Source organism: Macaca fascicularis, chromosome 19 (genome assembly GCF_037993035.2).
Source record: "Macaca fascicularis isolate 582-1 chromosome 19, T2T-MFA8v1.1".
In the NCBI taxonomy this organism is placed as follows: Eukaryota; Metazoa; Chordata; class Mammalia; order Primates; family Cercopithecidae; genus Macaca; species Macaca fascicularis.
The window spans coordinates 17,026,752-17,169,843 of record NC_088393.1 but is presented as its reverse complement, the minus strand read 5'-3'; the positions used below and the strand labels follow the sequence as shown (position 1 = coordinate 17,169,843).

At 47.7% G+C, this 143,092-nt stretch overlaps 2 protein-coding genes across 10 annotated transcripts in view; both read right to left on the bottom strand.

Annotated features, from left to right (window-relative positions):
* Window positions 1-12,353, bottom strand: part of SIN3B (SIN3 transcription regulator family member B) — a 50,641-nt gene extending 38,288 nt beyond the window's left edge. For all 3 annotated transcript variants that reach the window (XM_045379608.2, XM_005588342.4, XM_005588343.4), the window contains exons 1-3: window positions 12,220-12,353; window positions 11,847-11,953; window positions 10,098-10,251 (exon numbers count right to left, since the gene is read on the bottom strand). In XM_045379608.2, coding sequence (XP_045235543.2) covers window positions 10,098-10,251; window positions 11,847-11,953; window positions 12,220-12,330 — 372 coding nt within the window. In that variant the 5' untranslated portion in view covers window positions 12,331-12,353. The remainder of the gene's footprint in view (window positions 1-10,097; window positions 10,252-11,846; window positions 11,954-12,219) is intronic.
* Window positions 12,354-30,655: 18,302 nt separating this feature from the next.
* On the bottom strand, window positions 30,656-123,606 carry NWD1 (NACHT and WD repeat domain containing 1). Of its 7 annotated transcripts, none has more exons than XM_065535132.2 (21): window positions 123,288-123,606; window positions 121,939-122,161; window positions 119,074-119,171; window positions 112,396-112,481; window positions 106,811-106,927; window positions 98,377-98,674; window positions 92,341-93,613; window positions 83,239-83,442; window positions 80,553-80,712; window positions 78,722-78,839; window positions 77,187-77,345; window positions 70,389-70,586; window positions 63,540-63,662; window positions 53,618-53,826; window positions 51,182-51,454; window positions 49,550-49,640; window positions 46,876-47,030; window positions 44,264-44,540; window positions 39,333-39,883; window positions 36,151-36,256; window positions 30,656-33,594 (listed from the first exon to the last, which is right to left on the bottom strand). In XM_065535132.2, exons 4-21 carry the CDS (start codon window positions 112,477-112,479, stop codon window positions 33,293-33,295), a joined length of 4,698 nt encoding a protein of 1,565 aa, XP_065391204.1. In that variant the 5' UTR covers window positions 112,480-112,481; window positions 119,074-119,171; window positions 121,939-122,161; window positions 123,288-123,606; the 3' UTR covers window positions 30,656-33,292. The 7 variants fall into 7 exon arrangements, with proteins under 7 accessions (XP_065391204.1, XP_073882386.1, XP_045235554.2 ...); XM_074026285.1 differs by lacking the exon at window positions 123,288-123,606 and adding an exon at window positions 120,171-120,288 and having other exon boundaries at window positions 121,939-122,042; XM_045379619.3 differs by lacking the exon at window positions 112,396-112,481 and having other exon boundaries at window positions 121,939-122,280.
* Between the last annotated feature and the right edge of the window lie 19,486 nt (window positions 123,607-143,092).

The window sequence follows — 143,092 nt, the reverse complement described above, 5'->3', positions numbered from 1 at the left end:
CAGGCCCTGAGCACCCACCAAGAATGCCCTCTATGCGTGTACTTTGCAGCCGATATGAGCAAAAATAGAAACAAGCTTGCCTCCCATGTTGTGGTGGGACAGGACCATGCCCCCAAAGGAGGAGCTGTTGTTTCTAAACCAGAATTATGCTGCACTATCCCCAGCACACAAGGGCTGGGTCTCCAGCCAGTCAGGATTCCTCCAGCCTGGCTGAGGTTTTTGCTTGGACAACCCCTGCGTGGTGAGTCCCAGAGAACGCTCTTTCACCAAAGTAAAATGACGCCACCTCCCAGCACTCCTGCGTTTTTCTCCGTGGCCCCTGTCGCTACCTTACGGATCATGTGTTTTACTCATTGTATTGTCTGCCAGTCCCTGACTAGATGGTGGACTCCACGAGGGCGGGGGTTTTGATCAGGGCTGTATCCTCAGTGCCTGGAACAGTGTGAGGAACGGAGTGGGCTTCACCCCGTTGGGGATGATAAAGTGAACGGATGAAGGGACACACAGACTTCACTGTTTCCGCTGCCCTGCGGTGCCCAACACTGCATGTGACCCAAACGCTGACCCTGAGGATCTACTGGGACAGGCAAGGCCAGGCACATCACTGCTGTCTTATACTGAAACAGGTACCTCTGCTGGGCACAGGCACCATCAGCGGGGTGAGTGCATTCATCAGCTCAGGCTACCACAATGAGGTAGCCCAGACTGGCTGAAGCAACAGAAGTCAGTAGTTCTCAGTTCTGGAGGCCAGGAGGCCAAGGTCAAGGTGCCAGGAGGTTTGGTTTTCTGAGGCCTCCCTCCTTGGCTTGCGGACGGCCACTGTCTGTGTCCTCATGTGGTCGTCTCTCTGTGCACGCATGTCCCTGATGTGTGTTCCAATCTCCTCTTCTTATAAGAACACCAATCAGACTGGATTAGGGCCCACCCTAATGGCCTCATTTAAATCACCTCTTCAAAGGCTCCATCTCCAAATGCAGTCATGTTCTGAGGTGCTGGGGGCCAGGGCTAAAATACATGAATTTGGGGTGGAATGTGGGGTGCAAGGATGACACAATTCTGCCCAGAACAATGGGTACAGAGACAATTGTAGAAAGTCTCAGCTGAGAAAAGCAGAAATACAAGACGCAGAGCAGCCGCGATTCTAAAACAATTTCTCCTCGGTGGCGGGATTTGTTCTTCTTGTTTTGAGATGGAGTCTTGCTCTGTCTCCCAGGCTGGAGTGCAGTGGCACGATCCCAGCTCACTGCAACCTTTGTCTCCCAGGTTCGAGTGATTCTCCTGCGTAGGTGGGATCACAGGCGCTGTGCGACCACGCCTGGCTAAATTTTGTATTTTTAGCAGAGATGGGGTTTCACCATGTTGGCCAGGCTGGTCTCGAACTCCTGACCTCAAGTGATCTGCGCACCTTGGCCTCCAAAGTGCTGAGATTACAGGCGTAAACCACTGCGCCCAGTCAGTCGCAGGATTCTAAGATTCTCCGGGGATGTCCGCGAGGATTCTCTTTGCTCAGGCTCACAGGGGGCTGCGTCTGTTTCTCCACGGTGCACAGGTTTGACAGCAGAAGCGGTTGGAACACGCAGGGTGTGGGTATGTAGGGAAGCAGCATGGAGCCAAGGTCTGTTTCAGAGGCAGCTGTAGGCTCCCTGCGAGCCCCCCACCACTCCAAGGAGGCATTTCCAAGCTCCGCATGCATCTGATCCCCTAAAGTGTGCCACTGCGACAAGATAGGGAACCACACTCTAGACCAGGGCTTGGCAAAAAGAGCCAGATGGGATGGTACAGCCACTGCGGGGGACAGTGTGGCAGTTCCCTCAACAGGTTGACCATGGAATTATTACTACCATATGACCCAGTAATCCCACTCCCAGGTCTATACCCAAGAGAACTGAAAACAGGTGCTCAGGCCAGCTGCAGTGGCTCACACCTGTAATTCTAGCACTTTAGGAGGTTGAGGTGGACAGATCATTTGAAGTCAGGAGTTTGAGACCAGCCTGGCCAACATGGCAAAACCCCGTCTCCACTACAAATACAAACATTAGCCAGGTGTGGTGGTGCACACCTGTAGTCTCAGCTACTTGGGAGGCTGAAGAACTGCTTGAACCCAGGAGGCCAAGAATGCACCACTGTACTCCAGCCTGGGCAACAAGAGCAAAACTCCATCTCAAAAAAAAAAAAAAAAAAAACCAGGCGCGGTGGCTCAAGCCTGTAATCCCAGCACTTTGGTAGGCCGAGACGGGCGGATCACGAGGTCAGGAGATCGAGACCATCCTGGCGAACACGGTGAAACCCCGTCTCTACTAAAAATACAAAAAAATTGGCCGGGCTTGGTGGCGGGCGCCTGTAGTCCCAGCTACTCGGGAGGCTGAGGCAGGAGAATGGCGTAAACCCGGGAGGCGGAGCTTGCAGTGAGCTGAGATCCGGCCACTGCACTCCAGCCTGGGCGACAGAGCCAGACTCCATCTGAAAAAAAAAAAAAAAAAGGGGCCAGGTGCGATGGCTCATGCCTGTAATCCCAACACTTTGGGAGGCCAAGGTGGGCAGATCACAAGGTCAGGAGTTCGAGACCAGCCTGGCCAACACGGTGAAACCCCATCTCTACTAAAAACGCAAAAAAATTAGCCAGGTGTGGTGGCAAGAGCTTGTAATTCTGGCTACTTGGGAGGCTGAGGCAGGAGAATCCCTTGAACCTGGGAGGCAGAGGTTGCAGTGAGTTGAGACCCCGCCACTGTACTCTAGCCTGGGTGACACAGCGAGACCCTGTCTCAAAAAAAAAAGAAAAACAGGTGTTCCAACACATCCTCATATATGAATGTTCGCTGCAGCACTATGCACAACAGCCGAAAGGTGGAAATAGACCAAACATCCATCAACAGATGAGTGGGCACGCGAAATGTGGTCCCGCCACACACTGGAGAATGATTCAGTCTTGAGAAAGGAAGCACTGATACTGGCTCCGATGTGAATGACCCCGGAAAACACGATGCTGAGTGACATGACAAGCCAGACACCAACGGCCACACGGTGTATGACCCCACTGATATGAAATGTCCAGAACAGGCAAATCCATAGAGATAGGAAGCAGACTCATGGTTGCCAGGGGCTAGGGGGAGAGGAGAATTAGGAGGGTCAGGGTTTGATTTTGGGGTGACGTTAATGTTCTGGAATTAGTAGTGATGGTTGCACAGTATTGTGAATATACTAACACCTTAAACTGATGATGATGAATTTTATGTTATGTGAATAGTATCACAATATGAAATAGTTTAAAAAATTTAATCCTTTGAAACTGTAAAAATCACAACCAATCACGCTGAGCCAGGCTGGCTTTGGCCGCCAAGCCGCCATGTGCCGACTGTGCTGCTCTAAACCACCCAGCACAAGCCCAGCTTTCTCTCTCTCTTCTGGCACCTCCTCTCTCCCCGTGCCCTGCCGGCCTCGTCAGGCAGAGTTTGAACTGCCTCCCACACCATGACAAACCATCCTGCGTGGCTGACACATCCATCTGAGCATCCACACACAGCCCCACCTGGGTACCGATTACCAGAGCCTCAAATGGCAGGCACCTCACAGACACACAGCAGCCCCCCAACTGCCCCGGCCTTACGTACCTCAGCACCGGCCCACACTTTTACCCAGAGAATCAGGCATCCTGGGATCACCCCAGACTTCTCACTCTCACTGACACTCCCCCGCTCCTGATCTATATCATTATCCACTCTGCCCCCGTCACATGGGAACCCCCTCTGGTCCTTGTCACCAGTCACTCTGTCCCCATCACTCGGGGCACCTCTCTGGTCCTTATCGCGGTCCACTCTGTCCCAATCACTCGGGGGACCCCTCTCCAGTCCTTGTTACCATCCACTCTGTCCCCATCAGTCTACTTAGTCCCCATCACTTGGGGACTGTCTCTGGTCCCTGTCACCATCCACTCTGTCCCCATCGCTGTCCACCTCTGTCCCCATCACTCGGGGGCCTTTTCCACTCCTTGTTACCATCTATTCTGTCCTCATCACTTGGGGACTGTCTCTGGTCCTTGTCACTATCCTCTCTGTCCCCATCACTTGGGACCCTCTCTGGTCCTTGTCACCATCCACTCCATTTCCATCACTTGGGGCCCCTCCCTGGTCTCCCAGGGGCCTCCTGACCCCGATTCTCAGCACAGCAGCAGAACTGCCTCCCAGAACCATCCGGTACTTCTCACGCTCCTGGCTCCCTCTCCCCCTTCTCTCCTTCAGCTCCTGACCCTGCCGTTCTCCTTGGCTGTTCCTCAAGCACACCCACTCACTCTCACCTCAGGCCATCACACCCCACCAGAACAGTCCCTCATGAAACAGGTCTTGCCCACAGCACCTCCTCCCACCCTTCCTCGGCCTGCTCCATCCTCTGTCTGCCCCCTCCCGCACGCAGACTGAATCTGCCCATCTGTTTCTCACCGGACCCTCACCTTGACTATACTGGAACCCTGAGAGCAGGGCCTCTGAATAAACCCCAGGGCCTGACTCGCAGAACCCTCAATAAATTCCAGGGCCTGGATCGGAGAAGGGGTCACCGCCTGCTCCAAGAGCCAAGAATATACAAACACAAGAATTGACTTGTTGACAACTAGCGGGACTTCCCCCAGACAGTAGGCAGGGGGCTCCCTTTGAAAGTCGAAGGGCTGTTTATGTTAGGAGCTGCACGTTAAGGGGTTATCTCTGTCTCTGTCCAAGCCGGTTGTCATCTTCCACGAGGCAGGGTCTGCCCTGAAGAGGACCCGCTAGCTGAGAGCGGCCACGTTCCCACCAGCATCCAGTTTCTCATTCCTGCACCATGCACTGCCCGCTGGCAATGTTCCAGAAGGTGGATACGGTCATGAACAAGACAATGGAGGGGCCCACCTCATCTTAAGGACTCACCATCTACCAAGGAAGGAAAACCAACAAGAAATAATGGATTTCGAACTTCTTTTCCTAGCCGTTTTGAAATATATAACCCAGGGTGGCGTAAGAATGACACAGGGTAGGGACTAGGGGGGTTCTCTGTAGAGGTGACATTACAACCAAGGCCTGAATTACCCGACAGGAAATGATGCTGACTCAGGAGGCCGAGGCGAGGCTCCAGTAGGAAGCGGTTCCTTCCTACAAGTTCCCTGGGTTGTCACTGGCCACACACCATGGCCTGTGTATGTCTTTCCCCTTTAGACTCGTGTTCTCAACTGGAGCAACTCCGACACCCAGGGGATACTCAGCAACACGGAAGACACTTCAGGTTATCACATCTGGAAGCAACTGGTGGGTGGAGACAGTGCCCAGGGTGGCCCCTCGCCATAAAGAATAGTCTAGCCCCCAAAACTGAAGTTAAGACACCCTGCACCAAAGGCTGCCCGAGGCTGGGACTCCCTTATTCACCTTCCTTAGACCTATGGGCCGCTCCCTACTTGTCAGTAGCCAGCAGGCTTTGTGATAAACTGAGGGGGAAAAAAATGATACTTTAAAACAGTCAAACTAGAAAAACTAAGAAACAGAGAAAATACTGGCCAGGAGTGGTGGGTCACACCTGTAATCCCAAAACTTTGGGAGGCCAACGCAGGAGGATCACTTGAGTCCAGCCTGAACAACATGGTGAAACCCTGTCTCTATTTTAAAAATGTAAAAAAGGCCAGGAACAGTGGCTCACGCCTGTAATCCCAGCACTTTGGGAGCTGAGGTGGGAGGATCACTTAAGGTCAGGGGTTCGAGACCAGCCTGGCCTACATGGTAAAACCCTGTCTCTACTAAAAATACAAAAATTAGTTGGGTGTGGTGGTGCATACCTGTAATCACAGCTACTTGGGAGGCTGAGGCAGGAGAATGACTTGAAACTCAGAGGCGGAGGTTGCAGTGAGCCGAGATCACGCCACTGCACTCTAGCCTGGGTGATAGTGAAACGGCGTCTCAAAAAAATAAAAAAGTAAAAAAAATTCAATTAAACTAAAAAAAAAAAAAAAAGAACTTTGGGAGGTCGAGGCAGACAGATCACCAGGTCAGGAGTTTGAAACCAGCCTGACCAACATGGTGAAACCCCATCTCTACTAAAAATACAAAACTTAGCTGACAGTGGTGGCAGGCACCTGTAATTCCAACTACTCAGGAGGCTGAGGCAGGAGAATCGCTTAAACCCGGGAGGCAGGGATGCAGTGAGCCAAGATCATGCCATTGCACTCCAGCCTGGGTGACACAGCAAGACTCCGTCGCAAAAAAAAAAAAAAAAAAAAAAAAAAAGATGGCCAGGTGCAGTGGCTTACGCCTGTAATTCCAGCACTTTGGAAGGCTGAGGCGGACAGATCACGTGAGGTCGGGAGTTTGAGACCAGCCTGACCAACATGGAGAAACTCAATCTCTACTAAAAATACAAAATTAGCCAGGCACAATGGCACATGCCTGTAATCCCAGCTATTCGGGAGGCTGAGGCAGGAGAATAGCTTGAACCGGGAAGGCGGAGGTTGCAGTGAACCGAGATCGTGCCATTGCACTCCAGCCTGGGCAACAAGAGAGAAACTCCGTCACAAAAAAAAAAAAGGAAAAGAAAGAAAGAAAAAAGGAGTATCACCAGGGCCTCTGTGTGTGGGAAACCCTGTGAGGCTTTCAGATGATGGCCTCTCAAAGGACTCCAGGGAGCCGAAAGCTCAAAGGACTCCTGAAGCCACGCAAGTCACAGCCTGGACTGGGACATCTCTCATGTGTCTGTGCTGAAGCCACTCAAACAACAGCCCAGACTGCTGGGAAGCAGGGCTGGAAAACTGACAGCACCTGTGTCAATATCAACTGGAAGCGAGTGGGCTCCTAGGTGCCCCGAAGAGAACAAACCTCTACAGCTAAGACAGGAAGCCCTGGAAATGACTGTTCCTGGGCTGCAGGAAGATGACCAAGGCCCTGCTGAGTAGCTACTAAGTGAAAAGTTCTTTTCAAGCCTTTCCCCAAATCAATGGGCCTGCACCGTCGTCATTGTCACCTAAGCCACCTACGGGGAGACAAGACTGCCAGCCCTCCACGGTTGGGGACCCGCGGCTACTTAAAGGAAGAGCCAACTCCAAATACAACCACAGTGTGGCGCCTGTCATGATCTAGCCCTGAAAGTCGAGTTACTCCACGGGCAGGGACTCTGCTGAAAGGCAGTGTCCACATGCTGGATGCACAGTTCACATCTTTCCACTCTGGCTCTTTCTGAATGAGTGACAGGAACAACACCCAGTGTTTCCACAGCGTTCAGGCTCTGCAAAGTGCTCTCATGGATGCTCCTACTGCAAACGAGCTTGGCTTTCTCCCGCAGTCATAATTGTTCCGGAGATTAATCTTGCTAAGGCTTTCATGGTCTGAGGCGCTAGCAGTACATCTGGATCCTGGGGCTTCATTTGCAAACAGGAAATCGAAGGCTCTTCGGAGTTCAGTGGCCACACGCTTCCAAGTTTCCCTTTAAAGCTGAGACTCCGCCGGGTGCGGTGGCTCATGCCTGTAATCCCAACACTTTGGGAGGCAGAGGCAGGCAAATCACAAGGTCAGGAGTTCGAGACCGGCCTGACCAGGTGGTCAGGCCATTAAAAATACAAAAAAACTAGCCAGGCATGGTGGCGCATGCCTGTAATTTCAGCTACTCAGGACGCTGAGGCAGGAGAATCTTTTGAACCCGGGAGGCGGAGGTTGCAGGGGGCATGATTGAGATTGCACCACTGCACTCCAGCCAGCGACAGAGCGAGACGCCATCTCAAAAAAGAAAAAAAAACTGAGACTCGCTCCTTGGTTTTCAGGAGACAACAGGCGGACAGGGTCTTGCACAGAGAAGCAGCAGAATTTTTTTTTTTTTTTTTTTTTGAGATGGAGTCTTGCTCTGTCACCCAGGCTAGAGTGTAGTGGCACAATCTCTGCTCACTGCAACCTCCGCCTCCCGGGTTCAAGCAATTCTCATGCCTCGGCCTCCCAAGTAGCTGGGATTACAGGCATGCGCCACTGTGACTGGCTAATTTTTGTATTTTTAGTAGAGACAGGGTTTCACCATGTTGGCCAGGCTGGTCTCGAACTCCTGACCTTGTGATCTACCCGTCTCAGCCTCCCAAAGTGCTGGGATTATAGGCGTGAACCACCGCGCCTGGCCGAGCAGCAGCAGAATTGACACGCACCTTGTACACAGAATTAATACAAAAGCACTGCCACATTACCCTTCGCTGTTCTCTTTCCAACTGACTGCAGAGTGTCAGATCCCTAACTGACTGGACAGTCTACCATCTCTTCCATCAAAGGACAGACCTACCAAGTGGATCCAGCAGTAGATTCTGACACTCCCTGCTAAAACTCTCGGGGTGAGGCCTTGGAGGAGGTTGGGAGAGCTGGTTCACTTACACCAGTGGTTCTCAACAGGGGCACTTTTGTCCCCAAGGAGATACCTGGCAATGTCTGGAGACATTTCTGGCTGTCAGAACTGAGTGAAGGTCTGGTGGGTGCAGGCTAGGGATCCTGCTAAAGATCCCACAACGCACTGGGAAGCCCCCAACAGCAAAGAATTATGCCTTAAATGGCAATAGTGCTGAGGTGCAAAAAATGACAATGGACATCTTATAAAAGGAAATATTAAGTAGGCTTTCTTTTTCTCAGAGGCACTAGTGAGCTCAAGCATGAAGACACCGCAGAGACAGAAGGGGCAGTGAGCCAGGCATGGTGGCTCACTCCTGTAATCCCAGCACTGTGGGAGGCCAAGGTGGGCAGATCGCTTGAGGCCAGGAGTTCAAGACCAGCATGGGCAACATAGTGAGACCCTGTCACTACAAAAATAATAATAATAATAAATTAGCTGGCCATGGTGGTGCACACCTGCAGTACTAGCTACTAAGGAGGCTGAGACGGGAAGATCACTTGAGCCTAGGAGGTTGAGACTGCAGTGAGCTATGATGGCACCACTGCACTCCAGCCTGGGCAACAGAGTGAGACCCTGTCTTTTTTTTTTTTTTTTTAAAAAAAAAAAAAGAGGCCGGGCCGGGCGCGGTGGCTCAAGCCTGTAATCCCAGCACTTTGGGAGGCCGAGACGGGTGGATCACGAGGTCAGGAGATCGAGACCATCCTGGTGAACACAGTGAAAACCCGTCTCTACTAAAACTACAAAAAACTAGCCAGGCGACGTGGCGGGCACCTGTAGTCCCAGCTACTCGGGAGGCTGAGGCAGGAGAATGGAGTGAACCCGGGAGGCGGAGCTTGCAGTGAGCTGAGATCCGGCCACTGCACTCCAGCCTGGGCGACAGAGCGAGACTCCGTCTCAAAAAAAAAAAAAAAAAAAAGAGGCCAGGCATGGTGGCTCATGCCTATAATCCCAGCACTCTGGGAGGCTGAAGCAGGCAGATCACTTGAGGTCAGGAGTTCAAGAACAGACTGGCCAACATGGAGAAACCCCATCTCTACTAAAAATACAAAAATTAGCCGAGCATGGTGGCACATGCCTGTAACCCCGGCTACTCTGGAGGCTGAGGCAGGAGAATCGCCTGAACCACAGAGGTTGCACTGAGCTGAGATTGCGCCACTGCACTCCAGCCTGGGTGACAGGGCCAGACTCTGTCTCCAAAAAAAAAAAAAAAAAAAAGGAGGGCCAGCACCTATCACCCAAGAAAGGACCAAAGCCACGCCAGGAGTCCCAACTGAGCTAATAATCCTATCAACAATGAAACACAACCACCATAAACGTGGCTATTCACACACCATCTCGACCACTTTATTTTGTAGGTGGTACTGACAGTGATCAGAGGCAGACGAGGACATACCCAAATACAAGGGCAAGCCTGCCTGGTATGCTCGCTGGGAAAGCCTCAAGCCAAGACCTCAGCAACTGCTGGGGTGGTTATTCTGTGTTAGGAGGATACCTCCCTGACATCTCCTCTTGATTTAAATCTTCCAAACAGATCAATTTGGGAGGCAGAGGCTGCTTGTGTAGGTGTTTCCATATCTATTTTGATTTGTGCTAGAAGCAATGAGCATGTCTAGAAAAAGAACAGAGCTTAAGTGGCTTTCTAGCAATGATACAAGAGAGACACGTGGCCCAACCTGAGTAGCAAGATACACGCAGTGAAGGCTGAGATCACCCGAACCACTGTAGCAGCATACCTGGCTCGTCAGAGGCGACTGTATGTTTAACTTGCCATTCTTGGGAATGTCTATTCTGTATCCAAGGGGAAGAAAAGCGTTGAATCCAACAATGAGGTCAGGGTGCTCGTGGAAGAGCTGTGAGACACGTCTGATGACTCCAGGAGTATCGATGCTAGAAGAAACAACGGAAGTGGGCAAAAGGGTCTTAGGAAGTAAATGAAAAATGTAATCTATTCCCCACTCCCTTGATACTGCCACATAAAAACCTTCTCAACAGACAACAAAGGAACCTAAAATGCGACCCACCAGGCACAGTGGCTCCTGCCTGTAATCCCAGCACTTTGGGAGGCCAAGGCAGGCAGATCACCTGAGGTCAGGAGTTCGAGACCAGCCTGGCCAACACGGTGAAACACTGTCTCTACTAAAAATACAAAAATTAGCTTGGCGTGGTGGTGCGCGCCTGCAGTCCCAGCTACTCAGGAGGCAGAGGCACAAGAATCACTTGCACCCGAGAGGCAGAGGGTTGCAGTGAGCCAAGATCACACCACTGCACTCCAGCCTGGGAGACAGAGCGAGAATCCGTCTCCAAAAAAAAAAAAAAAGTGCTCCATGTGATAGCATCTGTACACCATGATCTATCTCCTGACTGGCTAGGCCTGAGCTCCTTGTTTCCTCCTGGTGGGAATGAGAGAATACTGACATTGCTCAGCTCCCCCAAAACACTCCAAGAATGAGCACTCTCGGTTCTGAAGATGTCAGGAGAGCCAACCGCAAGGCCTGGACTCCAAGAAGTGGCAGGAGGCCAAAGTCCTCCAAGCAATGTGAAAAATTCCCTCATTTCATATCAGATAGAGATGACTATGACACAGGTTTCCATCTGAGCAAACAATTGCAATCCATAAATACCAATGGTACCGCCAAGTATGGGAAACGTGTAATAGGAGGGGAGAGATGGAGTCTCCCTTCAGGTTGCATCGCAGCCCAGCCCTTAGCACTGGGCTCCTGGAAGGAAACCAGGCCAACCCCACCATGTTTCCTAAGAGGGGGCAGCAGTAAGGTAAGGATATGACCTCCATGAGTCTGACTCAGAGGGTCTGAGTTCTAGTGTCACCTCTGCCACTTAGGTGGGTCCCTTACCCACTCCAAGTCTCAGTGAGCCTCCTATAAAAACAAGGGCATGATCCCAGCGTTTCCCATCTATCTGTAATCCTCCTTGATTCTGGGCCTGCAAAATCAGCTCATGTGTTTTAAACGTTTTCTGTGTGCCAGCTCCCTTACTAAGCATTTTATGCGTCTTACTTCCAAGCAGGCCTGGGACCACAGTGAGCCCAGAGAAGCACCTTGAGGACAAGATTAAAGGGGAAGAGGGTGCCAATAATTTCAATCATCAAGACAAATAACATTTTACAGAGTTTGAAAATAAAAAATCAAAATGGGTCCCACGAAGTCTTTCATGAACAAAACTAATTTTAAAATCAACATATTAAATCGAGGCAGGATTTGACTCTATGAGTGTGCACGGCCTTGCCCTCCCTGCCTCCCCCCAGATCCCTGTCCCGCTTCCAGGAATCCCCACAAAGCTCCACAAGGTGGGTACTATCCATTTTCATTTTTGTTACGGGAAGGAGCTAAGACTCTGAGAGATTCGACAACCTGCGCAAGGTCACCCGGCCCAGGGGGGCAGCCTGGGGAGGAGAGGTCTCACCCCGCTAGGCCTGATTCCGGCCCAGGGGGGCCCCCCGAGGTGGAAAGGGGCCCCGCGGGTACCTCTGGCTTTTGAACTCCTTCATGATCTCCAGGAAGCCGTTGTAGGTGGCGGGGTCGCTGCCAAAGCGGATCTTCACCTGGTCCAGATAGGTGAGAGCGTCTTCTACCTGCAGAGAGGGGGAGGGTCCCGGTGGGCCCGGGTCGCGGGAGGAGGGGACGAGCGGACGGGGTCCCTGAGGGGAAGAGGATGGGCTGGGCCTTCGGAGGGCGGAGGTGAGAGGTGAGGGGTGAGGGGTCCGGGGCCGTGCAGAAGGGAGGCCGAGGCTGGGCCGGGGCCGGGCGGGGCCGGGGTCGGGCGGGGCCTGGGTGAGGGGCGCCCGCCCGCGGGGTCCAGAGGATGGGGTCCCCGAGTGAGGGCGGGGACGCCACTCACGTGCACTGGCAGCTTCTCGTGGCCCGCGGAGCCCGAGCGACCCCAGCGGGCGCCGCTCAGCCCCCGGCCCGCGGGGCCGCCGCCACCGCTGCAGCCGCCAGCGTGCGCCATGTCCGAAGTCGGAGCTGCGCCCCGCCCCGCCCCCGCCCGAGGGCCTGCCGCGCATGCGCAGCCTCCGCCTTTGGAGGCGGGGTTTGATGATGTTAGAGGGGCGGTGCTCTTTGAGGGACTAGTCGTGAAGATCTTCTCCTTATGATTGGTATCATAATTAATGATTTATATAGCAGGGGTAGGCGAACCAAGACCCACCGGCTGCTTTGTCCGGCCCTGCAAGCTCAGAATTATTTTTACATGTTTACATAGCTGGGAGAAAAATCCAAAGGAGAAGAATAGTCTATGAACTGTGAAAAGTTTCTGAAATTCACATTTCAGTGTCCCTGAATAAAGTTTTATTGGCACACAGACACGCCCACGCGTTTACCTAGCATCTCTGCCTGCTTTTGCCTTGCAACAGAGTAGGTAGTTGCTAGAGATGCTACAGATCTGCAGAACCTGAAGTATTTACGATCTTGCCTTTTATGGAAAAAGTTTGTTGGCCCCTGCTTTATAGAGTTGATAGGACAATGAAGTATGAACACCCAGCGCCCTAATACAGGGCCTTGCGTGGTGAATTTTTACTAAATGGCCTTTGAGTTACTCCTACTCCTCCCACCTTCACTTCCCTATCCTTGGCCTCATCACTTCCCATCTGGACCAGTTTAGGAGCCTCCTACCCCTGGTACTTTCTCAGCCCTGGTACTATCAAGAACTCTAGGCTGGGGTAGTGGCTCACGCCTGTAATCCCAGCACTTTGGGAGACAGAAGCGGGAGAATTGCTTGAGGTCAGGAGTTCAAGACCAACCTGGCAGCATAGCAAGACCTACGTCTCTACTAAAAAAAATTAAAATGAGGCTGGGCGCGGTGGCTCACGCCTGTAATCCCAGCACTTTGGGAGGCCAAAGCAGACGGATCACAAGGTCAGGAGTTCGAGACTAGCCTGGCCAATATGGTGAAACCCTATCTCTACTAAAACTACAAAAGTATTAGCTAGGCGTGGTGGCAGGCACCTGTAGTCCCACCTACTTGGGAGGCTGAGGCAGGAGAATCGCTTGAACCCAGAAGGTGGAGGTTGTCGTGAGCCAAGATCGTGCCGTTGCACTATAGCCTGGGCAACAGAGCAAGACTCTGTCTCAAAAAAAAAAAAAAAAATGAAAATGAAAAAATTGGCTGGGCACTGTGGCTCACGCCTGTAATCCCAGCACTTTGGGATGCCAAGGCGGGTGGATCACCTGAGGTCGGGAGTTGGAGACTAGCCTGACCAACACAGAGAAATCCCATCTCTACTAAAAATACAAAATTAGCCAGGCTTGGTAGCACATGCCTGTAATCCCAGCTAATCGGGAGGCTGAGGCAGGAGAATTGCTTGAACCCAGGAGGTGGAGGTTACAGTGAGCCAAGATCGTGCCCTCGCACTCCAGCCTGGGCAACAAGAGCAAAACTCTGTCTCTAAATAAATAAATAAATAAATAAATAAAATGAAAAATGAAAAAATTAGCTGAGCGTGGTGGTGCACACGTGTAGCCCCAGCTACTCGGGAGGCTGAGGCAGGAGGATTGCTTATGCCCAAGAGTTCAAGGCTGCAGTGAGCCATGATCTTGCCACTGCACTCCAGCCTGGGAAGCATAACAGTGCCTTTTTTTTTTTTTTTTTTTAGCATCTTGTCTCTTAAAAAAAACAGAGAAACAAAAAACTCCACTCATTCCACCACTGCTTTCAAACCTCCAAGGTCTTCCTATTTCTAATGAGATGAAATCTAAGCACCTACATTGCAGGCTGTCAGAATTGGTCCTTAGGAACCTTTTCCTGCAGGATTTTCCACCAAAGCAAACTGCCTCTGTGCAGAACTTCACACCATTGCCTGACCAACTTGGCTGCTTCCTGGCCCCAAGCATTGGCACTCACCATTTCCTTTGCCAAAAGTCCTGTCATGCCTCTTTGTTATTCAGAAAGCACCTGTACATCCTTTTAAACACAGCCCAAATATCCCTTTCCCTCAGGAAGCTTTCCCAGTCCCCTTCTATGTCTCCCCTCTGTCCCTTGTATTTCATATTTGTTTTGTGTCCATCTCTAATAAATCCCTGACACAGCCTCTCAGTCAGCATTCATCACATAAATAAGCATTCAATTAATGACCAAATGCATTCTATTTTTACAAGTGAAGAGGTGCAGGAAAGTTGAGAGTAAATTGGCATTGGCTGCATCATTTACCAGGCACCTTGCTAAGTGTCAGGAATAGAATGGTAAAAAGGAACGCAAATTTGGCTATTAAGAGCTTTCAGTATTTCAGGATAGGAATCTAGTAATCACACAAATGTAAAGTTTCACATGTAACAAATACTTTAAAGAGAAGGTATACATGTAACAGTTCCTAAATTTCTGTTGCTATGGCTGTGTAACAAATGAGCCCTTGACAATCCCAGCACTTTGGGAGGCCAAAGTGGGGGGATGTCTTGAGGCCAGGAGTTTGAGACCAGCCTGGGCAGTATAGCAAGATCCCATCTCTACGAAAACATTAAAAAGAAAGAAAAATGGAAAGAAAAAATAAAAACATTGTAAGGTCTGGTCTTTCTGTAAAAGAGAAGAAAAAAAAAAAAGGCAGTTCAAGACTTAGTGTAGCAGGACGAGACGCAGACAAAAGTTCTCAGACACCGGTTGTAGAAGGAAGGTCTTTATTCAGCTGGGAGCATCGGCAAGCTACTGCCTTAAAATCCAAGCTCCCCAAGGGTACAATTTCTGTCCCTTTTAAGGGCTCACAACACTAAAGATTTCACATGAAAGGGTCATGATTGATTTGAGCAAGTAGGGGGTATGTGACAGGGGCTGCATGCACCAGTGGTCAGAGTGAAACAGAACAGAGCAGGGAGTTTCACAATGTTCTTTTATACAATGCCGGGAATCTATGGATAACGTCGGTTTCTAAGTCATGAGTTGATTTTTAACTACTAGGTTTAGGCCAGGCAGGCCCAGGCCGGGTTTTGGGCCTGGTGCTGGGCTGCCTGTTTTTGGTTTATTTCCTTGTTTTTTCTTAAAACAGGTACTGAGTATAAAACAATATAAAGCAATATGAGAGGGTCTCTGTCTTTCCTCATTTCCCCCCTTTGAGACTCTCACTTTTTATTAGTGGGAGTTCTCACTCTTATTTTTGTTACTTATGTCTTTTTGTGCAATAGATTGATAGTGATTTATATAGTACACTTGTGCTGAAGCATTTTGGTGAACTAAGGTAGGAATGAAGTTTTTTATCATTTGAAGAAGTACAGGTAGCAAACAAGGGAGCAGTCAGCAGGTTTTTATTACTATTATGACTTTTATAGTAAGAGTTTTAAATCCTCCTAGTGCTGGGAACTAATTTTTAAACATGGCTTCAGGGTCAAATTCATGCTACACTTGTACGGGCACGTGTGTTGGTTTTGTCATATTTTTAGCTATGTCTTTAACTACTTGCCTTTGATTATCTATGTGTCGACAGTAATTAGTAAAGTTAAATTTTTTATAGACCTCTTTTTCAGCTGCTAGCAAGTAGTCCAAAGCCAATCTATTTTGATAGATAGCATTTCTTATCTGAGTTTCTTGCCAGGCCAGAATAGTCAAAACTTGCCCGGTTTTATTAGTGATGATTTCTAAAACAGCTTGCAACCGTATGATTCGGTTGAGCATGTAAATGGGGGTCCAGTATCCCCATGAGCCATCTTGTGTCTAAGTGGCAGGTCTATAGTATTATATAATATTTTAGGAGGTCATTTACCATCTTTCCAATTACCTACGGCTATGCTTTGTTTTCCAAGGGAAGCATAGACAGGGAAGCCCAGGAGTTCACCTGTTTTTATGGGCAGTAGGAAGAAAGATGGTTTGATAGTGCCAATAACACAACTACCTGTCCACTGGTCAGGCAGCTTAGCATAGGCTCTATGTCTACTTATCCAGTATAACCTGGTGGGGACAGTCCAGTCCTGTGGAATTCTGGGTGCGCCCAGACAGTCTGCAACCTTGGAAATTTACTGAATGGATCTCTTTCTGTGTAACTGGAACTCTACCATGTAACCGGTTTTTTTGGTACCATTATACACTTTTTGCCCTAGACAACTAAGTCATCCTACAGAAGGAGTGAATTTTTTCTTGTTTCTAACTATGCAATATTGTCCAATAATTGAGACTTTTAGAACCTAGAGATGATTAGGGTGATTCTTTTGGGCCAGGAATTCATTAGGAACTGGGTTCGTAGGCACTAATTCTTAGGCTTCTTATGGCCATTGATCTCTTATTACAGTTTTTTCACAAACATAACATGAACTGACATTTAGAGACTGGGCTACATGCTCGGCTAATTGCAGAAACAAATTTCTGTTTTTTCCTGGAGTCTCTGGTACTGGCACATTTAGTTTATCATAGAAAGTCTGAAATACTGGTTCTGGAGAGAGTTTACGAACCCCCTCTTTTACTAAGATATTTACTGTAGGACCTAGTCTTTTCCTATTGATGCCCAGAGATACGTGTTCTCCTTTTTTTTTTTTTTTTTTTTCCACCTTGGGATTAAGGGATTTGTAATTATTAATTTTAAGGGGTTGCAGCTTCCACTGGTACAGGAGGTGCTGCCTTCTCCTTTTTGGAGCTAAACAGGATCTTTTTTATCCTTTTTTAAAGTAGTCTAGATGACATAAGACCAGTAATTACACACATTTGCACATGAAGTTAATTTGTGACAGATATACTTATTTCCTGCCGTGTAACTTTTTTTTTTTTTGACTTAAAGAACTGTATCTTATTCTACGCCGATTGCCATTGATAGTGGCACAAGCATTAAATTTTAGGATTATATGTTTGGAGTCCCCTCTTTCTTCTGTCCTAGCTATTTACTTGTGTTGCCTAGAAAAGGAGCAGTCCTTAATTTTATTTTAAAAACTGTGATCATGAGAGGCTTAAAATGGGTCATAACATACATCAGGTTGGTTACTTTCTGGGCTACATACCTTGGATAGAATAGCATTATACAAACAAGTTTCTTTTAGAGTCCTGGTACACTTGTAATAACCATAAAATAATAGGACTGTAGCAATCTTTTGTCCTACCTCAGTGACTTGAGGTATATACTGGGAACAGCCCTCAGTCTGAGGAAGGTCGGTTGAAGTCCTTACTATGCAAGTCCAAATTTTGAGGAAAATGAGTCCTGCAATGAGTTTCCTCATGCTTCGGCCGTGTGCGGACCAGTCAGCTTCCGGGTGTGACTGGAGCAGGGCTTGTCATCTTCTTCAGAGTCCTTTGCAGGGGTTGGCAAAGCTGCTCCCATTCACATACAGCTCCCAGTCTACTGATGTTTAAAGTTGGTCTCGGAGGTTGGGCCCACTAGAATAAACTGAGTTCAATACTTCTACACAGTTATGTTTAACTGGGCTCTCTGATACCAGGAGCAAGGTGGCGGGGTTTAGGGTGTTGCAAACTTCAATGGTTATGTGGGAATTTTCACAGAGCAAGCTTTGGTATCTAGTTAGTCTAGCATTCATTAGCTAATGGTGTCCTTTGGTATTTATTAAAATTACCACAGCATGGGGGGAACTTTATGTTTAGGTTTTGCCTAAGAGTTAGCTTATCTGCTTCTCGTACTAACGGGGCCATTGCTGCCAGGGCCCCTGGACATGGGGGCCAGCCTTTGGAAACCCCGTCTAGTTGTTCTGAGAGATAGACCACTGGCCTTGGCCAGGGCCCTACAGTCTGGGTTAAAACTCCAACTGCCATTTTTTCTCTTTCCGACACATAGAGTGTAAAGAGTTTTGTCAGGACAGGTAGCCTCTGGGCTGGGGCCGACATGAGTTTTTCTTTTTAACTCATGAAAAGCTCATTGCTGTTGGTTGTAACAGATGTAGTTTATCTAATCTACATTTTTATTGACTGTCATCTACTAAAATATTGACTTAAATCCTGTGACTATTTGATTTCAAGCTTTAAATTGGTCTGGTATTCCTTGCAGGGCTCCAGTTGCATCTCAATAGATGTGAGAGTTGAAAGACCTATAAGGGGCTTCTCTCACTTTACGATGTCTCATTATTTTTTTCCTCTGGTTGATGAAATGCTAGGGTGAAAGGGATAGTCAAATGTACTAAAGCACAAGTGCCACTCTAGTTATTTGGCAGAGTGCCCAGTAAAGGTCCACCCCAATACCACCACACATCCGCTCGGGGATGAACAAGGGCTGACTGATTGATAAGCTCTTGAAAATTCTTAAGCTCACTGCATCCCTTCAGGTCTCCAAGGAATGCTAAGTTTCCTCCCTGCCGTGAGAGACACAAAGGGAACTTAGTGTTGGGAGATGGAAGCTGGATGGCCCTCAGGAGCTGACCCGCAGGGACTTTGGAATGTAGCAGAGAGAGCTTGGCATGACTTATTACTCCAGGCTGTAGAATCCTGGAAAAGAGCTACCATGTAGCCCATGCCTGGTCAACTGGAGGACCACCTTAGTGGAAGGGGGATAATCAGGACCTCTGGCCTGCCATGTGCACAAGCATAACAATTGCTTTTGTTTAATGTGCAGATGGAATATTTGATCCATTTCAACCAGGCATTTGCATCTTGGTAAGCACACCAAGATTCTCTTTTTTTTTTTTTTTTTTTTTTTTTGAGACGGAGTCTTGCTCTGTTGCCCAGGCTGGAGTGCAATGGCCGGATCTCAGCTCACTGCAAGCTCCACCTCCTGGGTTCACGCCATTCTCCTGCCTCAGCCTCCTGAGTAGCTGGGACTACAGGCGCCCGCCACCTTGTGCGGCTCTCGGCCTCCCAAAGTGCTGGGATTACAGGCTTGAGCTACTGCGCCCGGCCACATACCAAGATTCTTAATTGTCAAAGTTTGTTTTAAGTCTTTGACTTCTATGATCCTCTAGTAAAATGAATGTTTCCTTTAGTACCTATCTTTATTAGTTTTTAGACCAAAAAAAGCTAAACACCATTTTATATTTAATAATGCTTTTTGTATGATTTTTATACCAGATAAGCTAAATTTTACCTTTATATTAGTGCGTTATTAATATTAAACTTAATTTTAATAAAACCTTGTAGACACATTTATCTAATTTCATGTTTGACCATAAGATTTTATAGACTCTTTTTAACCTTTTATAATTTTTGTTAAAGAGCAGGTTAATGCTTTAAGAAAAACCTGTTGCATTTTTACTTTAATGTCTAGTTCACAGAAAAACTGGATGATACCTTTTTAACTTTAGCTAATATGTTTACACACAGAATTTTCTTTACAATTAACGTTTTAAAACTTGCTTAAACTTTCAAAACAATATTTTTTTAACCTTTTAATGTAGGTAAAAGTCCACATTCTTGTGCCTCCTTATAATTTTTTACTAAAGATATATTTTACTCTTCTTAGACACCTTGCACATAAACTGTTTCTTCAGCAGTACTCAGGAGGCCTATTACTTTTAAATTATACAACATTTTTTGCATAATATTTTTGTACAACTTTTTTTCTTTTATGACTTTCGCAGACAATTTTTCGACATGTCTCAACTTTTTGACTTATTACAAACACTTTTTTCTTGAAACAACCGGGTAATTTATTTCAGGACAAGAATTTACCATATAACTTTTTTAAATATAAATTCTGCCTCCTCCCTTTTTTCCTTTTTTTGGAAATTTTTAAACATAGTTCCTAGTGGGGTGGGCTTTTTTGTGCCTGACCCATGCTTCTTCAAGACAAAACACCACGCTCATACCACACGCACACCGCAAAACAAAAAACAGGTTAAAAGGGCACACACACGCTTCTGCAGTTTACACCAAACCAAAATCAAAACCAAAATCAGAATATCCAGAAATCCAGGCCAGGTCAAAACCAAAACCAGAGTATCAAGCAAGCTAAGTCAAGTCAAAACCAAAAAGCAAAGTGCCGGTACAGGCACCCCGTGGGTGATCAGGCCACGCTTCCACTCAAACGGAGTAGGCCAATTCTCAAGACCAGTCCTGTCAAGCAATTTAAACCAAGTCAAAACCAAAACCAACACCAAAGTGCCGATAAAGGCACGCTGTGGGTGATCAGGCCACGCTTCCACTCAAACGGAGTGGGCCAATTCTCAAGACCAGTCCTGTCAAGCAATTTAAACCAAGTCAAAACCAAAACCAACACCAAAGTGCCAATAAAGGCACGCCGTGGGTGATCAGGCCACGCTTCCACTCAAATGGAGTGGGCAAGTTCCAAAGACTAGTCTTACTAAGTTTCAGATGTCCGGACTTCAAGTGCCAGTTCCTTCCCAGTATTCAGCCACTGTATTAATCCTCTGTGGGGGCCTGCTATGTGCTGCTCTGGAGAAGCGTTCCACCGGGGCAATTGCCTACCCGGGAGCGCTCTTTGGATGGCGTCACTCAGGCTGGCCAGGGTCCCCCGCAGGGATGCTCCACAAAGCAGGCCTAAGCCGCCTAAGGGGCTGCGTCGCTTACTTTCCCGGTCAGGGAACGAAGAAATGTAGCAGGACAAGCCGCAGACAAAACCTCTCAGACACCGGTTGTAGAAGGAAGGGCTTTAATTCAGCTGGGAGCATCGGCAGGCTACTGCCTTAAAATCCAAGCTCCCCGAGGGCACAATTTCTGTCCCTTTTAAGGGCTCACAACACTAAAGATTTCACAGGAAAGAGTCGTGACTGATTTGAGCAAGCAGGGGGTACATGACAGGGGCTGCAGGCACTGGCGGTCAGAGTGAAACAGAACAGAGCAGGGAGTTTCACAATGTTCTTTTATACAATGCCGGGAATCTATGGATAACATCGGTTTCTAAGTCATGAGTTGATTTTTAACTACTAGGTTTAGGCCAGGCAGGCCCAGGCTGGGTTTTGGGCCTGGGGCTGGGCTGCCTGTCTTTGGTTTCACCTCTTTGTTTTTTCTTAAAACAGGTACTGAGTATAAAACAATATGAGAGGGTCTCTCTCTTTCCTCATTAGAAGCTTCAAATGACAACAACATTCACGGGGCAAGTGGCTCATGGCTATAATCCCAGCACTTTGGGAGGCAGAGGTAGGTGGATCACATGAGGCCAGGAGTTCAAGACCAGCCTGGACAAGATGGTGAAACCCCATCTCTACTAAAAATATAATAATTAGCCAGGTGTGGTGGCACACACCTGTAATCCCAGCTACTTGGGTGGCTGAGGCATGCGTATCGCTTGAACCCAGAAGGCAGAGGTTGCAATGAGCTGAGATTGCGCCACTGTACTCCAGCATGGAGAACAGAGCAAGACTCTGTCTGAAAAAAAAAAAAAAAAAGACATTCATTTTACTCTTCAATCTGCAATTTGGGCAGGCTTGGGAGGAATAAACTCAACCTTGGCTTCAGCTGGGTGGCTCAAAATCTGGGGGCTGGAATCATCTGAATGTTTGCTCGCACATAAATGAGTCAGTTGCTACAGGCTACAGGCTGAGACCCTCGCTGGGGCCATTGCTTGGAACCCCTACATGTGGTCTCCTTGCAGCCAGAGCTTCACAACAATCATTCTAAGAACAAGTGAGCGTGTGAGCCAGGTGGGAATCATATTATCTTTTCTTCTTCTTCTTCCTCCTCCTCCTCCTCCTCCTCCTCCTCCTCCTCCTCTTCCTCTTCTTCTTCTTCTTCTTCTTCTTCTTCTTCTTCTTCTTCTTCTTCTTCTTCTTCTTCTTCTTCCTCTCCTTCTCCTTCTCCTTCTCCTTCTCCTTCTCCTTCTTCTTCTTGAGATGGCAGGGCGGGGGTGGGACTCAGGGTCTCAGGCTGGCCCAGGCTGGCCTCGAACTCCTGGCCTCAAAGGATCCTCCCACGTCAATCTGCCGAGTAGCTGGGACTACAGGCATGCATCACTGCACCCAGCTCCCATATTACCTTTTCTCACTTGGACTCGGAAGTCACGCAGAATCATTTCCATTGCATTCTTTCCATAGAGGCTGATACAAAGTTTTCCCTAAATTCAAGAGAAGGGCAAATGGCCAGGAGTATCATGTGGGACAGGAAATACGTTGTGGCTATTTTTGGAAAATACCACCTGTTACCCACGGAAACTTAACCCAGTCTTGCAGGGGGATGAGGGAGGCTTCCCAGAGGAGGTGGCATTCTAGCTGAGATCTGAAGAACGCGTAGGCATTCATCATGAGAAAAATCACGAACAGCTGTGATTTTTGAGGTGGGAGACAGCATGATATATTTCAAGAGTTTAAAAAAAAAAAAAAAAAAAAGAAAAGATGAGTTTCCCAGGCTGCAGAGAGGAAGAGGAAGAGAGTACAAGATAATCCCGGAGCAGCCAGAGGAGCGGAGCACACAGCACCTTGCGCTGAGTTCAGGCTTTAGCATTGATGCTGGTGGAAACCATCCAAGGGCTTTGAGCAGAGGAGCTGCAGGTTCAGGTTTGCATTTGAAAGTGATTGCTCTGGCTGCTCTGCAGGAAAGCGATTGGAGGGCAGCCAGGGAGGGTGGAGGGAGGCTGTTTCATCATTTAGGCAAGGGACGACGGTGGCTTAGACCAGGATGGGAGCAGTGGAAGTAGAGAGCAGTGGGTGGAAGGGAGTGGTATTTAGAAAGTAAAGCATGGAAGATTCGTGGCTCCCAGCCAGGATAGGGATTCTGCTTCGTTTCAGTGCGTTCCTATATGAAGAGCAGCGAAGGCAGACCGAACACTTTGTGGCCACCAGATGTCCGGACAGTCCGTTTCTTACAAAAGCCTCCCAGTGTTACAGGAAGTGGGTCCCAATCCAGACCCCCCCCCGCAGAGAGGGTTTTTGGAGTTCACGCAAGAAAGAATTCAGGGCGAGTCTGTAAAGTGAAAGCAAGTTTATAAGGAAAATAAAGGAATAAAGAATGGCCACTCCATAGACAGAGCAGCCCCAAGGGCTGCTTGTTCCCCATTTTTATGGTTATTTCTTGATGATATGCTAAACAAGCGGTGGATTATTCATACCTCCCCGTTTTAGACTACAGAGGGTAACTTCCTGACGTTGCCGTGGCATTTGTAAACTGTCATGGTGCTGATGGGAGTGTAGCAGTGAGGACCATCGGAGGTCACTCTCCTGGCCATTTTGATTTTGGTGGATTTTGGCCGGCTTCTTTACTGCAACCTGTTTTATCAGCAAGGTCGTTATGACCTGTATCTTGTGCTGACCTCCTATTTCATCCTGTGACTAAGAATGCTTTAATTGTCTGGGAATGCAGCGCAATAGGTCTTAGCCTTATTTTACCCAGCCCCTATTCAAGTCGGAATTCCTCTCGTTCAAACACCTCCGACACTGTTACAGGAAAGGGGTTCCAATCCAGACCCCAAGAGAGAGATCTTAGATCTCACTCTAGAAAGAATTCAGGGCCAGTCCATAGAGTAAACTGAAAGCAAGTTTATTAGGGAAGTAAATGACTAAAGAATGGCTACTCCAGACAGAGCAGCCCTGAGGGCTACTGGTTGCCCATTTTTATGGTTATTTCCTTTTGAGATGAAGTCTTACTCTATCACCCAGGCTGGAGTGCAGTGGCGCGGTCTCAGCTCACTGCAACCTCCGCCTTCCAGGTTCAAGCGATTTTCCTACCTTAGTTTCCCAAGTAGCTGGGATTACAGGTGTGTGCCACCAGGTCTGGCTAATTTTTGTATTTTTAGTAGAGACGGGGTCTCACCATGTTGGCCAGGCTGGTCTCGAACTCCTGACCTCCAATGATCTGTCCACCTCAGCCTCCCAAAGTCTCCCAAAGTGCTGGGATCATAGGCGTGAGCCACTGCGCCCGGCCAGTTATTTCTTGATGATATGCTAAACATATATCATCAAGGGGTGGATTATTTATACCTCCCCTTTTTAGACCATATAGGGTAACTTCCTGATGTTGCCATGGCATTTGTAAAATGTCATGGCACTGGTGAGAATGTAGCAGTAAGGACAACCAGAGGCCACTCTCGTCTCCATCTTGGTTCTCGCTGGCTTCTTTACTGCAGGCTATTTTATCAGCAAGTTTTTATTTGTTTGTTTGTTTGTTTTGTTTTTGTTTGTTTGTTTTAGACGGAGTTTCGCTCTTGTTACCCAGGCTGGAGTGCAATGGAGTGATCTCGGCTCACTGCAACCTCCACCTCCCAGTTCCAGCAATTATCCTCTCAGCCTCCCGAATAGCTGGGATTACAGGCGTGCACCACCACACCCGGCTAATTTTGCATTTTTAGTAGAGACAGGGTTTCTGCATGTTGGTCAGGCTGGTCTCGAACTCCTGACCTCAGGTGATCCACCCACTCAGCCTCCCAAAGTGCTGGGATTACAGGCGTGAGCCACTGCGCCCAGCCAGCAAGGTCGTTATGACCCGTATCTTGTGCCGACCTCCTAACTCATCCTGTGACTTAGAATGCCATAACTATCTGGGAATGCAGCCCAGTAGGTCTCAGCCTTATTTTACCCAGTCCCTATTTAAGATGCTGTTGCTCTGGTTCAAATGCCTCTGACACCAGCAACCTATTAGTCATCGTCCTTGAGGGCCAACAGAGTTGTCCCACAATGTGCCCCTCCCCACAAGGAATGTGGCGTCTACTCAAATTTGTTTTCTCTCAAATGATCAGCAAAGGCCCTCTTTCATTTGGGGAAGAGGAAACTGTTACCGAAAAGGGGTACTCATCCAGACCTCAAGAGAGGGTTCTCGGACTTGTGCAAGAAAGAATTCAGGGCGAGTCTATAAAGTGAAAGCAAGTTTATTAAGAAAGTAAAGGAAGACAGGTAGCTCACACCTGTAATCCCAGCACTTTGGGAGACCAAGACAGGCAGATCACTTTTTCTCTACAAAAAAAAAAAAAAAAAAAAAAGCAAAAATTAGCCTAGCGTGGTGGTGCACGTCCCAAGTCCCAGCTACTTGGGAGGCTGAGGCAGGTGAATTGCTTGAGTCCAGGAAGTCGAGGCTGCAGTGAGCCATGGTGGCTGGAGTGTCACTGCACTCTAGCCTGGGAAATAGAACAAGATCCTATCTCAAAAGAAAAAAAAAAAAAAGAGAGAGAAAAGGCCAGGCGCAGTGGCTCATGCCTGTAATCCCAACACTTTGGGAGACTGAAGCAGGCGGATCACCTGAGTTCAGGAGTTCGAGATCGGCCTGGTCAAGATGGTGAAACCCCATCTCTACTAAAAATACAAAAATTAGCCAGGTGTGGTGGCAGGCACCTGTAATCCCAGCTACTCACGAGGCTGAGGCAGGAGAATCACTTGAACCTGAGAGGCGGAGGTTGCAGTGAGCCGAGATTGAGCCATTGTGCTCTAGCCTGGGTGACCAGAGCAAAACTGCGTCTCAAAAAATAAAAATAAATTTTAAAAATGGAGAAAAAGAAAGTAAAGGAATAAAAGAATGGCTACTCCATAGGCAGAGCAGTGATATGAGCTGCTCGATTGCATATACTTACAGTTATTTCTTGATTATAGGTTAAACAAGGGATGGATTATTCATGAGTTTTCTGAGAAAAGAGGTGAAGATTTCTCAGAATTGAGGGATCCCTACCCTTTTAGACCCTATAGGGTAACTTCTAGAAGTTGCCATGGCATTTGTAAACTGTCATGGCGCTGGTGGGAGTGTCTCTTAGCATGCTAATGTATTATAATTTGTGCATAATGAGCAGTGAGAACAACCAGAGGTCACTTTCACGTCATGCTGATAAAATCCTGCATCCTGGCCGGGCGTGGTGGCTCATGCCTGTAATCCCAGCACTTTGGGAGGCCAAGGTGGGTGGATCACCTGAGGTCAGGCGTTCAAGACCAGCTTGGCCAACATGGTGGAATTCCATCTTTACTCAAAAAAAAAAAAAAGAAAATTAGCCAGGTGTGGTGGTGGCACAGACCTGTAATCCCAGCTACTCGGGAGGCTGAGGCAGGAGAATCACTTGAACCCAGGAGGTGGAGGTTTCAGTGAGCCAAGACCATGCCACTGCACTCCAGCCTGGGCAACAGAGTGAGACTCTATCTCAAAAAACAACAACAACAACAACAACAACAACAACAAAAACCCTGCATTGGCCGGGCACAGTGTCTCAAGCCTGTAATCCCAGCACTTTGGGAGGCCGAGGCGGGCAGATCACCCGAGGTCAGGAGTTCGAGACCAGCCTGACTAGTATGATGAAATCCCAACTCTACTAAAAATACAAAAATTAGCCGGATGTGGTGGCATGTGCCTGTAATACCAGCTACTCGAGAGGCTGAGACAGGAGAATCACTTGAACCCAGGAGGCAGAGTTTGCAGTGAGCCGAGATAGCGCCATTGCACTCCAGCCTGGACAACAAGAGCGAAACTCTGTCTCGAACAAAAGCAAAAACAAACAAACACCACCACCTCCATCCTGTTTTATCAGCAGGGTCTTTGTGACCTGGGTCTTGTGTCCACCTCCTATCTCACCCTGTGGCTTAGAATGCCTCACCTCCTGGGAATGCAGCCCTGCAGGTCTCAGCCTCATTTTACCCAGCCCCTATTCTAGATGGAGTAAGCTTGTTTCAAACGCCTCTGACAAAACCACAAACCAATTCCATCTGGGGCATGTGTGTACATGCATGTGTGTGCACACATGTGTATATTTATGAGAACAACAGTAAAAGATGTCTTTTAATTTTATTTCTATTTATTTATTTTGTGAGACAGGGACTCGCTCTGTCACCCAGGCTGGAGTGCAGTGGTGCCATCACAGCTCACTGCAGCCTTGACCTCCTGAGTAGCCAGGACTACTGCCTGGTTAATTTTTTATTTTTATTTATTTTTTTACAGACAAGGTCTTACTTTGTTGCCCAGGCTGGATATTCTTATTTTTATCAAACATAAAAAGGTGCTACTGGGCCAGGTGCAGTGGCTCACACCTGTAATCCCGGCACTTTGGGAGGCCAAGGCAGCCGGATCACCTGAGGCCAGGAGACCAGCCTGGGCAACACAGCAAGACCTCATCTCTAAAAAAATAATTTTTTTTTTGAGACAGAGTCTTGCTCTGTCACCAGGATAGAGTGCAGTGGCATGATGTTGACTCACGGCAAACTCCACCTCCTGGGTTCAACTGATCCTCCTGCCTCAGCCTCCCGAGTAGCTGAGACTACAGGTGCACACCACCACGCCCAGCTAATTTTTTGTATTTTTAGTAGAGACAGGGTTTCACCATGTTGGCCAGGATGGTCTCTATCTTTTGACCTTGTGACCTGCCAGCCTGGGCCTCCCAAAGTGCTGGGATTACAGGTGTGAACCACTGCGCCTGCCCCCCAAAAAAAATTTTTTAAAGACAGTCTGAGTCTGAGTCTGAGGTCAGAGATGAAGCAGCAGAGAAATACAATGCTGCTGGCCTTGAAGAAGGAAGCAGCTGTTTTGCAAACTGCCTGTGGAGAGGGGCAGCTGAGGTCTCCACTCCTATAGCTTTGAGGGGCTTGATTCTGCCAAGAATCTGAAGGAGCTTGAATGAAGACCCTGAGGCTCTCAATGAGAACCCAGTCCGGCTGACACCTTGTGAGATCCTGAACAAAGAACCCAGTCATGCCATGCCCAGACTCCTGACTTGCAGAAATTATAAGAAGTGGATGTTATTTTAAGCTTCTAAGTTTACAATAATTTACTAAGTAGTGATAGAGAATGAACACACCTACAAAGTATTCTTGTCAAAAATGTCTATCCTGGGCCAGGCGCAGTGGCTCATGCCTGTCATCCCAGCACTTTGGGAAGCCAAGGCGGGCAGATCACTTGAGGCCAGGAGTTTCAGACCAGCCTGGCCAATATGGCAAAACCCTGTCTCTACTAAAAATACAAAAATTAGCCGAGAGCCTCTAATCCTAGCTGCTTGGGAGGTGGAGGCAGGAGAATTGCTTGAACCCAAGGAGGCGGAGGTTGCAGTGAGCCGAGATTGCACCACTGCATTCCAGCCTGGGCGACAGAGTGAGATTCTGTCTCAAAAAAAAAAAAAAAAAAAGATTAGGCCGGGCGCGGTGGCTCATGCCTGGGAGGCTGAGGCAAGTGTATCACCTGAGGTCAGGAATTCAAGACCAGCCTGGCCAACATGGTGAAACCCCGGCTCTACTAAAAATACCAAAAATTAGCCAGGCGTAGTGGCGGGTACCTGTAGTCTGTGGACTGTAGTCCCAGCTACTCACGAGGCGGCTGAGACAGGAGAATCTCTTGAACCCGGGAGGCAGAGTTTGCAGTGAGCTGAGATCGCACCATTGCACTCCAGCGTGGGCAACAGGAGCAAAATTCCGTCTCAAAAAATAAAAATAAAAATAAATTGTCTCTCCTGTGATAAGAATGTGTCAATGCAAGTTCATTGATTGTAGCAAATGCACCACTTGTTAGAGTGAGGCATGTTGGTGGAGGAGGCTGTGCATGAGGAGGAGCATGAGATAGGTGGGAAATCTCTGCACCTTCCACTTAATTTTGCTGTGAACCTAAAACTACTCTAAAAAAAGAAAGCCTATTTTTAAATTTTTTATAAAAAATGTTTACCTTAAATTTAATCAAGCTTTAAGACCAAGGGTAGGCATATATACATATGTACATATAAATACATATGTATATATACACACATACACATATATACACATGTATATATACACATATATGTATATATGTGTATACATATATATACATACACATACATATATGTATATATGTGCACATGTATGTATGTGTGTATACACATGTATATGTGTATGTGCATATATACACATGTATATATGTGTGTATATATACATATGTATATATGTGAGTATGTGTGTATATATACATATGTGTATATATACACATATATAGGTATATATTTGGTAAATATATATATATTTTGGTAAAGGGCCAGATTAGAAATATTTCTGATGGCCAGGCGCCATGTAATCCCAGCACACTGCAGGGATCACTTGAGCCCAGGAGTTGCAGACCAGCCTGGGCAACATAGTGAGACCCCCTCTCTACCACAAATTTAAAAATTAGTCAGGTGTGGTGGTGCACACCTGTAGTTTCAGCTACTTGGGAGGCTGAGGCAGGAGGATCACTTGAGCTCATAATTTCAAAGCTGTAGTGACCCATGATTATACCACTTCACTCCAGCCTGGGTGACAGAGACTCTGTCTGAAAAATAAAAAAGATATTAACTAACAATTAGTAATTCTCAAAGGTGTGTGTGCTTATATAGGAATATGACCTTCCTGAGACACTTGTCTGATGTATGTAGGGGTGAGGTATCTTGCTGTCCCCAGGGCCAGGATGAGGGTGAGGTCAGTTCCTGCAAATGCATAGTCAGATCCCAACTTTATATAAAATGTTGATGTTTTGGGCCCGGCGCGGTGGCTCAAGCCTGTAATCCCAGCACTTTGGGAGGCCGAGACGGGCGGATCACGAGGTCAGGAGTTCAAGACCATCCTGGCTAACACGGTGAAACCCCGTCTCTACTAAAAAATACAAAAAACTAGCCGGGCGAGGTGGTGGGCGCCTGTAGTCCCGGCTACTCGGGAGGCTGAGGCAGGAGAATGGCGTAAAAACCCGGGAGGCGGAGCTTGCAGTGAGCTGAGATCCGGCCACTGCACTCCACCCTGGGCGACACAGCGAGACTCCGTCTCAAAAAAAAAAAAAAAAAAAAAAAAAAAAGTTGATGTTTTGTCATCATTCATTTTTAAATTCATTTTGATTTTTAAAAACATGATAATAGGCCAGGCACGGTGACTCATGCCCGTAATCCCAGCACTTTGGGAGGCCAAGCGGGGAGCAGATCACTTGAGGTCAGGAGTTCAGGACCAGCCTGGCCAACATGGCAAAACCTCGTCTCTACAAAAAATACAAAAATTAGCTGGGTGTGGTGGCCTGTAGTCCCAGCTACTCAGGAGGCTGAGTCAGGAGAATTGCTTGAAACCAGGAGTCAGAGGTTGCAGTGAGCCAAGATCGCACCACTGCACTCTAGTCTGGGCAACAGAGCAAGACCTTGTCTCAAAAAAAAAAAAAAAAATTATTTGTCTTCCAAAAGAAAATAAAATAAGAAAATAAGAGAAAATATTATTCGTCATAATTGCTGAGCTTTTTGGCATCCCTAATTTTTTTTTTTTTTGAGACAGGGTCTCACTCTCTTGTCCAGGCTAGAGTAAAGTGGTGCAATCATAGCTCTCCACAGCCTTGAGCTCCTGGGCTCAAGTGATCCATCCTCCTTAGCCTCCCCAGTAGCTAGGACTGCAGGTATGCACCAGAATGCCCAGCTAATGAAAAAAACTTTTTTCTTTCTTTTTTTTTTTTTTTTTTGGAGAGATGGGGTCTCAAACTCCTGGGCTCAAGTGATCCTCCTGCCTTGGCCCCTCAAAGTGCTGGGATTACAAGCATTGACCAGCCAACTGTCAAACTTTCTTAGCAACCAAACTCTTTCTGAAATGAATAAACACTGCAAAAACCCCCAATATAAGCAATAATTTGGTGTAGCATTTTATTAGTAAAAAGTTATTTCCAATGTCTAAATTAGGATTTACCTACAAAAAAATTGATTCTCACTGAGGCTGTTGAGATGGAAGCAGACATTTAAAATCAGAATTTGTAGATGAAATCTTAGTTGGTCTCAACATCCACTTTACTTCTGCATTGGGTAAGCCCTTGATTCACAGAAAAGCAGTGGCAAAGAGTAGCTAATTTTTTCAGGGGCTCCCTTCACAATTTAAGTGCGCTCTTCAGTTAAATGAAAATGGCAGAAGAATCCTAAATTATTAGGTTGGTGCAAAATTAATTGTGGTTTTTGCCATTACTTTTTTTTTTTTTGGAGACAGAGTCTCACTCTGTCACTCATGCTGGAGTACAGTGGTGTGATCTCGGCTCACTGCAACCCCCGCCTCCCAGGTTCAAGTCATTCTCCTGCCTCAGCCTCCCAAGTAGCTGGAATTACAGGTGTACGCCACCACACCAGGCTAATTTTTGTACTTTTAGTAGAGACAGGGTTTCACCATGCTGACCAGGCTGCTCTTGAACACCTGGCCTCAAGTGATCCACCTGCCTCAGTCTCCCAAAGTGCTGGGATTACAGGCATGAGTCACCGAGGCTTTTGCCATTATTATTATTATCATCATTATTATTATGAGATGGAGTCTTGCTCTGTCACACAGGCTGGAGTGCAGTGGCATGATCTCAGCTCACTGCACCCTCCACCTCCTGGTTCAAGCAATTCTCCTGCCTCAGCCTCCTGAGTAACTGAGATTACAGGCCCCCACCACCACGCCTGGCTAATTTTTGTATTTTTAGTAGAGATAGGGTTTCACCATGCTATCCAGGCTGGTCTCAAACTCCTGACCTCAGGTGATCTGCCTGCCTCGGCCTTCCAAAGTGCTGGGACCACAGGCGTGAGCCACTGTGCCCGGCCAGTTTTTGCCATTATTTTTAATATTTTTAATGGCAAAAGCCACAGTTACTTTTTGCACCAACCTTAGTAATCTTTAACACCTGAAAAGCTGCTGCCCAATATATCCAAGCATACATCTTAAAATTACAGTTTAAAATATTTTTAAATGAAATTTGACGCTAATATTTGCAGAACTGCCAAAACCTGCCTTGGAAACCTGGTTTGGAAGACAAATGAATGAGATAGCAGTAGGGTCTTGTTCAGCTCAAAAGCCTGTGTTTCTAAGGTTGCTTTTATTGAGACTCTGTCGGGAATTCCACAGAGGGGAGAAGGAATGGCCACCCTGAAGATTTAGACTCTCCTAGCATTAAAGTAAAAGCCTGAGAAGACTGAGAAGGGCTTTTAGAAGGCTGTGGGCAAAGAAGGATCCACTTAAGTGGAATGAAAACAGTTTGACTGTTGAACTTGCACAAAGCAGATGGTTCAAAAGCAAAGCAGGGAGATAGCAGCAGCTCTTTCTCCTTCCAAGGGCCTCCAGTTTTTAAGATTAAAAACCCACATCTTTATCCCAAAAGTTTGGGAGCCAGGGAATAGAGAAGGACGAACTATAACATGTTGATCGTTTTACAGCCAGCTTGAGTTCTGAAGTCAGCTCATTCACCAAAGACGCACATGCCAAGTGCACTATAGATACAAATGGAACCAATCGCCAACTTTAAAAGTCAGAATATTTTTGCATAAAAGTCTGGATTTCTGGCTTTGCTTATTACAACTGGAAGCACTGACAGTAGTGGGCTGGTTTGGCCATGGCGATTCTGGGCTAGAGTCAGGCTGCTCATACCCACCCTAGACACAATCTCTGCCTTCCACATGTCCAGTCTCCATCTCTCCCTGCTGCTCACCCAACTGCATGGAAGTATCTAGATTAGTCACTAGCTCCTGTGAGCATTTGAATGTGGTGCCTGTGGAAGAGGTGGTTGTGCTCTAGAGACTGAAATTGGAGTGAGGTCTAACAGGAATGGGACAGAAGGCTCGCTCTCACAGCTCTTGCACCTTGAATTGTGACCTGAATCAAATCATAACTACTTCTGCAAGGCTCAGTTTCCTCATTTGTAAAATAGATGCAGAAATCCCTGCCCTCCCTAAAGTGTGGGTTGTGATGAGGATCAGATGACAGCATCTAAAGCTTTATAAACTGTGAAGTTCTGTGGTCCACATCAGTGGTTTGCTATATCTCACATTCATCTATTCCCCCTTCATCTGGTACCAGAACCTGAATTTGCATCTCAGGAATAATCTCTTCTATTCTCAGTTCCAGTGGTAGACATTGGGTCAGTCCAGCCAATTAGAGCTCTGCCTTCTCCCAGATACAACAGTTGGTTTAGGGCTAGGCATAGGGGCCAATTGGGACCAATAGAGTTGAGGCTAGGACTGTTGGGAAAGAGAAGCTCTCTTTTCTATTGAAATTGGAGACAGCAGCATATTGGCTACCATGTTGCTAACCTGGGGGTGGCAAGTCTGAGAATGAAAATGAAAAAGAGAAAAGAAGAATGGAAAGATGAGAAGAGGCAAGGTCTGGGTCACATAATCTGAAGCCATGGGTCCAGATATACACCAGCAAACATATTCTTTTTGCTTTAACCAGATTAAATGGGGCTAACTCATTGGAGCCCCGTACCCCCACTGGTTTTTTGTTTTGTTTTGTTTTGTTTTTTACACTATCAGGCAGACTTGTGAGCATTTGTTTGATTTTGTTTCATTTCCCTGGGCACTCTCTGACTCCAAGTCCCGGTGAGCTCCCACAGCTGCCACTAGTTCCTCTCTCTGCCTGGATTTGACCATCCACACTGCCTTCTTGAAGTTCCTGAGAGGGTCCTGCTGTGAGGTTCTTGCTGAAAGGCACTGGAAACGCTCTCGGATCAGATAACCATGCCTGGTGGGGGCAATGAAGCCACTAGTGGTTGGGATGATTCTGTTTACCACAGCATGGACAAACTGGACTGTCAGCAGGGTGCCTGTAAGGTGAAGAGAAGGACACACATGAGAAAAATGGGGTGTAGAGGCCCTCTACTAACTTTGGCATGACATTTATTATGCCAAAGAGTCCCTCTTCCTTTATCTGCACAATGGGAATGATAACGGAACCTACACCTACCCAGGGCAATTTTTAAGATTGAAAGTCACCATGCAGGTCATGTGTTTAGTGTAGGTTTTTGGCCCAGAGTGAGCTCAGTAAATATTATTGTTGAAGGAGGAGAAGAAAGAGAGGTTGTGAACTGGCCCAGGATGGGCTTTTAAAGCCACAATCCTCAACCTTCAGCTTCTGAGCCATCTGTAACTTTATACCAGTTATATATATATCTTTGCTACAGCATATTATACTACAATGTATTATAGTGTTATAGTTTACTATGTATCAGATTACAGTGTATTCAACTACAATGTTATTAGGCTCCACCTGATATTTATTCAGTCACTTACTTGTTTTGTGACCTTGGGCAAGTCTCCTAACCTCTGATCCTCAGTTTCTTCATTGTCAAACAAGGATAGCAATGATACTTATCTTCTATCAGTGTCATAAGGGTTCAAAGAGGTAATACACAATATGTGCCTTTTCTATAGGAGACAGTGTAAGAGAGTGACAAAGGCGTACTGAAATCAGGCAGATCAGCTTCAAACCTAAGCCTAGTAGTTACTCCCTGTGTGACCTTGGGCAAGTCTGCCAGCCTCTCAGAGCCTCAGTTTTTGCTCTGTAAATGGGAGTCAGTGTTGAGAGAGTTAAATGACTTAAGGACAGTACACAGTATACAATAAATGTTAACTCATTTTTTTTTTTTGACAGGGTCTCACTCTGTTGCCCAGGCTGGAGTGCAGTGGTGCTATCATGGCTCACTGCAACCTCAATCTCCAGTGCCTCGACTTCCCATGATCACTTTATCCTCCTGAGTAGCTGGGACTACAAGCATGTATCACCATGCCTGGATAATTTTTATTTTTTATTTTTTATTTTGTAGAGACAGTCTTGCTATGTTGTCCAGACAAGTCTTGAACTCCTGGTCCCAAGCAATCCTCCTACATTGGCCTCCCAAAGTGCTGGGATTGCAGTCTTGAGCCACTGCACCCAGCCAATGTTAACTCTTGCTAAGACCTTAGCATAATACTGAATAGACCAAGAGACATGGTGTTTTCAAAGTGGTTGGTGTTCAAACAGGCTGCTTCTGGCCAGGTGTGGTGGCTCACACCTCTAATCCCAGCACTTTGGGAGGCTGAGGTGGGTGGATCACCTGAGGTCAGGAGTTCAAGAGCAGCCTGGCCAACATGGTGAAACCCCGTCTCTACTCAAAATACAAAAATTAGCTGGGTGTGGTGGTGGGCGCCTGTAATCCCAGCTACTCGGGAGGCTGAGGCAGGAGAATTGCTTGAACCTGGGAGACGGAGACTGCAGTGAGCTGAGATTGCACTGCTGCACTCCAGCCTGGGCGACAAAGCGAGACTCCATCTGAAAAACACAAAACAAAAATCAAAAACAGGCTGCTTCTAACATCTATAAGGCCTGGGGGCAAAGAACGAAATAAGACCCACATCCTAGAAGACACAATATATAAACATTGCAATTCTAGGGAATAAATATTAAATAGAATATTTAATAATAGAATATTAATTAATATTAATTAATAGAAATATTAAATATTCTATTAAATAGAATATGCTGTGTCCTCTTATATTGGTGAAGGAACCTTCACAAACACATGGAAGGTTTGGAACAGATTGAGAATTCTTGGGTTCCTCAGGGTTCTATGCTGGAATGTCGTGATGTAACCAGCCTCCTGCTACTAGTGACTTGACCTTCTTCTCTTCTCATTCTTCCCAGCTCCATCTCACAACCAGCTCAGACACCCAAACTCCATCCACACCACCCCATGGCTACTCCTGAGCCCAGAAGTGAATACAGCAGGGGCACAGTCTATCCTCGGAAGGATGGCTGTATGCAGGAAGCCTGTGCAAGCCCTAACACAAACTCAAGGCTCTGTAGGGAGTTCTCGAACTCCAGAGCATGGGTCTAGAAGAGGGATTGTAGGCCGGGCGTGGTGGCTCAAGCCTGTAATCCCAGCACTTTGGGAGGCCGAGACGGGCGGATCACGAGGTCAGGAGATCGAGACCATCCTGGCTAACATGGTGAAACCCCGTCTCTACTAAAAAAATACAAAAAAAAAACTAGCCGGGCGAGGTGGTGGGCGCCTGTAGTCCCAGCTACTCGGGAGGCTGAGGCAGGAGAATGGCGTAAACCCGGGAGGCGGAGCTTGCAGTGAGCTGAGATCTAGCCACTGCACTCCAGCCTGGGCGACAAAGCGAGACTCCGTCTCAAAAAAAAAAAAAAAAAAAAAAAAAAAAAAAAAAAAAAAAGAAGAGGGATTGTGGGCCCTTTGCCTTTGCCTGCAGACACCTTCCTAAAAGCTAAGGGATGTAGCTAGAGGTGGCCAGAGCAGGGCCCTCTAATACCCAGGACCCAGGTCAGAGCCTTTTCTCTCCAGATCGAAGCTCAAGCTTGCCCTAAAAGCAAAATGACTCACCGTCCAGCACACTCCAAACAAGTATAGAGCGATCCTTCAAGCCCACGTACACATACTTGTCATCCTTGGAGAAGCAAGCACATTGGACCCCTCTGCAGTAAGAACTCTGTTGAAAACAGACAAGATGATCTCTCTTTTTCTTGGGATTTTTGTTTGTGCGTGTGTGTTTGTTTGCTTGCTTGTTTTTGAGATGGAGTTTCACTCTTATTGCCCAGGCTTGAGTGCAGTAGTATGATCTCGGCTCACTGCAACCTCTGCCTCCCAGGTTCGAGAGATTCTCTTGCCTCAGCCTCCCAAGTAGCTGGGATTACAGGCATGAGCCACCACGCCTGGCTAATTTTTGTATTTTTATGAGAGATGAGGTTTCACCCTGTTGGTCAGGCTAGTCTCAAACTCTTGACCTCAAGTGATCCACTCGCCTCGGCCTCCCAAACTGCTGGGATTACAGGCATGAGCCACCGTGCCTGGCCATAGGATTCAATTTCTTTTTTTGATGGGGATTCAATTTCTTAAATTACTTTGCTTATACAGATGTTAGCTATGATTGTATTTAATTAAAAGCTATGTGCTAATGCCACATGGAATCCTGGATTGGATTCTAGAATGTAGAAAAGGAAGGAATTGAAAAGCTGGTAAGATTCCAATAAAGGCTGGACGTGATAGCTCACGCATGTAATCCTAGCACTTTGGGAAGCCAAGGTGGGTGGGTGAAACCCTGTCTGTACAAAAAATTTAAAAATTAGGCAGGTGCAGTGGCGCATGCCTGTAGTCCCAGTTACGCAGGAGGCTGAGGTGGAAGAATCACCTGAACCCAGGAGGCGGAGGCTGCAGTGAACTATGATCGCACCACTGTACTACAGCCTGGGTGACAGAGTAAGACCCTGCCTCAAAAAAAACAAAAATAAATAAAAGTAAAAATAAAAAGATTCCCATAGGTCGACAGTTTAATTAATAGTACTGTTCACATGTTAACTTCTTCATTTTTGTTCATTAGTTTTGTTTGAGAGACAGAATCTTGCATTGTCATCCAGGCTGGAGTGCAGTGGTGAGATCATAGCTCACTACAGCCTCGAACTCCAGGGCTCAATCGATCCTCCTGCCTCAGCCTCGTGAGTAGCGGGGGGACTACAGGCACACACCTCCACACCTGGCTAATTTTTTTTTCTAGAGATGGGATCTTGCTATGTTGCTGAGGCTGGTTTTGAAATCCTGAGCTCAAGCAATCCTCTTGCCTTGGCCTCCCAAAGTGCTGGGATTACAGGTGCGAGTCGCTGCGCCCAATCTAGACTTACAAGGCCTTTTTTTTTTTTTTTTTTTTTTTTTTTGAGACGGAGTCTCACTCTGTCACCCAGGCTGGAGTGCAGTGGCGTGATCTTAGCTCACTGAAGCCTCCACCTTCCAGGTTCCAGTGATTCTCCTGCCTCGGCCACCCAGGTAGCTGGGATTACAGGCACATGCCACCATGCAGGGCTAATTTTTGTATTTTTAGTAGAGACAGGGTTTCGCCATGTTGGCTAGGCTGGTCTCAAACCTCTGGCCTCAGGTGATCCGCCCGCCTCAGCCTCCCAAAGTGCTGGGATTACAGGCCGAGGTGGGCGGATCACAAGGTCAGGAGATTGAGACTATCCTGGCTAACACAGTGAAACCCCATCTCTACCAAAAAAAATACAAAAAAATTAGCCAGGTGTGGTGGTAGGCGCGTGTAGTCCCAGCTACTCAGGAGGCTGAGGCAGGAGAATGGCTTGAACCCGGGAGGCGGAGCTTGCAGTGAGCTGAGATTGTGCCACTGCACTCCAACCTGGGCGACAGAGCGAGACCCCGTCTCAAAAAAAAAAAAAAAAAAGAAATAGCGCAGAGCCAGGATTAGGGTGAGGAGAGTGAAGCAGCACTAAGCCAGTGCAGGATTTGATCTAGTTTTTACTGATCCACTTAAGATTTTAAAAAATATTGCATTAAAATATTACTTCTCGGCCAGGTGCAGTGGCTCAAACCTGTAATCCCAGCACTTTGGGAGGCCGAGGGGGGTCACTTGAGGCCAGGAGTTCAGCCTGTACAACATGGCAAAACCCTTTCTCTACTAAAAACACAAAAATTAGCCGGGTATGGTGGTGCTTACCTGTAATCCCAGCTACTTGGGAGGCTGAGGCAGGAGAGTTGCTTGAACCCAGGAGGCTGCAGTGAACTGAGATTGCGCCATTGCAATCCAGCCTGGGTGACAAAGTAAGACTCCATCTCAAAAAAAAAAAAAAAAAAAAAAATTATCTTCATTGCTGAGTTTTTGTTTTTTGTTTTCTTGAGATAGGCCTTGCTCTATTGCCCAGGCTACAGAGCAGTGGCATCCGGGCTCAAGCAATCCTTCTGCCTCTGCCCTCCAAGTATCTGGATCACAGGTGCGCACCACCATGCCCAGCTAATTTTTGCATTTTTTTGTAGAGATAAGGTATCCCTATGTTGCCCAGGCTGGTCTCCAGCTCCTGGCCTCAAGTGATCCTTCTGCCTGGGCCTCCCAAAGTACTGGGTGAACCACTGCACCTGGCCTACCATTGCTGAGCTTTTTGGTACTCCTTTCAACTTTGCAGTCGGTCCGGTGGGTCATGCCTGAAATCTCAGTGCTTTGGGAAGCTGAGGCAGGAGGATCACTTGAACCCAGGAGGTTGAGGCTGCAATGAGCTATGATCGTGCCACTGCACTACAGCCTGGTGACAGTGGAGTCCCTGTCTCTTTAAAAAATCAATAACGAAAACAAAATAAGACTTTGCTCCTGAGACAAATGCCTCACTTTTCTTTTTTCTTTTTTCTGAGACAGAGTGTCTGTAGTCAGGCTGGAGTGCAGTAGCGTGATCTTGGCTCACCGCAACCTCTGCCTCCCAAGTTCTGAGTAGCTGGGATTACAAGCATGCAACACCATGCCTGGCTAATTTTTGTATTTCTAGTAGAGACGGGGTTTCACCATGTTGGTCAGGCTGTTCTCGAACTCCCGATCACAGGTGATCCACCCATCTCAGCCTCTGAAAGTGCTGGGATTACAGGCGTGAGCCACTGCGCCTGACCAAGTGCCTCACTTTCTTCACCCTAGTCCCACCCTGGTCGATGGCCCATGGTGTGTGCTTAGTAAACAATGGCCATCTATTGGTTTTCCAAAGCCTGGGTCAAGCATGAACATGGGGAGGCGGTCCACGCACCGTGTAGCTCATCTCAAATTTCCACTTGCGTGCCTGCAGGTCCCAGAGACGCAGCAGGGCATCCTCAGACCCGCTGACCACCAACTGCTCCTTGTGGCTGACCTCCACACAGGCAACTCGGCTCCTGTGGGCCTCCAAGGGAAACGCTTTGGAATTTGCACACTCGTAAAGAAAGAGGTCCCCGTTGGTCATGCTGTAGACCATGCGGTAGTCCGTCAGAATGGCCACGCTGGAGATGGTCTCGGGCAGCTGTGTATAAAAGGTGTACCTTGGCCCATTGATGACCGGGCAGGGGTCCCCGGGGGCGATGTCCAGCACCAGGACCATGTTGTCATAGGCGACGGCCAGGCGGTCCTCCCACTTGCTCAGGGACATGCAGTGGATTGCTTTCCGGGCCTCGGGAGGGGGAATGCATATCACATCCTGCCTGGAATTCAGGGGGAACACAAGGACGACCCCCGACACGAGGCCAGTGAATAGCAGCTCGTGCTGCTCAGCAACCTCCAGACACCTGACCTCACTGGAGGCGTCCAGGGAATCTTGTTCTTCGCCTGCCAGGGAAGAAAAATGAGAATGACTCACACTGAGAGTGAATCACAGAGGCCCTGCTTCCCTGGTGTTTTTTGTTTTGTTGTGTTGTGTTTTGAGATGGAGTCTCACTCTGCTGCCCAGGCTGTAGTGCAATAGCACGATCTCGGGTCACCATAACCTCTGCCTTCTGGATTCAAGCAATCCTCCTGCCTCAGCCTCCCGAGTAGCTGGGATTACAGGTGTGTGCCACCACGCCCAGCTAATTTTGTATATTTAGTGGAGATGGGATTTCTCCATGTTGACCACACTGGTCTCGAACTCCCAACCTCAGGTGATCCTACCACCTCGGCCTTCCAAAGTGCTGGGATTACAGGTGGGAGCCACCACACCCTGCCTGGTGTTCATATTTTTTTTTCTTTTTTCTTTGAGACAGTATTGCTCTATCTGCCAGGCTGGAGCGCAGTGGCAAGATGGAAGCTCACTGCAGCCTCCAACTCCTAGGTTCAAGCAATTCTCCTGCCTCGGCCTCCCCAGTAGCTGGGATTACAGACATGCACCACCAAGCCCAGATAATTTTTTTTTTTTTTTTTTTTTTTTAAGTAGAGACGGGGTTTTGCCATGTTGGCCAGGCTGGTCTCCAACTCCTGACCTCAAATGATCCGCCCACCTCAGCCTCTCAAAGTGCTGGGATTACAAGTGTGAAGCACCATGCCCAGCCATGACTAGCTACTTTCCACCTGATTGAAGTTATAGGTGTGTTATGGACTGAAGATTTGTGTTCCCCTACCACCAAATTCCTATGTCAAAATCCTCACTCCCCATAGGATGGTATTAGGAGCTGGAGCCTGTCTAAGTCTGTTGGTGTTGCTATGAAGGACTACCTGAGGCTGGGTAATTGACATGGTTAGGCTGTGTCCCCACCCAAATCTCATTTTGCATTGTAATAATTCCCATGGGTCAAGGCTGAGGCCAGGTGTAGATAAGTGAATCATGGAGGCAGTCTCCCCCATACTGTTTTCATGGTAGTGAATAAGTCTCAGGAGATCTGACGGCTTTGTAAAGGGCAGTTCCGCTGCACATGCTCTCTTGCCCACTGCCATGTAAGACGTGACTTTGCTCCTCATTTGCCTTCTGCCGTGATTTGTGAGGACTTCCCAGCCATGTGGAACTGTAAGTCCATTAAACCTCTTTCCTTTACAGATTACCCAGTCTCAGGTATGTCTTTTTTACTATTTTATTTTATTTATTTATTTTTGAGACAGAGTCTCACTCTTGCCCAGGCTGGAGTGCAGTGGCAAGATCTTGGCTCACTGCAACCGCCATCTCCCAGGTTCAAGCGATTTCCGGCTAATTTTTGGAATTTTAGTAGAGACAGGGTTTCACCATGTTGGCCAGGATGGTCTCGAACTCCTGAACTCAAATGATCCGCCTACCTCGGCCTCCCAAAGTGCTAGGATTACAGGCTTGAGCCACCATGCCCGGCTTCAGGTATGTCTTTATTAGCAGTGTGAGAACAGACTAATACAGTAATGCATAATTATGAATAAGAGATTTATGTGGCTCATTGTTCTGCAGGCTGTACAGGAAGCATGGTGCCAGACTTTGCTTCTGGTGAGGGCCCCAGGCTGCTGCTTCTTAATACGAAAGGTGAAGGGGGACTGGGGTGTGCAGAGGTCATATGGCCAGAGGAAGCAAGAGAGAGGGAAGTGTCAGCTTCCTTTTTCTTTTCTTTTTTTTTTTTTTTTTAATTGAGATAGGGTCTTGCTCTGTCATCTAGGCTGGAGTGCAGCGGTGCAATCACAGTTCACTACAGCCTCAAATTCCTGGGCTCAAGCAATCCTCCTGCCTCTGTCTCTCTAGTAGCTGAGACTACAGGTGAATATCACCATGCCCAGCTAATTATTTTTATTTTTGTTTATTTATTTATTTATTTATTTATTTTTGAGACAGAGTCTTGCTCTGTCGCCCAGGCTGGAGTGCCATGGCACTCACTGCAACCTCTGCCTGCTCGATTCAAGTGATTATCCTGCCTCAGCCTCCTGAGCAGCTGGGATTACAGGTGCCTGCCACTACGCCCGGCTAGTTTTTGTATTTTTAATAGAGATGGGGCTTCACCATGTTGGCCAGGCTAGTCTTGAACTCCTGACCTTGTGATCCACCCACCTCGACCTCCCAAAGTGCTGGGACTACAGGCGTGAGCCACCATGCCCGGCCATTATTTTTATTTTTATTGCGACAGGGTTCATGTTGCCCCGGCTGGTCTCGAACTCCTGGCCTCAAGCAATCTTCCTGTTTCTGCCTCCTAAGTAGCTGGGGTCAGGTTCTTTTTAACAACCTCATGAGAACTAACAGAGTAAGAACTTACTCACCACCACCACTGCCTTGCCAGGAGAGGGCATTAATTTATTCACGAGGGATGTGTCCTTATGACTCAAACACCTCCCATGAGGCCTCCCTCCAACACTGGGGAGTAAATTTCTTTTTTTATTGTTGTTTTGTTTTGAAACAGGGTCTTGTTCTGTCGTCCAGGTTGGAGTGCAGTGGCACTATCTCAGTTCACTGCAACTTCTGCCTCCTGGGCTCAAATGATCCTACCACCACAGCCTCTCAAGTAGCTTGGACTACAGACATGTGCCACTACACCCAGCTAATTTTTGTCTTTTATGTAGAGATGTGTGGTCTCAAACTCCAGAGCTCAATTGATCCGCCCACCTCAGCCAACCCAAAGAGCTGAGATCACAGGTGTGAGTCACTACACCACGCCTAGCTTTTTTTTTTTTTTTTTTTTTTTTTTTTAGAGACAGGATCTCACTCTGTCACCCAGGTTAGAGTGCAGTAGTGTGATCATGGCTCACTGTAGCCTCAACTTTCCAGGCTCAAGCTATCCTCCCACCTTGGCCCCCCAAATAGCTAGAACAACAAGCACACGCCATCCACCACATCCAGCTAAGTTTTTTTTTTTTTTCTTTTTTTTGAGACAGAGTTTTACTCTTGTTGCCCAGGCTGGAGTGCAAAGGCGTGATCTTGGCTCACCGCAATCTCCACCTCCCAGGTTCAAGCTATTCTTCTGCCTCAGCCTCCCGAGTAGCTGGGATTACAGGCATGCGCCGTCACACCCGGCTAATTTTACATTTTTTTGGTGGAGATGGGTTTTCTCCATGTTGGTCAGGCTGGTCTCAAACTCCCGACCTCAGGTGATCCACCTGCCTTGGCCTCCCAAAGTGCTGGGATTAGAGACGTGAAACACTGTGACTGGCCACATCCAGCTAATTTTTAAATTTTTAGTAGAAATGGTGTCCTCTCATGTTGCCCAGGCTGGTCTTGAACCCTGAGCTCAAGCAATCCTCCTGCCTCTGCCTCCCAAAGTGCTGTGATTATAGGTTTAAGCCACCATGCCCAGCCGGATATTAAATGTCAGTATCAGGTTTGTAGGGTCAAACGTCCAAACTGTAGCAGAGTGACAGGGAAGTGATTAGATCATGAATGTGGGGCATTCGTGATAGGATTAGTACCCTTATAAGAAGAGACACTAGCCGGGCGCGGTGGCTCACGCCTGTAATCCCAGCACTTTGGGAGGCCGGGACGGGCGGATCACGAGGTCAGGAGATCGAGACCATCCTGGCTAACACGGTGAAACCCCGTCTCTACTAAAAAATACAAAAAACTAGCCGAGTGAAGTGGCGGGCGCCTGTAGTCCCAGCTACTTGGGAGGCTGAGGCAGGAGAATGGCTAAACCCGGGAGGCGGAGCTTGCAGTGAGCTGAGATCCGGCCACTGCACTCCAGCCTGGGTGACAGAGCAAGACTCCGTCTCAAAAAAAAAAAAAAAAGAAGAGACACGAGATTTCTCTCTCTCTCTGGGGACACATCAAGAAGATGGCCATCTGTGAATCAGGAAACAGGTCCTCACCAGACACCAGATCTGCTCGCACTTTGATCTGGAACCTCCCGGTCTCCAGAATGTTGAGGAATAATGTTTCTTGCTTATGTCGCCCAGTCTATGGGGATAATTTATTTTATTTTATTTTTTTGAGACAGAGTCTTACTCTGTTGCCCAGGCTGGAGTGCAGTGGCGTGATTTTGGCTCACTGTAGCCTTTGCCTCTCAGGTTCAAACAATTCTCCTGCCTCAGCCTTGCAAGTAGCTGGGAATACAGGCATGTGCCACCATGCCTGGCTAATTTTTGTGTTTTTAGTAGAGACAGGGTTTCGCCATGTTGGCCAGGCTGGTCTCAAACTCCTGACCTCAGGTGATCCACTCGCCTAGGCCTCCCAAAGCCCTGGGATTACAAGCATGAGCCACGGGGCCCAGCCTGTGGGGATGATTTGTTACAGCAGCCTAAACTAAAACAGATGGCTCCAAGCCTTACCCACAAAAATGACCATACTTATATCTTACCAACCTTCTGCCAAGTCCCAAATAGTGACTTTGTTTTTGTCCCCAATTTTGGGGAAGTAGACGTAGCTTCCATTGTGGGACACTGCAGTGAGGCCAGTGCGGTCCAGAAATGGTGCAGGGACCCGGGACCTATGAGCGTTGCTGAGATCCCAGACTTTGAAAGATGAGGACTGCAGGGAAGCAGACGCCACCAAAGCCCCACCGCGGGCCAGCAGGCTCACGGGGGCCCCGACGCCTTCCAGGATGTCCAGCAGGGTCCCCTGTTCTGACAGACTCCACACCTGAGGAAGCAGAACAGGAGGGCAGATCTGACGTCTTCTGTGGACAACCGTAGTTCAGAAACGCGCTTCAGCCCATTGGGCTGGGTGCGGTGGCTCATGCCTGTAATCCCAACATTTTGGGAAGCTGAGGCAGGTGGATCACCTGAGGTCAGGAGTTCGAGACCAGCCTGACCAACATGGAGAAACCCCGTCTCTACTAAAAATACAAAAAATTAGCTAGGCGTGGTGGTACAAGCCTGTACTCCCAGCTACTCAGGAGGCTGAGGCAGGAGAATCGCTTGAACTTGGGAGGTGGAGGTTGCAATGAGCCAAGATTGTGCCATTGTACTCCAGCCTGGGCAACAAGAGCGAAACTCCGTCTCAAAATAAATAAATAAAAATAAAAATAAATAAATAGGCTGGGCACGGTGGCTCACGCCTGTAATCCCAGCACTTTGGGAGGCTGAGGTGGGCAGATCACGAGGTCAGGAGATCGAGACCATCCTGGTCAACATGGTGAAACCCCATCTCTACTAAAAATACAAAATCAGCCAAGTGTGGTGGTGCGCACCTGTAATCCCAGCTACTTGGGAGGCTGAGGCAGGAGACTCACTTGAACCCAGGAGGCAGAGATTGCAGTGAGCTGACATTGCACCACTGCACTTCAGCCTAGTGACAGAGTGAGACTCCGTCAAAATAAAAATAAAAATAAATAAATAAATAAGAAAATAAGTACTACACTTTAGCCCACTCATACACCTAAGGTGAATTTTCAGGCTGTAGTTCAAGGGCCTTCACATCTTCCCATTCCTTTACCTTCCTCAGGCTTGAACCCAGCAGCTTCCAGAGCAGTTCTCAAAGTGTGTTCTGGGGAACCCCTGGAGAGTGCCCTGTAAACCTTTTTTAGAGGGTGCCCTGTACATCTTTTTTAGAGGGTCTGGAAGCTCAAAACTTTTAATGTTTTTTTATTTATTATTATTATTATTTTATTCTAGCCAGGCACGGTGGTTCACGCCTGTAATCCCAGCACTTTGGGAGGCCAAGGCGGTTGATCACCTGAGGTCAGGAGTTCGAGACCAGCCTAGCCAACATGGTGAAAATACAAAATTAACTACTAAAAACTACTAAAAATGCAAAAATACAGGCATGGTGATGGGTGCCTGTAATCCCAGCTACTCATGAGACTGAGGCAGGAGAATTGGTTGAACCCAGGAGGTAGAGGTTGCAGTGAACTGAGATCACACCACACTGCCCTCCAGCCTGGGCAACCGAGCGAGACTTGGTCCCAAAAAATAAAAAGAAAATTATTCTTATTTTTTTGGAGATAGGTTCTTGTTTTGTCACCCAGGCTGAAGTGCAGTGGCATAATCACAGCTCACTGCAGCCTCCACCTCCTGGGCTCACGTGATCCTCCCACCTCAGCCACTTGAGTAGCTAGGACTACAGGCACGTGCCACCATGCCCAGCTAATTTTTGTGTTTTTTTGTAGAGACTGGGTCTCGCTATGTTGCCCAGGCTGGTCTTGAATTCCTGGGCCCAAGTGATCCACCTGCCTTGGCCTTCCAAAGTACTGGAATGACAGGTGTGAGCCACTGTGCACAGTCTATTTGTCAATTTACTTAAAACTGGAAAAAAATGGCCGGGCGCGGTGGCTCAAGCCTGTAATCCCAGCACTTTGGGAGGCCGAGGCGGGTGGATCACGAGGTCAGGAGATCGAGACCATCCTGGCTAACACGGTGAAACCCCGTCTCCACTAAAAAATACAAAAAACTAGCTGGGCGAAGTGGCGGGCGCCTGTAGTCCCAGCTACTCGGGAGGCTGAGGCAGGAGAATGGCGTGAACCCGGGAGGCGGAGCTTGCAGTGAGCTGAGATCTGGCCACGGCACTCCAGCCTGGGCGACAGAGCCAGACTCCGTCTCAAAAAAAAAAAAAAAAAAAAAAAACTGGAAAAAAATAGCTCATAAGAAGGAGGGAAAAAAAAGAGAGAACTTCAAGGGGCCTGAGACTAAAACACTGAAGATTCGCTATTTCACCATCTACTTTTCTCGCCAGCTTGGACAACTTTGAACGTAAATTGAGAATTTTCCTCCCCCACAACCCTGCTCCACTTTGAAGGCCTAAATCTGCCCCTAAGGTTTGAGGATCATTTTGGGAATGCTACCACCTTTGTTGAACATTTCGGTAATTCCCAACCAGGTCTGCCACTGGGGCGGAGGATACACCCCCATATCCTCCCAGTGAACTCACCTATTTTGCCTGCACTCGTTTTTGTGGGTGTCTGTATTTTGCAGCCAAAAATCCCCAAAGAATCACATTGTCTATTCCCGAGGAGGAGGTGAGGATGATCTCCCCTTACCTGAATGAGCGCATCCAGGGACCCTGTGACGATCAGGTTGTTCTCAGGACCGAAAACAGCCGTCTCCACCATGTCTTCGTGTTCCAGATCCGTGGCCATGAACCGGCGAAAGCCTCTCCAGTCCGCCGAGAATATCCGCACTGATCTTCCGAAGCCTGAAACGGCAGGAACCGGGGTTACACCTCTCATGCCTGGAGGGGTTGAGGGTCATTCCTTCCATCAACAGAGACAATTTGGAGGCTGGGTGTGGTGGTTCATGCCTGTAATCCCAGCACTTTGGGACGCCAAAGGGGGCAGATCACTCGAGGTCAGGAGTTCGAGATCAGCCTGGCCAACATGGTGAACCCCAATGTTTCATGTATTTTACTCTCTACCTAAAATACAAAAATTAGCCAGGTGTGGTGGCGCATGCCTGTAATCCCAGCTACTCAGGGGGCTGAGGCAGGAGAATTGCTTGAGCCCAGGAGGCAGAGGCTGCAGTGAGCTGAGATTGCACCACTGCACTCCAGCCTGGGCAACAAAGCTAGACTCTGTTTCAAAAAAAAAAAAAAGGATGTTTTGGAGGCCCTGCTAGGTGCCAGGAGAAGGGATCCAGGATGGGGAAGGTGGATTCAGTCCTGTCCTCATCTGCATATAGCCCACAGCAGGTTGGGGGCGGGGGGAATGCTGACTTCTGTAATCACTCATCTTTTTTTTTTTTTTTTTTTTTTTTTTGAGATGGAGTCTTGCTCTGTCACTGAGGCTGGAGTGCAATGGCATGATCTTGGCTAACTGCAACCTCTGCCTCCTGGGTTCAAGCAATTCTCCCACCTCAGCTTCCTGAGTAGCTGGGATTATAGGTGCTCACCACCATGCCTGGCTAAATTTTGTATTTTTTAGTAGATACTGGGTTTCACCATGTTGGCCAAGCTGGTCTCAAACTCCTGACCTCAAGTGATCCGCCCACCTTGGACTCCCAAAGTGCTGGGATTACAGGCGTGAGCCACGGTACCCAGCCACTAATCACTCATCTTGAGGAAACTTGTAACGTTATTATAATGAAACTGTAAGTTCTTGGAGAGCAGGGACTGCCTCTTTGGCTCATCATGGTATCTCAGAAACTAGCACAAAGCTGGGCACACAGCAGGCCTTTGATAACTATGACAGAAGGAAGGGAGGAAGGAGAAAGGAGAGTCAAGGAGATAGAGAGGAAGAAAAAAAGTAAAGAGGAAGGGAGGAAGGAGAGAAATGAGAAGGGAAAGAAGGAAGGAAGAAGAGGAAAGAAAGTAAGAAGGGAGAAAGGAAGGGATAGTGGCAGGAGGCAGGTAAATGCCTAGCCAGATAGGAATGGGTCCCTGGTGAAACTGTACCTTTGAACCAAAAACAGCCTGGGCTGCTGGTTCCAAATGAAATCAACAACCCACAGTGAGAACTCCTGTGCCTTTTTGCCCACCCTTTCCTGATTGATTCTTTCTGAATAAGGTTTTTTTGGCAGTGGCGTGATCTTGGCTCACTGCAATCTGCACCTCCTGGGTTTAAGCAATTCTCATGCTTCATCCTCCTGAGTAGCTGGGATTACAGGTGCCTGCCACTGTGTCTGGCTAATTTTTGTGTTTTTAGTAGAGACAGGGTTTCACCACGTTGGTCCGACTGGTCTGAACTTCTGATCTCAGGTGATGGCCCACCTTGGCCTCCCAAAGTGCTGAAATTACAGACATGAGCCACTGCACCTGGCCTGAATAATGCTTTTTAACCAATTGAATGTTACCTTTTCCAATACTACCTACTGCCTGCCCCTCCCCCATCCTGTGCCTATAAAAACTCCCAGACTCAGACATACTGAGAGAGATGACCTGACCTTCACATCCCCTCTCCCCTGAGAGCTGTTTCATTGCTCAATGAAATTCTCTGTCCTTATCACTTTTCAATTGTCAGCATGACTTCATTCTTCTTGGACATGGGACAAGAGCTTAGGACTCACTGGTTGTGGGTACCCAGGAAGGCTGTAACACTGTGGCTCTCTGTCCCTGCTGGCAGAGGGCAGCTGCCCCATGCAATAGAAGCAGTGGTGGGGCCAAGCCAGTCCCAGAGCTGTAGGCCAGAAAGGGGAAAGGGGCTGACTCAGCTGCTAACGTGTCACCATCCATGAGGTTGCAGATGGCGGAAATAAAAGAGCAAATTAGGCCGGGTGTGGTGGCTCCTATTTGTAATGCCAGCACTTTGGGAGGCCAAGGCAGCCTGGCCAACATGGTGAAACTCCGTCTCTACTAAAAATACAAAAATTAGCTGGGTATGGTGGTGCGTGCCTGTAATCCCAGCTATTCAGGAAGCTGAGGTGGGAGGATCGTTTGAGCCCAGAAATTCAAGCCTGCAATGAGTTATGATGGAGCCACTCCACTCCAGCCTGGGTGACACAGCAAGACCCTATCACAAAAAAAAAAAAAAAAAAGAAAGAAAGAAAAAGAACAGAAAAATGGTGTCTAGTCTAGTTTTTGTGCCATAACTGCAGAGTTGAGTCTTTGCAACTGAGACTGTCTCATCTGGACTGCAAAAAATGTTTACTATGAGGCCATTTGGCAGAAAAAGTTTGCTAACCTCTGGCCCTAGGACCCTGCTCTGTTCTCAAGCCCCACCCCCTTCTCCAGCCTGGTCCCGATTAGCTTCCTCACTACTCCAAATGAGAGCTAAATGCTACCTGCGGCGAGGAGGGACTCATCTTCAGAGACCACCAGGAACCTCACAGCATCTGGAAGCTTCTCCAGCAATCTGTCCTCTTTGGAGGAAATCTGTGCAGAACCAAGGATGCCTGTCAGGCACTTCCACGGGTTAAGGCTTACAGGTTTGGAATTTTTTCTTTTTTTCTTTTTTCTTTTTTTTGAGATGGAGTCTCGCTCTGTCTCCCCAGCTGGAGTGCAGTGGCGCAATCTCCGCTCACTGCAACCTCCGTCTCCCAGGTTCAAGCAATTCTCCTGCTTCAGCTTCCCGAGTAGCTGGGATTACAGGCATGCGCCACCACGCCTGGCTAATTTTTGTATTTTTAGTAGAGATGGAGTTTCACCATGTTGGTCAGTTTGGTCTTGAACTCCTGACCTCAGGTGATCCGCCTGCCTTGGCTTCCCAAAGTGCTGGGATTACAGGCATGAGCCACCACGCCTGGCTGACCCCATCTCTAAATAAAATTTTTAGCTAGGCATGGTGGTACACCCCTGTGGTCCCAGCTACTCAAGAGGCTAAAGCAGGAGGGTCACTCTTGCCCCTAGGAGTTGGAGGCTGCAGTGAGCTATGACTGTGCCACCGCATTGCAGCCTAGGTGACAGACTGAGACTCTGTCTCTTAAAATATTTTTTTAATTGAAAAAAATAAAAGTTGGCCAGGTATGGTGGCTCATGCCTGTAATCCCAGCACTTTGGGAGGCCGAGGTAGGTGGATCACTTGAGGTCAGGAGTTCAAGACCAGCCTGGCCAACATGGTGAAACCCCGTCTCTACTAAAAATACAAAAATTAGCCAGACACTGTGGCGCATGCCTGTAGTCCCAGCTACTGGGGAGGCTGAGGCAGGAGAATTGCTTGAACCCAGGAGGCAGAGGTTTCAGTGAGCCGAGATCACGCTGCTGTATTCCAGCCTGGGCAACAAAGTAAGACTCTGTCTCAAACAAAAACAAACAAACAAACAAACAAAAAGAGTTAAAAAGTGGTAAAAAACAAATTCTGGCCAGGCACAGTGGCTCACACCTGTAATCCCAGCACTTTGGAGGGCTAAAGTAAGATGATTGCTGGATTGCTTGAGCCCATAAGTTCGAGACCAGCCTGGGCAACATAGTGAAACCCCCATCTCCACAAAAAACAACACTAATAATTGTTCAGGCATGGAGTCGTGCACCACGGCACTCCAGCCTGGGCGGCAGAGCGAGACTCTATCTCAAAAAAAATTAAATAAATAAATAAATAAATGGTCAGGCACAGTGGCTCACTCCTGTAATTGCAGCACTTTAGGAGGCCGAGGTGGGTGAATCAGCTGAGGTCAGGAGTTCAAAACCAGCCTGACCAACATGGTGAAACCCCATCTCTACTAAAAATACCAAAAAATTAGCTGGGCATGGCGGCAGGTGTCTGTAATCCCAGCTACTCAGGAGGCTGAGGCAGGAGAATCGCTTGAACCCGGCAGGCGGAGGTTGCAGTGAGCAGAGATTGTGCCACTGCACTAAACTTCATCTCAAAAACAAAACAAAACAAAGATACAAGGCAAGATTATTTTTCCCAACTTCTAGCATGTCTGAGCATTTCAAGCTGAGTTAATGTTCTCATCATAGATGGTAAAGGTGCTTACCAAAGAGATGGAGCCATTGCTAAACCCGGTAACAAGCTTTCCTTGCTTCTGGACTGAGACGGCACAGGTAGGTGTTTCTTCCTTGATGCTGGACATATGTTGCTGCCCCTGAAGTTTTCCTGTGGCTGAGCTCCACAGACTGACCACACCATCCCTGGACACTGTCAGCAGCGTGGCCTGGGAGGCCAGCATGGCCATGCACATCCAAGGATCAGAGGCATCTCCCAGGATATGGAAAACCAGCTCTGCAGTTTCCAGATTCCAGGCATTGATCTAATAGAATAATAAAGAGGAAGAAACATCTTGGCAGGAGACCTAGGCTGTAAGTTTCCCAGAGTCAAACGCAAGATGTGTTCTCTTGTATACTTTATACATTTTCTTTTCTTTTAGAGACAGAGCCTCTCTTTTTCACCCAGGCTGGAGTGCAGTGGTGCAATCATGACTCACTATAGCATCGACCTCCTGGGCTCAAGCAATCCTCCTACCTCAGCCTCCCAAGTAGCTGGGACCACAGACACACACCACCATGCCTGGCTACTTTTAAATTTGTTTTTGTAGAGACAGGGTCTGACTATGTTGCCCAGGCTACTCCTGAGCTCCTGGGCTCAAGCTATCCTCCCTGCTTGGCCTCTCAAAATGCTGGGATTATGAGTGTAAGCCACTGCACCCGCCCCATGCATTTTATTTTTAACACTCCCAATTCAGAGAAATAAAGGAGAGGTGGGCGAGGCCTCACGTGTGATTTTAAATTCATTAGCTACCTTACAAAAGGTACAAAGAAACAAGTGAAATCAATTTTAGTATTATATTTTATTTAACTCAGTATGTCCAAGTGGTATCACTTCAACATATAATCAATACAAAAATTATTATTGAGATAGTTTATATTATTTTTACTATACTAGGTCTTTGAATTTCAGTATGTTGGGACAGTCACATTTCAAGTGTTTTAATTAATTAATTAATTTTTTAACGTTACTTTCAGTTCTGGGATACATGTGCAGAACATGCAGGTTTGTTACATAGGTATACATATGCCACGGTGGTTTGCTGCAACTATCAACCCATCATGTAGGTTTTAAGCCCTGCATGCATTAGGCATTTGTCCTAATGCTCTCCCTCCCCTTCCCCCCTACTGCCTGATTTCAAATATTTGATAGGTGCATCTGGTTGGTGACTCCTATTTTGGGCAGCATGATTTATATGCACCGATATTACTGTCAACAACCACCAATTACTCATGTAACATAATAATAGATAGATATCAATTATATGGTGCTTACAGTGTGCTAAGCACTATGCTAGGATATGTCTCATGATCTTATGAGGAAGGGGAAGCAATGAGACTCAGAATGGTGAATGACATGACCAAAGTCACTCAGTTCCCAAGGAACTTAACTGGGAGTTAAATAAAGATTTTTTTCTTCCTGGCATCAATTACTAAGCTATTACCCACGATGCTATTGTGTGTCTCCATTTATAAAACTATGAAATCATAGGGTTATGATCGATATAATGGAATAACACAGTGGAGTAGACATTGTTTTCAGAAGCCCTCGGAACATTTAGAGAGACTATAAAACAGGCTGGGCATGATGGCTCAGGCCTGTAATCCCAGCACTTTGGGAGGCTAAGGTGGGTGGATCAACTGAGGTCAGGAGTTTGAGACCAGCCTGCCCAGCATGGCAAAACCCTGTCTCTACTAAAAATACAAAAATTAGCTGGGTATGGTGGCACACGTCTGTAGTCCCAGCTATTCAGGAGGCTGAGGCAGGAGAATCATGTGAACCTGGGAGGTGGAGGTTGCAGTGAGCTGAGATTGTGCCACTGCACTCCAGCTTGGGTGACAGAGCAGGACTCCATCTCAAAAAAAAAAAAAAAAAAAAAGAGAGAGAAAGAAAGAAAGAAGGAAAGAAGAGAGACAGAGACTATAATACAAGTCTCAACTAATTTGAAAGGTTTTATGTCATACAAATGAAATTTAATTAGAAAATAATAAAGAAGAGGACCCTATCTGGAAATCCCTCAACTCTCTGGAAACTAATAGCACACTTTTAAATAGCCCATGGATCAAAGAAGAAATCAAAAGTGAAATCTGAAAGTATTTTACACTGAATGTAAATGAAGACACACGTCAAAATGTATAGGATGTAGGTAAAGCAGTACTGTGAGGGAAATTTATAGCCCTAAAATGCTGATATTCAAAAAAGATGAAAGTTTTCAAATCTTGGGGTCAGAAAGAATTATCAGGATTATCTAACCCAACTATGAAGTCTGAAACCTCTTATGGCACCCTCTCAAGTGGTTGTGTACGCTGTTTACACCCACACTCCACCACTGTATCAGGGAACCCCTCCTTATAGAAATGGCCTATTCTGTCTTTGAATGCCCTGGTCTCCTCAGCTTTCCTTTACAAATAGGGCAGGTGTTTGTTACCTTTGAGGCAGATGCCGAATACACAACTTTGTGTGCCTCATCCACGTGAAGGCTCCAGATCTGAGGTTCAGTGGGATTTTTTGAGGCTCCATCCCAAATGGCAAATTTCTCTTGGCCAGTGAGTAAGTTCCACAAGCGTAGCGTGTAATCCTTCGAAGCAGAGATGGCAAGGGTCCCTTTGGCAAATACTTTCACGCACCTCACCTCTCCTGTGGCAGGCCAGGGTGGGGGAGAGTATATTAGCTGGGAATATTTTGACCTTGCAGCTATCAAAATGCTTGTCAGCTGGGAAATACCCTGGTTTACCAAAGAAAAGATGGATGGAAATGAATTGTGAAAGTTATCAGAATAAAAATGGAGTCACTAATGTTAAGAAAACCCTGACAAACAGAGGCTATGAAGGAAGGCTATGAAGAGAGGGTTCTCACACTTGTATGCCTGATAACAGAAAAGACTACAAAAATCACAACCTTGCACAAAGGCTATTGCAACCTTACAGAAAAAAATACATCTGCAAGGCTATCTCCCCGGCAACTGCCTCTCCAGCCACACCCTTATTATTGATCTTCGTAAACAAGGATAATTATTTAAAAACAATGATGTAATTCTCCTCTTTTTTTTTGTTTTTTGTTGTTTTGGTTTTTGTTTGTTTTTTTGTTTTTGTTGTTGTTGTTTTGTTTTTTTGAAGACAGAATCTCTCTCTGTTACCCAGGCTGGAGTGCAGTGGCTCAATCTTGGCTCACTACAACCTCTACCTCCCGGGTTCAAGCAATTCTTGTGCCTCAGCCTCCCGAGTAGCTGGGATTACAGACGCCCACCACCATGCCTGGCTAATTTTTTGTATTTTTAGTGGAGATAGGTTTCACCATGTTGGCCAGGCTGGCCTTCAACTCCTGGCCTCAAGTGATCCATGCACCTGAGCCTCCCAAGTGCTGGGATTACAGGCATAAGCCACCATGCCCAGCCTTTTATTATTATTTATTATTATTTTGACAAAAGTTTTGCCCATATTGCCCAGGCTGGAGTGCAGTGGCATGACCTTGGCTCACTACAGCCTCCATTTCCTGGGTTCAAGCAATTCTCCTGCTTCAGCCTCTCAAGTGCTGGGATTACAGGTGCCCACCACCACACTTGGCAATTTTTTTATATTTTTAGTAGAGACGGGGTTTCATCATGTTGGCCAGGCTGGTCTCGAACTCCAGACCTCAGGCAATCTACCCATCTTGGCGTCCCAAAGTGCTGGGATTACAGGCATGAGCCACTGTGCCTGGCCTATGATGATGATGATGATTATTATTATTATTATTATTATTATTATTTTGAGATGGAGCCTCACTCTGTCCCCTGGGCTGGAGTTCAGTGGCGCAATCTCAGCTCACTACAACCTCTGTCTCGTGGGTTCAAGCAATTCTCATGCCTCAGCCTCCCAAGTAGCTGGGATTACAGGCATGTGTCACCGCGCCTGGCTAATTTTTGTATTTTTAGTAGAGATGGGTTTTCACCATGTTGGCCAGGCTAGTCTCGAACTCTTGACCTCAGGTGATCTGCTCACCTCTTTTTTTTTTTTTTTTTTGAGAGCCTCTCTCTGTTAGTTAAATTGATAGAACCTGTCCAAATGGAAAATAATGAAATGTGGCAGAGCAAAATTCAGAAGGCCACAACTGGTTGAGTCAATGAATTGCCCCAGATGTTGAATTTGTACTAAACAGATAATTGAGTTTTATAAAGATTCAGCATCTAGAGTGTCTAAAATTAATAACCATGTAAAAAGGGGGAAACTTCTAGAAAAATTATAGGATTTCTTTTATCATTTTTATAATCTTGTAAAAAAAAAATAATAAGCCAGGTGTGGTGGGATGCACCTGTGGTCCCAGTTACTCGGGAGGCTGAGGTGGGAGGATCATTTGAGCCCAGGAGGTTGAGGCTGGAGTGAGCTATGATCACTCCACTGCACTCCAGCCTCAGCAACACAGCAAGACCTTGTCTCAAAATAAATAAATAAATAAAAATAATAATCTTAGAGAGCTATTTCCTAAGGAAAACATACAATTTGGAAGGCATAAAGGGGAAACATCGACCAACTGGATTATGTAGAAATGTAAAACTTCAGGAGGATAAACTGTAGTTGAAAGGCACATCATGAGAGATGTGGAGGAGATACTTACAACGTATAACAGACAAATGGAGATTGTGCTTAATAAACAGTTCATCATGCTGTGATTAGGGCATGAAGGTGGAGCCCTGGGGAATGGGATTAGTGTCCTTATAAAAGTGGTCCCAGGCTGGGCAGGGTGGCTCATGCCTGTAATCCCAGCACGCTGGGAGGCTGAGGTGGGCAGATTGCTTAAGCTCAAGAGTTCGAGTCGGGACCAGCCTGGCCAACATGGCAAAACCCCATCTCTACTAAAAATACAAAAATTAGCTGGGTGTAGTGGTGGGTGCCTGTAATCCCAGCTACTCGGGAGGCTGAGGCAGGAGACTTGTTTGAACCTGGGAGGCAGAGGTTGCAGTGAGCTGAGACTGCACCACTACACTCCAGCCTAGGCAACAGAGTGAGACTCTGTCTCAAAAAAAAAAAAAAAGAGTCCCCAACATAAAGATGGGAACAACAGACACTGGGGACTAATGGAGTGGGGAAGGAGGAAGGGGGTCAAGGGCTAAAAAAATTCCTCTTGGGGGCCGGGCGCGGTGGCTCACGCCTGTAATCCCAGCACTTTGGGAGGCCGAGACGGGCGGATCACGAGGTCAGGAGATCGAGACCATCCTGGCTAACACGGTGAAACCCTGTCTCTACTTAAAAAATCCAAAAAACTAGCCGGGCGTGGTGGCGGGAGCCTGTAGTCTCAGCTACTCGGGAGGCTGAGGCAGGAGAATGGCGTGAACCCGGGAGGCGGAGCTTGCAGTGAGCTGAGATCTGGCCACTGCACTCTAGCCTGGGCAACAGAGCGAGACTCCGTCTCAAAAAAAAATAAAATAAAACAAGCCAAAAGTTCCTCTTGGGCACCATGCTCACTACCTGGGTGATGGGGTCACTCATACCCCAAACCTCAGCATCACTCAATACACCCATGCAGTAGACATGCACGTGTACCCCCTGAAATTAATGGTGGAAATTATAAATGAAATAAAATACAATAAAATCAAAACAAGGATCTGACTGGGCCAGGTGGCTCACACCTGTAATCCCAGCACTTTGGGAGGCTTAAGTGGGAGGGTCACTTGAGGCCAGGAGTCCGAGACAGGCGGGCAACATAGTGAGACCCTGTCTCTAAAAAAAAAAAAAGATGTAAAAAAAGAGCCGGGCACGGTGGCTTACACCTGTAATCTCAGCACTTTGGGAGGCCAAGGAGGGTAGATCACCCATGGTCAGGAGTTCAAGACCAGCCTGGCCAACATGGCCAGACCCTGTCTCTACTAAAAATACAAAAATTAGCTGGGCGTGGTGGTGGCAGCCGCCTTTAATCCCAGCTACTCAGGAGGCTGAGGCAGGAGAATCACTTGAACCCGGGAGGCAGAGGTTGCGGTGAGCCGAGATCCTGCCATTGCACTCCAGCCTGGGCGACAAAAGCGAAATTCCATCTCAAAAATAAAAAAAAAATAAAAGTAAAAGTAAAAATAGGCTGGCACGGTAGCTCACGCCTGTAATCCCAGCACTTTGGAAGGCCAAGGTGGGTGAATCAGTTGAGGTCAGGGGTTCAAGACTAGCCTGGCCAACATGGCAAAACCTTATCTCTACTCAAAATACAAAAATTAGCCGGGCGTGGTGGCAGGCGCCTATAATCTCAGCCACTTGGGAGGCTGAAGCAGGAAGATTGCTTAAACCTGGGAAGCGGAGGTTGCAGGGAGCCGGGATCATGCCATTGCACTCTGGTGGGAGACAGAGTGAGACTCTATTTCAAAAATAAAAATAAAAAAAAAGAGTCAGTGGACACAAAAGAATGTTTATGGGAAAACCGAAAAAAAATATATATAGTATATATTTATATACTTAGGTATATATTTTTGTATATATATGTATATATCTATACTTTTATGTATGTATATATTTGTGTTTTATACACACATATATATTATGTTTTATATAGATAAAGCATAAATATATACATATACTACATACACAAAAATAAATATATGTGTATATGTAAGTATATATATATATTTATAAACATGGTACATAGTTCGATTGAAATGATAAAATATCCTTGACATCTTTATGGATAGACAATTTACAACCACAAAATTTGCCCATTCAATCTAGAATTATACAATTCAGTGGTTTTTAGTGTGTTCACAGAGCTGTGTAACCATCGCCCCAGACTGTTCAGAACACTTTCATAATCTCAAAAAACAGTCATCCTCTTTTTTCTTTATCACATTAATTTTTAATTAATTAATTAATTAATTTATTTATTTATTTTGAGACAGAGTCTCACTCTGTCGCCCAGGCTGGAGTGCAGTGACGCAATCTCAGCTCACTGCAACCTCCCACTTTGGGGTTCAAGCGATTCTCCTGCCTCAGCCTCCTGAGTAGCTGGAACTACAGACATGCACCACCACGCCCAGCTAATTTTGTATTTTTAGTAGAGATGGGGTTTCACCATGTTGTCCAGGCTGATCTTGAACTTCTGACCTCAAGTGATGCGCCCACCTCAGCCTCCCAAACTGCTGGGATTACAGGCGTGAGCCACTGCGCCTGGCCTATCACATTAATCATTTTTTTTTTTTTTTTTTTTTTTTGAGACGGAGTCTCACGCTGTTGCCCAGGCTGGAGTGCAGTGGCGCGATCTCGGCTCACTGCAAGCTCCGCCTCCTGGGTTCACGCCATTCTCCTGCCTCAGCCTCCTGAGTAGCTGGGACTACAGGCGCCCGCCACCGCGCCCGGCTAATTTTTTGTATTTTTAGTAGAGACGGGGTTTCACTGTGGTCTCGATCTCCTGACCTTGTGATCCGCCCGCCTCGGCCTCCCAAAGTGCTGGGATTACAGGCTTGAGCCACCGCGCCCGGCCTCACATTAATCATTTTAAAGCAAACAATCCAGTGGCATTTAGCACATTCACAGTGTTGTGCAACCCTCACTCTATCTAGTTCCAGAACATTCGCAACCCCCCAGGAGACCCTGTCCCTATCAGCAGTCACTCCCCACTCCCCTCCCCTGACCCCTGGCAACCACTAGTCTGCCTCCCGTCTCTGTGGATTAGTCTGTTCTGGACATTTCATATCCATGGAAGTCACACACCATGTGGCCTCTGGTGACTGCCCCTTTTTGTTGTTGTTGTTGTTTTGTTTTATTTTGCTTTTTGAGACGGAGTCTCGCGCTGTCGTCCAGGCTGGAGTGCAGTGGTGCAATCTCGGCTCACTGTAACCTCTGCCCCCCGGGTTTAAGCGATTATCCTGCCTCAGCCTCCCTAGTAGCTGGGACTACAGGCTCACGCCGCCATGCCTGGCTAATTTTTGTATTTTTAGTAGAGACAGCGTTTCACCGTGTTGGCCAGGATGGTCTCAATCTCTTGACCGCGTGATCTACCCGCCTTGGCCTCCCAAAGTGCTGGGATTACAGGTGTGAGCCACCGCGCCCAGCCGACTGCTCCTTTTTATTTGACACAATCTCTGGAGCTCCAGTCTCATGATTTCCTTGCTGTTCTATAGACCCGCCCACCTCATTCCCCTCTCAGGACCTTTGCCCTTGCTGCTTCCTGTACCTGGGAGGATCTTTCCTCTTCCCTGCCCTTCCTTCACCCCTGCGGATACCAAAATCCACAGACGCTTCAGTGCCTTATATGAAATAGTGCAGTATTTGCATATAGCCTATGCTTATCCTCCTGTATACTTTATTATTATTGTTAACATTGTTATTATTTTTAGAGATAGGGGTCTGGCTGTGTTACCCCAGCTGGAGCATAGTAACGCAATCACAGCCCACTGTAGCCTCGCTCTCCCAGGCTCAAGTGATCCTCCTGCCTCAGCCTCAGCCTGGGACTACAGGTGCTCCTGTATAGTTAATTTTTCTTTCTTTCTTTCGTTCTTTTTTTTTTTTTTTTTTCGAGATGGAGTCTCGCTCTGTCGCCCAGGCTGGAGTGCAGTGGCGCAGTCTCGACTCACGGCAAGCTCCATCTCCCGGGTTCACCGCCATTCTCCTGCCTCAGCCTCCCAAGTAACTGGGACCACAGGTGCTTGCCACCACACCCGGCTAATTTTTTGTATTTTTAGTAGAGATGGGGTTTCACCTTGTTAGTCAGGATGGTCTCGAGCTCCTGACCTCATGATCCGCCTGCCTCAGCCTCCCAAAGTGCTGGGATTACAGGCATGAACCACCGTGCCCAGCCTTTTTTTTCTTTTTGAGACAGAGTCTCACTGTCACCAAGGCTGCGGTGTAGTGGCGTGATCTCGGCTCACAGCAACCTCCATCTCCCAGGTTCAAGCAATCTTCCTGCATCAGTCTCCCAGGTAGCTAGGACTACAGGTGTGCACCACCATGCCTGGCTAATTTTTGTACTTTTAGTAGAGATGGGGTTTCGCCATGTTGGCCAGGCTGGTCTCGAACTCCTGATCTCAGGTGATCCACCCGCCTCAGCCTCCCAAAGTGCTGGGATTACAGGCATGAGCCACCATGCTCAGCCTTAAAATTTATTTATTTATTTATTTATTTATTTTATTTTTTTTTTTTTTTTTTTGAGACGGAGTCTTGCTCTGTCACCCAGGCTGGAGTGCAGTGGCCGGATCTCAGCTCACTGCAAGCTCCGCCTCCCGGGTTTACGCCTTTCTCCTGCCTCAGCCTCCCGAGTAGCTGGGACTACAGGCGCCCGCCACCTCGCCCGGCTAGTTTTTTTGTATTTTTTAGTAGAGACGGGGTTTCACCGTGTTAGCCGGGATCGTCTCTCGATCTCCTGGCCTCGTGATCCGCCCGTCTCGGCCTCCCAAAGTGCTGGGATTACAGGCTTGAGCCACCGCGCCCGGCCTAAAATTTATTTTTAAGAGACAGGTACAGCGGTTTATGCCTATAATCCCAGCACTTCGGGAGGCTTAGGTGGGAGGATGGCTTGATGCCAGGAATTCAAGACCAGCCTGGGAAACACAGTGAGACCCAGTCTCTACAAAAACTATTTTAAAAATTAGCTTGCACCTGTGGTCCTAGCTCTTCAGCAGGCTGAGGTGGGAGGATTGGTTGAGCCTGGGGCGTCAAGATTGTAGTTAACCATGATTGCATCATTGTACTCCAGGCTGGATGACAAAGTAAGATCCAGAAAGAAAGAGAAGAAAGAGAGAAAGAAAGAAAGAAAGAAAGAAAGAAAGAAAGAAAGAAAGAAAGAAAGAAAGAAAGAAAGAAAGAAAGAAAGAAAGAAAGAAAGAAAGAAAGAAAGAAAGAAAGAAAGAGAGAGAGAGAGAGAGAGAGAGAGGAAGGAAGGAAGGAAGGAAGGAAGGAAGGAAGGAAGGAAGGAAGGAAAGAAGGGAGGGAGGGAGGGAGGGAGAGGGAGGGAAGGGAGGGAAAGAAAGAGAGAGAGAGAGAAAGAGAGAGAGACAAAGGAAGGAAAGAAGGAAGGAAGGAAGGAAGGTAGGAAGGAAGGAAGGAAGGAAGGAAGGAAGGAAGGAAGGTAGGAAAGAAGGAAGGAAGGAAGGACAACAGAGCCAACAACAACCAAACGACAGGATCTCACTCTGTTGCCCCAGCTGAACTCAAACTCCTGGGCTCAAGGCATCCTCCTGCCTCAGCCTCCCAAGTAGCTGGGACTACAGGTGCCCGCCACCATGCCCAGCTAATTTTTTTTTTGTATTTTTAGTAGGGACAAGATTTCACCGTGTTAGCCAGGATGGTCTCGATCTCCTGACCTCCTGACCCGCCCGCCTAGGCCTCCCAAAGTGCTGGGATTACAGGTGTGAACCACCGCTCCTGGGCTAGATTAGATTTTTTCTAAAGCTAATTTTCTATGGCTTGATTCTGTTAAATGTATTTTTTAAACACATGGGATATTTTAACTTATTTATTCAACAAATAAGCACGGAGTATGTTGAATAAAACATAAGCCTTGCCCTCAAACAATAGTAATAAGATCTAAATGTAGTCCTACATTCATTTATTTATTTATTTATTTATTTATTTATTTATTTATTTATTTATTTGGAGATAGGGTCTGGCTGTGTTTCACAGGCTAGAGTACAGTGGTGTAATCACAGCTCACTGCAGCCCCAACCTCCTGGGCTCAAGTAAATCTCATGCCCCAACCTCCCAAGTAGCTGGAACTACTGGTGTACATCACCATGCCTGGCTAATTTTTGCATTTTTTTGTAGAGATGTGGGTTCGCCATGCTGCCCAAGCTGGTCTCAAACTCCTGAGCTTAAGTGATCTGCCTGCCTCAGCCTCCTGAAGTGCTGGGATGAGCCACCATGCCCAGCCAACTGTAGTCTTAGCCAATGTGGTCTTATGTACATCAAGCTGCAGGAGAGCACGAGGGAGCTAGTTATGAACTCTACTGTGGGAATCATCTCTCCCAAAGGGAGGACCCTTGAGATTAGTCCTCAAAAATGAATAGTTTTCCATCCTAGTTCTGACCCTGGTCTATCTCTCTTCAGCATCTAGAACAGGGCCTGGTACACAGCAGACACTCAACAATTGGTTATAGAAATAAGTCATATCTGTTAAGGGATTATGTAGAAATAAACAACCTTACTTAGGATCTGAGGTCGACAAATGCAAAAAGGACCACAATTCTTCACCCTTCCTGATCCACACCCGTGGCAATGTGACTTTGCAGCTCCTCCCATCAAAAAATGAAGCCTAGGCCGGGTGTAGTGACTCACACCTGTAAACCCAGCGCTTTGGGAGGTCAAGGCAGGAGGATTGCTTGAGCTCAGGAGCTTGAGACCAGCCTGAGCAACATAGTGAGACCCTGTCTCTACCAAAAATACAAAAATTAGCCAGGTGTGGTGGTGTGTGTCTATAGTCCCAACTACTCAAGAGGCTGAGGTGGGAGGATTGCTTGAGCCCAGGAGGCTGAGGGTGCAATGAGCTGAGATTGTGCCACTGCACTCCAGCTTGGGCAACAGAGCAAGACCCTGTCAGAAAAAAGAAAGAAAAAAAGAAAAGAAAAGAAAAAAAGGAAGAAAGCCTATTTAGCCTATTTCCCTACTAGACTGTTATTGTGAATTCCTTTGGTCAAGAGAATGTAAATGTGACCAGGTGCCAATTCCAAGTCCAGGTTTAAGAGATTCTGTGAGTGCCTACTTGTTTTCTTGAAACCCTGCCTTTGCTAGGGATGAGAGACCTGAAGGATACTGAATGATGAGAGACCACATGGAGCAAAGTTGAGTTGCCTCATTTGAAAACATTCAGATTCAGCCAACTCCTAGATGATCCACTGACTGACTGCAGATACATGAGCAAGTCCAGCTGAGAGCAGAAAACTGCCCATCTGAGCCCAGCCTGCATTGCCAATGCACAGGAAGTGAGCTAAAGAAATAGCTTGTCTGTGGCTCAAATTTGTAATCCCAACTACTTGGTAGGCTAAGGAGGGAGGATCACTTGAGCCCAAGAGTTTCAGACTAGCCTGGGCAACATACCAAGACCCCATTTCTACAAACATTAAAAAATTAGCTGGGTATAGTGGTATGTGCTTGTAGTCTCAGCTACTCAGGAGGCTGAGACAGGAGGATCACTTGGGTCCAGGAGTTTGAGGTTGCAGTGAGTTATAAACACACCACTGCACTCCAGCCTGGGCAATACAGTGAGATCCCATATTTAAAAAGAAAAAGAAATGGCTTCTTTGAAACTACTGTGTTTTGGGATGGTTTGTTATGCAGCTATAGCTACGTGATGCAGGAACAAAGGCCAGGGTTTCAATACAGAGAAGTGAATCTGTGGGGAAGGGGCTCTGAGAACTGACTGTTCACTATGGAAGCTGACGACAAACCCCATTTCCCGAGTCTCACCTGTGTGTCCCGTTAGCATGTGGATCACATGCTGCTCTTCCATGTCCCACACAGCGATGATGCCATCCTGGGTGCCAATCACCAGCAGCTTCTCCTCCACACCCCATGCCATGGCGGTGATGCCTGCAGCCACACAGAGGCAACAGCAGTGATCTCAGTTCCCGTGTCCAAGTATTCAGCTATGGGGTCCTCTAATGAGCCCCCCACTTCACAGATAAGACAACTGAAGCACGGACAGATTTGGTCCCTTGCCCAAAGCTACACAGCAAGGATTAGAGATTCACAGACTCAGATACACAGATTCACACTCTGGGCTGTGACATTCACTTCAGAAAGGGGACTGAATCACAGTGTGGTCATAAGTGTCTGTCTAGTCTGGCAGTGCTCACCCAGGGGACACACATCGGTGTCCGGAGACATCTTGAGGTGCCACAACTGGGGACAAGGATGTTCAAGGACACTACCGCCATCTGGTGGGTGGAGGCCAGGGATGCTGCTCAATACCCAATAATGCATAACAGCTCCATCCCAGAGAAAGATTGAGCCCCAGAAGTCAGCAATGCCATGGCTGAGAAACGCTGCCTTAGTTGAAGAAAACTCAGAAACGAAATTACATTGGCTGTGGCTGGGCACGGTGGCTCGTGCCTCTAATCCCAGCACTTTGGGAGGCCGAAGTGGGTGGATTGCTTGAGGTCAGGAGTTCAAGAGCAGCATGTTCAACATGGAGAAACCCAGTCTCTACTAAAAACATAAAAATTAGCCAGGCATACTGGAGCATACCTGTAATCCCAACTACTCAGAAGGCTGAGGCAGGAGAATGGCTTGAACCCAGGAGGTGGAGGTTGCAGTGAGCTGAGATCACACCACTGCACTCCAACCTGAGTGAGAGAGGGAGACTCTGTCTCAACAACAACAAAAAAGAAAGAAAGAAAGAAAGAAAGAAAGAAAGAAAGAAAGAAAGAAAGAAAGAAAGAGAGAGAGAGAGAAAGAAAGAAAGAGAGAAAGAAAGAAAACAGAAAGAGAGAGAGAGAAAGAAAGAAAGAAAGAAAGAAAGAAAGAAAGAAAGAAAGAAAGAAAGAAAGAAAGAAAATAGGCCAGGCGTGGTGGCTCAAGCCTGTAATCCCAGCACTTTGGGAGGCCGAGGCGGGTGGATCACGAGGTCAGGAGATCGAGACTATCCTGGCTAACACAATGAAACCCCGTCTCTACTAAAAATACAAAAAACTAGCCGGGCGTGGTGGCGGCGCCTGTAGTCTCAGCTACTTGGGAGGCTGAGGCGGGAGAATGGCGTGAACCCGGGAGGCGGAGCTTGCAGTGAGCCGAGATCACGCCACTGCACTCCAGCCTGGGAGACACAGCGAGACTCCGTCTCAAAAAAAAAAAAAAAAAAAAAAAAAAAAAGAAAGAAAGAAAATAGAGGAAAAGAAAAGAAAAGAAAGAAATCACATTGGCTGAGAATGAGGATTCTGTTTTTGACATCTCTGAGTTCAACCGGTGTAGAAAAGCAAAGGCCGATGTCCTAAAGAAAAAAATATATATATTTGCCAATGAATTGGGCCAACACACCCCAAAGCTCTCTGCCTGGTGGAGTTTGATTAAAATATCACTGGAGAGAGAGAAGGGCCAAGATACATTGTAGAAAATGTGGGCCTAGACATTAAGAAACTGAACTTTCTGAATGTCCTGGAGTAAAGAAAGGAAGTCCTTTTCCTTCTCTGTGCCTCTCCCCCATGTGTAAAACGGTTGAGAGGTGGTGTTGAATCAGAGCCAGTCAAGCTCTGAGAATACAGAATTTTGTTTCCACCTCACTGGGACAGAGAGTGAGGAGATGGGATTTGTTTTCTTTTCTTTCTTCTCCTCTCCTTCCCTCCCTTTCCCTTTCCTCCCCTTTCCTCTCTTTCCCTCCCCTTTCCTCCCCTTCCCTCCCTTTCCCTTCCCTCATCTTCGCTTCCTTCTCTTCCCCTTTCTCTTTCCCTCCTCTTTCCCCTCCCCTCCTCTTCCCCCTTCCCTTCCCTTCCCTCCCCTTCCCCCTCCCTTTCCTTCCCCTTCCCTTCTCTCCCTCTTCCCTCCTCTCCTTTTCCCTCCCCTCCCCTTCCCTTTCCTCCCCTCCCCTCCCCTTCCCTTTCCTCCCCTCCCCTTCCCTTTCCTCCCCTTTTCCTTCCCCTTCCCTCCTCTTCCCTCCCCTCCCATTCCCTCCCCTCTCCTTCCCTTCCCTCCTCTCTCCTTCCCTTCCCTCCTCTCTCCTTCCCTTCCCTCCTCTCTCCTTCCTTTCCTTCCCCTTCCCTTCCCTTCCCTCCCCTTTCTCCTTCCTTCCTCTTTCCCCTCCCCTCCCCTTTCCCTACCCCTTTCCCCTCCCCTTTCCCCTCCCCTTTCCCCTCCCCTTCTCTCCCTCTTCACTCCCTTCCCTCCCTCTTCACTCCCTTCCCTTTCCCGCCCCTCCCCTCCCCTTCCCTTTCCTCCCTTTTCCCTTCCCTTTCCCTCCTCTTCCCTCCCCTCCCATCCCCTTCCCCTTTCCCTTCCTCTTTCCTCCCCTTCCCTTCCCTCCTCTTTCCCCTCCCTTTTCCTCCTCTTTCCCCTCCCCTTTCCTCCTCTTCTCTCCCCTCCCTTTCCCTCCCCTCCCCTTCCCTCCTCTTTCCCCTCCCCTTCCCTTCCCTTCCCTTCCCTTCCCTCCCTTTCCCTCCCGTTCCCTTTCTTCCCCTTTCCCCTTCCCTTCCCTCTTCCCTCCCCTTTTTCGTCCCTCCAGTTCCATCCCTCTTCCCTCGCCTTTCCCTCCCTTCCCCTCCCTACTCTCCTTCCCTTCCCTTCTTCTTTTTTTTTTTTTTTTTTTTCAGATAGGGTCTCACTCTGTCACCCAGGCTGGAGTGCACTGCCACAATCATAGCTCACTGCAGCCTTGAACCCTTGTGCTCAAGCCATTCTCCCATCTTAGCCTCCTGAGTAGCTGGGACTATAGGCACATGCCACTATGACCAGCTTTTTTTTTTGTTTGTTTTTTTAACTTTTTGTAGAGACAGGGTTTCCTTATGTTGCCCAGGCTGGTCTTGAGCATCTGGGCCCAAGAGATCCTCTTGCCTTGGCCTCCCAAAGAGCTGGGATTACAGGCATAAATCACTGTTCCCAGCCTCTTTTACTTTTTTTCTTGTCATGCACTCATTGTGTGACCTTGGAAATATTAACTCATACTTTTCATTTTTCTTTTTTTTTTTTTTTTGAGACGGAGTTTTGCTCTTTTGCCCAGGCTGGAGTGCAGTGGCACGATCTCCGCTCACTTCAACCTCCACCTTCCAGTTTCAAGCGATTCTCCTGCCTCAGCCTCCCGAGTAACTGGGATTACAGGCGCCCACCACCACACTCGGCTAATTTTTGTATTCTTAGTAGAGACAGGGTTTTATCATGTTGGCCAGTCTGGTCTTGAACTCCTGACCTCGTGATCCACCTGCCTCAGCCTCCCAAAGTGCTGGGATTACAGGCGTGAGCCACCATACCCAGTCATACTTTTCATTTTAAAAATGAACAAACTGAAGCCCACACGGGTAAGAACTTTCTCAACTTTAACAGGACTAGAGGATGTAGAATGGGGCACAGTGGATCTGAAACACAGAACATTTCCCTGCCCCAGAGATGACAATAATGTCACTCTAAGCTGTAACTTCCTATGCCTGTGCCATAACAGACATCATTATTCAATTATAGCACTGTGTGTGATTTGTGCCTCCATAGCCATTCTATAATCTCACTGTTAGTAATAAAACCCAAAAGCTCATAGGTTTTAGCTGAGTACATGGTTATCCGCACAAAGACCATATTTCCCTAGCTGAGCACAGTGGCTGACCCCTGTAATCCCAGCACTTTGGGAGGCCAAGGTGGGTGGATCACCTGAGGTCAGGAGTTTGAGACCAGCCTGGCCAACATGGTGAAACCCGGTCTCTACCAAAAATTATCTGGGTGTGGTGGCATGTGCCTGTAATCCCAGCTACTTGGGAGGCTGAGGCAGGAGAATGGCTTGAACCCGGGAAGCAGAGGTGCAGTGAGCCAAGATTGCGCCACTGCACTCCAGCCTGGGCGATAAGAGCAAAACTCCATCGCCAAAAAAAAAGAAAGAAAGAAAAAAAGAAAAGACCATATTTCCTAGGCTTCCTTACAGTTGGAGATATCCAAGTTCTTGCCAATGTGACAGGAATAGAAATATTTAGTTCTGCTTCTAGGTCATGCCCTTAAAATGAAGAGGCCTGCCATCTGCTTCTCCTATTCCCACTGGCTGCAATGCCATCTTGATGGTAGGAGCTGGAGCAGCCATCTTGGGCCAATGAGGACAGCCCTACACTGAAAATGGCAGAGCAACCAGATTGAAGGCGTATGGGTGCCAGACACCCTAAGGACTCCCTTTTACCTCTGCTTTTGCTTGAACTATTTCATAAGAGAGAATTAAACTCCTATTTTATTTAAGCCACTGATATTTTGGCTATTTTTTTTTTTTACAACTTCTGAGTCTATATCCTAACAAATACACTCTTTCCCACTATGCCAACTTCAGTCTCAGAATCCTCCTCAACACAGCATTCTAGTGGCTACCCCTAAATCAATTCCTCCATGCACTGTACTTAGTGTCTCTTAGCATTTCTATTTTGAAAATAATATGCCTGGGGAGTTCAGCTCTCACTACCAGGTCATTTGGCACAGTGAGAGCTCTGACATTTGAACCACAAGTGAATTCAGTGGTCTCACAATCAATGTGAGAGATTGTGGGTGGGCAGATAAATAGATGGGTGAATGGAGGTCAACGAGTGGGTAGACAGGTGGCTAGCTGGATGAGTGAGTGGGTGAAGGGATGGGCAGGTAGATGGGTAGATGGAGGAATCAGTTTCTAGATGAAATTGAAGTGAGAAAGCTGATGAATGGCCGAGTGTGTGGATGGGTGGAGAGGTAAGTGAGTGAATGGAAGATGATCAGATGAAGAAAATGGAAGGATAAGTGAGTAGAGGGGTGGATGACTGATGAGTGGATAGATGAGAGGAAGGAAGGAAGAAAGAAAGGGTTGAAGGATGAATGAATGGATGAATGGACGAATGGATGAGTGAGTGGATGGATGGAAGGAAAGGTGCATAGGTGGGTGAGTGGATGGATGGGTGAGTGGATGGATGGATGAAAGGATAAGAAGGTGGTTTGATGAATGGATGGATGGATGTATAGATGAATGAAAGGGTGGGTAAATGATTGGATGAATGGATGAATAATGGATGGGTGGATGGATGAATGGGGCTAGATAAATGAAACAGTGGTAGGGTAGATGGATAGATGGAGGATAGATGGACGAAAGATGGGTGGGTGGATGGGTGGATGGATGGAACAGTGGAAGAGCAGACGGATGAAAAAGTGGGAGGGTAGATGGATTTGTAGATGGAGGATAGATGGATGAAAGGGTGTCAGGGTGGGTAGATGGATGGGTGGATGGGTGGGAGGGTGGATGGATAGATAGATGGATGGATGGATGGATGGATGGATGGATGGATGGATGGATGGATGGAGAGGAAGGTGGTTTGATAAATGAATCGATGGATAAATGGAAGGGTGGGTAGATGATTGGATGAATAGACAAATGATGTATGAATGGGTGGGTGGATGAGTGAATGGATGGATAGATGGATGGAAGAGTGGGAGGGTAGATGGATGGGAGAGTGGGAAGATGAATGGATGGATGGATTGTTGGATGGATGGATGAGGGTGGCAGTAGATGGATGGAAGAGTGGCAGAGAAGATGAGTGGATGAATGGATGGGTGGGTGGGAGGGTGGTTGATGGATGGACGGATGGATAGATAAATGGAAGGGTGGGAGTGTAAATAGATGGATGAATGGATGGGAGGGTAATCGGATGGAAGAGTAGGAAGGTGAATTAATAGATGAATAGATGGATGAATGGATGGGTGGGTGGGAGGGTGGTGGATGGATGGATTGATGAATGGAAGGGTGGGAGGTAGATAGATGAATGAATGGATGGGAGGGTAATTGGATGGAAGAGTAGGAAGGTGGATGGATGGATGGATGGATGGATGGATGGATGGATGAAGGTGGCAGTAGATGGATGGAAGGGTGGCAGAGAAGATGAGTGGATGAATGGATGGGTGGGTGGGAGGGTGGTTGATGGATGGATGGATAGATGAATGGAAGGGTGGGAGTGTAAATGGATGAATGGATGGGAGGGTAATTGGATGGAAGAGTAGGAAAGTGAATTAATAGATGAATGGATGGATAGATGGATGGATGAATGGATGGGTGGGTGGGAGGGTGGTGGATGGATGGATTGATGAATGGAAGGGTGGGAGGTAGATAGATGAATGAATGGATGGGAGGGTAATTGGATGGAAGAGTAGGAAGGTGAATAAATGGATGGATTGATGAAAGGAAGGAAGAAAAAAATGAATGACAAATGGATGGCAAAATCTAAATCCTCTTCTCTCCCTTACATTCTGGGATTCCAAAGGCTGCTTACAGTTCCGTCAGCTTCTCAGGGGCCTGTCAGGCATCAGTTCCTAGCTTTCAGACTTATTAGCATGAGCTTGTAAATAGCCAAAACGGTCAGATGGGCACCAATCCCTTGGAGATGGGAAGCTTAGAGGCATCCCCTAGCATGGGGCTTATTAGCAGAATTTATATGAGACATCTGCAGTCCCTTGGCAGGGGGCAGAGAGAGTCGATTCGGCATGAGACAGCAGGGGCAGGCTCTGATGGCACACTTGGGGCCTCCCGACTAGCACAAGGGAGTCCCAGAGGACAACTTCAAACACGCAGCATTCACTGCCCCCAAGCAAGCAGGTGCTTGCTGGGATTTTCAGTACGCTAGGGAGACTCACCTTTGTGACAACCGCTGAGGGTTGCCCGGAGGGGTCCTCCCGGGGGCTGGAGGAATCCTCCGAGGGGCACCAGCACAGGGTGTGCGCATAACCGGAACCAGCTCTGGGCCTGTTGGCATAGCTGTCCCACCAGTGCTGGATGTGAGGTGGTGAAGAAATGGAGTCTGGCCAGCAGTTCTGTGTACAGGAGGCTCCTCTCTGCAACAAAGGGATGTAGACTAAGTTGCCTGGATTGAGCTCCCCGTACCCTCCTGCCAATTGAGTCTCCACTCCCTGCAGGGGCTCCAGGACAAAAGAAAAGACACAATACCTCAGCTACTGGCCTCTGCTGTCCTCTCCTGTCTCCTTCTCTGCTCTCCAGACACACTTACCTTGCTTCAATTGCACCCAGCTGTTTCCAGTCTCCAGCCTTTGCCCGTGTGGCCTAGAATGCTTCCCTTCCCTTTCCTTCCTGCCTCCCTCCTTCTCTCCCTCCCTCCCTTCCTTTCTTCCTTCCTCTTTTATCATACTCTGTTGTCCCGGCTGGAGTGCAGTGGCATGATCAAAGCTCACTGCAGCCTCAAACTTCTGGGCTCAAGCAATCCTCCCATCTCAGCCTCCCAAATACTAGGGACTACAGGCATGTGCCACCATGCTCAGCTAATTTATTTGTTTATTTTATTTTATTTTAGTTATTTTTGAGATGGAGTTTCAGCCTGTCACCCAGTCTGGAGTGCAATGGCGCAATCTTGGCTTACTGCAACCTCCACCTCCCAGGTTCAAGCGATTCTCCTGCCTCAGCCTCCCGAATAGCTGGGATTACAGGCTCCTGCCATCACACCCAGCTAATTTTTGTGTGTTTAGTTGAAACGGGGTTTCACCATGTTGGCTGGGCTGGTCTTGAGCTCCTGATCTCAAGTGATCCATCCGCCTCGGCTGCCTAAAGTGCTGGGATTACAGGCGTGAGCCACCGTGCCCAGTTATTTATTTTTTTAGAGACAGGGTCTTGCTCTGTCACCCAGGCTGGAGTGCAGTGGCACGATCACAGCTCACTGCAGCCTCAAACTCCTGGGCTCAAGCGATCTTCCAGCCACAGCCTCTTGGGTAGCTGGAAATGCAGGTGCACATCACCACGCCTGGTTAGTTTTTTGTTTTTTGTAGAGACGGGGTCTCGTTATGTAGCCCAGGTTGGTCTCAAACTCCTGGGCTCAAGGTATCCTCCTTCCTTGACCCCTCAAAGCTCTGGAATTATACGTGTGAGCCACTGTGCTCAGACCCAATCTTTTCAATAAAAGCAGGATCAGAGGAGGGATATATTGGAAATCTTTGCACCTTTCACTCAATTTTGCTGTGAACCTAAAACTGTTCTGTAAAATATGGGCTATGAAGAAAAATTAGCCGGGCATAGTGGCACGGGCCTGTAATCCCAGCTACTCGGGAGGCTGAGACAGGAGAGTCGCTGGAACCCGGGAGGCAGAGGTTGGGTGACAGAGCGAGACCCCTTCTCAAAAAAAAAAAGGACTCGTGATCGCGTTGGATCATTTAGGATGTGATGTCGAATGTTCCCCATTTCCCAGCTTGGATGTACGGAGAGCACATGGTTGTCCAGCAGCGCCCTCTGGTGATAACATTTGTTCCTACTAATCCTCCTTGGTGCTGGAGTTGCCACAGGTTGTCAATCAAGGGGCTTTGCAAGGAACGTGCTGAGAGATCTGGGCTTTTAAATCTTCCTTAAACTGGGAAGTCATGCCCAAGGCTGTTTTCCTGGGAAGTTGCTCCATCAAGATTTACAACTCCTGGCGAGCTCCTCTTGCATTATTTTTCTTTCCGGTTGCCTTAAATTCCAGTTGTTTGGTATGCTGTTCCATCTCCTTCTCTTTATTTATTTGTGTATTTTGAGACAGAGTTTTGCTATGTTGTGCAAGTTGGAGTGCAGTGGCGCGATCTCGGCTCACCACAACATCTGCCTCCTGGGTTCAAGCAATTCTCGTGCCTCAGCCTCCCAAGAAGCTGGGATTACAGGCATGCACCACCACACCTGGCTAATTTTTGTATTTTTAGTAGAGATGGGGTTTCACCGTCACCCAGGCTGGTTTCAAACTCCTGGCCTCAAGTAATCTGCCTGCCTCAGCTTCCCAAAGTGTTGGGGTTACAGGCGTGAGCCACTGTGCCCAGCCATCTATTTATCTATTTTTAACTAGTTAATTTTTTTATAGAGATAGGGTCTCGCTATGTTGCCCAGGTTGGTCTTGAACTCCTGCCCTCTAGCAATCCTTCTGTCTGGGCCTCCCAAAATGCTGGGACTAGAAGCGTGAACCCCCGCACTCGGCCCCATCTCCCTCTCTTAAAGGCTGAGACAAACATTAACTATGTTTAGGTCCCAGTGGGAGCTAGGGTAGTGGCAGGTAATCAGTAGGGATTGTGTGAATGTATAAGAAAGGCATACATGATTACAGGCACCATCATCTTCATATTGGGTGGAGTTCTGGACACATTTTAGTTCAATCGCACATTTTGCAGATGACACAAATAGGGTTTCAGGGCAGAAATAGCCCATCCAAGGCTGTTCATGTCAACAGTGCTATTATGTGACAGTAACAGGACCTTAGATGGCATCACGAGTGGAGGTTCTGTGTGAATTGATGTACATACTCTTCCTAGCAGCCCTAGGTGGGATGGTCACTCAGCATCCCTATTTTGCAGATGCGAAAACTGAGGGCTGTGGGGCAGGGGGAGGGATGGTAAAGGGTCTGCAAGGTCACACTGCCAGAAGTGGCAGCACCAAGATTTCAATCGACACAGTAGAGCTCAAAATTTGTGGTCTTGACCATGACTGGTCTATGTGTGTATTAGTCCGTTCTCGTGCTGCTAATAAAGACATACCCAAAACTGGGTAATTTATAAAGGAAACAGGTTTAATTGACCTACAGTTCTGCAGGGCTGGGGAGGCCTCAGGAAACTTACAATCATGGTGGAAGGGGAAGCAAACATGCCCTTCTTCACAAGGCAGGAGGAGAGAGAAGAATGAGAGCTGAGGGAAGAGGGAAGCCCCTTATAAAACCATCAGGTCTCTGCCACTTCTGCTGCCACTTCTGGGCTGATGGCCAGGAGAATAAAGAGAAGCAGTGGTGCTGCCACTTCTGGGCTGATGGCCAGGAGAATATAGAGAAGCAGACAGTTCAAGGATGCTTTGCAGAGCCAGGATTAGAAGCCTGCATGAGAATTACAGGCCACTGGTCATCCTTTTAAACATGCTACTCACATCCATGGGGAAGCACTTTGGATACAGAGACTTAAACATCTTGAATACTCTCCCTTCCTTTGTGAACTCACCTCACAATTTATTGCCCTTTGTTAACATGGTATTTAAGGCCCCAGGTCTAAACACTCCTCTGAGTTTTCACTTATCTTCTGTGAAACTTCTGTGCATATAAAATTAAAACATGTGAGCCCTTTCTACTGTAAAGATGTCTTTTGTTAGTTTAATTCACAGGCCCCTATCACTGAACATAAAAGGGTAGATAAAAAGATATTATTTATTGTCTCCCATAGTTTGATTGTAAAATGGTGCAGCTGTTGTGGAAAATGAAGTGGTGGTTCCTCAAAAAGTTAAACACAAAATTGCCATGTGATCTAGTGATTCCTTTTCATGACAGCCAAAAGTAGAAACACACAAATAAATGTCCACAGACAGATGAATGGATAAACAAAATGTAGCATATTCATACAATGCAATATTATTCAGCCTTAAAAAGGAAGGAAATTCTTAGCCAGGCATGGTAGCTCATGCCTGTAATCCCAGCACTTTGGGAGGCCAAGGTGGGCAGATCATGTGAGGTCAGGAGTTCGAGACCAGCCTGGCTAGCAGAGCAAAACCCCATCTCTACTAAAAAATACAAAAATTAGCTGCGTGTGGTAGCACACGCCTGTAATCCCAGCTACTCTGGAGGCTGAGGCAGGACAACCGCATGAACAACCCAGGAGGTGGAGGTTGCAGTGAGCTGAGATTGTGCCACTGCACTCCAGCCTGGGTGACAGAGTGAGACTCTGTTGTGCAAAAAAAAAAGAAAAAAAAGAAGGAAATTCTGACATATGTTACAATGTGAATGAAACTTGAGGACATTGTGCTCAGTAAGAGAAGTCAGAGAGTAAAGGACAAATACTGTAAAATACCATTTATATGAAATACCTAAAGCAGTCATATTTATAGAGACAGAAAATAGCACGGTGGTTGCCAGGGACTGGGGTAAAGGGAGAATGGGGAGTGATATGGTTTGGCTGTGTCCCCACCCAAATCTCATCTTGAATTGTAATCCCCATAATCCCCACATGTTGAGGGAGGGACCAGATAGGAGGTGATTGGATCATGGGGATGGTTTCCCCCATGCTGTTCTCATGACAGTGAGTTTTCATGAGATCTGATGGGTTTTTGGGTTTTATTGGAGACAGTCTCATTCTGTCACCCAGGCTGGAGTGCTCTTGGCTCACTGCAACCTCTGCCTCCCGTGTTCAAGCAATTTTCCCACTTCAGCCTCTCAAGTAGCTGGAACTACAGGTGTGTGCCACCACACCTGACAAATTTTTATATTTTTAGTAGAGATGGGGTTTCACCATGCTGGCCAGGCTGGTCTCAAACTCCTGACCTCAAGTGATCTGCCTGCCTCAGCCTCCCAAAGTGCTGGAATTATAGGTGTGAGCCACTACATCTGGCCATCCAATGGTTTTATAAGGCAATTTTCCCTGCCTTTGCTCCCTCACTCCCGCCTGCTGCCCTGTAAGACACACCTCTTTCCCTTCTGCCACGATTGTAAGTTTCCTGAGACCTTCCCAGCCATGCAGAACTGTGAGTCAATTAAACCTCTTTCTTTTGTAAATTACCCAGTCTTGGATGTTTCTTTACAGCAGGGTGAAGATGGGTTAGTACAGGGAGTGAGTGTTTAATGAAGACAGAGTTTCACTTTAGGAAGATTAACAAATTCTGGAGATGAATCGTGGTGATAGCTGCACATTATTAATATATTTAATCTTGTCAGGCACAGTGGTTCATGCCTGTCATCCCAGTACTTTAGGAGGCTGAGGCAGGAGGATTGCCTGAGTCTAGGAGCTCAAGACCTGCCTACGAAACATGACAAAATCCCGTCTCTACAAAATATATAAAAATTAGCCGGGCATGATGGTGCATGTCTGTAGTCCCAGCTACTCAGGAGGCTGAGGTGGGAGGATCGCTTGAGCCTGATAGAAGGAGGTTGCAGTGAGCTGAGATCATGCCACTGTGCTCTAGCCTGGGCAATGAAGTGAGATCCTGTCTCAAGAAAAAAAAAATGGTTAAGACACGTATTTTGCTATAATTAAAACAAAACCAAACAGAACATTTTCATGGCCAGAGCGTCTGAAGACTTGGAGAGATTCTTCAAGCTCTAGGACAGGGAGTAGCAAATTGCAATCTGAGGGCCAGACCCCGCCCAAGTCATCTGGGAGCTAGGAATAGGTTTTTCTTTTTTTTTTTTTTTTTTGGTTTGTTTATTTTGAGACAGGGTCTCGCTCTGTCACCCAGGGGAGTAATCACAGTTTACTGCAGCCTTAACCTCCCAGGCTCAAGTGATCCTCCCACCTCACCTTCCCAAGTAGCTGGGACTATAGGCGTAAGCCATCATGCTCAGCCTAAGAATAATTTTTACAGCCATGTGTTTTCAATAGACCAGATAATAGTGAAAACCAACTTTAAACCCTAAGTTTTGCACTCAGTTATTATTATATTTTGAATTTCATCAATAAAAAATATGTGGGAACTTTGTTTTCTCTTTTATCATATATGTACCAACATAATTTCCTAGAGTTTTCTTGAAATAGTTCCTATCTGGCACTTTCTTTTCTTTCTTCCTTCCTTCCTTCTCTTTCTTTCTTTCTTTCTTTCTTTCTTTCTTTCTTTCTTTCTTTCTTTCTTTCTTTCTTTCTTTCTTTCTTTCTTTTCTTTCTTTCTTTTTTTTTTTTGACGGAGTCTCACTCTGTCACCCAGGCTGGAGTGCAGTGGCACGATCTCAGCTCACTGTAACCTCCGCCTCCTGGGTTCCAGCGATTCTCTTGCTTCAACCTCCCAAGTAGCTGGGATGATAGGTGCCCGCCACCACGCCCTGCTAATTTTGTATTTTTAGTAAAGACAGGGTTTCACTATATTGACCAAGCTGGTCTCCAACTCCTGACCTTGTGATGTGCCTGCCTCGGCTTCCCAAAGTGCTGGGATTACAGGTGTTAGCCACTGCGCCTGGCCCTACCTGGCACTTTCTAAAGAAAAGTCCAGGGTGACAGGATGGGCACTGCTTTGGTAGTATTCATTCCAAAGTTCTCCCAGGCTCAATTTAAAATTCTAGGCCAGGCTCTGTGGCTCATGTCTATAAAGCTAGCACTCTGGAAGGCTGAGGCAAGAAGATCATTTGAGCCCAGGAGTTTGAGACTAGCCTGGGCAACACAGTAAGACCCCATCTCTACGAAAAATAGAAAAATTAGCAAGGCACAGTGGTGCATACCTGTGGACCTGTGGTCCTAGCTACTCAGGAGGCTGAGGTGGGAGGATCATTTGAACCCAGGAGTTTGAGGCTACAGTAAGCTATGATTGCACCACTGCACTCCAGCCTGGGTGACACAGCGATACCACGTGTCAAAAAAAAAAATTATAGAAGCAGTGCTGGGGAAAAATTCACATGTTTAGACAGGAAAGGTATGAGGGTTGATGAAAATCCAGCTCATGACTCAATGAGGAGAGCGTGTTTCTAGAAGTCAGTGCCCGTCCTGGTCACTCCTGTCCAGGCCATCTGGACTCACCCATGCCTCGGAGTTCCACAGCAGGGCGGCAGAGCTGGAGGGCTTCACGGACCAGGCCAACCTCAGGGGAGTCCAGGTGAGGGGCACACAGGTCAAAGTCGTCCAGCAGGTCTTCGATGCCCCCAGAGATGCCCCGGCAGGAGATCCAGCTCATGCTACCTGAGGGAGAGAAGAGGGGAGGATGTGGGAAGTGCCTACCTCCCTCCAGTTCATCCTGGGAGGTGGAGAATCATCTCTCCATTTCCTCCAGGGCATCTCAGGCTCAGCAGTAGTGACCATGGGGCAGGATCATTCTCTGCGGTAAGGGGCTGAACTATGCACTGTGGGTTGTAAAGCAGCATCCCTGGCCTCCACCCACCAGATACCAGTAGCACTCCCACCCCAAGTGTGACAATCGAACATGTCTGCAGACATTGTCAAGTGTCCCCTGGGAGGGCAGAATCTCTTCTGGTTGAGGATCAGAGGGATGGGTGAATAGATAGATAGATAGATAGATAGATAGATAGATAGATAGATAGATAGATAGTTGGGTGGATTGATGCATGGATGGACAAACAGAAAGATAGGTGGGTGGATGGATAGAATAACGGGTGGATGGATGGATGGATGGATGGATGGATGGATGGATGACCAGAAAGGTAGATGAATGAATAGATAATGGACATATAGATGGGTGGATGGAAAGAAGGATAGAATGATGGATGGATGGATGGACAGAGAGAAGGATGAGTGGATGGATGGATGGATGGATGGATGGATGGATGGATGGATGGTTAGAATCAGCTCACGGCTCAATAAGGAGATCATAGATGGATGGGTGGATAAATAGATAGTTAGATGGATAGATGGATGGATAGGTGGATAAATTGATAGTTAGATGGATAGATAGATGGATGAGTGGATGGATGGATGGATGGATGGACAGACAGAAGATGGGTGGATAAACAAATGAATGGATGGATAGGTGGATGAATGGACAGACAAAAGCATGGGCGAATAAACAGATGGCTGGCTGGATGGTTGGAAGGTTAGATGGATGCGTAGATGAATGGATGAATGGATGGATGGATGGACAGAAAGATGGGTGGATAAATGGATGGATGGATGGATGGATGGATGGATGGATGGATGGATGGATGGATGGATAGATGGATGGATGGATTGACAAATAGACAGACAGACAGACAGATAGGGTCTCTCATGATAAGGCAGGGGTTTTCACCCTGTGCGCTAACAACATTTGAAGCTAGATTATTCTCTGTGGTGGGGTGTCCTGTGCACTATAGGGCATTGAGCAGCATCCCTGGCCTCCACCCCCAGATTCAAGTAGCGCCTTCTCCCCTAGCTGTGACAACCAAAACTATCTGCGGACACTGTGAGGCATCCCCTAGGTGTAGAATTGCCCCTTGTGAGAACCTCTGCTTTAGGAGGCACGAAGGATTTCCAGGTTTGCCTTTCACCCTCCCCAGGCTCCAGAAGGCTGGAGCGCGGTGCGGTCACCAGGCTCAGTCCCCTGAGATGGAGGAAGCCCTTACCCAGAACCTCCTGTTTCAGTTCCTCCAGGCGGCCCGAGTGAAGCAAGTGATAAGGCAGCTCCTTCAGCTTCCGCAGGTTTGCAACCGTGTCTGAGAACCACAGAGGCTGAGGGGCCACCTGGCAGAGGAGAAGGGAGACTGCAGCTTGGACACAAGCCCATTCATTCACTCCACGCACAAGCTCATTCATTCACCTCATGCTCCAGACAGTGCTGGAGGGGATGAGAATGCAATGTCAGACAGACATACTCCCGTGTGCCCATTGGTCAGGGCTGGGGCAGAGGATGACATTTGGGACTCAGAGAATCAAAGCCAGAGGTCATGGGACTTTCCGGGAGGAATAGGGAATGTTTCCTGAAGGCAGAGGCATTGGAACTGAGCCTCAGAATTAAGTGGGCATCTATGTGGCAAAATGTGTCAGAAAACAATGGCATTCCAGGGCAAGGGAACAGCATGGGCAAAGGCCTGGAGGTGTGAAAGAGCAGGCTGAGTTTAGGAGGACTGAATTATACACGGCAGGTTATGGGATGCTGGTGGGGAATGAGAGTAGGGAGCTTGTAAGCAGCAGATCATGAAGGTACTGAATATCAGGCTGGGTAGGTCAGGCTCAAGACTGAGGGCACTGGGGAGCTATGGAAGGTTTTAGACAAGAGGCATAATCAGATTGGATGGTCAGAAGCATCCTTGGGAGGATGCACTAGGGCAAGAGACTGAGAGGCTAAGTGAATGAAACGGGCTCAGACCATGTCCTGGAGAGAGAGGATGAAGCTGAGCCTGCAGGGGCTCTGGGCACACAGGAGAGGATTTGTGAATGGGTCTCTGGGTCATTGGAGAGGAGAAGGGTCAGCACCAGGCTTGGTGTGGTAATCCTACCTGTAATTACATGCCTGTAATCTCAGCCCTTTGGGAGGCCAAGGCGGGCAGATCACTTGAGACCAGGAGTTTGAGACCAGCCCGGCCAACATGGCAAAACCCTGTCTCTACTAAAAATACAAAAATTAGCCAGGTGCAGTGGCACACACCTGTAGTCCCAGCTACTAGGGAGGCTGAGGCGGGAGAACCGCTTGAATCCGGGAAGTGGAGGCTGTAGTGACCTGAGATCATGCCACTGCACTCCAGCCCGGGTGACAGCAAGACTCTGCTGGAAAGAAGGAAGGAAGGAAGGGAGGGAGGGAGGGAAGGAGGGAGGAAGGAAGGAAGGAAGGAAGGAAAAAAGAAAGGTCGGCACCAAAAAAAGAATAGAGCCTGGTCCTGTCTCCAGCCTCCCCAGTCCAGCAGGGGAGACAGAGAAAAAGAAACATCAAGCTATAACCAAAGAATTAAAAGTGTGATTTCCTAGTTGTAATCATTATACAACAGTTATATAAGATTTTAACATCAGGGAGAAGAGTTCACAATAACTCTGTACTTTGTTTGTTTGTTTGTTTGTTTGTTTTTGAGACAGAGTTACTCTCTGTTGCCCAGGCAGGAGTTCGAGACCAGCCTGGCCAACATGGTGAAACCCTGTCTCTACCAAAAATACGAAAATTAGCCAGGCGTGGTGGCGGGCACCTGTAATCCCAGCTACTCGGGAGACTGAGGCAGGAGAATTGCTTGAACCCGGGAGGCAGAGGTTGCAGTGAGCTGAGATCACACCATCACACTCCAGCCTGGGCAACAGAGCAAGACTCTGTCTCAAAAAAAAAAAAAATGGGATAGAAAGGACATCTTGCCCTCTGTGGGAAAGGAGAAGTAGGTCAGGAGTTAAGTGCAAAAAGGGGAAGGAAGGAGGTAAGCAACACCGGGCAGGGTGGAGGTTGCAGGTGGAGAGTGGGGGTCCCAGGTACCTCACCTTTCGGTCCAAGTTTAGGGGTTTCCCTACAAGTGGCAGAGTGATGAGCTTCTTGGTACCCTGGCTCCAGGTCCCTGAGAAGAAGTCAGCCAGGACGCCATGCCTCTTGGCTCTCTCGGATCCCGACAGGTAGCGCTCACGGACCACCTCGACCAGCTGTCTACAGAGGGGGTACACAGGCTGATGGACCCGGGGGACCCATTGAGCTCAAAGGTGGCTGTCTGTCTTCCTGGAGGCAGTTCCCCAATCCCAAGCCATCCTAAACTACTCTGTTGACCACCTGTGCTATTTGATACATCACATCTCTCTCTAAATTGGTCCATGTTTTCTTTTTCCTTACATAAATTTACTTTCCTTACATAAATTTCGTAAATTTGAAATCCCACCTGTAATTACATGCCTGAGACTACAGGTGTGTAATTACAGGTGGGATTTCAAAGAGGAACCTTTGGGTTCCTCCAAAAATTAAACATAAAATAACTTACCACCTGACCCAGCAAATCCACTCTTGGGTATATATTCAGAAGAATTAAGAAACAGGTGTTCAGGCCGGGTGCAGCGGCTCATGCCTGTGATCCCACCACTTTGGGAGGCCGAGGCGGGCAGATTACCTGAGGTCGGGAGTTTGAGACCAGCCTGGCCAACATGGTGAAACCCTGTCTGTACTAAAAAAAACCCACAAAAATTAGCTGGGCATGGTGTTGCATGCCTGTAATCCCAGCTATTCAGGAGGCTGAGGCAGGAGAATCACTCCTCCCAGGTGGAGGTTGCAGTGAGCTGAGATGTTGCTACTGCACTCTAGCCTGGGTGACAGAGAAAGACTCCGTCAAAAAAAAAAAAAAGAAAAGAAAGAAAGAGAAAGAATGAAAGAAAGAAAGAGAGAAAGAGGAAGGGAGGGAGGGAGGGAGGGAGGAAAGAAGGGAAGGGAAGGGAAAGGGGAAAGGGAAAGGGAAGGGAAGGGAAGGGAAAGGAAGGGAAGGGAAGAGAAGGGAAGGGAAGGGAAGGGAAGGGAAGGGAAGGGAAGGGAAGAAAACAGGTGTTCAAACAAAACCTTACACATGCATGTTCACAACAGCAAAAACGTAGAAACAATGCAAGTGTCCATCCATAGATGAAGATAAACAAAACGTGGTCCATCCATACAATGAAATATTATGTAGCCATGAAAAGGAAGGAAGCACTGATCCCTGCTACAATGTGGACGAGCCCTGAAAACATGATGCTGGGTGAAAGAAGCCAGACACAAAAGGCCACATAGTGTGAGATTTCATTGATCTGAAATGCCCAGAACAGGCAAATCCATAGAGACAGGAAGCAGATGAGTAGCTGCCAGGGGTTAGGGAAGGAGAATGGGGAGTGATTGCTGATGGGGACGGGGTCACCTTTTGCGGGGATGAAAACGTTCTGGAACTAGACAGAGGTGAGGGGTACAACATTGTGATTGTACTAAAATACCAGTTAATTGTCTACTTTAAAACAGTGAATTCTGGTCGGGCACAGTGGCTCATGCTTGTAATTCCAGCATTTTGGGAGGCCGAGGCAGGCAGATCACTGGAGGTCAGGAACTTGAGGCCAGCCTGGCCAAAATGGTAGTAACTGTCTCTACTAAAAGTACAAAAATTAGCCAGGTGTGGTGACTCATGCCTGTAATCCTAGCTACTCAGGAGGCTGAGGCAGGAGAATCACTCAAACCTGGGAGGCAGAGGTTGCAGTGAGCCGAGATCTTGCTGCTGCACTCCAGCCTGGGCAACACAGCAAGACTCTGTCTCAAAAAATAATAAAATAATAAAACAAAATAAATAAAATAACATGTGGTGAATTGGCCAAGCATGGTGACTCACACCTGTAATCCCAGCACTTTGGGAGGCCGAAGTAGGTGTGTCTCTTGAGCCCAGGAGTTCGAGACCAGCCTAGGCAATGTGGTGAGACTCCATCTCTATAAAAAAAAAAAAATTAAAAATAGCAGGCATGGTGGTGCATGCCTGTAGTCCCAGTTACTCTGGTGGCTGAGATGGGAGTGTTGCTTGAGTCCAGGAGTTTGAGGCTACAGTGAGCTGTGATGACAGCTACTATACTCCAGCCTGGGCCAGACCCTGTCTTAAAATAAAATAAAATAAAATAAAATAAAATAAAATAAAATAAAATAAAATAAAATAAAATAAAATGAAATGAAATGAAATGAAATGGTGAATTTTATGTTACGTGAACTTCACCTAGTTTAGTTTAGTTTAGCTGTTTAGTTTGAAACAGGATCTCACTGTGTCGCCCAGGCTGGAGTGCAGCAGTGCAATCACGGCTCACTGTAGCCTCAAACTCCTGGGCTCAAGTGATCCTCCCACCTCAGCCTCCCAAGTAGCTGGGACCACAAGTGTGTACCATCACACCTAGCTAATTTTCTTATATTTTTTGTAGAGATGGGGCCTCTCTATGTTGCCCAGGCTGATCTCCAACTCCTGGCCTCCAGCAATCCTCCCGCCCTGGCCCCACAAGGTGCTGGGATAATAGGCATGAGCCACTGCGTCCAGCCTCAACTCAATTTTAAAAATGAGTGAATTGTGTCAGAATTCTAACTGGACTTGATTCCCTGGGGAGTGAAGGATCTGGTACTGAGAAGACCCCTGGCCAGTGAGTCCTCCTTATTCTTGGGGTCCCACCCAGTGCCCCTGCCACTGCTGCCTGGACCTACCTGTGGGCAATGGCCAGGAGGGTGAAGCCATCCACGGGCCGCCGGGCCAAGTAGTATCCCAGATCCCGACGAAGTCGCACCCACAGCAGGGGCGGGAAGCGCAGCAGCTCCTTGCTGGGTGGGGTCCAGTCCCGGTACACAGCCTGCAGGACCTCGTCGTCCAAGGACAAAACATCCTTCAGCTCCGCCTCCGAGAGACCGTGCCTGAAGGGAGGAGGAGTGGGGCTTTGAGGCACATCTCATGTCTTCTGCGTTTGGAGGATGCAGAAGCCAAGACAGGGAGGGATACAGCCACCCGCTCGGTGTCCAGCACATCACCTGGGATCAGCATTTGGACAGCGCCCACAAGGGCCCAAGCCCGTTAGGGCAGTATCCACCAAGGAAGACCTTTTCCGATTTTTTTTTTTTTTCTTTTTTTGAGACAGAGTCTTGCTCTGTCGCCCAGGCTGGAATGCAGTGGTACGATCTTGGCTCACTGCAACCTCCGCCTCCCGGGTTCAAGCGATTCTCCTGCCTCAGTCTCCTGAGTAGCTGGGACTACAGGTGCGTGCCACCACACTCAGCTAATTTTTGTATTTTTAGTAGAGACAGGGTTTTACCATGTTGGCCAGGCTGGTCTCCAGCTCCTGACCTCGTGATCCACCCGCCTCGGTCTCCCAAAGTGCCAATCTTTTCCTCTGCATGCACACCTACAGAACCATAAACCGATCACTCCTCAACCTCAAGTGGTCTGAGACAGACAGTATAGGGAGGGAAGGACGAGGTAACTCAAGGAAAATAATGCAGAAACTAACTGCACCCACCCCACTCCACCCTGGCCCACCAAGGCATGTCTTTAATTAGGATAAGTGGGCTGGGCGCGGTGGATCACGCCTGTAATCCCTGACCTTTGGGAGGCTGAGGCAGGAGGACTGCTTGAGGCCACAGCTCAAGACCAGCCTAGGCAAAACAAGGAGACCCCATCTCTACAAAAAAAATTTAAAATTAGCTGGGCATGGGGGCGCACGCCTGTAGTCCGGGCTACTTGGGAGGCTGAGAGGGGAGGATGGCTTGAGCCCAGGAGGTTGAGGCTGCAGTGAGCTGTGATTACATCACTGCACTCCAGCCTGGGCAAAACAGTGAGACCCTGTCTCTAAAACAAATACATAAACAAATGAACAAATAAGTACAAATAAAGTTTAACTGGTTAAAAAGTAATAAAATTCAAAATTCAGTGTCTTGGTTGCATGAACCGTCTTTCAAACTTAAATTCAGTTTCTGAGTTGCATGAAGCACCTTTCAAGTGTTCCATAGTTTTTGTGGCTTGTAGTTACCATATTGGTAATAATGTCATACCCAACACTGTCCTCTTTGCAAACTTTTTTTTTTTTTTTTTTTTTTTTTTTTTTTTTTTTTTTTTGAGACAGAGTCTCACTCTGTTGCCTAGGTTGGAGTTCAGTGGTGCCATCTCAGCTCACTGCAATCTCTGCCTCCTGAGATCAAGTGATTCTCCTGCCTCAGCCTCTCCAGTAGCTGGGACTACAGGTGTGCACCACCATGCCTGGCTAATTTTTGTATTTTTAGTAGAGATGGGGTTTCACTATGTTGGCCAGGCTGCTTTCCAACTCCTGATCTCAGGTGATCTGCCTGCCTCAGCCTCCCAAAATGTTGGGATTAGGTGTGAGCCACTGCACCTGGCCTGTAAAAGTTCTATTATATGGTGTCAGAGAGAGCCTAGGAGATGTGCCCATGGTCATGGGTGAACCACTATGTTGACAGTCCATCTTCATCCCTGAAGACATCCCCTAAGCAATGTGAACCCCAGAGCAAGCACCTCACTTGGCACTCCCACGGGACCCGCCTAGCCTGAATTGCAAAACAGGGCTGTGCATGGTCATCAGGCTTGCATTTGATCTGATTTGATCAGGCTTACATTTGGCTGAGAGACCTTGGCAAGTAATGTACCTTCTCTTTGCCTCAGTTTCCTCATCTGACAAAAACAAAACTGTTGAGGGCTAAGAAGAAAGTGCACTAGTTCCCCATATTCTGAACTCTTATTCTGGCGAGCGTGATCTCATTGATCCTTCCGGTAGCCTTGGAGGATGGATGCTCTCCCAACGAGCACCTCTGTGCAGAGGAGGTAGTGAGGCTCCCAGAGGGCACGGGGCATGCTGAGTGCAGCGTTTCTTGGGCTCGCATTGTTGATGTTTGGAGTCAGATCATGTTTTAGGGTGGGGACCGCCCTGTGTGTTGTAGGGCAGCAGTCCCCAATCTTTTTGGCACCAGGGACCAGTTTCTTGGAAGACAATTTTTTTCCACAGACCGGGGTGGGGGTGATGGTTTGGGATGATCAAGTGCATTGTACACTTTATTTCTATTATTACTACATTGCAATATATAACAAAATAATTCTACAACTCCCCATAACATAGAATCAGAGGGAGCCCTGAGCTTGTTTTCCTGCAACTAGACAGTCCCCTCTGGGGGTGATGGAAGACAGTGACAGGTCATCAGGTATTAGATTCTCATAAGATTCAAGCAACCTAGATCCCTTGTATGCACAGTTCTCAATAGGGTTTGCGCTCTTATGAGAATCTAATGATGCTGCTGACCTGACAGGAGGTGGAGCTCAGGTGGTAATGGGAGCGATGAGGAGCAGCAAGAAGTGGCTGCAGATACAGATGAAGCTTCACTTGTTCGCCTGCTGCTCACCTCCTGCTGTACAGCCTGGTTCCTAACAGGCCATGGACTGGTACCGGTACTGGGGGTTGGGGACCCCTGTTGTAGGATGTGTAGCAGCCCCCACCCAAGCCTTCACCCACTAGATGCTGGTAGCATGACAGATAGACAGATGTATAAATAGTCATATCATAGACAGACATATTATATAGAGAGACATAGATATAAATAAGAGATAGAGCAATAGATACAGAGATAGATAAACATAAAGATAAATAGGTAGACAGATGATAGATAAATAGATATAGACAAGCAGATAGACATAGAGTTGATCCTTGAAGAACACAGGTTTGAACTGCATGAGTCCACTTATATGTGGATTTTCTTCCACCTGTGCTGCCTCTGAGACAGGAAGACCAAGTCCCCTTCTCCTCCTTCCCTTCTCCTCCTCTTCCTCTGCCTCCTCAGTGTGAAGAACACAAGGATGAAGACTTTTGTGATGATCCACTTCCACTTCATGAATACTACATGTATTTTTCTTCCTTATGATTATCTCTTTTTTTGAGACAGAGTCTTGCTCTGTCACCCAGGCTCGAGTGCAATGGCGTGATCTAGGCTCACTGCAACCTTCGCCTCCTGGGTTCAAGCAATTCTCGTACTCAGCCTCCTAAGTAGCTGGAATTACAAGCATGAGCCACTGCACCCAGCCCCCCTTATGATTTTCTTACTATCATTTTCTTTTCTCTACCTTGTTTTGTTGTAGGAATACAGTCTGTAATACATAGAATATATGAAATACATGTTCACCAACCATGTATGTTACTGGTAAGGCTTCTGGTCAACAGTAGGCTATTAGTATTTAAGTTTTAGGGGAGTTCAAAGTTATACACCAATTTAGAGCTACATTGGGAGACAGTTGGTTCCCCTTACCCCCAGGTTGTTCAAGAGCCAGCTGTATATACAGAGATAGATTATAAGCTAGGCATGGTGGCTCACACCTGTAATCCCAGCACTTTGGGAAGCGAAGGTGGGAGGACTGTTTGAGCCCAGGAGTTTGAGAGCAGTCTGGGCAACATAGTGAGACCCTGTCTCTACTAAATAAATAAATAAATAATAAATAAGGCTGGATGTGGTGGCTCATTCCTGTAATCCTAGCACTTTGGGAGGCAAAAGTGGGCAGATTACTTGAGGCCAGGAATTCGAGACCAGCCTGGCCAACAAGGCAAAACTCTGTCTCTACTGAAAACACAAAAGTTAGCCAGGCATGGTGGTGCATGCAGGTAATCCCAGCTACTTGAGAGGCTGAGACATGAGAATCATTTGAACCTAGGAGGCAGAGGTTGCAGTAAGCTGAGATTGCACCACTGTACTCCAGCCTAAGCAACAGAGTGAGACTCTGTCTCAAAGAAAAAAAAAAAAGAAGAAATAAATAACTGGGTGTGGTGGTGTGCACCTGTAGTCTCAGCTACTCAGAGGGGTCTGAGATGGGAGGATTGCTTGAGCCCAAGAAGTCAAGACTGCAGTGAGCTGTGATCATTTCACTGCGCTCCAGCCTGGGTCACAGAGAGTGAGACCCTGTCAAAACAAAAAACAGAGAGAGAGAGATTAAAGATAGACAGGATCGATATAGATGAGCAACAGAGAGATAGAATTAGAGATTGATTGATTGATTATAAATGAATAGATGGATAAAGATAGAGACGATAGCGGCCGGGTGCGGTGGCTCAAGCCTGTAATCCCAGCACTTTGGGAGGCCGAGACGGGCGGATCACGAGGTCAGGAGATCGAGACCATCCTGGCTAACACGGTGAAACCCCTTCTCTACTAAAAAATACAAAAAACTAGCCGGGCGAGGTGGCGGGCGCCTGTAGTCCCAGCTACTCGGGAGGCTGAGGCAGGAGAATGGCATAAACCCGGGAGGCGGAGCTTGCAGTGAGCTGAGATCCGGCCACTGCACTCCAGCCCGGGCGACAGAGCCAGACTCCGTCTCAAAAAAAAAAAAAAAAAAAAAGATAGAGACGATAGATACATAGACAATTTAAATAGGTGGGTAGATAAAAGTGATGTATTTGTAGATATGGGATAGATATAGAGTTAGATAGGTAGAGACAGATGGTAGAGAGATACAAGGATAGATTACTAGAAGTGACAGAGATAGATGGAGACTATGCATATTTATCAATGGGTCATAGAGAAATATATAGATATATAGAGACAGACATAGATAGACATGATGGACGAGTGGGTGAATGGATGGATGGAAGGATGGAAGACAGAGATGATAGATGCAAGGAAGATAGAGATGATAGATGGATGGATAGATGGATGATAGAAATGATGGGTGGGTGGATGGATGGATGGATAGATGGATGGATGGACAGATGGTTGGTTGGATGGATGGATGAATGGGTGGATTGATGATAGAGATGAAGGGTGGGTGGGTGGATGGATGGATGGATGGATGGATGGATGGATGGATGGATGGATGGAAAATAGAGATGATGGATGGAAGGAAGATAGAGATGATGGATGGATGGATGGATGGATGGATGGATGAATGATAGAGATGATGAAAGGAAGGAAGACAGAGATGATGGATGGAAGGATAGATGGAATTTAGAGAGAATGGGTGGAAGGATGGAAGATAGTGATGATGGATGGATGGATGGATTGATGGAAGGATGGATGGATGAAAAATAGAGATGATGGATGGAAGGAAGATAGAGATGGTGGGTGGATAGATGGATGGATAGATGGATGGATGGAAGCTAGAGATGATGGATGGATGGATGGATGGATGGATGATAGAGATGATGGATGGAAGGAAGACAGAGATGTTGGATGGAAAGATAGATGGATTTAGAGAGAATGGATGGAAGAATGGAAGATCGAGATGATGGCTAGATGAATGGAAGATAGAGATGAATGGATGAATGAATGAAAAGTCGAGATGATGGATAGATGGATGAATGAATGGACGGATGATAGAGATGACGGATGGAAGGAAGATCGAGATGATGGGTGGGTGGATTGAAAGATGGATGGATGGATGATGGATGGATGGAAGATAGAGATGACGGGTGGGTGGATAAATGGATGGGTGAATGGATGGAAGATAGAGATGATGGATGGAAGGATAGATGGAATTTAGAGAGAATCGATGGATGGAAGATCGAGATGATGGATAGGTGGATGGAAGATAGAGATGATGGATGGATGGATGAAAGGTTGAGATGATGGATGGATGGATGAATGGATGGATTGATGGATGACAGAGATGATGGAAGGAGGGAGGGAGGGACGGATTGATGGATGGATGAATGGATAGGGTCTCTCATGCTAAGGCAAGGTTTCTTACCCTCTGCACTATCAACATCTGGGGCTGGATCATTCTCTAAAGTAGGACCATCCTTTGCACTGTAGGGTGTTAAACAGCACCCCTGGACTCCACTCAGGAAAGACACCAGGAGCACCACCCTGCTCAATCAGACAACCAAAAATGCCTCCAGACACTGCTAGTGTCCCCTGGGTTGGGGGGGGAGAACTACCCTGAAGTGACGACCTCTGGCCTAGAAGGATCTCAGGTCTGCTCCAAGAGCGAAGCTCTCACCATCCCGCCACATGGATCTGATGTGTAAGCATAACATATTTTCATGGAACTGGATTAACCAAAATCATCCATCTTATCTTCATGCTTCATAAACCACCTCCCCGCCACCCCTGTGAGAGACCTGGCTTTACTAATTGAACCAGACCTGGGACCAAGTAGGCCAATTGATTTCTGTCTCCCTGTACTTTGGAATTAGGACCCAAAGAAAAAGTCAGTAAGATGGCAGGCACTTGGTCACAGAAATATGAGCTCCTGATGCCAACTGTGGCTCAAGGCAAGCTGAAGTTCCAGAGAGGCTGAAGGAAGAGTCTACAAGAGGAGTTGATGGGCAGAGAGGACCCCAGAGGAAGAAGGAAGGAGAAGCTGCTCTGATTTTTATGACAGTTTCCATGACAACTCACTTCCTCCAAGCCAACTTCACCAGATGGCCCAATGCACCACCCCTCTATTCTGGAACATGCCCCAGTTGTTATTTGCACTTTTTTTTGGAGACAGGGTCTTGCTCTGTTGCCCAGGCCAGAGTGCAGTGGCATGATTACAGTTCACTGCAGCCATGACCTCCTGACTCAGTGAATCCTCCTGCCTCAGCCTCCTGAATAGCTGGGACTACAGGTGTGAGCCATGTCCAGCTAATGTTTTTATTTTTCACTGAGGCAGGGGCTCTCGTTTTTTTGCCCAGGCTGGTCTTGAACTCCTGGGCTCAAGTAATTCTCCCACCTTGGCCTCCCAAAGTGCTGGGATTACGGGTGTGAGCCACCCACCCCAGGCGGTATTTGTACTCTTATAGTTGGGAAATCTGGGATAAGTCCCTGGAGTCAGCTATAAGACGGCCCTGAATTTCCTTAACTCTCCATTGGATCTCGATCTCTCTCATTCTCTCTCTCTTTCTCTCTCTCTCTCTCTCTCTTTCATACACACACCCTTCCTTCCTTCCTTCCTTTTTCTTCTTTCTTTCTTTTGAGACAAGGTCTTCCTTTGTCTCCCAGTCTATAGTGCAGTGGCACAATCATGGCTTGCTGCAGCCTTCAACTCCTGCGCTCAAGTGATCCTCCCATCTCAGCCTCCTGAGTAACTGGGTCTATAGGCACGTACCACCATGGTCAGCTAATTGTTGTACAGACAGGGGCCTCACTGTGTTGCCTAGGCTGGTCTCAAACTCCTGGATTCAAGTGATTCTCCCACCTTAGCCTCCCAAAACGCTGGGATTACAGGTATGAGCCACTGCACCTAGCCTATTCTCTTATTTCTTGCACTAGCAGGAATGTGTTTCTATTTCTGGCAAAGAAACAAGCAGAAAGACCTCCTTGCTAGGGTGACCACCACCCTCTAGATTAATTTGTGGTAACTGACAAAGGTCTGAAATGGCACCGGCTGAGAAAAAAACAAAACAAAACAAAACAAACAAAACAAAACAAAACAAAAATCCCCCTAAAACTGAGAAGAGGCAAAACTATGTCGTCCAGCATTTTGGATGATGGTTTTGAGTGTTTGCTGTTGGCCAGTTGCAGTAAAGGCAAAGTTTTGTTCCTTGGTGTCTCCGCCAATTGGCAGAGGACAAACTCAGGGGAGGGAATGTGGCTGCTTGGTGCTTCTGATTAACCCCTTCCTCTCTGCTGCTTGTTGTTTTTGCTTTTGCTTTTGTTTTCTTCCTTCCTTTCCTCCCTTCCTTCCTTCTTTCCTTCATTCCTTTCTTCTTTTTTCTTTCTCTTTCTTTCCTTTTCTTTCTTTCTTTTTCTTTCTTTCTCTTTCTTTCTTTCCTTTATCTCTCCCTTCCTTCTTTTCTTTTCTTTCTTACTATCCTTCCTTCCTTCCTTCCTTTTTTTCCTTCCTTCCTTCCCTCCTTCTCTTTCTCTTTCTTTTTGAGGTGGAGTCTTCCTTTGTCACCCAGGCTGAAGCACAGTGGCACTGTCTTGGCTCACTGCAACCTCTGCCTCCTGGGTTCAAGTGATTCTTTTACCTCAGCCTCCCAAGTAGCTGGGATTATAGGCATGCACCACCACGTCCGGCTAATTTTTTTGTATTTTTAGTGGAGACAGAGTTCCTCCATGTTCGTCAGGCTGGTCTCCAACTCCCGACCTTGGGTGATCCGCCTGCCTCGACCTCCCAAAGTTCTGGGATTACAGGTGTGAGCCACCGCGCCTGGCCTAGTTTGTTGCAATTTATAGCCCTGAGACTTTCACTTGGCTAAGCAACCATGTAGAAAGAACAACCATGTTCTTTCTTTTGCATGTGTGGATTTATTTTCCCAGCTTTGTTGAGGTATAGTTGACAAACCAAAATTGCATTTGGCTGGGCACGGTGTTGCACACCTGTAGTCCCAGCTACCCTACTCGGCAGGCTGAGATGGGAGGATCACTTGAGCCTCGGAGTTGGAGACTGCAGTCAGGTATGACTGTGCCACTGCACTCCAGCCTGGGAGACAGAGACAGACCCCTATCTCTAAAAACAAAAATAAAAAAAATATTTGTCTGGGTACAGTGGTGCACGCGTGTAGTCCCAGCTACCCTACTCAGCAGGCTGAGATGGGATGATCACTTGAGCCTGGAAGTTGGAGACTGCAGTGACCTACGGTCATGCCACTGCACTCCAGCCTGGGCGACAGAGTCAGACCCCATCTCTAAAAATTAAAATTAAAAAATTATATTTTGCTGGGCACGGTGGTGCACACCTGTAGTCCCAGCTACTCAGCAGGTGAGGCGTGAGGATCACTTGAGACTGCAGTGAGCTGTGATCGCGCCTCTGCACTCCAGCCTGGGTGACATAACTAGAGCCCCATCTCTAAAAATAAAAAATTAAACATAAATAAATAAGAGTTTCAAAACACAGAGACTTACCGGGAAGACACGATGTAGCCCAGCACGTGGGCCACGAGGAGCCGCCCATGTGTCTGCTCCAGACGCGCGCAGAGCTGGTGTGTGGCTTCCTCTGCGGTGGTGGCCAGTGGTGCAGGTACAGTGAAGGAGACCCACTTCCGGGCCTCCTCAAAGGCCAGCCTCAGCCGCCCCGGGTTCCCACACTCCGGGAGGCTGGCCCAGAGCAAATCTGTGTGCACCGGGCTCAGCGTCCTCCTTGCAGCCACCAGCAGGTGTTGGATCATCTCCTGGCCTTGGTTTCCAGAGAGGGGCTTCACCTCCCAGTAGGCCTCCGGGTCCAGGAGCACTCTCTGTAAGGTGTCCAAAACCCCCAGTGCCCCCGAGCAAGCTGAGAGGATGAGGTGCACCCTCGGGGGGCAGTTGAGAGGCAGCCAGGGAACCCTCCGAGCATGGCGGACAGAGTCCAGGTCATCCATAGCATCCAGCAGGAGCACAAGAGACTCAAAGTTTCTGCAAGAGACGGTATGGAGGAGGGTGTGGAAAAACTGGACCACCCTGGTGTGGGCATCCAGAACCTGGGCACAGGGTAAGGGCAGCCCATAGGCCAGGCACACCTGGAAGCAGATGCTCTTCAGCAGGCCACGGGCATCCGAGCTCATCTGCGACGTCCCCAGCAGCCGCAGGACGGTCACCGTCTTGTGCCCGAGCAGCCTTGGCATCTGCTCAACCAGCTTGCACATCAGGGCCGTCTTTCCGATGCCCGGGGGCCCAAAGAGTACCAGGGGGGTGTGCTGCTTGCTGTCATCGTGCCTGAGCTGCTGCCCAAGCCGGGCCAGGAGTTCCTGACGTCCGCAGAAGTTCTGGGTGACCTCCGAGCTCTGCCAAAGGTGGTGGCGGATCTCTTGGTAGAGCCACGCCAACTCCTGTCCGGCCACATCCAGCTCACGGAGGCGTTCGAGGACCTGGTGATTGGCCCTCGCCACAAACTGCTCGCCCAGCTCCTTCAGGTACTGGGCGTGAGTTTTGTTCTTGGGGTTCACCAGGTCGCGGCTCCACGGCAGGCGGTGGGCCTTGAGGACCTCGGGGTGCATGTCAGTGATGTGGCCCTTGAGGCTGCTGAGAAGGTTCTGGGCATCAGTGTCCAGGCAGCCATCCGCGAGCCGGTCCACCATCCCGAGGGCGCAGTCTTCAAGGATGTGTTTGTAGAGGTCTTGGATCTCTCGAAGGAAGACGGTGGCTCCCTGGTCCCGTTCCTCTGAGCTCAGCAGGCCCTGCTGTATCTCCCAGTCAATGACTGCCAAAGTGGGGAAGGTGGGAAGGAAGTGTGGTCATTATTGGGTCAGCAGCTGACCTAAATGGGGTTGCTGGGAGACCTGTTGTTGGGGGACGTGCATTGGTTCTCAAGATTAACGTGCACCAGAGTCTGACCTGCGAGACTCGAAAAGACCCGCGTGGCTGGACCCCACCTCCAGAAGTGATTCAGCAGATCTGAGTGGGGCCCCGGAGTTTACATCTGCAACAAGCCAAGGCTTGCTGGTCCAGGGACTGCACTCAGAGTTACACTAATTAAGCCATTATTCTTAAAGAGAGAGAGAGAGAGTCGGAGTTTCGCTCTTGTCACCCAGGCTGGAGTGCAATGACATGATCTCGGCTCACCACAACCTCCGCCTCCTGGGTTCACCCACCACTCTCCTGCCTCAGTCTCCCGAGTAGCTGGGACTACAGGCACCTGCCACCACGCCCAGCTAATTTTTCTATTTTTCATAGAGACGGGGTTTCACCGTGTTAGCCAGGATGGTTTCAATCTCCTGCCCTCGTGATCCGCCTGTCTCGGCCTCCCAAAGTGCTGGGATTACAGGAGTGAGTGACCGCGCCCAGCCTAAGCCATTATTCTTACTTTTATTATTATTGAGACACGGTCTCACTCTGTCACCCAGGCCGGAGTGGAGTGGCGCGATCTTGGCTCACTGCAACCTCCGCCTCCCAGGCTCAAGTGATCCTTCCACCTCAGCCTCCCAAATAGCTGGGATTACAGGCTTGCATCAGCACACCCGGCTAATTTTTGTATTTTTTTTTTAGAGATGGGGTCTTGCTATGTTGCCCAGGCTGGTCTCCAACTCCTGAGCTCAAGCAATTCTCCAGCCTTGGCCTCCCAAAGCGCTTGGGATTACAGGCGTGAGCTACTGTGCCCGGCCTGATTTAGCCATTATTAATCAAAGACCCCTCAGGATAGGCAACACAGAGGCCCCATGTGAGGAGTAGCCACACTGTAAAACAATACCGTCATCCTCAAAAAGTGAACCATGGAATTACTATCGCACCCAGCAATTCCACTCTCAGGTATCTGCTGAAAAGACCTGAAAACAGAGACTCCAACAAATACTAATACACCCTTGCTTGTAACAGCACCATTCACAACAGCCAAAAGACAGAAACAATCCAAACAGCCATCAACAGGCTGGGTGTGGGGTCTCAGGCCTGTAATCCCAGCACTTTGGGAGGCCAAGGCAGGCAGATCACCTGAGGTCAAGAGTTCGAGATCAGCCTGGTCAACATGGTGAAACCCCGTCACTACTAAAAATACAAAAATTAGCCTGGCATGATGGCACACGCCTGTAATCCCAACCACTCAAGAGGCTAAGACAGGAGAATCATTTGAACCTGGGAGGCGGAGGTTGCAGTGAGCCAAGATCATGTCACTGCACTTCAGCCTGTGCGACAGAGCAAGACTCCATCTCAAAAACAAAACAAATCAAAAGAAACATCCATCAACAGATGAATGGATAAACAAAATATGGTCCTTCCACACAATGGGATACTATTCAGCCATTGAAATGGATGAAGTACTCACAAGTGTTAAAATGTGGATGAACCTCAAAAATATGATGCCGAGTGAGAGAAGCCAGACACAAAAGGCCATGTAGTATGAGATTCCATTGACATGAAATGTCCAGAACAGGCAAATTAACAGAGACAGAAAGCAGATTGATGGTGGCCTGCGCTGGGAGAGGGGAGATGGGGAGTGTTTAATGGATAGGGCTTCTTTTGGGGTGATGAAAATGTCTTGGAGGGCCAGGTGTAGTTCACACCTGTAATCTCAGCAGTTTGGGAGGCAAAGGCTGGACAATCGCTTGAGCTCAGGAGTTCGAGACCAGCCTGGGCAACATGGCAAAACCCCGTCTCTACAAAACATAAGTCAGCAGCCTGTGATGGCGTATGACTGCGGTCCCAGCTACTGAGGAGGCTGAGGTGGGAGGATTGCTTGAGCCCAGGAGCTGGAGGCCACACTGAGCCGTGATCGTGCCACTGCACTACAGCCTGGGCAACAGAGTAAGACCTTGTCTCAAAAAATAAAATAAAATAAATAAGTACAAAGAAAATGTCAGGCAGGCGCGGGTGCTCATACCTGTAATCTCAGCACTTTGGGAGGCCAAGGCGGGCTGATCAAGAGGTCAGGAGTTAGAGACCAGCTGAGCAACATGGGGAAACCCCGTCTCTACTAAAAATACAAAAATTAGCCAGGTGAGGTGACGCGTGCCCGTAATCCCAGCTACTCAGGAGGCCGAGGCAGGAGAATCGCTTGAACCCGGGAGGCAGAGGTTGCAGCGAGCCAAGATTGCACCACTGCACTCCAGCCTGGGCTACAGAGCGAGACTCCATCTCAAAAAAAAAAAAAAAAAAAAAAAAAGAAGAAGAAGAAGAAGAAAGAAAGAAAGGAAAAGAAAAAGAAAAAGAAAAATGTCTTGGAACTAGACAGAGTCGGCAGTTGTAGATCACAGTGAATGCAATAATTGCCACTGAATTGTATGCAGCTGGCCATTGAAGAACGTGGGCTTGAACTACACAGGTCAAGTTTCTCTTGCCTCTACCATCCTTGAGACAGCAAGACCAACCCCTCCTCTTCCTACTCAAGGTGAAGATGACAAGGATGAAGACCTTCGTGACTGATGAACCACTTATGCTTAAGCAACAGCAAACATATTTTCTCTTCCTTGTGATTTTTGTAATAACATTTTCTTCTCTCTAGCTTACTTTATTATAAGAAAACAAGATATGATAGATAGAACGTACAAAATATGTGTTCATCGACTGTTTGTTTGTTTGTTTTTCTTCTAGACAGAGTCTTGCTCTGCTGCCAGGCTGGAGTACAGTGGTGCGATCTCGGCTCACCACAACCTCTGCCTCCTGGGTTCAAGCGATTCTCCTGCCTCAGCCTCCTGAGTAGCTGGGACTGCAGGTGCTCACTACCATGCCCAGCTAATTTTTGTATTTTTAGTAGAGACAGGATTTCACTATGTTGGCCAGGCTGGTCTTGAACTCCTGACCTCATGATCCATCCGCCTCAGCCTCCCAAAGTGCTGGGATTACAGGCATGAGCCACCGCACCCGGCCAATTATTTATGCTTGTTTGTTTGATATGGGGTCTCACTCTATCGACCAGACTGAAGTGCAGTGGTACAATCTTGGTTCACTGCAACCTCCACCTCCTAGGCTGACAAAATCCTCCCACCTCACCCTCCTGAGTAGCTGAGACTACAGGTGTGCGCTAATTTTAATTTTAATTTTTAAAAAAAATAAAGGTGGGGTTTTGACATGTTGCCCAGGCTGGTCTCCAACTTGGGGTTCAAGTAATCCACCCACCTCAGCCTCCCAAAGTGCTGGGATTATAGGCGTGAGCCACCACACCTGGTCAACAATTTATGTTATTGGTAGGCTATCAGTAGCTACGTTTTGGGGGACTCAAAAGTTATACACAGATTTTCAATGGTGCAAGGGGTTAGAGTCCCTAAACACTATGTTGCTCAAGTGTAGACTGTATTTTATTTAATTAATTTATTGATTGATTGATTTAGAGACAGGGTCTCACTCTGTCACCCTTGCTGGAGTACAGTGGCAAGATCATAGCTCAACGCAGCCTCCAACTCCTGGGCTTAAGCGATCCTCTCATCTCAGCCTCCTGAGTAGCTGGGGCTACAGGCATGCACCACCATGCCCAGTTAGTTTTGTTTTTGTTTCTGTTTTTGTTTTTCGAGACAGGTCTCTCTCTGTAACCCCAGTTGGAGTGCAGTGGCATGATCTCGGCTCACCACAGCCTCTGCCTCCTGGGCTCAAGCAATCCTCCTGCCTCAGCCTCCTGAGTAACTGGGATTACAGGCCTGCACCACCACGTTTGGCAAATTTTTTAAAGTTTTGTTTGTTTGTTTGTTTGTTTTTGTAGAGATGAGGTGTCACTATATTGCCCAGGCTGGTCTCAAACTCCTGAACTCAAGTGATTCTCCTGCCTCGGCCTTCCAAAATGCTGGGATTACAGGTAGGCACCACTGGGCCCAGCCTGCCAGATTTTAGTACTACAAATCCTGCATCCTAGGAACCCCTTCATCCCAGGCAAACTGGGATGGTAGCACCCTGGATTGCTCCCCCTGATCTGGTTTGGCTGTGTCCCCACCCAAATCTCATCTTGAATTGTAGCTCCCATAATTCACATGTGTTGTGGGAGGGACCTGGTGGGAGATAACTGAATCATGGGTGGTGGTTTTGCCCATACTGTTCTCATGGTAGTGAATAAGTCTCACGGGATCTGATGGTTTTATAAGGAGTTTCCCCTTTTGCTTAGCTCTCACTCTGTCTTGCCTGCCACCATGTAAGACGTGTCTTTGCTTCTCCTTTGCCTTCTGCCATGATTGTGAGGCCTCCCCAGCCATGTGGAATTCTGAGTCCATTAAACCTTTTTCCTTTGTAAATTACCCAGCCTCAAGTGTGTCTTTATTAGTGGCATGAGAACAGACTAATATACCCCCCATGCCAGGAGCCTCCCTGGGAGTCGAGAAGAAAGAGCCAGCGAGGAGAGGAAGATCCTGAGACCAAGACTGATCAGGAACGTGGCTGAACTATTTTGGATCAGTAAAACAGCCTTTCTCAGAGCCAAGGGACTAGCGGTTGACTGGTTTGGCATTTGCAAGAAATGCAGACTGTTGCATTTTTGCCAACAGGGGATGGATATTCTGAACACGCAGTCAGTTTCATGTGGATCTCCAAGGGGAGTCCCTGCCGCCTCACCTGACCGGTGGTAGCGCTGCCACTGCTCCTGGGTGATGAGCCCCAGCCTGCGGGCCTCCTGGGCTCCAGAGCGTAGGACAGAGGTTAGGGTAGCCTCCTCTGGTTCACAGGCCTCCCCAGTACCTGGTGCCTGCAGGATGTAGGTGGGAGGAACCGCATTCTCGTCCCTCCGGAAGTGTCGTGCCACCAGCTCCAGGTCACTTGGCCTGGCAGTCAGACGGGCCCTCAATACCTCCCACTCCTTCTCATCGATCCGCGAGGGAACCACACAGGGGCCGTACTGATCACCGATGAGGGCCTGGCAGAGAGGAAATCACAGATGCAAATCTCACTTTTTTTCTTCAGACAGGGTCTTGCTCTGTTGCCCAGGCTGGAGTGTGGTGGTGCAACCATGGCTCACTGCAGCATCGACCTCCTGGGTTTAAGTGATCCTCCCGCTAGGACCACAGCCACACACCACCACACCCGGCTAATTTTTAAGTCTTTATTTTTGGTCTCACTACATTACCCAGGCTGGTGTCGAACTCCTGGACTCAAGTGATCCTCCCATCTCAGCCTCACAAAGTGCTGGGATTACAGTCGTGAGCCACTGTCCCCAGCCACAATTTACTATTCTTTGTCCAATTCAATATATAAGTAAATAACTCTAGCTGCTTTTGTGGGTCCTTATTTCCTTAGGAGGGTTCTTGTGCCATGTCAAAAACTTGTATTAGTAAATGTATGTCGGCCGGGTGTGGTGGCTCACATCTGTAATCCCAGCACATTGGGAGACCGAGGCGGGTGGATCACCTGAGGTCAGGAGTTCAAGACCGGCCTGGCCAATATGGCGAAACACCATCTCTACTAAAAATACAAAAATTAGCTTGTTGTGGTGGCAGGAGCCTGTTATGCCAGCTACCTGGGAGGCTGAGGCAGGAGAATCACTAGAACCCAGGAGGCAGAGGTTGTAGTGAGCCAAGATCGAGCCACTGTACTCCAGCCTGGGCGACAGAGTGAGACTCTGTCTCAAAACAAACAAACAAACAAACAAACAAACAAACAAACAAACAAATAAATGTGTATGGGTTTTTTCCTGTTAATCAATTTTACATCAGTTTAATTCTTGAATCCAACCAGCACTCTAAGAAGATGGAGGTGAAGTCGACCACTCTGATAGCCTAGAGCCACCAGAAGTCATGAGAGGCAATAAAGAATTGTCCCCTAGGCTAGGCATGGTGGCTCACGCCTGTAATCCCAACACTGTGGGAGGCCAAGGCAGGAGGATATCTTGAGACCAGAAGTTAGAGACTAGCTGGGCAACATAGTGAGACCCCATGTCTACAAAAAATTAAAAATTATCAGGGTGTGCGGGTGTGCATCTGTAGTCTCAGATACTCAGGAGGCTGAGGCTGGAGGATCACTTGAGCTCAGGAGTTTAAGGCTGCAGTGAGCTGTGATCACACCACTGCACTCCAGCCTGGGGGACAGAGTAAGACCCTGTCTCTAAAAAAAACAACAACAAATAATGGGGCTGGGCAAGGTGGCTCATGCCTGTAATCTCGACACTTTGGGAGGCTGAGGTGGGCAGATCATTTGAGGTCAGGAGTTCAAGACCAGTCTGGCCAAAACAGTGAAACCCCATCTCTACTAAAGATACAAAAATTAGCCAGGCATGGTGGTATGCACATGTAATCCCAGCTACTAGGGAGGATGAGGCAGGAGAATCACTTGAAGCCAGGAGGCAAAGTTTGCAGTGAGCCAAGATCACGCTGCTACACTCCAGCCTGGGCGACAGAGCAAGACTGTCTCAAATAAAATAATAATAATAGGCAACATAGTGAGACCCTGTCTCTATAAAAAATTTAAAAACAAAAAAAAAGCCAGGTGTGAGTTAGCCGGTGTGGTGGCGGATGCCTGTAGTCCCAGCTACTCGGGAGGCTAAGGCAGGAGAATGGCATGAACCCAGGAGGCAGAGCTGGCAGTGAGCCGAGATCATGCCACTGCACTCTAGCCTGGGCAACAGAGCGAGACTCCATCCTAAAAAAAAATAAAAATAAATAAAAATAAAAACATAAAAAATAAAAATAAATTTTAAAAAATAGCCAGGCATGGTGGCACATGCCTGTAGTCCCAGCTACTCAGGAGGCTGAACAGGGAGGATTGCCTGAACCTGGAAAGTCGAGGCTGCCATAAGCCATGATCATACCACTGCACTGTGCAGCCTGGGCAAGACCATGTGTCAAAAAAAGTTAAAATTTGCATTAAAATATTATTTATCAGCCGGGCGTGGTGGCTCATGCCTGTAATCCCAGCACTTTGGGAAGCTGAGGCAGGGGGATCAACTGAGGCTAGGGAGGTCAAGATCAACCTGACCAATGTGGAGAAAACCCATCTCTACTAAAACTGCAAAATTAGCCAGGTGTGGTGGCGCATGCCTGTATTCACAGCAACTCGGGAGCCTGAGGCAGGAGAATCGCTTGAACCCTGGAGGTGGAGGTTGTGGTGAGCTGAGATCATGCCATTGCACTCCAGCCTGGGTGACAAGAGAGAAACTCTGTCTCTCTCTCTCCCACTATATATATGTATAAAATATGTATATATATTATATGTGTATATATATTATATGTGTATATATTATATATTATATGAATATATATTATATATTATATGTATATATATTATATATTATATGAATATATATTATATATATTATATGTATATATATTATATATATTATATGTATATATATACACATATTTTATATATATATGATTTATCTTGATAACTGAGATTTAATTTAAATCTTGTGATGGTTCTCCATTCTTGTTCTGATCCTTCCAGGGAGAATCAGAGGTGACGCAGGGCTAAGAAGATCCTTAAGTCCAGCTTTCTCCTTTTATTATCATGGAAACAGGGGCCTGGGGATGGAACAGAATTAGTCCAAGGTCACCCGGTGGCTTAAGGGCTGGGATTTTGCCACAGCACTCCAGCCTTGATGACAGAAGATCCTGTCTCAAAAAAAAAGAAAAAAAAAAGAAAAGTTAACCTGGAGGAGGCCTAGCCCTTTAGGTCAGAGCCAAAGTCCAGTTTCCTCATGATGAAATAGAAGCAATCAGCTGGGTGCGGTGGCTCACCCCTGTAATCCCAGCACTTTGGGAGGCTGAGGCAGGCAGATCACCTGAGGTTGGCAGGCGGATCACCTGAGGTCGGGAGTTTGAGACCAGCCTGACCAACATGGAGAAACCCTGTCTCTACTAAAAAAAAAAAATACAAAAAATTAGCCAGGCATGGTGGTGTGTGCCTGTAATCCCAGCTACTCAGGAGACTGAGGCAAGAGAATCGCTTGAACCCAAGAGGCAGAGGTTGTGGTGAGCTGAGATGGCGCCACTGCACTCCAGCCTGGGCAACAAGAGCGAAACTCCATCTGAAATGAAAAAAAGAAAGAAAGAAAGAAAGAAAGAAAGAAAGAAAGAAAGAAAGAAAGAAAGAAAGAAAGAAAGAAAGAAAGAAAGAAAGAAAGAAAGAAAGAAAGAAAGAAAGAAAGAAAGAGAGAGAGAGAGAGAGAGAGAGAGAGAGAGAAAGAAAGAAAGAAATAAAGAGAGAGAGAGAGAGAGAGAGAGAGAGGGAGGGAGGGAGGGAGGGAGGGAGGGAGGGAGGGAGGAAGGAAGGAAGGAAGGAAGGAAGGAAGGAAGGAAGGAAGGAAAAAGAGAGAGAGGGAGGGAGGGGAAGGAAGGGAGGAAGGAAGGAAGGGGAAGGAAGGAAGGAAGGAGAAAGAAAGAAGGAAAGAGAGAAAGAAAGAAAAAGAAAGAAAGAGAAAGGAAGGAAGGAAGGAAGGAAGGAAGAGAAGCAATCACCCCTCCACACTTCTTTGAGTTGTACCAGGATATTCCATGGGTGTGCACAAGGAAACCTGAATAAATGGAATCATGCATGTTGAAGAAGACACTCTTCTCCAGGGACCCTTGCACCAGTAACAGCCTCGTATGAACAAGAGAAGTTGGAAAAGTCATAGCCAGGTGGTATGGTTTGGATGCTTGTCCCCCACCTCCGCCAACCAAAACTCCTGTTGAAACTTAATCCCCAGTGTGGTAGCATTGAGAGGTAGGGCCTTTAAGAGGTGATTAGGTCATGAGGCTCTGCCATCATGAATGGATTAACCCACTCATGGATGAATGGATGAATGGATGAAAAGGTTATCATGAGAATGTGACTTGTAGCTTTATAAGAACAGGAAGAGAGACTGAGACTTGAGATAGCACACTCACCCTCTCGCCATGTGATGCCCTGCACCACCTCAGGACTCTGTGAGACCCCAGTAGCAAGAAGGCCCTCACCAGATGCAGCCCCTTGACCTTGGACTTCCCAGCGTCCAGAAATCTAAGAAATGAATTTCTGGCTGGGCACAGTGGCTCACACCTGTAATCCTAGCACTTTGGGAGGCCAAAGTGGGTGGGTCACTTGAGGTCAGGAGTTTGAGACCAGCCCGACCAATGCGGTGAAACCCCGTCTCTACTAAAAACACAAAAATTAGCTGGAAATCGCTTGAACCTGGGAGGCAGAGGTTGTAGTGCGCTGACGTCCTGCCACTGCACTCCAGCCTGGGCAATGGAGCAACTTCATCTCAAAAAATATATAATAGAAATCCAGGTGTGGTGGCTCACGCCTGTAATCCCAACACTTTGGGAGGCCAAGGAGGGTGGATCACCTGAGATCAGGAGTTCGAGACCAGCCTGGCTAACATGGTGAAACCCTGTCTCTACTAAAAATATTAAAAAATTAGCCAGGCTTGGTAGTGGGTGCCTGTAATCCCAGTTACTTAGGAGGCTGAGGCAGGAGAATTGCTTGAACCCAGGAGATGGAGGTTGCAGTGAGCCAACATGGTCCCACTGCACTCCAGCCCGGTTGACAGAGTGAGACTCCATCTCAAAATAATAATAATAACAATAATAATAATAATAATAATAATAATAATTTCTTTTTAATTCTTTTTTCTTCTTCTTTTTTTCTTAAGAGACAGACTCTTCCTCTGGCACCCAGGCCACAGTGCCACTGTACAATCATAGCTCACTGCCACCTCAAACTCCTGGGCTCAAGGGATTTTCCCACCTCAGCCTCCCGAGCAGCTAGGACTACAAGCATGAGCCACTGCCCCAGCTAACTGTTTTATTCTTTTTGTAGAGATGGGGTCTTGCTATGTTGCCCAGGCTGGTCTTGAACTCCTGGGATCACACCATCCTCCGACTTTAGCCTCCCAAAGCACTGGGATTACAGGTGTGATCCACGGTGTCTGGCTTCATCTCTTTACAACCAGTCAGTTTCAGCGATTCTGTTATAAGCAACAGAAAATGGACTAAGACACAAGCCAAGCACAGACCAGTGGTTATACGAAGGAAACAGGTGGTAAAAAAAACAAAACAAACAAGTTGCTCCAGTCTGTGGGATCAGGGCAAGGGAAATAGGAACAGTTCCCACCGGGAACAACTCTCAGAGCTCTGGAGATACAAGAGGCAAGAGCCTCTCTAGAAGGAAGCACCATGGGGAGCTGTCCCCAGCCTCGGTGCTGCCTAATAACTTATTTACCAGAGAGACACCTCTCCAAGGGCCTCTAGCACATCTCTGATTTTTGTGGAAGGCCCCCCACAAGTCAGAGTCATGGAGCAGAATGATGCTGTGGCTCTTGGGCAGTAAAGGGGTGATGCCTGGTTCAAGAGGGAAGCAGGAAGTCAGTCCAGGTCAGCCGGCAATGGGGCCTTTCTGGAAGGTCCCAGGGCTGGTTGGTCAGGCCCCAGAGAAGCTCAGAGATCACCCCTAAGTTCCCTGTGCAATCAGGAAGCTGCACTGTGCTTTTGGCTGCCTGTAATTTGGGTTCCAAAATCAAGTTCCTCCTGGCGTTCTTGTCTCCCTTCTTTTCCCTTTCTTCCTTAATTTTTTTTTTTTTTTTTTTTTTTTTTTTGGTAGAGATGGGGTCTCACTATGGTACTCAAGCTGGTCTTTAACTCCTGGGCTCAAGTGATCCTCTCGCTTCAGCCTCTTGAAGTGCTGGGATTACAGGCATGCGTCACGGTCAGCCTCTCTCTCCTTTTTTTTTTCTTGGAAACTCAATAAACTGATCACTGGGCTCCTTTGAAAAATTAAATTTAGGAGACTGGAAATTTAGGAGATTTACAACAGAATGTAGAGTTTTCAAAACATTAGGATATATTTTAAAGCAGTAATAAATAAAACAGAGTGGCACCAAATTACAATAGAAGTGTAGATCAAAAGAATAACTATAATCCCAGCTACCCAGGAGACTAAGGCTGGAGGATTGCTTCAGTCCAGGAGTTCAAATCCAGTCTGGGCAACATAGCAAGACCTTGTCTAAAAAAAACAAAGGAGAGAAATATATATAAATATGTATGTTTTGCCCATTATTCCTGGCTCATAATTCCCAAAGCCCTTGTTACAGTCTTTTGCTGTAATGTTGGGACACTTTAGGTCTCAGAAGCAGACCTCAGAAGATAGAGTATCTCTCTGGCCTTCACCTTCTCCAATTTTTTTTTTTTTTTTTTTGACAGAGTCTCCCTCTGTTGCCCAGTCTGGAATGCAGTGGCACAATCTCGGCTCACTCCAACCTCTGCCTCCCAGTTTCAAATGATTATCCTGCCTCAGCTTCACGAGTAGCTGGGATTACAGGTGTGCACCACCATGTCTGGCTAATTTTTGTATTTTTAGCATAGATGGGGTTTTACCATGTTTCCCAGGCTGCTCTCAAACTCCTGACCTCAAATTATCCTCCTGCCTCAGCCTACCAAAATGCAGAGATTACAGGAGTGAGCCACCACACCTTGCCATGATACTTTACTTTACTTTTTCCCTCTTTACTGTCCAGGACAGGGATCAGCACATTTTTCCTGGAAAAAGTCAGATAGTCAATATTTTTGGCCTTATAGGCCAGATGGTCTCTGTCAGAATGACTAAACTCTGCCATTACAGTTTGAAAGCAGTGCTAGACAAAGTGTAAACAAGTGGACATGGCTGTGTGCCAATAAAGTTTTACTTGCAAAGACAGGCAGCAGGCCACACTTGTCTTTCAGGCTATAGCTTGTTGATGTCTGCTCTAGAATTTCTTTCTTTTTTTTTTTTTTTTTTTTTTTAGCAAGAGCAACAGAGTCTTGCTCTGTTGCCCGGGCTGGAGTACAGCAGCATGATCTCGGCTCACTACAACCTCCATCTCCCAGGTTCAAGCAATTCTCCTGCCTCAGCCTCCCAAGTAGCTGGGATTACAGGCATAAGCCACCACACCCAGTTAATTTTTATATTGTATTTTTTTAGTAGATATGGGGTTTCACTATGTTGGCCAGGCTGGTCTCAAACTCCTGACCTCATGATCCACCCACCTTGGCCTCCCAAAGTGCTGGGATTACAGGTGTGAGCCACCACTCCTGACCCCCTGCTCTAGAATTTCTTTTTTTTTTTTTTTTTTTTAGACGGAGTCTCGCTCTGTCGCCCAGGCTGGAGTGCAGTGGCCAGATCTCAGCTCACTGAGGAAAATATGATCATTCTTGGATGTATCTGGAACTCGATGTAATAAATTAAGATTCAGGCCAGCCTGGGCAACATCAAGACCCCATCTCAAAAAAAAAAAAAAAAAACCTTAAAACTGGAGCAGGTGTATTGGTTTATGCCTGTAATCCCAGAACTTTGGGAGGCCAGGGTGAGAGGATCGCTTGTGCCCAGGAGTTTGAGATAAACCTGGGCAACATAGTGAGATCCCATCTTTCCAAAACAATACTAGCCAACTGTGGTGGCACACACCTGTAGTCCCAGCTACTAGGGAGAACAAGGCAGGAAGATCACAAGCCCAGGAATTCAAGGCTATAGTGAGCCATGATCTCGCCACTGCACTCTAGTCTGGTCAACAGAGAAAGACCCCATCTCAAAAAAAGAAAAAAAAAAAAAGACTAAGGAATATCATTCAATTTTAATAGCACAAACCATTAATTGTGGACTGGAGAGTGACTTTGTGATAGAGGGGGTGTAACTGGAAGAGAGAGGGGAGAAGTTCCCATAACCTGAAACCAGTGGTCACATGGAGGAAAAAAAATATCCTAAGACCCTGAGGGTTTCCACCGTTTCCATGGTTTTCCAGGATCCCAAAGTCCCATAGACATAAAGTGGAGGAAGTGGGGAAGGTGGGAGAAAGTCCAGATCAAATTCTAAGATTCCTTCTGGCTTCAACACTCTACTCTCCAAGCCACCTGCTGCTTCCATTTGACAGCTAATGACTGGATCCCATTCAGCTCTGCAGAAAGAGTGCTGTGATTGATTAGTAATGTCTGCCGCAGGCAGGCCATAGGGATAGAGTACGAAAGCAGAAATGGTACCTACTGCCCTCCGCTGATCAGTTTGTCTAGAAAGCAGGGGGCATATTCTGGAGGAGTAAGAGCTAACCCATTCCTCCTGAGACACTCACAACAAAAGCTGGCCCTATGGATGTTTTCCAACACCGGTCAACCTCCTCCAAGCAGAGTTCTGTGGTCAAGAGGTCAGTGACTTCAGTGTTCCGAATACCCCACCTCAGATCAACGACCTGGGAAATAGAAACACAAGTTTGTCAGAGAGGTGTCATGACAGATGATTTGTTTTTTCAATCCCTTTTGACAAAAGCAGAAAGTTTCTTTCAAAAGTTTTTGACAGCCTCTTCCTGTAGGGGAATGTCTGGATTAAAAGAACTTGAACCAAATTCATAACCTCAGTATAATCATGAGAAAAATAAGAGACAGACCCACACTGGAGGGAAGGGCATTCTTCAAGACGCCCTGCCAGTCAAAGCCAAGCATGGTGGCAGGCACCTGTAGTCCCAGCTACTCGGGAGGCTGAGGTAGGAGGATCAATTGAGCCCACAAGATAGCGGTTGCAGTAAGCTCTTATTGTACTATTGTACGCCAGCCTGGACGACAGAGCCAGGCCCTGTTGAAAGAAAGAAAGAAAGAAAGAAAAGAAAGAAAAGAAAGAAAAGAAAGAAAAGAAAGAAAAGAAAGAAAAGAAAGGAAGGAAGGAAGGAAGGAAGGAAGGAGAGAGAGACAAAGAAAGAAAGAAAGAAAGAAAGAAAGAAAGAAAGAAAGAAAGAAAGAAAGAAAGAAAGAAAGAAAAAGAAAGAAAGAGAGAGAGAGAGAGAGAAAGAAAGAAAGGAAGGAAGGAGACTGCCAAGGTCATGAAAAATAAAGAGACTAAGAAATTGACGCAGACCAGAGGAGACTGGGGCAGTAAGACAATGAAATGCAACGGGGTACCCTGGATGGGATTCTTCACCAGAAAAGACTTAGAAGAGCTGGCAACATTTGAATAAAGTTAGGAGGTTAACAGTCACATACCAATGTTGATTTCTCTTTTTTTTTTTTTGAGATGGAGTCTTGCTATGTCGCCCAGGCTGGAGTGCAGTGGAGTGATCTTGTCTCACTGGAAAATCGATCCTTCCTTCCTTCCTTCCTTCCTTCCTTCCTTCCTTCCTTCCTTCTTTCCTTCCTCCCTCTCTCCTTCCTTCCTTCCTTACTTCCTTCCAATGGCATGATCTTGGCTCATTGCAACTTTTGCCTCCTGGGTTCAAGCCATTCTTATGCCTCAGCCTCCCGAGTAACTGGGACTACAGGTGTACACCACCATGCCTTGCTAATTTTTTGTATTTTTAGTAGAGATAAGATTTCACCGTACTGGCCAGGCTGGTCTCGAACTCTTGGCCTCAGGTGATTCCCCCACCTGGGCCTCCCAAAATGCTGAGATTACAGGCGTGAGCCACTGCTCCCAGCCTGATTTATTTCTCTTTTTTTTTTTTTGGTGGAAGGGGGTGACAGAGTCTTGCTCTGTCACCCAGGCTGGAGCTTAGTGGTGCACTCTCAGCTCACTGCAACCTCCGCCTCCCCCCAGGTTCAAGCGATTCTCCTGCCTCAGCCTCCCAAGCAGCTGGGATTACAGGCGTGCGCCACCACACCTGGCTAAATTTTCACTGTGTTGGTCAGGCTGGTCTCAAACTCCTGATCTCAAGTGATCTGCCTGCCTCAGCCTCCCAAAATGCTAGGATTACAGGCGCGAGGTACTGCACCTGGCCTCAAAGTTTATTTCATAGTTGTAACAACATTGTTGGTTGTGCTGTGGTTACGTAAAATGTTAGGAAACACAGAGTTTGGGGGTGTATGGGAACTCTGCACTGTCAGTGCGTTTCCTGTAAGCCTAAATTCCAAATTCAGAAGTTTATTTATAAACATTTAGTTGGGCACAGTGGCGTGTGCCTGTAATCACAGCTATTCCGGAGGCTGAGGCATGAGGATTGCTTGAGCCCAGGAGTTCAAGACCAGGTTGGGCAACATAGCAAGACCTCATCTCTAAAAAAATAAAAAAGTAAGTTAATTAAAAATTTAAAAATTAAAATAGATGCAGGGTGAAGTAGCTCACGCCTATAATCCCAGTACTATGGGAGGTCGAGGCAGGAGGATCTCTTGAGGCAAGGAGTTTGAGATCAGCCTAGACAGTATAGGGAGAACTTGTATCTGCAAAATAAATAAATAAATAAATAAATAGCCAGGTGTGCTGGTGTGTGCCTGTGGTCCCAGATACTTGAGAGGCTGAGGCAGGAGGCTCACCTGAGCCCAGGAAGCAGAAGCTTCAGTGAGCTGTGATCGCACCCCTGCACTCCAGCCTGGATGACAGAGCGAGACCCTGTTGCAAGAAAAAAAGAAAGAAAGATGAAAAAGCTCTCTAAAAAAAGGAACTTGGCCATTTTCAAACTGTTGCTTTGAAAGCAAGGACGTGTCCACACTTGTTCACAAAGCTTTCCTTGCAAAGGAGGGTGTTTAGTTTGGCCAGCACTGGACATAGCAAGGTCTCCTTGGCAACCGCACGCTTGCGGTTCATTTGTGCCTGCTTGCCACGGGGAGGCTGGGCAGAACGGCTCAGTTCAAGTAGGCAAAGCTGACCCTGCGGAAGGCTGGGGTGACAGGGAGACAACGACAACTCGGAATAGTCCCTGCCTCCCTGAATTCTTTAGTCCCGAGGAGAAGACGCATAGATTCCTATGTGAGAAGGCCAGCAGTACTGAATGTGACTGGAGGAAGAAAGGGGGAGGAACAATGAGTTAGAGGAGCAGGAAAGGAAAAGGGCTCAGGAGTCAGCCTCCGGAAGGAGCTTGTGCCTCCGGAGAGACCACCGTCTCCCTATTACGCATGGAGGACGTTGATGGCATCCGCGTCAGAGCACCGGCGTGGGCATTAAACAGAAGAGCTCGACCATTTCATCAGCTCTCAGTGCTGATGCTTTCATACTGCCTCTGACATTGAACTATGTCTCATGATCAATGGTGGGCACAGTGGAATTTCCAGCACTGCTTCTTTCTTAGTAATAAATATACAAACCATAACGATCATGCATCTTTTTCCTTTTCTTTTCTTTTTTACCCAAAGATCCACTTGATTTTTTTTTTTTTTTTTTTTTTTTTTTGGAGACATTGTCTTGCTCTGTCACCAGGCTGGAGAGCAGTAGCATGATCTCAGCTCACTGCAACCGCCACCTCCCAGGTTCAAGCAATTCTCCTGCCTCAGCCTCCTGAGTAGCTAGGATTACAGGTGTGCGTCACCACACCCGGCTAATTTTTGTATTTTTAGTAGAGAGGGGGTTTCATCATGTTGTCCAGGCTGGTCTCAAACTCCTGACCTCAGGTGATCCACCCTCCTTGGCCTCCCAAAGTGCTGGGATTACAGGCATGAGCCACTGCGCCCGGCCCAGATTTTTTTTTCTAAGACAACATCCCAATCTGGCACCCAGGCTACAGTGCAGTGGCTCCATTACAGCTCACTGCAGCCTCAAACTCCTGGGCTCGAGTGATCCTCCCGCCTCAGCCTCCCCAGTAGCTGGGACTACAGGTGGGCATCACCGCACCCAGCTCACTTTTTTTTTAATTTTATAGAGACGGGATCTTGTTATATTACCCAGGCTGGTATCAAACTCCTGGCCTCCAGTAATCCTCCTACTTTGGCCTCCCAAAGCACTGGGAATACAAGTATTAGCCACCATGCCTGACCTCATCTTTTAACCAAATGGGACTTTGGTGCAATGAATCATTCTGATAAATAGCAAGGAGGCAGCCTCAAGTTAAGCTGAGACTCCAAAGATGGTTCATCAGTTTCCACAAGGAAATGTGCAGGCAGAAACATCCCTGGTTAGCCAGGCATAGTGGTGCATGCCTGTAGTTTCAGCTCCTCAGGAGGCTGAGGCAGGAGGAGCCCTTGAGCCCAGAAAGTCAAGGTTGCAGTGAGCTGTGAGATCACACCACTGTACCTTTTTTTTTGTTTGTTTCTTTGTTTTTGAAATGAGGTCTTGCTCTGTCGCCCACTGGACCTCATCTCAAAAAAAAAAAAAAAATTTCCCTAGCCAGAGATTGGTACAAGGAGGCACTGTTAGGGGCTCCTACTGTTTTGGGACTGTGCCAATTAGGTACACCATCAGCATTCTAGAAAAAGACGTGTCCAACCTCCATACCCATCTCCCATCCCCCAAATCCCAAAGACCTCTTATACTCCTCCTGAAGCCCAGTACGAAGAGGGCCAGGAAGCCCTGAAGGCAAGACAAAAACAGCAGCAACAACGACAGACAGTTAAATGACATGCCCAAGGTCACACTGCAAGGGAGGCAGCAATGAATCTGTGTTCCAAAGCATTCGCTCCTACCCACTTTTCTACACCGCCTGCCACGCTAACCAAGCAAGGTGCGCACGGCTGTAACCCCTCCACCTGTCTTTTTCTTTTTTCTTCTTTTTTGAGACAGAGTCTTGCTCTGTCACCCATGCTGGAGTGCAGTGGCTTGATCTCAGCTCACTGCAATCTCCGCTTCCTGGGTTCAAGAGATCCTCCTGTCTCAGCCTCCTGAGTAGCTGGGACTACAGGCATGAGCCACCATGCCCAGCTAATTTTTATATTTTTAGTAGAGATGGAGTTTCACCATATTACCCAGGCTAGTCTCGAGCTTCTGACCTCAAGCGATTTGCCCGCCTCGGCCTCCCAAAGTGCTGGGATTACAGGTGTCAGCCACCGAGCCTGATCCCACCTGCTTTTTTATAGTCCCAAGGATTTTTATCTCCACAGCTGGATCCCCAGGACTAACTACAGAATCTGCGGGGTTCGGTGCAAAAAGAACATGTGGGCCCTTTGTTTAAAAATCATTGTGAATTCTAGGCCGGGCGCGGTGGCTCACGCCTGTAATCCCAGCACTTTGGGAGGCCGAGGCGGGCGGATCACAAGGTCAGGAGATCGAGACCACGGTGAAACCCCGTCTCTACTAAAAAATTACAAAAAATTAGCCGGGCGCGGTTGTGGGCGCCTGTAGTCCCAGCTACTCGGGAGGCTGAGGCAGGAGAATGGCGTGAACCCGGGAGGCGGAGCTTGCAGTGAGCCGAGATCGCGCCACTGCACTCCAGCCTGGGCTGGGCGACAGAGCGAGACTCCGTCTCAAAAAAAAAAAAAAAAAAAAAAATCATTGTGAATTCTAAAACTCAACAATAACGTGTTAAAAGATAGCCGGGCGTGGTGGCAGGCACCTGTAATCCCAGCCACTCAGGAGGCTGAGGCAGGAGAATAGCTTGAACCCTGGAGGCCGAGGTTGCAGTGAGCCGAGATCGCACCATTGCACTCCAGCCTGGGTGGCAGAGAGAGACTCCGTCTTTAAAAAAAAAAAAAAGCATGGAGCTGGGCTTGGTGGCTTACGCCTGTAACCCCAGCATTTTGGGGGGTCAAGGCAGGCGGATCACAAGGTCAAGAGGTCAAGACCATCCCGGCCAACACGGTGAAACCCCATCTCTACTAAAAATACAAAAATCAGCTGGGCATGGTGGCACGCGCCTGTAGTCCCAGCTACTCAGGAGGCTGAGGCAGGAGAATTGCTTGAACCTGGGAGGTGGAGGTTGCAGTGAGCCGAGATCGTGCCACTGCACTCCAGCCTGGCGACAGAACAAGGACTATGTGTCAAAAAAAAAAAAAAAAAAAAAGCATGGAGCCCAGAGTGACTTGCGGTTACCTCAAACATCAAGCCGTGCTTCTGGCAGAAGCTCTGCACCTCGGGGTAGGCAGTGCTCTGCAGGGCTTCCCTCTCTGCGTCCATATCTGCAGGGAAGGGCATGGAGGATATTAGTGGAAAGGACCCAGAACTCTTCCCAGTCTCATAGCTCTGCTTTTATTTTATTGATAGACTTTTGTCTTTTTTCCCCATTTTTGTGGAAAATGGGATCTCGCTATGTTGGCCAGGCTGGTCTCAAGTTCCTGCCCTCAAGAGATCGTCTCTCCTCTGCCTTCCAAAGTATTGGGATTACAGGCGTGAGCCACTGCACCTGGTCTACGACTAAAACCTCATCTGCTGCCACCATCTCAAAAAAAAAAAAAGAAAAAGAAAAGAAAAGAAAAAAATGGCAATAGGCAGTTATTTTATTTATTTTGTGGAGTCTCGCTATGTTTCCTAGGCTCCCTATGTTTCCTATGTTTGTGAAGAGTGCTGTTGAAAACACATGGGTGGGCTGGGCTAGAGAATAACAGGGACAAATATTTCTTTCTTTTCTTTTCCTTGCCTGCCTGCCTGCCTTCCATTCCTTCCTTCCTTCCTTCTTTCCTTCCTTCCTTCCCTCTCTCTTTCTTTCTTTTCTTTTTTCTTTTTTTTTTTTTTTTTTTTTTTGAGACAGAGTCTCACTCTGCTGCCCAGGCTGGAATGCAGTGGCACAATCTCAGCTCACTGCAACCTCCGCCTACCAGGTTCAAGCGATTCTCCTGCCTCAGCCTCCAGAGTAGCTGGGATTATAGGCGCACACCACCACACTGGGCTAATTTTTGTATTTTTAGTAGAGACGGGGTTTCACCATGTTGGCCACGCTGGTCTCGAACTCCTGACCTCAGGTGCCTTGGCCTCCTAAAGTGCTGAGATTACAGGCGTGAGCCACCGCACCCAGCCTTTTTTTATTTTATTTTATTTTATTTTTTTACTTTTTGTAGAGATGGGGCCTTCCCGTGCTGCTTAGGCTGGTCTTGAACTCCTGAGCTCAAGCAATCCACCCACCTCAGTGGGACAAATCTACTTTAGATTGAGAGGCAGAGAAGGGCTCCCTGAAGAAGGGGTGTTTGCACTGAGACCCAAAGGATCAGAATAAGAAGGAGAAGAGGGAACAGTGAGAGTGATAGTCCTGATATCAGCCTCATGGCCCTGTGGATTCCCAGATCTATGGGTTCTGGTGTGGATACAACAGGTAGACAAGGAGGTAACTGCATGAGATAAGGTTAAGGAGGTGAGCAGGGTCTGGTCACACAGGGCCATGCAGCTGTGGCAAGATTCTGGCAGTTTTTAAGCCTAACACACAGTACATTGGTCATAAATGTTAGTTGCAACATCATACGCCACTCACAGCAACTCTATCAAGTTGGGTTCTCAGTCTGGCTTCTCGAGGAGGAAACAGAGGGTCCGGGAGGCTCCCACATGAGTCACTACCTGAGCTGCATTCACATTATAGAGGTTTCCCAAGTCTCCCACCTCGGCCTCCCAATGTGCTGGGATTGCAGGCATGAACCGCTGCACCCAGCCCACAAGCTGCAATTACTGAATTGTTTTTTTCTTTTTTTTTTTTTTTTGAGATGGAGTCTCGCTCTGTCGCCCAGACTGGAGTGCAGTGGCGCGATCTTGGCTCACTGCAAGCTCCGCCTCCCAGGTTCACGCCATTCTGCTGCCTCAGCCTCCCAAGTAGCTGGGACTACAGGCGCCCGCCACCATGCCCGGCTAATTTTTTGTATTTTTAGTAGAGACGGGGTTTCACCGTGTTAGCCAGGATGGTCTCAATCTCCTGACCTCGTGATCCGCCCGCCTCGGCCTCCCAAAGTGCTGGGATTACAGGCGTGAATCACCAGAATCACCGTGCCTAGCCTGCAATTACTTAATTTATTTGTCCGTTCCCCCAACCAGGATGTAATCTCTATGAGAGCACACATACATAGAGTGGTGTGGCCAGGCACGGTGGCTCATACCTGTAATCCCAGCACTTTGGGAGGCCGAGGGGAGCAGATGACCTGAGGTCAGGAGTTCGACACCAGCCTGGTCAACATGGTGAAACCCCATCTCTACTAAAAATACAAAAATTAGTTGGGCATGGTGGCAGATGGCCTTAATCTCAGCTGCTCGGGAGGCTGAGGCAGGAGAATCCCTTGAACCCAGGAGGCAGAGGTTGTAGTGAGTCCAGATCACACCACTGCACTCCAGCCTGGGCAAAACAGTGAGACTCCATCTCAAAAAAAAAAAAAAAAAAAAAAAAGAACAATGCCCCGGCAAATGTTCCATAATACTATGTTCTCCAAAACAAATGTTTTTAAATCCGATTTGTATTTTCTGCCAATTTCCGTGGTTTAAATACTCCACCTTGGTTAATATCAAGTTGCCAAGTGACTTCACTGAATGTGGAGTTGGGCAGTGCTGTGTAGCAGCATGCTATTATCTAACATCTCCTGGTTTGTTTATTTTGTTTTTTGAGACAGAATTTTGCTCTGTTGTCCAGGCTGGAGCGCCATGGCACAATCTCGGCTCACTGAAACCTCCCAGATTCAAGGGATTCTCCTGCCTCAGCCTCCCGAGTAGCTGGGATTACAGGCACCCACCACCATGCCTGGCTAATCTTTTGTATTTTTAGTAGAGACAGGTTTTCACCATGCTGCCCAGGTTGGTCTTCAACTCCTGAGCTCAGGTGATCCACCTGCCTCAGCCTCCCAAAGTGCTGGGATTACAGGCGTGAAACACGGTATTGGTTCACGTCTAGGTCTCTTAAAGGACTCCATGAGCCGTGCCCATCGCCCTGACACTGCCTGAGAGTGCCCACCTGCCTCTGAGCCCCCATCCATACACTGCACCTTACCTGAGACCGTGGAACTGATGAAGATGGTCACACCGGTGGGTGGAGGTGGTGGAAGGGGGCCGGCTTCACCCTGCAGAAGCCGCCGGCGGGTACGCGGGCTAAGGGGGCCCACGCTCATTGCTGCCCACCCACTGAGATGACCCTTCCCCTGGAAAGGGCCCGGGGCTCAGAGACCTCACGCCAGCAGCCAGGCAGCCTTCCTGGGAGGCCAGCCGGGCAGGGCCATCAGGAACAGGGAGTCAGTTTCACCTTCCGAGGCTCCCCCAGTGACCTGCAGCTCCCACCACCTCCAGCGCCTCTGGGGAGCTGAACCAGCTCCTCTCCACTGCTTTCCTTGGTCTGCAAGCACTCATGGAGGGATATTAGACAGTGGCCTCCCCGCCAAGACCTCTGGATATTGGCTCCTTTAGGCACGGGAGTCCTCTTCCCAGCTCCTCGTCCTCAGAGCTCAGTGGTCGCCACAGCAACTGTGGTTTCCCAGTGCTGGGAGTTGGGCCCGGGGACCAGCCAACCTCTTGAACACCTGGGTCCCCTGGGGCCTGCCCATGTAAATTGAGCCTGAACCCAGGTGTACGGAGGAGATGCTGGGAGCCATGCCCAGCCCCACAGCCCAGACAAGAAAGACAAACGCTTGACGAAAGTCTCACTCCATCCTGCCCTTACCACCCCCTCCCACGAGGCAAAGTCCTTCCACGTCCAGGCACCGCACGTACTATTTCAACCAGCTGTTCTCACTTGGGGACCATTCAGCCCCCAGGGGACACTTGCAATGTCTGGAGACCTTTTCAGTTGCCACGAGTGGGGGATGATACTGGCATCGTGTGAGTAGAGACCAGGGATGCTGCTCAACATCTTACAATGCCCAGGAAGCCCCCACAAAGAATGATCCATCCCCAGTTGTCAGCAGTAGTTAAAAAACTGAGAAACCAGTTTTAGGCCAGGTGCAGTGGCTCATGCCTATAATCCTAGCACTTTGGGAGGCCGAGGCAGATGGATCACTTGAGGTCAGGAGTTCAAACCAGCCTGGCCAACATGGTGAAACCCCGTCTCTATGAAAAATACAAAAATTAGCCGGGCATGATGGCACAGGCCTGTAGTCCTAGCTACTTGGGAGGCTGAGACAGGAGAAACACTTGAACTCAGGAGGTGGAGGTTGCAGTGAACTGAGATCGCGCCACTGCACTCCAGCCTGTTGACAGAGCAAGATACTATCTCAAAAGTAAAAAGAAAAAAAGAAAGAAAACAGTTTTAAATCAACTCTAGTAGCTGGGCACGGTGGCTTGTTCCAGTAATCCCAGCTATTCAAGAGGCCAGGGTGGGAGGATCACTTGAGCCAGGAGTTCAAAACCCGCCTGGGCAACACAGTGAGACCTTATCTCTGCAAAAAAAAAAAAAAAAAAAAAAAAAAGCTTTTTAAAAATATAGACATGGGCCAGGAGCAATGGTGTCTCACGCCTGTAATCTCAACACTTTGGGAGGCCGAGGCAGGCGGATCACCTGAGGTCGGGAGTTTGAGACAAGCCTGACCAACATGGAGAAATCCCACCTCTTCTAAAACTACAAAATTAGCCGGGTGTGGTGGTGCATGCCTATAATCCTAGCTACTCGGGAGGCTGAGGCAGGAGAATCACTTGAACCAGCGGGGTGGAGGTTGCAGTGAGCCGAGATCCTGCCACTGCACTCCAGCCTGGGCAACGAGAATGAAACTCCGTCTCAAAAAAAAATACAAAAAACAATGTAGCCATGGCATGGTGGTATGGCCTGTTGTCCCAGCTACTAGGGAGGCTGAAATGGGAGGATGGCATAAGCCCAAGAGTTCAAAGCTGCTGTGAGCTACGACCACGTGCCTGTAATCCCACTGCTTTGGGAGGCCAAGGTAGATGGATCACTTGAGGTCATGAGTTCAAGACCAGCCTGTCCAACATGGTGAAACCCGTCTCTACTAAAAATACAGAAATTAACCAAGAGGGGTGGTGCGCCCCTGTAGTCCCAGCTACTCGGGAGGCTGAGGCAGGGGCATCGCTTGAACCTGGGAGGCAGAGGTTGAAGTGAGCCAAAATCGTGCCACTGCATTCCAGCCTAAGTGACAGAGGGAGACTCCATCTCAAAAATAAATAAATAAATAAATAAATGAACAATATGATTAAATAAATAAATAAACTCTAGATAGTTATCTTTGCCTGCAGAAGTTTGTTGTTATGTGATACAGGGTCTTGCTCTGCCACCCAGGCTGGAGTGCAGTGGTGCGATCATAGCTCACTGCAGCCTCCATTTCCTGGGCTCAAGTGATCCTCCCATCTCAGCCTCCCAAGTAGCTGGGACTACAGGTGTGCCCCATCATGTCTGGTTAATTTTTTTTTTTGAGACGGAGTCTCACTCTGTCACCCAGGCTGGAGTTCAGTGGCGTGATCTCCACCTCCCAGGTTCACGCCATTCTCCTGCCTCAGCCTCTCGAGTAGCTGGGACCACAGGTGCCCACCACCACGCCCAGCTAATTTTTTATATTTTTAGTAGAAACAGGGTTTCACCATGTTAGCCAGGATGGTCTCAATCTCCTGACCTCGTGATCTGCCCGCCTTGGCCTCCCAAAGTGCTGGGATTACAGGTGTGAGCCACTGCACCCGGCCATGTCTGATTAATTTTTTTTTTAATTTTGTCTAGAGTCTGGGCACAGTGGCTCATGCCTATAATCCCAGCACTTTGGGAGTCCAAGATGGGCAAATCATTTGAGCTCAGGAGTCCAGGATCAGCCTGGCCAACATGGTAAAACCTTGTCTCTACTAAAACTACAAAAATTAGCTGGACATGATGGTGCACACCTGTAGCCCCAGCTATTTGAGAGGCTGAGGCATGGGAATCGCTTGAACCTGGGAGGCAGAGAGGTTGCAGTGAGCCAAGATCATACCACTGCACTCCAGCCTGGGCGACAGAGTGAGACTCCATCTCAAAAAATAAAAAATAAAATAAAATAAAAATTTTTGGCCAGGCACAGTGGCTCACGCCTGTAATCCCAGCACTTTGGGAGGCCGAGGTGGGTGGATCACCTGAGGTCAGGAGTTCCAGACCAGCCTGGCCAACATGGTGAAACCCCGTCTCTACCAAAAATACAAAAAATTAGCTGGGCGTGATGGCACACACCTGTAGTCCCAGCTACTTGGGAGGCTGAGGCAGGAGAATGACTTGAACCTGGGAGGCAGGGTTGCAGTGAGCCGAGATCGCACCATTACACTCCAGCCTGGGCAACAGAGGTGAAACTTCATCTCAAAAAAAAATTTTTTTTTGGTAGAGATGGGGTCTCACTGGGTTGAGTTCAAGGCTGGAACTTGGCAGGCTCCTGGCAATAAGGGATCCTCCCACCCGAGCCTCCCAAAGTGCTGATATTACAAGCGTGAGCCCCCCGCCCAGCCATGATCTGACATTATTGAAAATGCCCTCGCGGCCGGGCGCGTTGGCTCAAGCCTGTAATCCCAGCACTTTGGGAGGCTGAGACGGGTGGATCACAAGGTCAGGAGATCGAGACCATCCTGGCTAACACGGTGAAACCCCGTCTCTACTAAAAAATACAAAAAACTAGCCGGGCGAGGTGGCGGGCGCCTGTAGTCCCAGCTACTCGGGAGGCTGAGGCAGGAGAATGGCGTAAACTCGGGAGGCAGAGCTTGCAGTGAGCTGAGATCCGGCCACTGTACTCCAGCCTGGGCGACAGAGCGAGACTCCGTCTCAAAAAAAAAAAAAGGAAATGCCCTGGCGACCTGAATCCTGCCCCACCTCTTCGCAGCAGTAGCAAACCACCGCTGGAGGCAAAGAGAACACGCGTGTACCTTGACATCCATGGGTCTGGTTTGAATGCCGGCTCCTCCATCGCCCTCCTGGAGGACTTACACAAGTGGCCTCCCTCCCAGGGCCTCAGCCGCATAGTCTGTGAAATGAAAATAAGAGCCATTCAGGGCGCTCGTCTCTGCAGCAATACATGAGGTAGCGCAATGTGTTCGCAGATCAAAATTAATGCCAAAAATATCCACCTTGAACAAAACATCAACAAGGCAGTTGGGAGATAGGTCTGTAAAATGCCCAGCATGTAGTGAGCCCTCAACAAAACAGTGATATTGATTCTACTGAGTCAACTGTATTTTCAAACCTTTGTATCTTTGCTCTTACTATCCTCTCTGCCTCGACTTCCCTTCCCTGCCTTGTCCACCCAGGACAGACTCTGCCATTGAGGGATCCCCAAGAGCACCCTCAAGTTCCACGATTCCTTAGGACTCAGAGAATTTAAAAATGGTGTTATATCCCAGGCAAGGTGGCTCATGTCTGTAATCCCAGCACTTTAGGAGGCCAAGGAGGGCTAATCACTTGAGGTCAGGAGTTGGAGACCAGCCCGGCCAACATGGTGAAACCCTGTCTCTACTAAAAATACAAAAATTAGCCGGGCATGATGGTGCATGTCTGTAATCCCAGCTACTTGGGGGGCTGAGATATGAAAATCCCTTGAACCTGGGAGAAGGAGGTTGCAGTGAGCTGAGATCACACCACACCCAGTCTCGGCAACAGAGCGACATTCCATCTCAACACAAAACAAAACAGAAAAAGCTGTAAAATAGGTACTCATAGGTTATGATGAATGGATATAAATTAAAATCAGCCAAGGGGCCAGGCACAGTGGCTCATGCCTATAATCTCGGCACTTTGAGAGGCTGAGATGGGGGATTGCTTGAGCCCAGGAGTTCAAGACCAGCCCGGGCAACAAGGGAGACAGCGTCTCTACAAAATAAAAAATTATCCAGGGCCAGATATGGTGGTTCACGCCTGTAATCCCAGCACTTTGGGAGTCCAAGGGTTCAAGACCAGCCTGGGCAACATGATGAAACCCCATCTCTACAAAAAAATTTAAAAATTAGCCAGATGTGGTGGTGCATACCTGTAGTCCCAGCTATTCACAAGGCTGAGGTGAGAGGATCACTTGAGCCTGGGAGGCAGAGGTTGCAGTGAATCAAGATCGCAACACTGTACTCCAGCCTGGGAAATGGAGCGAGACCCTATCTCAAAAAAAAAAAAAAAAAATCAGCTGGGCATGGTGATTCATGTCTGTGGTCCTAGCTACTTGGGAGGCTGAGATGAGAGAATCACTTGAACCCAGGAGGTTGCGGCTGCAGTGAGCCATAATTATGCCACTGTACTCCAGCCTGGGCAACAGAGCGAGACTCTGCCTCAAAAAATAAAATAAGATCAGGCACAGGAAGAGGCATCCAGGGCAGGGCCCAGGAGAGACCAGGTGTGAGATTTCAGCTGTCCCCTCCCAGTGATGTTGTGTGGCCAGCACTTAAATCTCCCAGCAGTGACGTGTGACAACATGCATAGTTTGGCACCAACTAGGAAAGCTCTCCTGAGCCTTGGTGTCTGGGGTTTTTATTGGGGGTTGGTCATGTAGAAATCACTGATCACCTGCATGGCTGACTTTAATCCCCAGCCCCTCCAGGGGTCAACCAATATCGCATGACTCAAAGCTCCCTCTCTAAGTCGTGTTGTTAGTATCCAGTGTGAGCCAAGGCTCTCCAGGTAAACAAAGACACTCTTATCGCTTTCCAAGGGCTTAGAGGTCACTTCCCAGGAGCAGGTCAAGAGCTACACCTTTAACGTGTGGCGTGTGGACAACTCAGGCCTGCTGAGTTAATTCTTTTTTTTTTTTTTTTTAAGAGTCAGGGTCAGCCAGGCACAGTGACTCACATCTGTAATCCCAGCACTTTGGTATGCTGAGGCAGGCAGATCGCCTGAGGTCGGGAGTTTGAGACCAGCCTGGCCAACATGGAGAAAACCCGTCTCTACTAAAAATACAAAATTAGCTGGGCGTGATGGTGCATGCTGGGGAGGCTGAGGCAGGAGAATTGCTTGAACCCAGGAGGCGGAGGTTGTGGTGAGCTGAGATCGTGCCATTGCACTCCAGCCTGGGCAACAAGAGCGAAACTCCGTCTCAAAAAAAGAAAAAAGAGTCAGGGTCTTGCTTTGTCACCCCGGCTGGAGTGCAGTGGTACTATTGTGGCTCACTGCAGCCTCCATCTCCTGTCCTCAAGTGATCCTCCCACCTCAGCCTCCTGAGTAGCTGGGACTACAGGCACACAACACCATGCCCAGCTAGATAGGCACACACCACCATGCCCAGCTAGTTTTTTAAGTTTGCTTTTTTTTTTTTTTTAAGAGATAGGGTCTCACTCTGTTGCCCAGATTAGAGTGCAGTGACATGATCATAGCTCACTACAGCCTTGAACTCCAGGATTCAAGCCATCCTCCTGCCTCAACCTCTCAAGTAGCTGGAACTATAGGCATGTGCCACCATGCTAGGCTTAAGTTTTTTATTTTTTGTAGAGACGGGGGTCTCACTATGTTGCCCAGGCTGGTCTTGAACTCTTGGCCTCAAGCCATCCTCCTGCCTCAGCCTCCCAAAGTGCTGGGATTAGAGGCATGAGCCACCATGTGCGGCCAGAATTAATTATTTTCTCAACAGTAAAGGCCCAGTAAGTAGAGTTGAGTGTCACCATTTGACAGATGAGAAAACTGCAGCTTAGAATGAGAAAGTTCTCACCAGCTAGAAGGGCAGAGTCAGGGAGCGAGTGCTGGTCTACTCCCTCTCCTCCAGGGACCCTGCCCCCATAAACCCAGCCCAGCCACCCAGCCACCTTCCCACAACTCACCCGGATACCACAGTTTAGCTGCAGCCTGCTGATCTCACTGCGGCTCCAGTTCTTGGTCCCAGCATCTCTCCAGACCTCTCTTAACACCTCCTCCCCAATCTTCTGACCTTGAATTTGCCTCCACCACAATTTCTGGTCCTTCTCTCATTTTCCTGGGTCGCAGCAGGCTCCTTGGACCTGAATTCACTTCAGGGCATGGCCACACTCCCTCGGTTACTGCCTCCTGATGTTCGCAGGAGGATCAGAGGCTTTGACCTTGACTTTCACCTCTAGGCTTTTTCCTACTGTCTATCCCAGGCTTCCTCCATCTCAGTATGACAGACATTGAGGCCAGATCATCCTCTGTGGTGGTAATTGTCCCATGCATTTTAGGATGTTGCAAAACATTTCCGGCCCCCACCCACTAGATTTCAACAGCACACACCCCCCGCCACCACCACCACCAAAGTCTTGACAATTAGAAAGTATCCCTAGGCTGAATGTGGTGGCTCATGCCTCTAATCCCAGCACTTTGAGGGGCAAAGCAGGCAGATTGCTTGAGGCCAGGAGTTCGAGACCAGCCTGGCCAACATGGCGAAACCCCATCTCTACTAAAAATACAAAAATTAGCTGGCATGGTGGCATGTACCTGTAATCCCAGCTACTTGGAAGCCTGAGGCAGGAGAATCACTTGAATCCGGGAAGCGGAGGTTGCAGTGAACAGAGATCATGCCACTGCACTCCAACCTGGGCGACAGAGCGAGACTGAGACTCCATCTTAAAAAAAAAAAAAAAAGTCTCGGCCAGGCGCAGTGGCTCGTGCCTGTAATCCCAGCACTTTGGGAGGCCGAGGTAGGCAGATCACAAGGTCAGGAGATTGAGACCATCATGGCTAACACGGTGAAATCCATCTCTACTAAAAATACAAAAAATTAGCAGGGTGTGTGGCGGGTGCCTGTAATCCCAGCTACTTGGGAGGCTGAGGCAGGAGAATGGCATGAACCTGGGAGGCGGAGCTTGCAGTGAGCCGAGATCGTGCCACTGCACTCCAGCCTGGGCAACAGAGCAAGACTCCATCTCAAAAAAAAAAAAAAAAAAAAAAAGTCTCCCTAGACATTGCAATGTCTCCTAGGGGGCAGAATTCCCTTACTTGAGAACCCCTAGTCTAATGCATTTAGCTTATTTCAACCTCAGGGCCTTTGCACGTCCTGTACCTTAATGTTCTATGCTGCATCTGTTCATGTCATTCACATTTTAGCTTCAATGCTACCTCCTCCTGAGAGGCTGTCTCTGACCATCCCATTGCGTAGTGACCCCTTAAGTCACTCCCAATGCCATCGCCCTATTTTAATTTTCTGCACGGTACTCACCACCAGCTGATATGTTTCTACGTGTTATTGTTTGTCTCTCCCATGAGAAAGTGAATTCCATGAGCCCAAGGATCTTGTCTGGTAAGGTTGGCATGCCTGGCACATAGTAGGTGCTCAGTAAATTATCATCACAACAGGTTCCTCCACAACTGTTTCTCTTTCTTGACTTCTGTTTGTTGCTGAAGAAGACAGCTAAGCAAGATTGGGCTTCCCCAGTAAGGACAGAGGCCCTTTGCAGTGTTAGCGTTCTGGCTGTCCTGGGGGCTCCAGCCTCTCTTTTGCCCTTGCTGGTAGCGGAAGGGCCAATATAGACTCCTCTGGTGAAATAGGTTAGAGAGGAGTTTCCTGGCCTCGGCGCCACCCAGAAGACAAGCCCCTAGCTATCCCAGTAACTTTTGTCTTACGTATTTTATGTGTCTCTCCTTGCCCAATTCTCCTAGCAACTGGGATAATGAAAGAAATTGTTTGCACTCGGGCCCCAGCTTAGCCGGGCATTCAGCCCAGACTTGGTGGTTAACCATTGTGTGCCAGGCTGATACGGCTTCTCGTAAAAGATGCCATTTGCTCACAGTCTAGAAGTTGCTAGTTGGTTGGCATTTGGCATTAGCCGTCCACGTTATTACCCCAAGAGATGGACATTATGATCCTGTTTCATGGATGAAGAAAACAAGATGCGGGCCGGGCGCGGTGGCTCAAGCCTGTAATCCCAGCACTTTGGGAGGCCGAGACGGGCGGATCACAAGGTCAGGAGATCGAGACCATCCTGGCTAACATGGTGAAACCCCGTCTCTACTAAAAATACAAAAAACTAGCCGGGCGAGGTGGCGGGCGCCTGTTGTCCCAGCTACTCGGGAGGCTGAGGCAGGAGAATGGCGTGAACCCGGGAGGCGGAGCTTGCAGTGAGCTGAGACCCGGCCACTGCACTCCAGCCTGGGCGACAGAGCGAGACTCCGTCTCAAAAAAAAAAAAAAAAAAAAAAGAAAACAAGATGCGGAAAGGTGAAGTCCCTGGCCTGTGACGCTTCACCACTGTGCACCTGAATTTTCTCACTAACATCCTGGGTTGGTGAGACAGTGAAACGCATTTATACAGAGAGTGAGACTAACACCACGCCTGCATCACAGGAAGGGCCTGTGAGATGTTAGCCATGATTAATTACCATTAAAACTCCAAGGCCGGGCACAGTGGCTCACGCCTGTAACTCCAGCACTTTGGGAGGCCAAGGCAGGTGGATCACCTGAGGTCAGGAGTTCGAGACCAGCCTGGACAACATGGTGAGACCCCATCTCTACTAAAAATACAAAAATTAGCTGGGTGTGGTGACTCACGCCTGTAATCCCAGCTACTTGGGAGGCTGAACCACAAGAATTTGAACCCGGTAGGTAGAGGTTTCAGTGAGCTGAAAGCACACCACTGCACTCCAGCCTGGGCAACAGAGCAAGACTCCGTCTCAGAAACAAAAACAAACAAAAAATCAGTCCTGCCAGTTTCACTCAATGAGTGGTAGAGTTGGGATTCAATCCCAGTTCGGCCTCCAAGATCAAGGTTCCAGTGAGCGTTAAGGAAACCTGTCTCTAGACCAGGCTTTCCTGCCGACATTTGGGACCAGACTATCCTTTGTTTGGGGACCTGTCCTATGCAACGTGCGGTGTTGAGCAGCATCCCTGGCCTCCACCCACAAGACGCAAGTAGCACGCACATGCTCCAATCACGACAACCGCAAGTGTTTTCCGTCATTGCCGAGTGTCCTCTAGGGAACAGAGTCAACCACTCCCTCACTGCCCCACCTTGAGAATCACTGCTCTACTGACAGACATAATAAAGCTACTATATTTAATAATAATGTTACTCTGTTTAATAATGTTACTATATTTTCAGGGATAGAAGTTTCAGATGCTTGGTCAGGCGTGGTGGCTCACGCCTGTAATCCCAGCACTGTGGGAGGTCGAGGTGGGCGAATAACCTGAGGTCAGGAGTTTGAGACCAGCCTGGCCAATATGGTGAGACCCCGTCTCTACTAAAACCAAAAATTAGCCGGGCATGGTGGCAGGCACCTGTAATCCCAGCTACTTGGGAGGCTGAGGCAGAAGGATCACTTAAACCTGGGAGGCAGAGGTTGTAGTGAGCAGAGATTGCACCACTGCATTCCAGCCTGGACGACAGAGCCAGACTACACTCCATCTCAAAAAAAAAAAAAAGAAGAAGAAGAAGAAGTTTCAGGTGCTGCCAGGCACCGTGGCATGCTCCTGTAGTCCCACCTACTGGGGAGGCCAAGGTGGGAGGGTCACTCAAGGCCAGGAGTTCAAGACCAGCCTGGGCAACATAGTGAGACCCCATCTCTACAACAACAACAATAACAAAAAATTAGCCGGGCGTGGTGGTGCGTGCCTGTACTCCCAGCTACTCGGGAGGTTGAGGTGAGAGGATCGCTTGAGCCCAGAAAGTCAAGGCTGCAGTGAGATATGATTGCCTCGCTGCACTCCAGCCTGGGCAACAGAGCAAAACCCTGTCTCTTTAAAAAAAAAAAAAGGAAAAAGAAACAAAGTTTTGGGTGCTGAAATTTTAGGAAATATACTGTTTCCAATACTCCAAACAACCTGAGGACTTCAATTTACTGTCCCAGTTCATTGATGATGAAAATAGGCTTCCAGACCAACATGATGAAACCCCGTCTCCACTAAAAATACAAAAATTAACTGGGCATGATGGCAGGTGCCTGTAATCCCAGCTACTCAGGAGGCTGAGGCAGGAGAATCACATGAACCCGGAAGGCGGAGGTTACAGTGAGCTGAGATCACGCCACTGCACTCCAGTCTGGGTGACAGAGTGAGACGGCGTCTCAAAAAAAAAAAAAGAAAGAAAGAAAAAGAAAAAAGAAAATAGGCTTCAAAGAAGTTAAACAATTTCCCAAGGTTCCTTGGCAAAGAAGTGAGCTAGCAGTCAAATTCGCATATGATTCCAAAACTCAACAGTTATTGGCTAAACTGGAAAGTATAGATATTAAAAAATTATTGGTAAAGCTTTTGGAGTGAGACAGTGGTATTGTGGCGAGGTTTCTCTTTTTTTGTTTTTGTTTCTGCTTTTTTTGAGACAGGGTTTTGCTCTTGTTGCCCAGGCTGGAGTGCAATGGCGTGATCTTGGCTCGCTGCAACCTCCGCCCCCCACGTTCAAGCAATTCTCCTATCTCACCCTCCCATGTAGCTGGGATTACAGGCATCTGCCACCATGCCTGGCTAATATTTTGTATTTTTAGTAGAGATGGGGTTTCACCATGTTAGCCAGGCTGGTCTGGAACTCCTGACCTCAGGTGATGGACCCGCCTCGGCCTCCCAAAGTGCTGGGATTTACAGGCATGAGCCACCATGCCCGTCCTGGTTAGGTTTTTAAAGAGTCTGGCCCAGGTGCGGTGCCTCATGCCTGTTATCCCAACAGTTTGGGAGGCTAAGGCAGGAGGATCACTTAAGCTCAGGAGTTCAAGACCTGACTGGCCAAGATAGTGACACTCCATTTTTACAAAAAATTAAAAAATTAACTAGACACGGTGGCATGTGCCTGTGGTCCCAGCTACTCTGAGGTGGAAGGATCACTTCAACCCAAGAGGCTGCAATGAGTCATGATTATGCCACTGTGCTCCAGCCTGGGCAACAGAGCGAGACCCTGTCTCAAAAAAAAAAAAAAAGTGTGTGTGTTTTAGAGACATATAACAAAATATTTACGGAATGATAAGATAACTGAGATTTGCTTCAAAATAATACCTGACAGGAAGACTAATGGGGTGGGGGCAGGGTTGGCGAGGTTGAGTAGGGGGTGATGGTGGTTGAGGGGGGTTCGGTTCATTATACTTATTCTGCCTGCTTTACTGAGTGTTTTAAATTCCCTATCAGAATATGCTTCAATTTTGTACTGTTAAAAAATAGTGGCTGGGGCCGGGCACAGTGATTCATGCCTGGAATCCCAGCACTTTGGGAGGCTGAGGCAGGTCAGTCACTTGAGGCCTAGAGTTTTAGACCAGCCTGGCCAACATGGTGAAATCCCATCTCTACTAAAAATACAAAAAAAAAAAAAAAAATTGGCCAGGCGTGGTGGTGCGTGCCTGTAATCCCAGCTACTTGGGAGGCTGAGGCACAAGAATTGCTCGAACCCAGGAGGCAGAGGTTTCAGTGAGCTGAGATCACACCACTGCACTCCAGCCTGGGGGACAGAGCGAGACTGTCTCAAAAAAAAAAAAAAAAAAATAGTGGCTGGGAATGTTGGCTCACGCCTGTAATTCCAGCATTTTGGGAGGCTGAGGCAGGAGGATTGCTTGAGCCCAGGAGTTCGAGACCAGCCTGGGCAACATAGCGAAATCCCATCTCTACAAAAACAAAAAATAAACATTTACCACACATGGTGGTGCATGCCTGTAGTCCCAGCTACTGGGGAGGCTGAGTTGGGAAGATCACTTGAGCCCAAGAACTTGAGGCTGCTGTGAGGTGTGCCTGAGTGACAGAGCAAGACTCTTTAAAAAAAAAAAAAAATCATGATTATCCTTATGCATTGAGTAACCACGAGCCCAGGGCTAGGGGATTTCTGTGCCGTCAACCTTAGAACCAACACAGGGGTTAGGAGTGCGGAGCTGACCCCTGCAGTCAAAAATCTGCACGTAACTTTTGACTACCAACAGTCTACTATTGACCTGATGACATAAATGGTCGATGAACACTGATTTTCTACTTTCTATGTATGCTATACTGTATTCTTGCAATAAGTAAGCTAGAGAAAAGCAAATGTCACTCAAAAAATTCTGGTGGGTTTTTTTGTTTGGTTGGGTTTTTGTTTTGTTTTGTTTCATTATTTGAGACGGAGTCTCACTCTGTTGCCCAGGCTAGAGTGCACTGGCATGACCTCAATTCACTGCAACCTCTGCCTCCCGGGTTCAAGTGATTCTCTTGCCTCAGCCTTCTGAGTAGCTGGAGTTACAGGCACCCACCACCACGCCTGGTTAATTTTTGTATTTTTAGTAGAGGCAGGGTTTTGCCATGTTGGCTGGGCTGGTCTTGAACTCCTGGCCTCCAAAGTGCTGGGATTACAGGAGTGAGCCACCGTGCCCGTCCAGAAACTTCAAAGGAAGAGAAAACATATTTACTATGGATGAGGTGGAAGTGGATCATCACAAAAGCATTCATCCTTGTCGTCTTCACCTCCAGTAAGCTAAAGAGAAGGAGGAGGAAGAGGAGGAAGAAGAGAAGGAGGGCTTGGTCTTCCTGTCTCAGGGGTGGCAGAGGTGGAAAAAAATCCACACCTAAGTACACCCATGCAGTTCAAACTCGTGTTGTTCAAGGATTAACTGCACTTCCTTCGTCATCCCTGCGTGGTTAACGTTATAATACCCACTTTGCAGAAGAGGAATGTAAGCTGGGAGATGTTAACAAAACCAATTAAACTGAGGAAGGAGGTGGCCTGGCTGCGCATGAGTGGGGAAAGAGCGCCCCCTGGATGCCATCACGCGAATGACCAAAAGCAGCTTGAACCCAGGGAGAGGGTGCAGAGAGGCGCTGGACAGGGAGCAACATTGGGGGAGAAGGGTAAAAAGAGAAAAAAGCAACAAAGATAAAGAATATTTTTTTCCAATTTTTTATTGTGTCCAAATAATACATAATATTTAAATACTTTTTTTTTTTTAGACGGAGTCTCACTCTGTTGCCCAGTCTGGAGTTCAGTGGTGCGATCTCGGCTCACTGCAAGCTCCGCCTCCCAGGTTCATGCCATTCTCCTGCCTCAGCCTCCTGAGTAGCTGGGACTACAGGCGCCCACCACCACTCCAGGCTAATTTTTGTATTTTTTAGTAGAGATGGGGTTTCACTGTGTTAGCCAGGATAGTCTCGATCTCCTGACCTTTTGATCCACCCACCTCGGCCTCCACCCACCTCGGCCTCCCAAAGTGCTGGGATTACAGGCGTGAGCTACCATGCCCGGCCACATCTGACTAATTTTTAAATTTTTTGTGGAGGTAGGGTCTCACTATGCTGTCCAGGCTGGTCTGGAACTCCTGGCCTGAAGGGATCCTCCCACCTCAGCTTCCCAAAGTTCTGGGATTACAGGCATTAGCCACCGAGCCTGGTCTATTTGTTAATTTACTTATTGAGAGACCAGGTCTCCCTGTATCACCAGGCTGCAGTTTAATGGCACAATTACAGTTCACTGCAGCCTTGAACTTCTGGGCTCAAGTGATCCTCCTACCTCAGCCTCTCAAGTAGCCAGGACTATAGGCACAAGCCACTATGCTCAGCCCTAAGACAGGTACTTTTTTAATACTTAATTTATTATTATGGCTTTTTGCAACATGGCAAAACATTACAGCTTAAAGCAGACATCATCTCCTTATAGAGGAGGAAAAAGTTTTCCAGTCAAATCAAATTGTAATTAAGAGGTCATTACTATACCATTCTATTCAGTTTAATAAAAATGATGTTATAACTTCATGAACTCCAGAGATAATAGGCAAAAAGCCAGTGGATACACTGGTTGAATAATAAAGAATACGATAAGGAATTGAGGTCCATCTATGCCTATGATAATAAACACAAAAGACTGCAAAACAATTTATGAACTTAGAATAATCACAAATCTATTCATAAAAGTTCAAAATGTGCCTGATTAGCAGCAAAGGAATTATGAAGGTGTGCAGTGAAGGGAATGGAGCAGGGCTGGGTGCGGTGGCTCATGCCTGTAATCCCAGCACTTTGGGAGGCTGAGGTGGGTGGATCACCTAAGATCAGGAGTTCGAGAACAGCCTGACCAACATGGTGAAACCCTGTCTCTACTAAAAATACAAAAATTAGCCGGGTGTGTTGGCATGCACTTGTAATCTCAGCTACTCAGGAGGCTGAGGCACAAGAATCGCTTCAGCCTGGGAGGCAGAGGTTGCAGTGAGCGGAGATCACGCCACTGCACTCCAGCCTGGGTGGCAGAACGAGACTCCATCTCAGAAAGAAAGAAAGAAAGAAAGAAAGAAAGAAAGAAAGAAAGAAAGAAAGAAAGAAAGAAAGAAAGAAAGAAAGAAAGAAAGAAAGAAAGAAAGAAAGAAAGAAAGAAAGAAAGAAAGAAAGAAAGAAAGAAAGAAAGAAAGAAAGAAAGAAAGGAAGGAAGGAAGGAAGGAAGGAAGGAAGGAAGGAAGGAAGGAAGGAAGGAAGGAAGGAAGGAAGGAAGGAAGGAAGGAAGGAAGGAAGGAAGGAAGATGAAGCAAAATAAAATATAAAATGTATTTTTTATTTCTCTCTGATTTCAACTTCCTTTTTATCTGTATGTCGTATAGGGAGAAGATGTGCCTTGGTATTGAAGACCCAATGCTCCAGTGGAAGAAGATTGTCATCAGAAAATGTTAGGTATAGGCCGGGTGTGGTGGCTCATGCCTGTAATCCCAGCACTTTGGGAGGCTGAGGTGAGTGGATCACGAGGTCAGGAGTTCAAGACCAGCCTGGCCAACATAGTGAAACCCCGTCTCTACTAAAAATACAAAAAATTAGCTGGGCGCAGTGGCGGGCGCCTATAATCCTAGCTACTCAGGAGGCTGAGACAGGAGAATTGCTTGAACCTGGGAGGTGGAGGTTACAGTGAGCCGAGATCGCACCACTGCACACCTGCCTGGGCGACCGTGTGAGACTCCGTCTCAAAAAAAAAGAAAAGAAAAGAAAACATTAGGTACAAATCAACAGGAGGTCTCACCTTTGCACAGTGAGCCATATTCTTGGGATCACAGACTACATGAGACCTCAATAAAAGCTTTGGACCTCCCCCTCGAAATAACACGTGCACACAATTTTGCCTACAGTCTTAGGGGATGCACAGAACCTCTAATTCTGGTCCTTGGATCTTCTAGCAGCCAATGATGCCCAAGTTAAGAGGTCTGAAGTCAGCCAAATACTCTGAGATTCAACCATGTAAGAAACTAAGTACCAGCTGGGCGTGGTGGCTCACGCCTGTAATCCCAGCCCTTTGGGAGACTGAGGTGAGTGGATCACGAGGTCAGGGGTTCAAGACCAGCCTGGCCAACATAGTGAAACTCCGTCTCTACTAAAAATACAAAAAATTAGCCGGGCGCAGTGGCGGGCGCCTATAATCCTAGCTACTCAGGAGGCTGAAACAGAATTGCTTGAACCTATGAGGCAGAGGTTGCAGTGAGCCAGGATTTGCCTGTAATCACAGCTACTTGGGGGGCTGAGGCAGAAGAATCACTTGAAACCTGGAGGCAGAGGTTGTAGTGAGCCAAGATCACGCCACTGCACTCCAGCCTGGGCAACAGAGCAAAACTCTGTCTCAAAAAAAGAAAAGGAGGGAAGGAAGGAAGGAAGGAAGGAAGGAAGGAAGGAAGGAAGGAAGGAAGGAAGGAAGGAAGGAAGGAAGGAAGGAAGGAAGAGAGGAAGGGAGGAAGGGAGGAAGGGAGGAAGGGAGGAAGGGAGGAGGGAAGGAGGGAAGGAGGGAAGGAGGGAAGGAAGGAAGGAAAGGAAGGGAGGGAAGGGAGGGAGGGAAGAGAGAGAGAAAGAAAGAAAAGACAGACAGAGAAAGAAAGAAAAGAAAGAGAAAGAAAGAAAGAAAGAGAAGGAAAAAAGAAAGAGAAAGAAAGAAAGAAAGAAGAAAGGAGGGAGGGAGGCAGAGAGGGAGGGAAGGAAGGAAGGAAAGAAGAAAAGAGAGAAGGAAAGGAAGGAAGGAAGGAAGGAAGAAGGAAGGAAGAAGGAAGGAAGAAGGAAGGAAGAAGGAAGGAAGAAGGAAGGAAGAAGGAAGGAAGAAGTGTTGGGATTACAGGCATGAGCTCCCACACCTAGCTCCATTTTTATTTCACAGCCTTGATCTCCTGGGCTCAAGCGATCCTCCTGCCTCAGCCTCCCAAAGTGCAGGGATTACAGGCATGAGCCACCATGCCCGCCTGGCCGGAAAGAATATTTCTAAAAGGATATTCGAGTAAGGGGGAAAAGGGATTTCTGGGGAGGGGTGCTGGGGGACAACTTGTGTTTCACTCCTCCCACCTTCATAGCTCTGGATTTTTTCCCACATGGATGTATTATAGGGACCTCTGTTTTTTTGTTTTGTTTTGTTTTGAGATGGGGTCTCACTCTGTCACCCAGGCTGGAGTACAGTGGCATAATCTTGGCTCACTATAACCTCCTCTTCCTGGGTTCAAGCGATCCTTCCACCTCAGCCTCCCCAGCAGCTGGGATTGCAGGCATATACCACCATGCCTGGCTAATTTTTGTATTTTTACTAGAGGGGGGTTTCACCGTGTTGGCCAGGCTGGTCTCAAAACTCCTGACCTCAAGTGACCTGCCCACCTCAGCCTCCCAAAGTGCTGGGATTACAGACTGGTGAGCCACCGCGCCTTGCCTGTGACCTCATTTTTATTTTTAGGTGTTGATTAGGAATTTTCTAGGGAGGCGCTGTCTGACAGAACTTTCTGTGATGACAGGAATGTTCCCTATGAGCGCTGTCCAGCAGCCACCAGCCACGTGTGGTGACAAAATGAGGCTAATTCCACCGAGAAAGTTTTTCCGTTTTATGTAATTGTCATTTGTGTAAATGGAAATGGGCACATGTGGCTGGCCACTACCTATCAAATTGTTCACAGACACGGTGTAACACTGCAGAAAACATCTTAGGATAACACATCAGATGAAAATAGACAGGTTAGGCCGGGTGCAGAGGCTCATGCCTGTAATATCAGCACTTTGGGAGGCCAAAGTGGGAGTATCACTTGAGCCCAGGAGGTCGAGACCAACCTGGGCAACATGGCAGAACCCTGTCTCTACCAAAAAACACAAAAATTAGCTGGGCGTGGTGGTGCACACCTGTAGTCCCAGCTGCTTGGGAGGCTGAAGTGGGAGGATCACTTGAGCCCAGGAAGTCAAGGCTTCAGTGAGTTATAATCTCACTCATGCACTCCAGCCTAGGGGACAGAGTGAGACTCTCTCAAAAACCACAACAAACAAGACAGAGCGTCCCAGAGAGCTGCTTTCTCTTATTCTGCCATGTGAGGACACAGACAGTAAGCACCATTTCTTTCTTTCTTTAAATTTCCATTTTTATTTATATATTTTTTTAATTTATCTATTTTCAAGACGGAGTTTTGCTCTTGTCGCCCAGGCTGGAGTGCAATGTCATGATCTCGGCTCACTGCAACCTCCACCTCCCGGATTCAAGCGATTCTCCTGCCTCAGCCTCCCTTCCAAGTAGCTGGGACTACAGGCGCCTGCCACCATGCCCAGCTAATTTTTGTATTTTTAGTAGAGACGGGGATTCACCATGTTGGCCAGGCTGGTCTCGAACTCCTGACCTCAGGTGATCCACCTGCCTTAGCCTCCCAAAGTGCTGGGATTACAGGCGTGAGCCACCATGCCTGGCCTCCATTTTTATTTTAGATTCAGGGGTTACATGCGCAGGTTTGTCATAAGAATATATTGCATGATGCTGAGGTTTAGGCTTCCATTGATCCCGTCACCCAGATAGTGAACACAGTACCCAACAGGAAGTTTTTGAGCCGTTGTTCCCCTCCTCTCTTCCTTTTTTTTTTTTTTTTTTTTTCGAGACAGAGTCTCACTCTGTCACCCAGGTTGGAGTGTAGTGGTGCGATCTCAGCTCACTGCAACTTCCGCCTCCCAGGTTCAAGCGATTCTCCTGCCTCAGCCTCCCGAGTAGCTGGGATTACAGGTGCCTGCCACCATGCCCAGCTAAGTTTTGTATTTTTTTAGTAGAGACAGGGTTTTGTCATGTTGGCCAGTGTGGTCTTGAACTCCTGACCTTGTGATCCACCCGCCTCAGCCTTCCAAAGTTCTGGGATTACAAGTGTGAGCCACTGTGCCCAGCCTGGCTTCAATGTATCTTTTGGGGGGACACAATTTGCCCCATAACGGGAGAGGCATGTCTTTTTCATATTCTGATTAGCGATACGGGAGGTCCACGTAAAATTCCCCTGCTGAGGATTCAGTCATTGGTCATCTCTAGAAAACGTGATGGAATGAATGTTTGCTGCCTCCACAGCCAAGCTAGCGGCCTTTCTCGGGTAACACCATTTTTACTGGAAATGTCTGACAAGCTGTGATTTAGATGTGACTGCTCGGCAGACATTTTCTCAAAAATGAACAAAATGAGCCTGTCACTTCAAGGAAAACAATTTCAGGTTTTGTTGCCAACAATAAAATTCAAGCTTTTAAGGGGAAATCAGAATTCTGGAAAATGTGTAGCTGCCACTGTGAGTCTGGCAGCTTCTTGACATTTAAAGACTTTTCTAAGCCTGTAATCCCAGCTACTCAGGAGGCTGAGGCGAGAAGATCACTTGAGATCAGAAGTTTGAGACCAGCCTGGGCAACAAAGTGAAACCCTGTCTCTACAAAAAAAGTTTTTTAAAAAAATTATCCTGGCGTGCTGGCAATGTGCGCCTATAGTCCCAGCTACCAAGGAGGCTGAGGCGGGAGGATCATTTGAGCTCAAGAGGTCAAGGCTGCAGTGAGCTATGATCGTGCCACTGCATACTTTTCTGATGAGATGAACAGTGATATTAATGAATAGGACTTTTTGATACAAAATAGTGTAATGGGACAACATCTGCATCACTCATTGAACTAATATTTTCCAAATGATCAATGCATGTTATAGGCATGAATGAGTAGAACCATTCCCAGTATAAGACAGACCAATGACTTTTTTTTTTTTCTTTTGAAACAAGGTCTCACGCTGACACCAAGGCTGGAGTGCAGTGGCATGATCTCAGGTCACTGCACCCTCTGCCTCCCAGGCTCAACAGACCCTCCACCTTTGCCTTCCACGTTAGCTGGGACCACAGACACACGCCACCATGCCAGACTAATTTTTGTTTATATTTGTAAAGATGAGCTCTTGCTACGTTGCCCAGACTGGTCTCAAAAACTCCAGGGCTCAAGCAATGTACCCACCTTAGCCTCCCTAAATGTTGGGATTACAGGCGTGAGCCACCATGCCTGGCCTCAGACCCATGTTGTTGTTGTTGTTTTGTTTTATTTTTGCTTGTTTGTTTTGAGACGGAGTCTCACTGTCTCACTCAGGCTGGAGTGCAGTGGCACGATCTCGGCTTACCGTAACCTCTGTCCCCCCAGGTTCAAGCAATTCTTGTGCTTCCGCCTCTCGAGTAGCTGGGATTACAGGCCTGTACCACCACGCCTGGCTAATTTTTGTATTTTTTAATAGAGATAGGGTTTCGCCATGTTGGCCAGGCAGGTCCGAACTCCTGGCCTCAAGTGATCCTCCTTCCTCTGCCTCACAAAGTGCTGGGATTACAGGTGTGAGCCACCACACCCAGCCCCATGTTTGGTTTCTATTGAGGAAACATGGACATTTGAGGGATGGTGAGATACCCATTTGTGCAACTCAGAGTTTGATAAATTTCTCTTGGTTTTTGCCTAGTCAATTGCAATGTTCATTTCTTCTATGAATTATCAGATATTTAGAGTTAGAAGGGCTCTTCAGCATCATCCAGTCCAGGGGTTGGCCAACATTTTCTGCAAAGGGCCAGAGAGTGAACATTTTCAGCTGTGCAGGTGAGGTGATCTGTTGAAATCACTCAACTCTGCTGTTGTAGCACAAGAACCACTACAGGTACCAGGCACAGTGGCTCAGGCCTATAATCCCAGCACCTTGGGATGCCGAGGTGGGCAGATCACCTGAGGTCAGGAGTTCCAGACCAGCCTGGTCAACATGACAAAACCCTGTCTCTACTAAAAATACAAAAAATTAGCCGGGCGTGGTGGCAGGTGCCTGTAATCCTAGCTACTCAGGAGGCTGAGGCAAAAGAATCGCTTGAACCTGTGAGGCAGAGGTTACAGTGAGCCGAGATCACACCACTGTACTCCAACCTGGGCAACAAGAGTGAAACTCCGTCTTAAAAAAAAAAAAAAAAACACCTCTCTATAGGCGATAAGTAAACAAATGAGCATGACTGCGTGCCAAGAAAACTTTATTTACAAACACAAGTAGAGGCCAGATTTGGTCCGTGGGCCATGGTTTACACACCCTTGACCTACCTAGTTTAACATTTTTATTTTCTTTTTTCTTTTTTTTTTTTTTTAATTGAGGCAGAGTCTCGCTCTGTCGCCCAGGCTGAAGTGCAGTGGCTTGATCTCCACCTCCTGGGTTCAAGTCACTCTCCTGCTTCATCCTCCTGAGTAGCTGGGATTACAGGCGCCCGCCACCACATCCGGCTAATTTTTGTACTTTTAGTAGAGATGGGATTTCGCCATGTTGGCCAGGCTGGTCTTGAACTCCTGATCTCAGGTGATCTGCCTGCCTTGGCCTCCCAAAGTGCTGGAATTATAGGCATGAGCCACCGGGCCCAGCCTAGTTCAACATTTTCAATCAGCCAGGAAGGGTTCACCAAAGGTCACACGGCAAGTTAGTTGCAAAACCAGAGTTCACTCTCAGGCCTGCCAACATCTGTCTTTGTGCAGTGACTTTCACCTCTCAGCTGGATTCAATGGCCTCAATTTCCTCCACTAATTGAGCTGGGAGTTTTTCTACATGCCTTCAGGCAGGCACTAACAAGAAACCACAGTGTAAACGCAGTCATAACCACCCACCTCTGTGGTCACCAGGGATGATGACCTGGGAACCAGCAGAGCAGGATGAGAACTTGCCTTTGCTGATGCCTGTTCTAGGTATTATTTGCTGATGCCTGCTCAGTGTCAAGGGTAATGCTGAATTTTTCCCATGCATGTATCTTACACATTCCTAAAGAGAATCAGAGAAGTGAAATGTACAAGAAAAAGCATAGCTTTAGAATGAGATGGGCCTGGATTTCAATTTTTTTTTTTTTTTTGAAATGGAGTCTTCTCACTCACTCTGTCACCCAAGCTGGACTGCTGTGGCACGATCTCAGCTCGTTGCAACCTCTGCCTCCCAGGCTCAAGCGATTTTCCGGCCTCAGCCTCCCGAGGAGCTGGCATTACAGGCATATGCCACCTTACCTGGGTGATTTTTTATATTTTTAGTAGAGACGGACTTTCGCCATGTTGGCCAGGCTGGTCTCAATCTCCTGACCTCAGGTGATCTGCCTGCCTCGGCCTCCCAAAGTGTTGGGATTACAGGTGTGAGCCCAGCGCCAAGACTGGATTTCAATTCTTACCCACTTGCAGTAATAGGTGACTGACGTCAACTCACCTTAGCACCCAGCCTCATTTATTGTCCATAAAATGAGAGTAACAAACCACCTTGAGGATGTATTATATGTAAAATAACCTGCTTATGGCTGGGCGTGGTGGCTCACACCTATAATCCCAGCACTTTGAGAGGCCAAAGTGGGAGCAGCACTTGAGGCCAGGAATTCGAGACCAGCCTGGGCAACATAGCGAGACCTCATATCTATAAAACATTTTAAAAATTAGCCAGGTGTGGTGGTGTACACCTGTAGTCCCAGCTACTTGGGAGGCTGAGGCAGGAGGATCAACTGAGCTTAGGAGTTTGAAGCTGTAGTGTGGGATAATTGCACCACAGTGGCTCACACCTGTAATCCCCACATTCTGGGAGGCTGAGGCAGGAGGATCATTTGAGCCCAGAAATTCGAGGTCAGCCCCTGGGCAACATGATGAAACACCATCTCTGTTAAAAATACAAAAAATTAGCCAGGCATGGTGGCGCTCACCTGTAATCCCAGCTACTCAGGAGTCTGAGTGGGAGGATCACCTGAGCCCAGGAGGCGGAGGTTGCAGTGATCCAAGATCACACCGTTGCACCACTCCAGCCTGGGCGACAGAGCAAGAACCTGTCTCAAAAAAAAAAATAAAAAAATAGGCATTTCTATATACCTAACCTACTGAACATCATAGCTTTGCCTAGCTGTCCTTAAACGTGCTCAGAAAACTTACACTAACCTACACTTGGGCAAAATCAACTAACGGAAAGCCTGTTTTTTAAATGTGTTATCATGGGAACATACCTATTTTGTAATAAAGTGTTGAATATCTCATGTAATTTATTAAATACTGTCCTGAAAGTAAAAAATAGAATGGTTGTATGGGTACTTGAAGCGTGGTTTCTACTGAATGTGGATCTCTTTCGAAACATTTATTTTTTATTTATTTTTATTTTTATTTTATTTATTTATTTATTCTGAGACAGAGTCTCAGAGTCTTGCTCTGTAGCCCAGGCTAGAGTGCAATAGCATGGTCTCGGCTCACTGCAACCTCCACCTCCCCAGTTCAAGTGATTCTCCTGCCTCAGCCTTCCAAGTAGCTGGGATTACAGGCGCCCACCACCATATCTGGCAATTTTTTTTGTATTTTTAGTAGAGACCAGGTTTCACCATGTTGGCCAGGCTGGTCTCAAACTCCTGACCTCAGGTGATCTGCCCACCTCGGCCTCCCAATGTCCTGGGATTACAGGTGTCTGCCACCACGCCTGGCTAATTTTTTTGTATTTTTAGTAGAGACAGGGTTTCACCATGTTGGCCAAGCTGGTCTCAAACTCCTGACCTCAGGTGATCCACCCGCCTTGGCCTCCCAAAGTGCTGGGATTACAGGTGTGAGCCACTGTGCCTGGCCTCTTTTGAAACATTGTAAAGTCAAGAAAATTGTAAATTGTAAATCAGAGAGCACCTGTATTTGTATGATTGTACCTGTATGAGGTCCCTAGAGTCATCAAATTCAGAGAGACAAAGTACAATGGTGCTGCCAGGGGCTGGAAGAGGGAAGTGGGGAGTGAGTGTTTAATGGGTACCTTTGCAAGATGAAAAGATTTCTGGAGCTGGATAATGGTGGTGGTTGCACAACAATGTGAATATACTTTTTTTTTTTTTTTAAGATGGAGTCTTGCTCTGTTGCCCAGGCTGGAGTACAGTGGCACGATCTGGGCTCAATGCAGCCTCCGCCTCTTGTGTTTAAGTGATTCTCCTGCCTCAGCCTCTCGAATAGCTGAGATTACAAGTGCGCGCCACTGCGCCCAGCTAATTTTTGTATTTTTAGTAGAGATGGGGGTTTCACCATATTGGCCAGGCTGGTCTTGAACTCCTGACCTCAAGTGATCCACCCACCTTGGCCTCCCAAAGTGCTGGGATTACAGGCATGGGCCACCACGCCTAGCCAATGGGAATATACTTAATGCCCCTGAAGTATACACTTAAATGTGGTTAATAAATTTAGGACGTGTGTGGTGGCTCATGCCTATAATCCCAGCACTTTGAGAAGCCAAGGTGGGCGGATTGCTTGAGCTCAGGAGCTTGAGACCAGCCTGGACAACATGGTAAAACCACGTCTCTACTAAAAATACACAAAATTAACCAGGCATAGTGGTGCACGCCTGTAGTCCCAGCTACTTGGGAGGCTGAGGTGGGAGGATGAATTGATGCCAGGATGTCAAGGCTGCAGTGAGCTGTGATTGTGCCACTGCACTTCAGCCTGGGCAATAGAGCAAGACCCTGTCTCAAAAAAAAAAAAAAAAAAAAAAGATAAGTTTTATGTTGTGCATTTTACCACAATTTTTTTTTTGGTATAAAAAGAAACTTTCTCTCAATCCAAGACCTAGGAAGTTACTAAGTGTAACTCTTGCAGCTAAAATTAGCCTGGACGTTGAGAGCCTATCCTCTGAGTTCTCACACCCACACTGGGACAACAGCCCCAGCCTGCCCCGCCAATCATTCCCTGCCCGGCCGGTGGCTTGCACGCCCCCTTCGCAGACTAGGCTGAGAGGCTATTTTGGTACAATCTGTTCTCTTGGAAAATGAGATCTCAGAACGTTAGTGCCGGAAGGCAGGGAGCCGACTTATCTCCAACACCCACCAGGTGCTAGATGAACCCGACCAGGGGTTCTGTGAGCACTTTGACAGAGGCGGCTTTTGTCCCAACTCCAGACCTCACCTTGTGCCAAGGACTTTCCAGTCACTCCTCCTAGTCGTCCTAAGAAGAAACTGAGGCTCAGAGAAGGGGAGTTACTTGCCCAAGCTACATATCTCGGAGATTAAAAGTCAGGGTTTGGCCACGTGTGGTGGTTCACACTTGTAATCCCAGCACTTTGGGAGACCGAGGCGGGTGGATCACTTGAGGTCAGAAGTTCGAGACCACCCTGGCCGACATGGTGAAACCCTGTCTCTACTAAAACTACAAAAATTAGCCAGGCATGGTAGCGCTTGCCTGTAATCCCAGCTCCTTAGGATGCTGTGGCAGGATAACCACTTGAACCCGAGAGGCAGAGGTGGCAGTGAGCTGAGATGGCGCCACTGCACTCCAGCTTGGGCAACAAAGTGAGACTCTGTCAAAAAAAAAAAAAAGACAGGATTCGAACAGATTTGGGAAAACTCAAAGCTGCTCTCTTTTTCCTTTTCTTTTTAGATTAAGGTAGAATTTAGCCACAAAGTTCTGCAAGGTTTTTTTGTAGTGTTTCTTTGTGGGTTGTTTTATTTCTTTGTTTGTTTATTGTTTTGTGACAGGGTCTGGCTCTGTTGCCCAGGCTGGAATTTCGGCTCACTGCAACCTCTGCCTCCCAGGCTCAAGTGATTCTCCCACACAGCCTCCTGAGTAGCTGGATCTACAAGCACAAGCCACCACGCCCGGCTAATTTTTGTATTTTTTGCAGAGACGGGGTTTCACCATGTTACCCAGGCTAGTCTCAAAGTCCTGGCCTCAGGTGATCCTCCCACCTCAGCCTCCTAAAAGGGCTACGCTGTCAGGCGAATTCTGCAAGTTTATACAAACACATAGGGTTGTGTAACTACTACCACATTAAAAATGCAGAACAGTCCCTTCCCTCCCAATATTCCTCTGTCCCTCTTGTGGTTAATCTCTCCTTCCAACTCAACTCCTGGCAGCCACTGATCTGTTTTCCATACTTAAATTGGTTTTTTTTGGTTTTTTTTTTTTTTTTTTTGAGACGGACTCTCGCTCTGTAGCCCAGGCTGGAGTGCAGTGGCGCCATCTCAGCTCACTGCAAGCTCCGCCTCCCGAGTTCACGCCATTCTCCTGCCTCAGCCTCCCGAGTAGCTGGGACTACAGGCGCCCGCCACCTTGCCCAGCTAATTTTTTGTACTTTTAGTAGAGATGGGGTTTCACCGTGTTAGCCAAGATGGTCTCAATCTCCTGACCTCGTGATCCGCCTACCTCGGCCTCCCAAAATGCTGGGATTACAGGTGTGAGCCACCGCGCCCGGCCCCCTCGGCTAATTTTTATATTTTTAGTAGAGGCGAGGTTTCAGGCTGGTCTCAAACTCCTAACCTCAAATGATCCACCCACCTCGGCCTCCCAAAGTGCTGGGATTACAAGTGTGAGCCACTGTGCCTGGCCCAAAATTTTGTATTTCTAAAATGACCTACAGCCGAGTATGTGGCACGCAACTGCAATCCCTGCCACTCAGGAGGGTGAGATGGGAGGATCCCTTGAGTGCGGGAATTTGAGGCTGCAATGATCCATGTTCCTGCCACTGCTCTCCAGCCTGGGTGACAAAGCGATACCCCATCTCTAAAGATAAACTGTCCTGCAAATGAGGCCGGGAGCGGTGGCTCAAGCCTGTAATCCCAGCACTTTGGGAGGCCAAGGCGGGCGGATCACGAGGTCAGGAGCTCGAGACCATCCTGGCTAACACGGTGAAACCCTGTCTCTACTAAAAATACAAAAAATCAGCCGGGCGTGGTGGTGGGTGCCTGCAATCCCAGGCTTTGACTCCAGAGGCTGAGGCAGGAGAATCGCTTGAACCCAGGAGGCAGAGGTTACAGTAAGCCAAGATTGCACCACTGCCCTCCAGCCTGGGCGACAGAGTGAGACTCTCTCTCTAAATAAATAAATAAGAAAAAAGTTAAAATTTTTTTTTTAAATTTTAAGTAATAAAAGCAAAATTTAGGCCAAGCATGGTGTCTTACGCCTGTAATCCCAGCACTTTGGGAAGCCGAGGTGGGTGGATCACCTGAGGTTAGGAGTTCGAGACCAGCTTGGCCAACACGGCAAAACCGTCTCTGCTAAAAATACAAAAATTAGCCATGCGTGATGGCGGGCACCTGTAATCCCAGCTACTCTGGAGGCTGAGGCAGGAGAATCGCTTGAACCCAGGAGGCAGAGGTTTCAGTGAGCCGAGATCGTACCACTGCACTCCAACCTGGGTGACAGAGCAAGACTCCATCTCAAAAAACAAGATAAAACAAAAACCCAAAAAGTAAAATGTAATAGATTCAGACATGGGCATAGACCCGAGAAACCAGCACAATCAAGGCCATCAACGGGTACCACCCGAGTTTCCTGGTGCCACTGCAAAATCCTTCTCACCTGCCCTACCCTGCCCTTCTTGTCCCAACCACATGCTGATCAGTTTCCTGTTACAATAGTTTGCTTTTTCTAGGATTCCAGATAAATGGATGCCTACGGTATACATTCTTTTTTGTATGGCTTTTCCCCACCAATCTGGATACATCTGAGGCTCATTCATGTTGTTGCATGTTCACCCCACCCCCGCCTTTTTTTTGGCTGAACATTAGGCAACAGAATGGACGGAGCACAGCTGTTCATTTATTGACTTGTTTGTTTGTTTGTTTGTTTTTTAAAGACAGGGTCTTGCTCTGTTGCCCATGCTTCGGTACAGTGGCACCATCACAGCTCACTGCAGCCTCAACCTCCTGGGCTTAAACAATCCTCCCTCCTACACCTCCCAAAGCACTGGGATTATAGGTGTGAGTTGCCATGACCAGTTTACGTTTAACTTATGGTGTTTTAGTTGTGTTGTTTTTTTGAGACGGAGTCCTGCTCTGTCACCCAGGCTGGAGTGCAGTGGAGTGATCTCGGCTCACTGCAACCTCTGCCTCCTGGGTTCAAGTGATTCTCCTGCCTCAACCTCCCGAG

Excerpts from the sequence above, each read along its gene's own strand:
- NWD1 (XM_065535132.2), bottom strand. The coding sequence starts at position 112,479 with ATGGACGCAGAGAGGGAAGCCCTGCAGAGCACTGCCTACCCCGAGGTG. Across the intron at positions 63,663-70,388 it reads CCTCAGCGGTTGTCACAAAG|GCATCACCGCCATGGCATGG; the intron begins GTGAGTCTCCCT and ends GTGTGGCTGCAG. Across the intron at positions 47,031-49,549 it reads TGAGTCCCTCCTCGCCGCAG|GCTTCGGAAGATCAGTGCGG; the intron begins GTAGCATTTAGC and ends CTGCCGTTTCAG.